A 124,022-nucleotide genomic window follows, 5' to 3' on the forward strand; every position below is an offset into this window, starting at 1 on the left:
CTTCACACAGAACTACCCCTTAAATGTAAATGAGACAGTTAGATATAAACCAAATCTTCTTTTTGTTTTAAGAAGGTATTTTCTTCCTTTATCAGCCAAGCTAGTGCTATAGCAGACACAAGTGTCATACTGTGGGCAAGAAGATTAGTTCCTGCCTTGCTAATTTTAAAGCAGACTTTAGATGCACAGCATGAAAGCATCTTCACTAGATGGTTTATCTTAGAAGAAATACAAGCCTATTCACCCAAGTTTTCTGCAGACCTCCCTTCACTTTCAGACATTTCAGGGCTTTTAAATCCAAGCCTATCAATGACATTGATTTGCTTGTTTTCTAGTCTAAACTATAAAAATTAATAAATTGCAGACATCAGGTCTTTTTGGCACAGCTTCCCAAAGTTTTCTACCTGAGACTATACTGACTCTTGGTGGCTAGAGAAGGAGTAATTCTTAAAATGTTCCTAAACACATGCATCCCTAAAACACACCTCAAACATAAGTCAAGCAATCAGGAAAGCAGAGCAGATAGCTAAGAGGGTGAAGATATGCTCATCAGACAATTAGATATCATGCAAGAAGCAGTCAGTAGCCACAGACAGAAAAGCAATCCAATTATGATGCCCTCCATGTTCAAAAAACTCAGTTTATTCACGTACAAACTGGAGAAGGGGGTTGCATTAAAATTCCTTTTTTCCTATTTTTTTTGTGCAGCAGAGGTTGTTTATTCTAACTGTAAATTCTAAGGACAGGTATCTTGGTTGAACTACAACCTCAATCCCCATATGCTTTTCTGTTCTCATAACCCCTTTTTAGTGATGTTTTTATATGTTTGGAATACAATTCCTTCTCTGCCAGTCCTTATTTCTCTTTTCCATCCAAGTCCTTAAATTTCTGCCTGCTTTGTGTGTAGCCTTCTGCAACTTTTTCTTAACAGCCTGTTTTGGTCACCCATTCTTATACAACCTATTTCTCTGGGGATTATTGCACATTCAGACCAAAGAAAACTGAATATGATCTTAGGGCTGGCTGAACAAACAGGTTCTGAAAACTTGCAGTTTCTACTAGATTCAATAAGAAGTAAGCCTGTTCAACAACACAGGATTTCAGTTCACCATTACTTTAAATAATTATCCTCATCAGCAGAATCCTAAATGCATACCTGGCAGAGTGTAATCTTTCAACATCTGAGTATTCTCAGATTGGATATAATTTTTAATATGAAAACATCATAAACAAAAAGGTAGCTCTTTTAAAATCCAGTAGTCTGAGAATGCTGTGTTAAAATTCATCATCTACACTGGTTTCTTTTTTGTGATTCTTAAGGCATGCACATCTCCAGGTGCTGTTTCTATTTACTGTGTCTCACTTCATTCATTGTTTATCAAGTGCTTACACCTCAGATCCCTCCTGGTGAATTTTTTGTAACCCTGTGCTGTTGACTGTCCAAGCTGTGCTCTTTTTTTCCACAGATTTTCAAGTATTTTTTTCTTCAAATACACAAATTTTGATCATATAAAAATTTTATTGGGGGTCTCAAGAGCGTGTTTCTAAGATAAAATGCTCACTTTTATATTAATTAAGCAAGAGCAGACTGGTACCTGCTTGAAAGAAATGGAAAACACACACTGGACCTTTCTAAATGTGAAGTCCTTCCTTCTGTAAAACAGAAATAACTAGAACAAAAACTGGAAGGCAGCTTCCCTCAGAGACAAAGTTTGCACAGAAACATTTACTTAGGAGTGAGACAGTCCCACAGTTTTCAAAAGTCAAAAACTACTGCATTCCTCTATTATTTTTCCTGTATATAGAGAGACTGAAAATGTTTTAAGAAAAAGAGCAGCAGGATCAGTGTCCTGGCTTTGGTACTGCTTTGTTTAAGTCCCCTTGTCCCTGTTTCTTACCTACTCTTTCAAGTTTATCTTGTCATAGTATCCAAGTGTCTTCCACAAAAGGAGAGGTGAAGCACATTTTCATTCCACAGGCAAATATCCTGCAGGGTCCTGAGATTTTAAGCTAATTTACCATGCTTACCATTTATCCATCTTTTATCCACTGTGTTTGTTTGAAAAGTAAAAATCATCAGAGCAGAACCCAGCTGCTTTTTGTGTTCATAAAAAGAAAGTTTCACTGTTTGGCAATGAAATCAAAACTCCAACAAGGACAGAAGTGTAGAATGCATATGTACCAAATATATTTCAGTATGTATGACCAGCCTTTAAATTCTCTTTTTCTATCCTAAAATTATATGTTTACACCCTATTTCAATCAGCCATGGACCTGCAAAATTTTCTTATATGCTTATTTTTAAGCACTGTTAGTAGCTTCAGGGTTACTAGAGTAAGTCAGTCTACAGTTTTATAAACAAGTAAAACTCTGCAGGACATGGGCCTAAACCTTGAATAATACAGTTTCCCTCCTTAATGCTTTTATTCTTCCAAACTGTTCTTTAATTCCTCTGTTTTTCATCTCTCATCACTATCCTCAGATGACCAGTATGGGACTGATTAGCACAAGAAGCAGTATCAATAAAGTCTAGCTTTGTGTTCTGCATCTAATTTAATCTAAGAATTCTCTTATGTCTATGTCTAACTTTCCATCAGATCAATTTTTCTCATTTTAGAGTTCAAGGGTTTTATCCCTCCAGAACTCATAAAAGGAAACATTATCTCTACAAAGCAAATAATAGCTGTATACAGGGTCACTGTTGTACCTCTTGGCACTTTGGGGAAATTTAAAAGTTCCACTGTGTGTGGATATATACTTTGCACTTCAATTCCTTCTCTGGTGTGAAGTGGGTATTAGACATTGCATTCACGTATACCACTACTTTGTGCAGGGTAATTGCAGGCTGTTTAACAGCATAGTATTTCAGTTTGGAGGTGGCTGCACTTCAGGTATGCCACAGTGCATGTCTGTATGTTGTGCTTTGCTGTTTTGAAGGAATAAAGAGATTACAAATGTTAAATAGTGATGTATTTGACGAGAGCTATAAATACAACCTCATAATTTTTTATCATCTCAAATAGATTTACAAGACTAAAAGTTAGTTAGAGAGATAAGATCATAAGCTAAGATGGGAAGAAAGGAGGTGAGAGGGGAAAGATGATTGAGAGGAGGTGGAAACAGATGAGCTAGAGTTATGGAAAGGCAGCACTCAGTAGATGAAGCTCCAAATGAGAGACAAATTCTTGTTGCTGCATCACTGAGATTATGTGATAACATAACAGTCAGTGTGCAGAGGGATCCAGAGTAGTTTTTTTACTGACAATGTGTGCAACAAAAGGAAAGCAGGCAAATATAACCAATCAAAACCTTTGAGGGTGAAATCATGAGCACAGAAAGTGCCATCAAAAAAAATTCAAATACTTGGAACACCAGGTAGGAATCAGAAAAATTACAAGATCTCCAGAACATGAACAGGAGATAACATGAGAGTCAAGACATGCAAGAATTTAGAACAAAAACTTAAAAGTGAAAAAGCAGGGCTATTGGAAGCTGTTGTCAAAGCAAACAAGAGGGAAAATCAAAATCAGTGAAACTGCAAAGGAACCTGAAGGACTTAAGAGGAAAGAAATGTGTAGCAGAGGCTGAGATGAATGGCACATAGGCAGCAGTTCTGCACATGCAATTCTACACTTTATGTATATGTGAGTATGTAACATATTTCTGAGTAGATAATGTTGCCTTTCTAGTGCAGTCAGAGAATGGTCCAATAGGCAAGCAGTTCACAATGATATAGACAATGAGGAAGACTTTGCAGGTAAAAGAAATTAGTCTGTAGAGAAATTAATTAGATCATTATGGTAGGAAAAGTCACAGCTGAAGGGCTTTTTTTTTTTTTGGATGCATTAAACCAATACTTACCCAAGTAAGTATGGTCCCCATATTCCAAGGGGAATATTCCAATATATGGTCCCCATATTCCAAGGGGAATATGGGCAACAGATTTGGGGATGCAGAGAAATTCAGGTTTTTATACAGAAGAGGAGAAGCATTCTCCTCTATTCATATTTACATGAATAAAAGAGATCTTGAATATAAGCATCCTAAGAAAGAATGATGTTCATGTCTCACACTACACAAAGAAATAAATGAATACTAGAGCATACAGAAAAGAAAACCAGACAATAAGGCAGAGCTGGGCAAAGAAACATGCAGCAACTAAACCAAGTAGTTAAGTGAAAGCACATGAATGCTTCTCTAAACATCAGTCAGGAAGAATATTCATACAGATAAATTACTCTAATGTGCTGACAGAAATTCTCATCTGTAATTACAGAAGTTACACCAAGCAGGAATATATGCTGGGAGGAAATTGTGCCAGCAAGAGAATTGTTTATAGTATAGCTGGTTAAATGTTTCTGTGTCTGAGAGAAGCCAGCTCTGATTGTGCTTGTGCTTTAATCAGCATCTGCTCTATCAAATCAATCTTTTTTGTTTTAAAAGGTAGTTATTGTTTTTGAACCTCGTAATGATGTATTTTTATTCATCCATTATATTTTTTGTCTGGGCATTATGTAGCCCCATATCTAATTATTCCCAATGGGTTGTGCTCTCCAGTGGCAGGGAAGTGCAACCATCTCTGAAGATTAAGAAGATTCACCTTACCTCTACCTTATTTGGCTGGAAATACATTTCCTTTTGCTACATATTTCTGACTCCTGTTTATAGAAATCAGAGGAGTTTTTTCTCTGCAATACTTTATGTTCATGTTCTACATCACTAACCACTAGGTAGGTTTGTGTGTTATTCTCATGAACCATTTCTTTTGAGTTTTAATGAATTACCACAGTTAGATTGCTGTAGTTTCCCATATTACCACCTGAAAGTTAATGAAGGCAAATGGTCCCAAAAACATGACAACAGCTTTGCCATGACAACATGCCTTCACTTGAGAGGTCAAGCTCAGACACATGATTTATATGTTTAGAGAGATATTTCTCCTCACTTTCAGGGGCAAGCTTCAAATTGTCCTGTCTTGCAGGGAGAAAACTAGCATGTGGATTATCTCAGGAGTGCTAGGCAGGTGTACCCTGCAAACATAGGGCTGTTCCAGGGAAAGAAACAGTGGTTACACTGACACTTGGTGGCAGTAACCACACAGGCATGTACAGCAAAGGAAAGTACCCCAATCTTCCCAGGCTGGTTTCTCACTCTGCATGATGTGTCATATTCACTGCAGATTCAGTATAGTGCTGATGTCATCTCCTGTCTCCTCACCCATATCCTCCTCCTCAATATGGAGCAAAACCCCATAGATTTTTGCCTATAGTTTGTGTCAAGGTGTGACTTCTCCTTTGTACTTTCCTCTTCCCATAAACCAATTCCTTCACTTCACACTGCTTTTTTCATTTTTTACTGTAGTGCCATCTCTCTTCCTGCAGGTGCCAAAAGGAGACCCAGTTGCCATTTTTACAGAACCACAGAATGGTTTGGGTTGGAAGGGACCTTAAAGACCATCTTATTCCAGGTCCAGGTTGCTCAGGGTCCTATCCTACTTGACCTTGAACACTTTCAGGGATGGGGCATCCAGAGCTTCTCTGGACAACCTGTTTCAGTGCCTCAACACCCTCACAGAGAAGAATTTCTTCCTAAAATTTTTCTCCTCCCTTCACATAAAATAAGCTTTGATTTAAACTTTGTAGATAACCTAATTGTCAGGTTGTGTGTTTTGAAGGCTCATCTCCACAAACACAAACAAGAACAGGAGTACAATGCCAAGCATGGGAACACCAATACCTCGGTAAGAGAAAAGGGAGCCCCTTGCCCTGACCCCTCTCAAGAGGAGTGATCAGTGCTGCTGTCCAGGTGTTAAAACCAACACTCTGACTCAACAAGTGCAGTTCCTCAGCTTAAAAGCTGATGGGGTGTCAGTTACTGCCTAAAAGGGTATGGGATTCCTTATAAGACACAGGGGAATTAGCTCTGGAGAGACAAATCAGTTCAAGCTAACTACTGAAGAGAAAAAGAGGATTGGACTCCACTGAGAGATTCATTTGGAGGGTGCATGCTAATCCATACAAAACTATTTCAATATCAAGCATAAAAGAAGTATTAGGTTCTCCCCAATATTATTTGTTTCTTGTATTTACTGAAGAAGCTGCAAGATCAAAAATCAAATGTGCATCCTGGCTATGTGCTTTCTGGTCATTTTTTGCCAGCAGGTTTAAGAGGTGATTTGAAGACTCATCATGCAAACTGAGATTCTTTCATAGGTTCTAGTGCAAATGGTTTAGCTACATCTCTATTTAATTTCCATTTTCCAGCTTCAGCAAAATTCCTTCACTCCAAATCTCTCTATGTATCTAAAATTTAGAAACCTTGCTGGTCATTATCCTTTACAGTTCCATATGCCCACATTGTGATCTGAACCAGAAAATAAAAGAAAAACTTTTTCAAAAGAAGGGCCATTGCAGAACAGCTTGCAATTGTGTGTGATATTGTTTGAAGTTGCCTACTGAACTCACACATTTCCAGTGCTTCAGACACAGGGGTTAGGTAGGCTTTAAAAAAACAAAGAAACACAACTGTTCAGAAGCTTTTTTCAGCTATGATGACAACCCTTCTGAAATTGCTTATTTTTCAGATCAGTGGAGAGTGATACAGAAGGTCTTGGATCATTACAGAACATGAAGATCCTTACACATCTGAGCATATTGCAAGTGACAGCAGAACACAGAGTGAACCCCCAACAACAGTCGGCAGCCAGAGTTAAGAAAATAAAGTTCACTGAAATTTTCCTTACTTAGAGATATTTTCTGACTTTTTTATTGACCCAACACTCTTGTATGTTTAAAGCAGTCATAGATGTGTTACATCAGCCCAAGTGCCTGATGCAGAAACACTGGGAAAAGATAATCCAAGGAATCTCACTGATGATCAGGTCAGCAAAACTAACTGCAAACAAATGGATATGCCACCCATCTAAACAGCAGCAGCTTTCCAATCTCCCCATCCAGGAGAAGGCTTCTGAAGGTGTCTGTGGACAAGAAAAATATGGGAAACAAAAAAAAAAGTGTATGTTGCAACCCTCCCACAGAAATAGGAGTGCTTAAAGCTCAAGGCTGCAAGCAGAAAGACAGTCTAAGGAGAAAGCTGACCATTGTGGAGCCAGCTCAGAGTCAGTGCTCCCACGGGTTTGCTCCCATGCTCCACAGGTTGGCTGATTAGCAGCAAATTCACCTGCTAAAGATCCACCACAGCAAGCACAATCAACCTCATGCTAGTTATCTCTCCCAAAACCCAGGTTCTGATATTCACAGGCCTACATGTGAATGATTTTGTCTTCTCTTATTTAAAGGAAGTTTCTGAAAATTACCACCTAAAAGTCTGAAACTTAAACTATCAAAGGGATAAGAAATTTTAAATATAATCTTTTCATTTTTGTGACATTCAGCATGTGATTTCTGACTGCACAATTCACGTGTCACTGAAGTTTCCATGCTAAGTGCTTTTATAGAGTGTCTGCCCAAAATGCTTTTCTTGTGTGAGGTGGTGAAGTGCTTCACTGGAAGTCAGTGACCTCAAGATACCAATTAGCAGAGGAGCTGCTCAGCTGTCACTAATACTGACCCACTTCACACCCAGGCAAATGAAGGCAAGCTGCTGTAGTCACATCATCTGCTACAGAGTGCAAGCCCACTTTTGTACCTTCCCAAATCTTAACACAGAAGTTTCTGTTTCACCCTTGAAATGTCAAGTAGACAAGCTCACCATAGGCTACATCTCAAACAAGGCCACCTGCAGCACAGCAGCACTGTGTCTCCTCCAGTGTGTTCTCTGAGCACAACACAGAGCACACAGCAGGCACAAGGGCAGATAGGTGGCACATCTGGGGTTCACTAATGTGTGCAAGCACCTTGAAAGCTCCAACCCTCAGCAGGCAGCTGGAAACTGAGGAGAGAGGGACCACCTACCTCAATGATATGAAACAGCAGCAAGGGTTGAATAGAAACAACCAGAAGGAAAAAAGAATGGAGTTACACATAACTAAAGTATTCTGAGTATCAACAGAGCCATTGCTGGAGTAGGAACACAATTTGGTGCAATAAAAGAATTTCATTGAATTACTGTGATCATCATCTGGCCTGACCTCAAGGTATCATCTTAAATTTTGGTTTAACAGCACCCTCCCATTTTGCTTCTTTCTCTATGACTTTATTACCACTTCACTTCAACTAGCAGCTTACAGAATGAGCCATTTACACACCATTATCCTTTCTATTTATTCAAATAACTGGGAAGATTCTAGTAAAGTCTAGACCATATTTTAGCCTCTGTTTTTTCCTGAAAAAAAGATGGTTGCTGACCCACCTAATCCACATTAACAAAGGGGAGGGAGATTTGGGTTTCTCTTTATACTTGTAATCTTTCCCTCCTCAAATTGCTTTCTGGGAAGATGATCAACAGAAGAGAGAGAACTGTGTCACCTTGTGATTGATTACAGCTTTTCTCCAAGTCACTCTCCTCATCTATTTCATATGACATTTACAAAAGCTAGCATGATGTTATATTCATCAGTTTCTAGAGAAAGAAAATGTCTAGCAATAAGAGATCCATTTGTTTCACCACAAATAATTCTATTTCTTCTCAGTCTATCTTGGGAAACATAATGAATACTTTAAAACACTTTCCACAATATTTCTCAGACATATTTTTTATGTTATACCACATAAGAAATATTTAGTTCTGCTTGTTATCAGCTGGTACTGTTTCTGAGCTTTCATAAGTCTGTTTTTTCCAAAATATCTCTTTAACTGACTCCACAGACACCTGCATAGCTCTCACACACTTTTCTATTTACTGCAAAAAGCCACAGAAAAGCTGACCAAAACAACCATTTATATTTAGGGCTGTGTTGCATCCTTAACAAAAGGGAGTGCAGTTCTGAGCTGCTCCAGAAGCACCACAGGAGGGAATTGCACTGCAGGCTGGTGGTTATTTACTGTAAGCACAGAGGTAAGCTAGCAGTAAATAACTACTCTGGTGCTCAAGTCCAGTAAGCATCAATTGTTCTGGATCATACTCCAGCAGAAAACACAAAGAATTTTCCTGTAGCTGTCTTTCCCCATCCCTGCCTTGCACCCCTGCAATAAAACAAAGAGTAAGCACATGCTCATTTAACTTCTCCTGTGTCTTAGGAAAGCATGGAAGGGAACATGGCAATAACCCCCTGCCTTGGCATGATACCCTCCTTCATGTCCAGCTCCTGGGATACCCAAAGCTCCTGGGGCTTCAATGAACCTGGCCAGTGCCTGTACTGAAGCCAGGCACAAAAATCCACCCAAAAGCCCCACCTACCCCCCAGTCTCGGGAGCCCTGCAGAGAGACAGGTCAACATTAGCAGTAAGATATCCTCTCTGCTCTTGCACTGATCTATGAATCAGAAAGAGCAATAAAGCCTTAATAAACAGCAAGCATGCATTTGAGTATCCTCCAATGCACAGACACAGCTTTTTGTCTGTAAAAACCACCCTAGTCACCATTAAAACATTCTCTACATTCTACAACAGATCAACACCTAGTTCATGAATCTGGTCTCATGTCCCTCCTGAAGGTCACACAAAAACATGGTATAGGAATGGCCACTGGGCCTAGTGCAGAATCCCTTTAACTCACCAGGAAAGGTCCTTACTCATTTAATTCTCCTTATTGCCAGTACAAAGACTGAGAAACTCTTCATTAACAGGGGAACCCAGTAATATTTAGTTCCTATTAAACATTTCAACAAAATGGGCTCTGTTATGTCAAAACACACTATTTCAGCTCAGTATCTGAAAGGAACACTCACTCTTAAGAACATGAATTGACAAGCACAAGGCAGGGCCATATCTGGCAGCAGGGCGTACCAGTAAAAAGCAAACTGGCTAATATCAAGGGATTGAGAGGCAGATGTGTTTTGCTTGCTTTCTATTGCAAAGTGCTATCTAATTAACATTTCAGTTCTCTCTGAAAGAATGAACAGAGGGGCTGTACACAGTCCCCTCACTAGCCAGAGCCTCCCACGAGGGCAGGAAAACCCTCTGCAGATTCTGGACAGAGACGTCCAGATACAAAGATATGCTGGATGGCAGATGGAAAACATCCATTCCTCAGCTCAAACTATAGAAAATATACAGCCACAAGAGAAGTCTGAAGAAGAGATGAAGTCTAAAGACAAGACTCAAAAATGTATGCTTAAAGCTTTTAATAGCCATTCTTGCAAGTAACTTTGTACACACATCTGAATTTCCAGCCAAACCTTATTACTTTCCCTCTTCCTGCTAAAATCATTTTATTTGCCAATTTACCCATTTTGGGGGTCCCCTAATTTGTGCCCTCTATTTCCACAATGGTAACATGGAATGCTTCCCAAGGTTTTGTTTTGTTTTCACTGGCAGGCATCCTTTTTTCCACTAGGTAGCTTCCTCTCAGTTTCCCTGCAGTCAGTCACATCTCCAGCTCTGCTCAAGACCAGGAATACAGACACAGGTTATTTCTATAAGGGCTGCCAGCATCTGCTTCTGAATGAATGATACACAGGCAAACTCCCATCAACTGCATCTCACAGATCCAGCCATAGTTTTCCAGGATGAAGAGCTGACTATTAGGCTGGTAAAAGAAGATTCGAGTACAAACACAGCTCTGAGGAGCCTTTCACAACAGCTGGGCTCCAGCAGCCTCTTACAAAAAGTGCAGACAACAGCCATGACCAAGCACTAACTGCAGCAGTTCTGCTGGGTGTCAGAGCAGTAATATTCAAGAGACAATGGGAATAGGTCACTCAAGCATGTTTGGTGGGGGAAAGAAAATTTAAAAAGTCCAAGTAAAGGATAGAAAAGTATGTGTTTGGTCCTGGTGCCTGGCAACTCACAAAAATCACTCCATCACTGCTAGCCCAGTGCCACAAGCTTAGAAAAAGCTGTGATTTTGGTAGATCCACACCATTCACAAAGACAAGGCAGTCAGGCATTCCAGCTGAGCATCTGAACAGCCCCCCAGCCATGCTGTGGCACCTGCTGGACAAGTATGGGTCAGCACAAAGTAGAGCAAACACAGTAAAACAGACTAGTCACAGGCTTCAGCCACATGTACACAACAGCTCACACAAGCACAGCAGCAGTCTGGCCTCAGCAAGGCATGCTGTGCAGTTATCAGATGTTCCCCACGTGGATCTGAATGATGCTAAAACATGGGACATTGCCTTGATGTCCTCTTTCAGGATATCATCTTTACCTAAGATTTTAGAAGCTAAACACAAAACTCTGACACTCAGTCTGTGACAGATCAACCAAATTCAAATCCAAGTTGAGCATTCCACATAAAGTTTTGCATCTCACTTTAACAGAAAGAGGTTAAAAGGAACATGCTGCTATTTAATTTCCAATAGGCACACTCTCTGTATTTGTTTTTCTTTTTGTACAAGGGGAAAAGAATAGATGAGCATACACTTTCCTCTGTTCTTTTCCTGGATCTAAGCCCAGAAATCAGAAGAGGAAATACACACCAGTTCAAATGATTAACAGAAAAAATATAAATTCACATTTTCCAACTGCACAGATTCCTTGTACATTCACCTATCAAACCTTTCAGGTGCAGGCTGTGGTAAATTGGTGTTTCCAGACTGCATTGCTGGAGTTAAGAGAAAGCAGAGTACAGCACAGCCCACAGCACACTGCTGGACTGACTCCAAGGCTGGGGAGGTCAAGGAAAAGATTCTCCCTGACTTTGGTGAGATTCAAAGAGGCTCTGAAAGGCTGTGTGTGAAGATAAATGAACACAAAAATCCAATCAAGCCTCAGCAATAGAGAAAGAAAAAGAAACCATACAAAAGCATTATGCAGTACATTGAGCACTCTTACTCCATTTGGAGACTGGAAAGCAAGTTGCAGGGCAACAATCTCAACCCCCCCCAGTCAAATCCATATAAGCTGTTTTTTCAGTAGCTGGGCTACATGCCACCCTGAACATCTGGGAGAAGCACTTGCAAAACACTGCAAAACTCCCTGTTAGCAATTGGTATCCACCGTGCACTGGGATGAAAGGCCAGCAAAGTGTCTGGGCTCTACAAAACCTGCTCATCTTTTGCACTTTGTACAGTGATCACCAGAGCTGCTGCAGCTCCCTGCTCTTGTGACCAGGTCATGGTGCTTCTCGAAGCAGAGACCCTGACCTGCTCTGTCCCAGAAGAGGGGCTGTACTACATCCAACTAGAAGCTCAGCACTGCCTTGCATAATTTGTGTTCAGCAGGAGCCATAGAGAAGTTGAAGGACCAAACAAGCATGGCATTCTTAACTTTGTTCCAATCTCCTGTTGGCTTAGCTTAGGGATATGAGCTGCTGTATTTTCTGAGTAGTTAGTAGGCCTCAAAATCAACTTTCTCTTATCTTCTCTAATTTCCATAAAACTAAGAAATGTGTTCACAACATCCTTTAACAAAAAGTTCCATGTCCAATACTCTCTGCATGAAGATGATTTTTTTCTTTAAGCCTTTCTCCTATTAGCTTGATTTGATGCTCAGCAGTACTTGAGTTGGAACACACAGAGAATATTCAACCCTTTATGTGCCTCTTTATCAGAGACTACTCAGCTGTCTCTTTCCAAACTGAGTCCCAATTCAGTCACAGTCTCCTACAAAAGACTTTTTGTGCCTTTGATCACCCTTGCTGTCCTTCTCCAAACCTATCCAGTTCTATTATGTTATTTTTAAATACAGAGATCAAACTTTCACACGTTATTCAGAGGTATGAAAACCACATATTTACACACATCACATCTTGTTCTGTATTCTTTTCCTTATAAACGCCAACATTTGTTTTGCAGTTTTATCCACAAGTGAGTGAATTGACATTTTCACAGACTTATCCACTAAAGCCTCATGTTCTCACTCCAGATAACCCAATTCTCAGTGTGAGCTCAGCTCACTCCTCATCTTTAATGCCATGTTCCCCACATGGATTAACTTATCATCACCTAAACTGAGGCAATGATCATCTGACATTTTCTTAGGCAGTCTTATGAGGTTCTTCTGCAGTCCTCCAGATAGATGGCACATTTTCACCACTACTATGATGGCATGGTATCTCCAGAAGCTTCTCTCCAAGCCATATGTGAGCAGAGCCAAGAGCACACACATTCCTGTGATCTCCTTCCACTCCAAGGACTGACCATTGACCTTGTTTTCCAACTTTTGGCCAAATTATCTATCCACACCAGAACTATTGTTCTGATGTCATAACTCCTTAGCTTTCCTAAAATCCTCTAACAAGGAGGCTATTTTTACTAAGGTCTCTGACAAAGAAGATATCACACATCATCTTTATCAATGAGAGCTTGTTGACTCCTACAGAGAACAGCAACACATTTGCAAGGCATATGTGCAACTTGCCTCTTACCAAGCATGCAATACTTATCCAGATATCCTCTAATTCTTCATTTTGATATAGTTTATATGCTGTATCAAGTACTTCTGTCAAACTTGTTGATCATATTTATCACCTCCTGGTGCAAAGGCATCTCTAAGCCAGCAGTCACACAGTGCTGTAAGCTGCAGTTCTTCTGAAGCTTTTGAGTGAACACAGTCTAGTTGTGGTGATTTGTTACTCTGCATTTTGATTATTTCTTCTATAACCTTTTAGAGTCACTTCAGTTTCAGAAAAACTCAACAGTACCTCACAGGAAGGGTTGTGGCATGGAAAGTTTTCCCAGGTTATATCATAGAGAACAACAATTCACAGAATTAATGAAATTTCCTTTTATTTGCCTTAACAAATTAGATCTGTTACATCTCAACTCCCTTTTACTCCTACATATATCCAAGCAGGTTTCATGCTCCTGATGCATTTGAAGAAGCACGTGATATTTATTATAAAAGTTTGGATCCCTTTTGGTAGTTGATAGGTCAAACTCAAAAATTTGAGTACTTTTCTTGTCTTTATATATAACCTACAAGAGTAGTACTTATTTTTATTTTTTATTTTGCCTTCCTCAAACAATTTCAGCTTTTTGCCAGATTCTTCTTATTTGCGATGATTTTTGTTTTAGGCAAAATAAATCATTATGACTTCCTGCAAACTCTTCTAACAGGTGCACTGTCTTCAAATAATGTTCATGTCAGCTCATCAATAACACTTCCTCATTTTTACACAGTTATCCTTCTCCCCACTGGGGACAGCTGGGATGAATTTTTTGGCTTCCCTTGCTCTAATAAGGATGCCAAACCAAAGTATGTTAGAGTCCTCATAACAGAGTTTGCAGGATTCAGGGCCTATACATCACTTGGCACAAAGCCACCCACCCCCCTTGCTGCCCTGCTGGCCAGCTGCTCCATGAACCAGACATCAGCAAGTTCATCAACACTTGGTTTCTTCACCACCTTCTTGGCCTTCACCTGGTCAACAAGAAGGAAATCAGAGATTCCCATTACTCTTGTTTTCCTCATCCCTCACAGGGTTTATATTTTCCAAATGCACTGTGCTGGCTGCTATGTCTTTCTCTAAAGTTTCCACTCCAGATAGAATTCTTTTTCCTTGGAGGCATTAGCAGCCACAGCACATTTCTTCTTAGAAGCTGATTAGTTCCCTAGACAATTTATTGTGTTACTGATGCATGTCATGATGGACAATGCAGTGATGGACATCTATTCACACTGTAAACAGAAACAAAGGTAAGGGGACTCTATGGTAACAGTGAAAAGGCTGTTAACCAAAATGAAGGCTTTGGAGTGGGAGGCATGACTATAATACCAGCCAAAGTGGATGAAATTAGTACAGAGGATGTGAAAAAAAACAGTGGGTGAAACTAATCTAGGACTAGATTTGTCCTATTACCCTATTGCTTCTTACAGTCTCACTGTGCTCACAATTCCAGTCAGTGGAAGGATGATAATAGCATTAAGCAGAAAAACCCAGGAATTCATATGCATAGCTCTGAATGAAGGTCAGAGAGAAACCACTCCTTACAGTCTATTTTGTTGTACAGAACAACAACAAAAAACCCCACAGAGGCTTATTGGTAGGAAAAAGACCACACACCACGAAGATCTGATGCAATGGGACACCAGCAAGTTTCAGCTCAGCAGGGTTGCTCTCACTCTCTCAAGACATTCCTAGCCTTTCCTTTTGAAGGACCAGAGCTTTAGAGAAGGCTCCATTAGGACATTACCATACCATGAAAAACAACCTGCCTGGAATATATAAACAATATACTGTAAGGATGTTTCATGCACAGCATAATTTGCATATTATTTCTAGTTTGTATGGTTTCAGGCTGTTTGAACCTGCTGTTTGTTCTTCCACACTTGTAGTAGTGCAACTTTACTTCTCAAATAGAACAAAATTCAGCTTCAAGTCAGTGGAAGTAGGATTGCCTCCAATATTTGTACTTTTTAGCAACACCACTGAAAAACACCAAGTTATTGTACTCAATAATACAATGAAACAAAGTTCCAATTATTTTTCCTGATGCACTGGAAAGTGTTGTATAAAAGTACTTCTTGTACCTAGAAAGCAAGAACTACTTTCAAGTGGGCAATCTGTATTTAGGGTGCATTGCAGGAATAAACACATCTGATGACTCTTCTGGTTCAACCATGCTGTATCAAATTCTGCAGAGAAATGCATAAGCCACACAGTAGTAAAAGCTGGGATAAGGAATGTCTTGTACTTTTGAGGTCTTAAAAGCAAACTATGTCACCCAGTTCTTAATGATATGCTTCAAATTTTTGATGATTAGAGAGGTACAATTTTCATCAACAGAAATCAATTCTGAAAGGTTGTGACTTAATACAGCCATGCATGCATTCACTTACTCTGCAAAGATTTTTAAAAGTTATTTTGAACTTATTTCTTCATGTGGTTTCTGATAGCTTTTCATCCACAGTCTCTTGCAAGAGAGCTGCAGAAAAAGTGAATTTACTTTTATATAAGCCCCTACTGATGACAAGTTTTGATGTATTTGCTTTGCTTTACTGCTTTTTGAGCCCTATTGAGCAGTTCATCCTCCATGTATCCAAGAAGTATTATAACATCCTTAACAAACATGCTACAATAACTTCAGATTGCCCTATGGTCAGAGGCAAACAGAAGGAAACTCTCTGCAAGTACTCTTTATATAATATTCCTTAGATGGCCTATGATTTTGATAAAGCAAAACTTCTTCCAGAAGAGGAAAAAAAACACCTGACTGCCAAATGACCAAGACTACGGCATGCTGCATTTCCCCACCACCTTCAAGAGAATCCATGGCAGTTTTTCCAGCTCAGTCTAAAGCAGCCTTCATCTTATTCCATCAACATTCTTACTAGAACAGACATGAATCAAAGACTCTGATATTACCCTATAAAATGCCTGTCCCGAAGTCAAAGCACATACACTGTTTCAGAACATGTTTCTTTTATCACCCAAAAGAATTGTTAGTACCCAACAGCTCTTGAGTTATGCCAGCTTGGCTGACCAGGCTTAAGTCACTTTACAGCAGAAAATGCAGCATAAACAAAAACATATCCTCCAACAATTACAATACCAAATTCAGAGCCATTTTACAGAGTTTCAATTTATCTATTTTAGACTGCACTGTCCAATTTTACTTACAAATAAAATTAGATTAGAATTAGAGAGATCAAAGAACCTTGTTTCTGGACAGATGTAGGCTAATTGGCAATGCCTTGACCCTCACAGGGGTCTGCAGTCAGTGCAGTACATAAAGAGCTATTACAGTTAATGGGTTAGTTCTAATTGCACCTTCTTTCCCTGAACAGCACACTAAAAAAATACCCCACAGACCCAGAATGTGCTGCTTGATCATTCACACAAGACTCAGGCACTCAGGAAAACTTACAGAGTGCTTACTGTAGGGACTAAAGCACACAGCTGTGACATGATTTGTTAAACTGAGAGACAGAAAATATAGGGAAGGGAGTACACTACAAAGGAGCTGACTTAGCTTCTTCTGATAAAGTTTAGACTTCACAGACACTACAGATTTCTGGATGAAATGTGCCTCCACAGAGACAGTCACTTTCCTGTCCTCTCTTCACTATGTTTACTAATGTTCCTATAGAATATTATTTTCTAGAAACACTGCATTACCAAAGTCACTTACTCATAAGAAGATTTGAAATCCCAACTTACTCAAGTCAAACCCCAGAGGATGAATTAACCACTAGCCACATGGGAAGTGAAAACCAGTGTCAAACTGATGCCTGGAAAGGCTGACCTGGAACAGAGACTAGATGGAGCAAAAGGAATCAAACAGGTATTTATTGAAAGGATACACTTTGAGCAGAGCAAGAGCCTGGCCGGGGCTACACCCAAATCAAATCCAGGATGGATCCCAGCCATGAGTTTTTACACTTTTATAAGTTTTGATTCATTACATATTGGGGTTAATTGTCCAACCACAGCCCAAAGTTATGAAGTCTCAGCCCCCTGGCTTGCCCCCTTTCCTTCGCCGCTGTTTATTCTTTTTTGGGTGTTGGGTGTCCTTGATTCTCTAGATGGGAAGGAATTGTTTTGTCTAACCAGTCTGTGAAGAGACCTTACTAATACCTAATATGAAGTTTCAGAGTTGCACACTAAGCAGCAGAGAATCTGAAAAATATAAAAGCTAAAACCCAAGGCATGATTTCCCCATCACAACAGTCATCACTCTAAGTAACACAAAACTTTCTCGGGATCATAAAACACTGATCAGTAGCAGAATCTGGATTTCATGGGATGAACCACTAGATTCCTCTTGAGGAATACTCCTTTACTCCTTATAGATGGAGCTGAAGCACCCCAAGAGTGGAATCAAGACCCCATTAATGTAGCACGACAGTAACAAGACCACATCTCATACAATTTTCAGCCTGACCAGAGCACAGTCTCCTTGCAGACTGCAGAAAGGACTTATTTCTGTTGTGACTTTTTCTTGTGCAACTTTATTTTAAACTAGCAAGATCACTGACTACATTTCTGCCATTCCTAAAATAGCATTCAGAAACCAGAAGGTAGAATGCTGTCAAACACTAGGGAGTGATCAATTTGGAGATAAGAACAAGATTTAACCTTAAAAATTAACATGGTCAGGTTATTGATGACATAGTAAAGCACTTTGCACAGATTGCAGTTGCTGTAGGTATTTTCTATGGCAATAAAGCAAGATAAGAATATTTTTAAAAAATGGAAATACCTAGAACCAAAAAAATAATTTCCCTCCATCAACTGTATATTTTCACCTTCAGAGGATGCATGCAAACTCAATTAGCAGAGCTGAGAGGAAGATATTGAGATTCAAATAGATTAGCTTCTTAAAATACACAGGATAGGGTAGCAAGATGTGGAACTTCTAATTGTCTGCTGAATATAAAATACCACAGAGCACAGCTTCCCCAAAATATCTGTTGGCATTCAGACTGTACTAAAAGTCCTGATGTTTGTACCCACGAACTGGATTTTTCCATTGACTTGCTTAGGCAATGAAAAGAACACATCTATTTCACATACCTCCATATGTACTTTCAGGAGCAAAAGTGCCACATTTCCCTAAAAACACAGTTTTGCACTTCAAGCTAAAACCTGTTGTAAACAGCTCAAACCTAGAGGCAAAAATTCATACTAAATTTGGAATCTGGTAGCTAAGCTCTTGTCATGGGGTTATCTATCTTTCATGATCAAGAGATACTTTCTACCAATTTCTCTGTGGGTGTCTCTGAGGCAGTACAGAATAGGGACAAAACACACTATTCTTTTTCCTCAGGCTTATTTCTGTCATGATTTCAAAAGTGGAAAGCAATCAACCTGCAGGACTCATCATTAGAGGAAAGATGACATTTATGTCACATTGCAAATGTTACAGGGCTTTCCCCACCCCCTATAACAAAAATAAGAATTCCCTGAAATTCAATATGACTATAGAACCCTTCCTCCCCATGGCAATCTTCGATTTCTAGACTGCCTTTAATGGAAAAAAAGAATGATTTATGCACATGTTCTTCTGCAGTTTAACAACTACAGGCACACTGTCTACCATGGGAAGCCCAGGTTCAAAATTCAGGGCTGAGGAGCCTGTTACATGACAACAAACAAGCCAATGAAATCCCTGTGAATTTCCCCAGCACTTCTGAGAGAGCCAGGACTAATTCCAAAAACCAAGTCTCATCACTGTGGGATTTCAAATGACTGAATATAAATCTCCCAAATCAGGCAACATAGAAGCTGATGGGCCCCATCACTGACAAGCATTTAGTAGCTCCAGTTCCTTGCTGGAACTGAAAGATGGCATGCTTATTGAACAAGCTATTTTCTTATTCAACATGCAAGGCTTTTCTTAGCAGGTAAGAAATTAAGCAGATGAACGTAATCAGCACAGCATCTTGTCCTCTAAAATATGTGAAATTTAATAGCACTTGAAGACCAGAGTGTGGCAAATCCTCATGCAAAGTCATTAATTGAACTTTGGTCCTAGGCAGCCTTGCCTACTGATCTAATACAAACTATAGTTCTTGTCAAGAATGCTCTATTTTTTATATCTATTTAAATCATTAATCAGACAGAGTGTTTGAAATGATGATATCTCGGTAGAAAACATTTTGGCATCTTGCTCTAGCTTCTCTCCCATCTCCCTGCTTAGAATACAAAAACTCCTAAAAGTAGCTTGTGTTTTTCTTACATATCAACTGTAATTAGTCAAGAGGATTTTCAGGGAGCTTGACACAAGACAACTGAAAAAGTTACCTCTTTTTTATTTATTTCCTGTTTGTGGTTCCTGGGTAAGAGCCATGCATAACAAACACATGAACTGCTAGCCTCCTGTATGGATTTCACCAAAATGAAAGATCCAGGGTTTCAAATTATTTCCTGATGCCAAACCATCCTTAGAGCTGTGCTGGTGTACACATTCAGTGAATGTGTATCTCCTCATTAGAGGACACTACAAGTAAAAAAAAAAAAAAAAAAAAAAACAAAAAAAAAAAACAAAAAAAAACCCCAAAAAACACCTCAGATAATACAGATATACATAAGATTATCCTAACTGGGAACAAATTCCAGAATAGTAACATCAAGGCTAAATTTAACCTCAGAGCCTTCACGTGAAGTGCTGAATCCTTCTTTACTAATAGCTCATTCAAACATTCCAAGGATTTATTTTACTGCTGGTATTCAGGGTTTTAAAATCAGTCCTGAATAAGTCTTGTGAGTGGGGAGAATGAAGCAAAATGTTGATCTTATCTTCAGATCAACTTGTAGGGGGAACAGGTTGTTGCTGGCTATGCAGGTATTTCACCGAGCTGAAGAAATCCTCTGTGAGTGTCTGACTTAACAACCTTTCTTGCCTTGCAGTTTCAAAGGAACTAATTCGGCACACCATAAAATGTTAATTTTCCAGGTGTTTCCTTAGAGGAAAGACATGACTTTTCTTCATTAAAAAAAAATTCTCAGGCTCCAAATTGTAACCTTTATTTTTTTAATTTAAAAATGAGCTGGGGAAAGGGGGTGTCACTTACAATTAGGCAGCAAAGCCAAAGTCACAGAGGGGTGACCTTCACTACACTAAAACCCTAATGCTCACACCAAGCAATAAATGATAGGGGCCTTATGAACTTGGGAAAGAGTAATCAAACTGAAATACATCACTTTTATCTCACAGCACCAAGGGTTACAGCACTTCCTTCTGAACACACGGCAGCTGAAGGCTGGCAGGGGTGAGGCAGGTGTAGGACAGCCTGACCCTAGCCCTCAGTCCCATCTTCCTTCCCAAACAGAAAAAAAAGCACATCTTCAAAAATTCTTTCTAAATAAACACAGAGGCTTCAGGCAAACCTCTCCCAAGTGTACTTCAGTTTTCAGAATCTCACATCACTAACATGCTTCATGCCAAATGCCCCCCCACCACCACCACCCCAAGGCAGAAGTGTCTGCAGAAGCAGCCTGTACTCTCAACAGCTGGAGATGGGACATTGAGCACTATGTCCTTGGCATAGTAAGGCAGTAAGGTTCCTTTGGGTCTGTGTCATTTGCCTCAGTAAACAATAAGTCATGTCCAATTTTTACTGCCAATTTTCTCTAAAAAAACAATCCCCCCTCAAAAAGCTGGTCTTTAGGTTTCAAGGCTGACATGGCAGGTAGATGCATGCAAAAAAAATGAAGTTGGAGAAAAGACAGAAAAATATGCAGGAGGGAGGGAAGACAAGTGAAAAAACATAAGAATCACTACTTGATTATGCCTCTAGAGAAGCTGCCCTAGTAAGCACAACAACTCGATGTTACCTATTTGTATCTTATCACATCTATGTCAGCACTGCCTAATTTATTACATACTTTAATAGCCATATTTGTATTAGTTTCTGCTCCACACTGTCAACATTGCTTGCAAAATGCAGACTACAGCATTTCCCCCGTACATCAGCACCACCAATAGCCAGAAAACAAATTGTGGGTTTGAAGTGCACGGTAGGTCTAACAATTTATATACACAAGAGCAAAGGCAGCTGGAGTTCATTTTTATTAGCTCTCAAGACAAAACTGCAGATCTGGCTTTGTTATTCGTGTGGACAAGATGGCAGGGACGTCGCTAAGGAAACATGACAAGAACGCTACAAGGTGCTATCTTAGCCTGTTGAGTTTTTACAGGGGGAAACAGAATCAATCCTACTTGCATAGAGCACAAGCACTTCAAACTGCTCAAAAAGCCTCAGATCTGGAGGAGCTGGTCCCCTACTCTCTCTGCACATGGCTGGCAAAGCAGAATCAAATCTTGAAAGTAATATCAGCACTGGTGGAAGTGAGAGACCAGGGGAAGGGACAGTGAAGAGAGAAGACAAATTCATTGCCACATTAGGCTTCCAGGTATTAAAGCACAGCACAAATACTATGCTATCATCACTGCTCAGATGGGTGTGCGCCACAGAAGAGGATGGGAGAACCTTGCACTCACAAGGTAACAGTGACCCAGCAAAAACTGGCACCAGTGAAAAACTCCACAACAGGAGTCCTTTATTCACCCTTAAAAGAGCTAGACTAGTCTCGGGGTGATTTATTTTCTGTTTCATTTAGTTTCTCAACAGGGATCTCCAAATCACTAATTCAATGTTTAATCTCAGTGGTTAATTTTAAATGTTTCAATTATTGATGTCAAGCATTCCCTCAGTTTCTGCACAGGAACAGTTTCTGGTTTTATACAACACTGTCAGAATGAGGATCCAAGATGCACTTAAATATCAGTATGGCTTTTGTGACAGGAAATGTTGCAAGTGGAGACCTGTCTCAGCAGGTCTTAATCAAATTGAGAGAGAATTAAATTTCGTAACCTTTAGCAAGGCTGTGATAAGTGGAAACAGGAATTTCATTTTCCCTAAATTTGAGAAACACAGTAGGCTACTCTCTCCCTCAGAAAAATCCCAGACCAGCCATTTCTGTAAACTTCTCTAAAAATCAGTCATCTTCCTTCCTCTCAAAGCCTTACAGATATGCCTGCACTCTGCTCTTGGTCTTCCAAGCACTCTTCACTTCTGGGTGTGCAAAGGTGAAGAGTCTTCCAACCCAGCTCTGCCTTTCTCAGACATTCAGAAGGTTCCATAGCCCCAAGCCACTAGCTCCCAAGTCCTACCTCTCTTGAGGAACAGAAAGGGATGTGTTCTTTTCTACTAAGCTGAAAAATCTCTTTAGTATAATCCCCCTCCAGAGGCTCACTTGCTGGTGGTCATTATCCGCTTTTAACATCAAACCTCCTGATGTCCCCAGGCAGCTGCAAAGACACATTAGCTTAATTCTGTAGATAGAGAGCAGAGGCAAAGATGCTCAGCCCAACATGGGCAGGGAGTCCAACTGAAACAGCCAAGCCACAACACGAATCTCCTGATACGTAGCCTCACACTGCTCCTTTCCATGACCACAACCTAATCCCTCTTCATTACAGAGCCACGGAGGAAACAAAATGTCACTGAATATTTAAGCCTCCACAGAGGTAAAGGACAAAGACCCCTGTGGCTCACTGTGCAATAGCAATCAGTATCACTTTCCACAGTCCACTTGCAAGAAACCACTTTTGCAACTAATTTAATGCCTCAAATTTGTCTCTGCATTTAATCAATCACTGAAGCCCCAGATCATGCTGGGACAATCAGATGATGTTATCAATTTCACCGCTAATGAGCATGGAGAAACAGAACAGTTTTCTGTAAGTACAAATGAAAGTGTTGGGTGCTGTTTGGACACAGTTAACAGAGAACAGATACATATCCTTCCCTCAGAGGCAGATACCTGTGTCCAGAAATGACAACAGAGATCAGCAGGTCTTCTGAGTCTTAGGATTTCCTGGAGCTAGTACAGCTGTCCCTCTAAACTAGAAGTACCACTGCTAGCATTGGTGGAAAAACTACATAGCCAAGATCCAAATGTGGGTACTGAGGCTGCCCCAGAATAAAAATTCTGCGAGGTGAGATGAAAATTAGGTTTCTAAGTGAAGTCAACTACCTTGGGGCATTTGATTCAGCAATGTGCAACAGCAAGATAAAAGTAAGGATTTAAGAACATGTTGGTATTCTGCTTTTGAAGTCTATTTGTGCATTCAGCTAGCAAAGGTATTGGTAGGTGATTTTAGAAGGTTGCACTTAAATTCCTACTCACGTTTTAAATGCAATTCATGCTAAAAAAAAAAAAAATCTAAAAAATTTAACATGCACTAAAGGCTTGTTCCTAGTCCTGTTGAATTCTGGGGAAATTTTGCCAACTATGTCACAAGAGCAGATGAACTGGAGAGGAGAAGGCACAAAGTTAGATGTCTGTAACCAGCCACATTCCCATGCATTACTGCCCAAGTACACACTGCACAATATTTCCCTCAGTAGGAAGGGGGCTGCATCCATCAGTTAGTGGCAGAAAGCCCCAAAGCCATCACTGATCTGCCTTCACTACCAGTTTTGTTGCTAGTAGTTTTATGTTACCTAAACACAATCACTCTCCAACTAGAAAATTGAAAAAAAAAGGTTAAGGCGTCCTGGAAAATTCTCCTAGCTCCAATGTAATCACACCTTCTCATGTGAGACAATATCTGAGAGCTTACCAGAGAAAGGAATCAACAGAAAGCATGGAGAACTACATTCCTTCTAGAGAGACCTTGACAGGCTTGAGAAGTGGACCTGTGAAAACCTCATGATGTTCAACAAGAGCAAGTGCAAGGTCCTGCACCTGGGTCAGTGTAATCCCAAGCACATATACAGGCTGGGTAGAGAATGGATTGAGTACAACTCAAAGGAGAAGAACTCAAGGCTGCTGTTGAACAAGAAGCTTGAAATGACCCAGCAATGTGCACTTGCAGCCCAGAAAGCCAATGGAATCCTGGGCTGCATCCAAAGCAGTGTGGCCAGGGGAGTGATTCTGCCATTCTACTCCACTCTGGTGACAGCCCACCTGGAACCCTGCATCCAACTCTGGGGTCCCACAAGAAAGACTGGACCTGCTGGAGCGAGTCCAAAGGCCAAGAAGATGATCAGAGGGCTGGAACACCTCCCCTGAAGACAAGCTGAGGTAATTGGGGCTCTTCACCTTGAAGAAGAGCAGGCTCTGGAAAGACCTTACAGCATCTTTCAGTTCCTAAAGGGATCCTACAAGAAAACCAGTAATGGAAATTTTAAAAGGGCATGTAGTGATAGAACAAGGGTAAATTGCTTTAAAGTGAAAGAGGGCAGATTTAGATTAGATATTAAGAAAAAATTATTTACTGTGAGAGTGGTGAGGGACTGGAACAGGGTTCCCAGAGGAGTGGATGTCCCATTCCTGGAAGTGTTCATGGCCAGGCTGGATAGGGCTTTACAGAACCTGGTCTAGCAGAAGGTGGTCCATGGCAGAAGGGTTGGAACTAGATCTCTAAGGTCCCTTCCAACTCAAATCATTCTATGATTCTCCCAAAAGAAAACAAAGATGCAAAGATGAAGAAATCCCTCCAGTCACACAGCAGCCCTATGGAAGATTGCAGAGCTGAAAACACAGTTCTTTTGCCCCTCCTAATACTTAAACTTAGAAGAAGTTGAGTGGCAATGAAGTTGAGCCTTCAGGAAGAGATAAAGAGAAAAAAAAAAAAAAAAAAAAAAAAAAAAGCCAGATCTGATGTCCCTGTTGATTAATGCTTATTACTCTTGTTTCTGATGCTTCCAAAAGGAAAAATCTTGCCCAACAGAATCTATCCCATCCACATCCTTCCCAGTGTAAAAGGCTATGTGATTTCTTGCTCTAAATATGAAAATGTTCTCTGTCCTTGTATGATTCCACCGACTGAAGAGAAATGCACCATTTGATTTAAATCATCAGAAGGAAACAAATGGTCCCTGTGGAGAGATAACCCCTTCTTCTATCTGCATCTGTCAAGTTTGGCTCATGACAGAATTATGACCCCAAAATAACATTTTAATAAGTGTTTACATGCTACCAATCCCCAAAGACCATGCTGATAAAATTCTGCCTCAGAACTAATTATGCTTCAAGACAAGGCAACCCTCAGTGGATGCGGCAGCAAAAAACGGGACAGGGATAGATCCACCCTTGGCAAGCTACGGGCTCCTCCTTGTGGATGTCTCTGCACAACTGCATGCTGTGCACATATTCCTGTGAAAGGAAGGAAGAAAGCAGCTCAACTCGTGTTTCAACATATCTGGAATTTCCAGTGCCTGTGTTAGTTATATTAAAAACGTGAATATATTAGCATGTGTCCCCTTCTCCTTCCACCCTTCACCCTGATGGGACAAGGATGGACAGATCAGCTGGCTGCTCATCTTGGAATCTCTCCTTGCTGTGGCGCTCAGGATCAGAGCATTGGAAAGGTAACATCAGCAGCCATTTGACAGACCCCTTCCAACCCTACCAATTCTGTGATTATCATCTTGTGCTGTACAGACTGTGAAGATGTGTGATGATGTGCATTATCACTGCAGCTGTACAGGTGAGAAAACACACACTTGAAGACCTGAGTGAGATATAACATCTTGGTGTTCCACATTCCCTCCTATACATTTGACATCACTTTCCATCTGCTCCAAACCATGGCAGCAGCAAGGAAACACCTTGCAGTCACACCTGCCACGTGTATCAGTAGAAAATTGTTTCTCTTCAGCCATAAGTGAAGTTTATTATTCTGGTTAACCTTCAATGTTTATATTGTATTTAAAGAAATATATCTCCTTAAGTGATTAATTAAAACAGATAAAAATTATATTAAGAAATAGTATTTCCTAACTTCACTAATGATTTCTGAACTCCACCTCTCTAATAGTATATCTGTGCACTCCAAAGATATTCTTTATCTTCAGCTCTCTAAAGTGCTTTGGTAGGAGCTGTAAGAAATTTAGGGACAGACTTTTGGTCCTTTTTGTACAACCTATGATGTGCACCAGTACCTTTGACCAAAAGAACTTCATCACAAAGAGATGTCAGTGAGTGCCTGGCCTCTCACCTCCCCATCTCACAACTTTCAGGAAATCCTTTGCTCTGCCTGCTCTCATGACAAGAGCTGTGTTGTAAGACAATCTTTTCTCATTCTGGCACATGCAGTGTATCACATTATCAGAGTACCAGCCCCAGGTGCACGCTGCTCGTGCTTTATTTGTTTACCTGTACAAAACCTGCACCACACTTGGCTCTAAAACACTCGTGGAAAATCACCCATCAACCACAGAATGGGCAAAACTGCAGCAGTGCAAAAGGTCAGTACCTCAGCCTAAGCTTAGGGCTGTCAGAGACCATTACAACTTCAAAGGCATATTTTCAGAAGAGACAAAGCAGTAACAATCCTTCAGTTTGGACTTTTAAGCTTTAAGGATTTTTATACAAAATTCAAGCCACTACCCTAAGGAACAGTAAGTATAGCAACATATATCCTTAGACAATCTGAGAAGGATGAACAAGAGCTCTATAAATAATTATTTATTTTCTGAGGTGGCTGTGCAATCTGCAATGATAACTTATTTCTTCATCCTACAGGCTCATGAGACTCTATACCTTGGCTATGTAATCTGAATGAGAAAGAATGTTTAATCTAGTGATTATAAGAAATAAAGGAAAATCTTGCTGCAGGAAGACGAGACGGCCCTTTGGCTGTGTAACGCTGCCATCTACTGATCGTCTCCAGATGTGACACCTGCCACATCCCACCCACTTGTGCTCAAATCGCCTGGCCTTAGCCTGAATCACCAGGGAATCTCATATATACATACAAAATTAAATAGTGGAATGGTTGAGGTTGAAAAGACCATTCAAGACCATTAGGTTCAACACTCCTGCAATGAGCAAGACCATCTCCAACTAGATCAGATTGCTCAAACCCCATGTAACTTGACCTCAAATGTTTACAGGCACAGATGAGGCATTGGCCACCTCTCTGGGCAACCTGTTCCAGTGTTTCACCACCCTATTCATCATAAAAAATTTATTTTATCTAAATCTACCTTTTTTTAGTTTAAAATCATTACCCTTTCTCCAATTGGAACAAACCCTAAAAAAATCTTTGTGCCCAAAAACCAGTTTGTCCCCATATATATTCACTATTCACTGCATGCATATGTGTGTACATATATAGGGTAAATAGATGCAAACTAAATGTTGCCTCCTAATCCATTGACCAAAACAGATTTTGTTTACCCTACTTAAGGCTTTAAGTTAATGGTGATCTATAACAAGACGGATAATAGAAAAAATTCCTGGAAGTCAGCAGTGAGGATAGCTATAGGAAAAGAGAAAACTTGCACCAATGTTTATTCCATATTCAGATTTGAAAACTCAAGAGATAATCATTCACTATGATTAACCTTGGCTAGGGAGCAGTTTTCCCACAACAGAAATAATACAGATACCCAAGACACTAAAATGGAGGATAGGGGAGAGCAGTGGGCAACAATAAAAAAAATTTAAAAAAATTTAAAAAAATTAAAAAAAAAATAAAACAAAAAACACCAAGTCAAGAAATACAAAAGAAATACAACCCAGGAAAAACTTTTAAGAATGAAAGCACACCCAGAACTATTCAACATGGAGAGCTTTGAAATATGTGGCAGTCTGCAGCAGGCAGTCTGAGAGGCAATGTTTGTGTACACTGGCTGTGTACCAGTATCACAGGATATTTTAAAAGGTAGATCCTTACAATGATTTTTACCCTCAGGTATGGCTATGTCTGGCTCAGATGGTGGTCAATGGGAAAGATCAATGGAGTTTAAGAGACTCAAGATGGGCCACTCAAAAAATTTGTTGTTAATCTAAAACCCTGCTGTGCCTGTGCAAACAGCAGATCTACATAACTTCAGAGGGAAAAAACTAAAAGAATCACCAACTTACTGCCCCCAGGCACTGCCCAGTGCCAAACCCTGAGTTGCTGCACCATTGCACTTTCTTTGAACAACGTTAACAAAAATCAAGAAATAAATGAATGAAAGTAATTTTAAAACTGAAGTGAAATGAAGCAGCAAGTTTTACTTTTTTTCTTAAGATATAGTTCAAAATATGCTGGAAGGAGTCAGAATTAGAAAGGTCAAATTTAAAATAAAAATAAAAAAACAAATTAGTCACAAGTCCAAATCATCAAAATAAAAGTACTCAAGACAGAAAGGCATTAAGTGCCTTTACACAATAGTACAATGATATAGATAAAACAGTGAAAAGCTGTTCAACTGATGTCTTGTTCTTCTTGACTATTTGACAAGGCAATTACTGACACATTTAGCACTTTCCTGTGTTTCAGGAGATAAGGCCTAATTTTTCATCCTTTTGGGGAAGCCTCACACCAAAATGTCATTAATAACTAATAACTTTTTTGTGAACACCCAGCACAAAATCCATTTATAGGACCAGTTGTGTATGCATACAGGGCCTTCTATGAGGTTCCTAATTTGCCATCCTCTCCTCTCATAATTTGAGCACTTACAGTGAGAGAACAAGTATTCTTAAGAAATAAATCAATTTTTAAAAAAATCAAGAGCAGAATAACCTGTGCAAAAAAAAAAAAAAAAAAAAAAAAAATCGTCTGCCTTTTTAACAAAGATGTACTGGAAAGATCTGTAATTATCACCTGAGAAAATGCACACTGCCCACAAAATACAAGTACTCTGAAGAAGACAGCACAGCAATAGCTGCAGAAAATTTTGAGATTTTCTCTCCCTTTTAAAGGATATATTTTCCATGAAAAATTTTATCCAAGCATGGATCATGAACTGATGATTGTCCACTTCCTTGAGCAAGGGAAAGACATTTACTTAGAACAGACTTAGTGAATTATCCTCCCTTCACATATTTTTACACTTCTCTGTTTACTCTGAATACTGTTCTGCTGATAGCATTTTTGGTTCAACTTTGATGCTGTAAGAGAAAGATTCAGAAAACTAGTAAATGCTATTGGCTGAGGGCCTAATTCAAATATACAACAGACACTGACTACAGTGTTTCTTACAGCTTTCTGCTCCTGAGCACAGAACTTAGGAGAATTGTTTTCAACTGCATTTTGTTACTTACTCCCATTTATATTCTCACAGCTGAGTGGGTTCTTTCTTTCAAGCTGAGTTTTCAGACAAACCAAGTCCATATTTTGGATTCAACGCTCACTAAAACACAGCCAGAAAATAAAAGACCGGAACTGATGCCTGCCTCCTCCCAGCTACATATCTTAACCACTAAACCACAAACACAGACACTTCCAGACAGAACCTTAAATCTTAAATTACCCCATCTCTAAGTGCAATTACAAAGAAATCAGTCACACCAAACTCTGTTTTGTAGAGCATCTCCTATGGCAGACCAATTCCGTAAGCCCTTGCAGAATCAAGCACCCCACAAGCCAGGGGCAGAAGAGGATTTTCATTTCTGCACAGTTCAAGCATAATTTAAGACCTGAGGTGCTTCCCTTGCCAAGAAAATGATAATTCCTAACACGTGCACAGCAAAGACATTAGGGGAGCTTTAGTCAAGCAAAGATGCTCCTGCATAAATTAGAAACCTCTAGGGTCTAAACACTATCTAAATAAAACTCTTTGGATCCTAATTTAAGAATAAAGGACCTGGATTTATCCTAAATCAAAAGTCAAGCATATAAATTCCAACTTGCCCTTGGTCTTGTTCCTACAACTTTTCCATGCAATTAGCCTTGAGATGCAAGGGAGGTTCCTAAACTCTGTGGGACCACTAATGCAGTAACCACAGTCAGAAATTCCAGAAGGAACATGCAGAGAGAGATGAAACTGGGACAACCCTGCAGCAACCAGGAAAGAAAACCATTTACATGCAATGGTATTAATCTACAGCCACATCTGCAAAGATGCATGCCTCAAAATTGTTTCTCTTGCACTAGCAAGCCTGCTATGGAGCTAGATTGACAGAAAATTTGTGAGCCATCTTATTCCATACCTGTTGCTGTGCTTTGCAGGTTTTGTGGCCATTCAACAATACCCTGTTTTTTTCTGTAATTGGCTCTCCTCAATACTTCACAACCATTTTTATTCTCTGTCTCTCTCTGGAGAGTTAAAAGGATTTAGACTTTCACTCAGGAGAGAAATTAAACCTCTAATTAGACCAGGTGTGCCTAGAGCTGCATTCCCCAGGAAATCTAAATAATTTTACTTTCATTTTACAAATTTATAAATCATTAGAATGCAAAACCTGTAAATAGGAATTAGTCAGGAGCTTAAAACTGTACTGAAACACCAGGAATGAGAGTATGCTTCCCACACTGAAAATATCCCACAAAGCATTAAATTTCTGCTCCAAAGCTCACTGGAATTAGTGAAAAGAGACCCATAGGGGTTTGGATCAAACCTGAACTCTGCAGGCACATGGTGTTTAATCAGATAGAGCTGCCCTGGCTCGACAGAAACAGCTCAGGAGCTGCAGGTTAGCTCACCAAATGAGTCAGATGAGCTTCCCAAGGCCCACATAGAAGCTTTGCATAAAGGATGAAAGCACAAGTATCACTGACCTGTGGTGCTAAGAGCCCCTGAACAAGAAACAATCTGCTGTAGCTCAGAGAAAATTAAAGTGCAAAAGAAGAAACAATTTGCTTAAGGTCACATAGGAGAATCAGAATTTTCATACACACCATCTGAATCCCATCCTTGCAGTTCATCCTTTCACTCTGAGCTCTGCCTGCTGCACTTAAACCTGCCTCCCTGGATAACACTACTGGTGCTGGGAAAAGCAGGTCTTCTTCCTTAGTTAAACAGACATCAAACTCACTCTCTGCAAGGAAGAAAAGGTTATGCTGATAGTTCTGAGCAGACAGATCTGTGGAAGAAAAGGTTATCCTGATAGCTCTTCTGAGCAAATGGATCTGTGGAGAAAGGTTACCCACACGTGTATCCAAAAGTGCTCAAAGGGCAGGAATGCTTTTATCCCAACTTGCATTTCTTTGCTATTTATTGGATTGCTTGGCTGTCCAAGAAAAAAAACTCATATAGAAATCAAATAAATTGCATTTATGGTTCATCCACTCTAATGTAAAAGGATGAAGCCCTCTTACATTGAGAAAAATCAGAGGATGCTTAACTGACCAATCATGGAATAAGCTCGGGCACATCGGTAATTAAAAATCTAAAAACAAACAAACAAAAAAAACCACCACAAAAAAAACCCACCCAAATTCCACTTCCCAAAGGAAATTAACTTTTCTAACATTGGTTAGGAGCATATATTGTTTTTCCTAACACTTCTCTCTCCTCAACTTACTAATACATCTTCCCCATGAAAAATTTGGCATAACAGCTACCAAGTATTGCAAAATACCAAAGGAAAAAAAAAAAAAAAAAAAAAAAAAAAAAAAAAAAAACAAAAAACAAAACAGTAAAAAAGGTAACTTCAAGAACCACATGACAGTTAAAGACAAAACAAGTATGACTTAAAACAACCAATGAAATACAGTTAATTTAAATGAGACTTGGATCCTAGTATTTTGGACAGACTTTGACACATACAAGAAAGGAAATACTGTTAAAAAAACTCTTTCCAGAGTTGTCCATATTTTTACTATTAATTCAAACAGGAAAACATATCTCTCATTGAAGACAGATTGCTCATTTCAAGCCTGCAGCAGCCCTTAGCTCTTCTTCTTGTAGTAACTTTAGCTAATGATACCATATTTGCTCAATTTACTTAGTTTTACTAAATGACACTCAGCACAGAGTCCAAGGCCACAGCCATGACGCAATTCTAAAACATCTTTCTTAGAAAAGAGTAATGACTGGAAATTGATGAAGGGTTGTTTATCCGGTTCAATTTTAAAAACAACTCAAAGCAGGTATTTTCACAACTATCCATCATCTTCTGTATTAGTCACTGAGATTAGAGCACATGAAGTACAGCCTCTAGCCTACATTTCTAGCTTATTACTCACAGGAGTGATCCTATTTATCTGAAAATAATGACATTTTAAACTTTTCATAAGATAAGAGTAGGAGACAGGCCTAGTTGCATCTAAAGATTTTTCACTCTCCAAATTACAAGATAAGATTCTGTAATTCAATTCTATCAAGTAAATGGTGGGGGAATATTCTGTAACACCACACAAGTCTTTGTATGATCCTGATTTTCACATGATAAAGATTCCACACAGAGGAGTTCTCAAGATACTTTTAAAAAAAATATATATATATGTATGTATGAAGATTATACTTTCTAGCAAGAATATGGTTAGAATAGTCCACTGCAATTACAGATATATACAAGTGGAAAGCTGAGATAAGCCTTGGACTGCCTGGTCCCCTGACCCCATGTCATGAAGACCATGAGTGTGGGAATAGGGATTTCCAATTTGTGGGCACCAAAACTGTAAGGGATCAGCTGAACTTCTCAGGTCCTTGGGGCCTGATGGAATTCATCCCAGAGTCCTGAGGAGCTACTGAAGTTATGGCAGGATCTCTCAATGAGGTGCCAAAGGTCTTGGGAGTCTGGGGAGGTTCCTACTGACTGAAGCTGGCCAATATTATTCCACATCCTCCTACAAAGGATGGGAGGGAAGACCCAGTGAACTCCACACTTGTTAGCCTAACCTCAGTACATGCAACCATTATGGAGTACCAGATTCTACTGGATGCTATGGAAAGGCATTTGAGGAATAATACACTCATCAGGCACAATAAACATGGATTCACAAAGCAAAGTCTGGTTTAACCCATTGGACACCCTCCTATGATAAGGTCACCTGCCCACTGAACAAAGGGAAGATTGTGGATGCAATTTTTCTGGATTCTGGGGAGGCTTCTGATACTGCCCCTCACAGCATCTTTCTGGAAAAGCTGCCCAGCTCTGGGGTGAGCTTGTTCAGGGTGTGCTGGGTGAAGAACTGGCTGAAGGGCAGAGCTCAGAGGGCTGTAGTGATTTGGGTTATACCTGGCTGGCCAGTGGTCACCTGGGGCTGCTGGCTGGCAGCAGCTCAGTCTGAGTCAGCAGGGTGTGCCCTGGCAGCCAGGAGGGCAAACTGCACCCTGGGGTGCCTCAAACAGCATCAGCAGCCAGTGAAAAAGGTGATTGTCCCACTGAATTCAGTGTTGGTGCAGCCTCATCTTGAATACTTGGGCAGTTCTGGGCCCCACAATTTAAGAAGGATGTGAAGGTCCTTGAGTGCATCCAAAGGACAGCAACAAAACCAGGGAAAGGACCAGAAGAGAATGTCCTATGTTGAGCAGCTGAGGACTTTGGGCCTGTTAGGAGCAATGGAGGCTGAGGGGTGACTTCATTGCTCTCCACGGATTGCTGAGGAGAAGGGGAGAGGGAGGTCCTGAGCTCTTCTCCACTGACAGGATATATGGAAATAGTTCAAAGCTGTGCCAGAGGAAGTTCAGACTGGACATTAGAAAGCACTTCTTTACCAAGAGGGTAGTCAAACACTGTAACAGACTTCTAGAGAGATGGTTGATGCCCCACACCCTCAGTGTGGCATTTGGAAAATGCCCTTAATAACATGCTTTAACTTGGCCAGCCCTGAACTGCTCAGGCAATTGGACTAGATGATTGTTGCAGGTACCTTGCAGCAGAAATAATGTATCTAAGATGGCTGCAACACAGGTATATGACTCTTATTTACAAAATACATAGGTTAGGATCTCTGTGCAAGCCTGATGTTGTGTGAGGTTATGTGGTGTAGAGGATCAGTTCCATAGCCCTATCTGCCGAGCTGCACCCAGCTGCCTCCTGAAGCTCCAGTGCTGGAAATTATTGCCAAAAACCTGGTGTGATCTCAACTGAAAGTGTTTCCAATACTAGTATTACTAAAGGTTTCTAAATAAAATCAGGTAGCTATAAAAATAAATAGATAAGAGAAAAGGAGAGAAGGTCTGTAGTGCTTTTTCTGCTTAAGACATCCTACCATGTTATTATTGAAGCTCAGACCCATTCAAAGATTTCCATAAACAGTTAAGATAGCAATCACATTTCATAACAGGGAGCTCCACAATAAAATGGTGCTAACATTAAGAAACCTCCTTCAAGAACTGACTGGGCATGAGTTACAGCTACTTGTGCAGTACATGAACTGTTCTTGTACACCACACAAAGCCTTTGAGGAGTGCTGCAAACACAGCACAGCAGGGAATAACTCCACACAGAGAAATGCCCAGAGGCTGCCTGGGTGTGCAACTCTTCAGTGCTACCCAAGAGTATTTTGTGTTAGCATGAAACACTCTGCCTACTTCCTCTGCTGTGGACCATAAGCCCTGATCCACTCTTGATTGGGAAGTCACATGGCACAGATGTAAGCACAACTGAGAAGGGCAGACACTCTGGCAGCATCCAGTAAGGTGGCTTGTCCACAGAAGGCTGCCAGGAGGTAAACATACCCTCAAGATATGTTCAAGAAAACATACAGGAAAAAGTGCTGCCAACTGCTTGGATCAGGAGCACAGCTTAACTAAGTCACAAGGCCAACAAATTTACAAGGGCCCACTTGGGCTCTGTGGCTCTTCATCTCAGGGTAACTTTAAAAAAATCTACAAAACTCCTTTTATAGGTCATTGTAAACTGCCCAAAAATATTGGACTTTAGTACGAATCCCTAAAACTTGATTATCATTTAAGAAAAAAAAACAGTCCAAATTCAACCTCCTACACCATCTCACTGTACCATAAATAGAGCATTTACTCATTTGCTTTGCATCAGACATGTCTGGGAGCTCAGTCATATAATGCACTGATATAGAAGATACACCACCTACTTCATCTTGCTCAGCATTGTACACACAGGGAAACAACTCTGATTTTGAGGGCCTCCTACTGGCAGCCCTTCAGTGCCTTCAAATTCCAGTCCACACTAGAAATAAACAGAGGAGGAAGGCAAAGACTGACCCTGCAATCAAAATTAAGTTTGCAGCCTGGCATTAGCACTCAGAGTTTGTCATAACCCACAGAATCCATTGAAATGCATATTCACACGTTTCTCATTTTTAAATGCATAAACAAAACACTTCCTAGCGCTCAATACTTCACCTCATGCCAGAAGGCAGGAGTACTTCACAAAGCAATTTGTGGCATTTTGGAGGGTTTTTGGTGCAGATCAATAAACACTGGAGTTCAGTTACACTTAATTTCAAAAGGTTAGCAAGCCTTTTACATTCTTCCAGAAAATCACCTGCTCTGAGGATCTTTATCTTGTTCAAAAAAAAGTGTATCTCACTCCATGTGTGTGACAAAACAAGGTTTTAGTAATCCCTGACATTTGTCAGTACACATGAAAGCTACGCCAAAACTACATTTGAACCCTAAGAACAAGTTGACCCTTTAAGTCACAGGAACAGCAAATACTTTTAAAACTTACAAAGCAATTACATAAGCAATCCTAAGGGAAGAACCACCATACTTGACTCAAGGAAGAATAATTAGAATTATATCAACTATAGAAAGAAATATAACTATATTAGAATTTTTTCAGTACCAGACATCTGATATTTAGCTCAATAAACTGTTAGGGGTAAGACTGAAACTTTTATCAGGATTAATGGTCTCCCATGAGTCTTGTAAATTCCCCAAAACCTAGAGTAACCTGATGCCAGGTGTAACCATGTAGGGGCAATTCCTGTATTTCTGAAAGACAGCAAAAAATATCTTCTGAAGATAAACTACGGAAATAGAAGTTTCTGTCACCATAAACATTAAGCATCATACATTATTAGATTACAAGAAACAGAAAGAACATTTAAAGTACTTTTTAAAAGCTATGCAAGGTCTTCAATAAAAAGATCAGCATAAGTCAAATTTATTTGATGAGCAGGAATGACTGAACGTAGGGCTTTTTACATTTTTGCTTTCTACCATGGCATGTAAGTATGAAAAACCTCACAGAAGCTGAGGCATTTTGTACAGCATATTGAAGGAAGATGTTTTTGAATAATCCATTTGAGGAAGGAAGAGAGAATGAACTCTTTCCTTCTTTTTAGTAACATTTTAGTTTCACCTAACAGTCTGAGAAGAAGCCCATAGCTGCTGTGCCAAGCACTCTGCCATTGCGGTAAAAGAACTTGTGGGTTCTTTTACCCTCCATTCATCCTCATTAACATTCTGCAATGCTTCATATGAAAGGCGCTTGAATTAAAATATATGTTATTTTACTAAATGTCTCCACGCTTACCAAGTAAGAGACATTGTCAGCACTGGCAGAGCGACTCTCAAACAACTGGTGCCTGAATCTGTATCCTAACTACAAAAGTACTTTCTTATATTGAGCAGAGTTAAAACTCTGCATCTGCATTTCTCAGCTGGCCACATCATTGAAAACAGGGTAAACCAATCCCAGACACACCCATGTTTTAAGGCACTAAGCATTTGGACTCTTCTTAATTAGAGATCTGGGAGGATTTCCATCCAGAACTTGTCAGAACAGCCGCAGCCCACAAAGACAAAGGAGCCCAGATCAAAGGTGAGAAGGAGAAAAGGCAGTCTCAAGCTTTTAAGGGACAGTCTGTGCAACAGTCTCCTGAAGCACTTTGGGGCTCACCCACCTTAGAACAGTCATTCATCTGAAAGGAATATTTTACCACCATTTGAGATCAAGGAGGTTGGTGGGTGAAGGGTGAGGGGCACCACACTAATGGACCTAACCCAAACAGCCTCATAACAGAAACATTCTTATGGTGCAGGGAGGACACCCATCAAGCCTACAGAGGACCTGCAACTAAGCCTCTTCTCACATGTTTTTCAGAATAGGGATTGATTTAAACAAGTGTTGTCCTTAAAGCAGCGGCTTAAGCAGTAGAAAAGAAAATCAATAGAAGCATTTATCAGGAAAAGACAAAAAACAGTTACTTTTGATTCAAAATGAACACCGTGGGGGAAACTAGGTTCAGAGTGCATCCTTCTGCTCAAGTAGAATCACAATTTGTAGTGAAAAGTTTTGTAATATAATTTGCTAACTCTTAGCACATCTTTCATCATCAACCAAAAATCTCCCTACAAATAAAATGTAATCAAATTTTATTAGCAGTTACACACACTAAAAAAAGTCAGTAAACTCTGTGCTGGAGATAACTGTTACTTAGCTGGTCAATAAAGAGTAACTACAGCAGTTTCAGCTTTGTTTGGAGATTAATACAACTGATAATGAGAAGCTTACAAGACTACAAAAATTGGTTTTCAACATACATCTGTGTAAAAAATAATAGTAACTACATACCTTAAATACACGCACAGCCTTGGAACAACATGCAACTTACAGTGAGAGGAAGTCTTCTATAGTGTGAGCAGAAGAAAAAATGGTGAAAAAATGCTGCTAACCCCGACTTCTTTTACTATATTTTTAACTCACTGATACTTCTCATTATTTTTTTTATTTTGGCTGCTGTCTCCTTTTCCTTGTCTCCATCTTGCTAATCCTTTCAGTTATCCCTCCTGAAGTAACTGGCCTGAGGTGATTAACCAATCTTCAACACCTGCAGCTTGTAGCACTGCACTCACCTCTTCAGCAGCCTTCCCTAGAGGATCACAGGTGAGCTGTTGTGCTGTTGAATAGATTCCCTGGAAGAAAATGATACTTCAGAAGTTGAGAAATGACAGGTACTCCCAGATCTCTATGTAATGCTGGCATATTTTGGGAGTTCTTTTATCTCTTCTGTTCAGAAGAGTTGCAGATACAGCACAGGCTAGAAATGATGCTGCAAACTAGAGACTAACCCACAAATTTTCCCTGGGGCAGCAGTGGCAAAGTGCCATCAAAAGCAAACAAACCACTTCTTGTCCACAACAGAGGAAGGACATTGCTAGATGAGTCCAGAGGAAAGCCACCGAGTTCAGATCAGAGGATAGAGCACTTTCCCTGTGAGGAGAGGCTGAGAGAATTGGGATTGTTCAGCCTAGAGCAGAGATGGCTTCAGAGTAACCTAATTGCAGCTTTGCAATGCCTGAAGGGAAGTTACAGGAAAGATGGGGCACGACTATTTACAAGAGCATGAACTGACAGGATAATGGGGAATGGGTTCAAATTGAATGAGAGTAGGTTTAGATTAGATATTAGGGAAAAAATATTTACTGTGAGGGTAGTAAGACACTGGAATAGGTTGCCCAGTGAAGTTGTGGATACACCATTCCTGGCACCGTTCAGGGGCAGATTGGATGGGGCTATGAACAACCTGGTCTAGATGGAAGTGTCTCTGCCTGTGGAGGGGCTGGAACTAGATTATCTTCCAACCCAAACATTCTACAATTCTATGGTTCTATGATTTTCCTATATTTTCTGTGCTACTTTAGGTGTGCTCACACAGACACAGAGAAGCTGGCACAAGGCAGTCATAAAAGCCATGCTGTGCTTTCTTGCACATGCCAGAATGGATATTGTCAGGCAGATTAGGATACAACAGAGGTAAAAAACTACAGAACAGTTGGACAAAGAGGTCTCACCAGAACTGTACAACTGGGCTGTACAGAATTTTTCAGCAATCCTCAGAAACCTTTTACCGCCATTCATCTGTCAGAAGTTGCTTTTTTTCAAATTTCTCCAGCCTCCTTTCTTTACATTTATTTTCCAGCAGTTCTGTTTCTTATACTGGGATACATGGCAATGATGGAGACGGGGCATTGCTCTCATATCCAGCAAGTGTAAGACAGACATCAAAGCAGTCTGTCCAGATGAATGGTCCTCTGCAGGCAGAAATTTCCACTTGACATAAGAATGATATTTCTTCCATGCCTATATGTCCATATATTTTCATTCTCCCATGCCAGAATCAGCAGATGGGCATTTCCCAGTCTCCCTGAGGACCTCTGACCTCATGTGCCTGCCTGATATGCACCCATAGGATTGCTGTCCACACCAGGAACAGCAGCAGCAGACATTGAGAAACAGAGCACAATGCAGAGTTCAGTGATTAATGAATGTACTGCTGCAGAGTGCAAAGGACCAGTAAGTTCCTTCCCTCCTGCCCAAGTGTAGTCCCTCAGCTCCCATCTCCCAACAGCATGTATGCTGGCCCAGTCAGTCACAGTCACTCCTCTTGCCTGACTAATTTTGATTGTGCAATAGTTTCAACAGGAGAGGAGCCTTTTATCTCACAGGAGTCCACAATTTGGCACTTTTGTTCTGTCTTGGGAGACCCAGTTTTGATTCCTCCATCTGCAGAAGGAATTGAAGTTAGGAATAAGATCCCACTATGAGGTCATTCCATAAACACAAGAAGGGACACTGCCATCATCACTTTGGTTAAACAAAGACAGAGGACCATTCCCTGCTGCTTTTTTGATTTGTGGGGTGGGGAAGAGCAAAAAAGGGGACACATCAATGTCTGACCTCGCCCTGAAATCCCCTGGGGATCTACCTGAAGGAACCTGGGATTGTATTTTAAGGAAAGCAGTGTAAAGAACAAAATGAAAAGTATGTTCCTCATACCCTGTAACCACTGCCAGTACCTAGATGTTGATGGCTTCATTCTCAGGACTGTTGCCTTGAGAGTAGAAGTGATGAAATTACATCCAACCAGAGACTTTGCTGTCCCTCAGGATTTTCACCATAATTCTCTCCTGCAATGCTGCACAAATATAAGGAGCTTTTTCATCTGCACAGAGAATGGGTTGTCACAATACAAATAGTAATCTGACATTTGCAGGGCAGGATGATGCCACGTTTTGCTGAAGGGCATTTTGATAGGTCTTTTCATGTACTACTCTATTGAACCTGGTAATCAAACAGATGGAACAAAACGAGCACTTAGTGACTAAACCAGTGCTGGCCCCTCAGTAACCCAACTGTGTTCCCATGGCACGAAAAACCAGCACAACATTAATTCCCTCCTATTCCCCTCAATAGAAAAAGACTTGGAGCATTTTCCAGTATACAGGGGAGAGCACCTAAGAGGTCAAATTCATCCCCAACAGACTGATGCCAGTGCCACAGCAGCAGCTGATTCTAAGGAGAGTATTTATCTGAGAACAGAATGGGGCACTGCTCTCTTCTTCTATTTAATTTCAGGTAACACTTATGGTACACAGAAGGAAAAAATAAAGGTTTTTTTTTTTGCTGTAACAATCCCCAGCATCAAGCTGTGCTCTCCAAACATAAATATAGGTCAAAACTTCCTCCCCTAAATTAGTTCCTAAATAAAGCATTAATTGTATGACACTCTTATGCAAAAATAAGAAAAAGATGGCCCCAAAGACACCAAGCACATATCCCCATAAGATGGTTCACACATATTTAAGGGGTCAAAACCACAAATCAGTTTTACTGAATATATGGCCAATTATTCACAGCATCAGAATTAACATAATGAACATTATAATGGATTTCTTCAAAAGGGAACTAGTATAATAATTACACAAAGCATTCTAAATGGGAAAAAAAGCCAACTACAAATTTCAGAGGTTATTTTATGCTAATACTGTAGCTGTAGCATTCTGAGAATTCCATTGTAAGCTGAATTGTCCACTTCTGATACTATGAATAACTGCATATCCATTTACTTCTAATAACCTATTATTTATGTGAAATTTCTTTTGTCCTTCTAAATGCTATGAACCCATTTAGAGAAACCACCTACATGACAACTTACCAATTATCCTTATAAAATGTTGCATTGATTTGGATTAGGTACACATATAATTAAATGCCAGCTAACTGTTGTGCTCATATAAGTTGGCAAAAGTCTATGAACCCCAGCAGTAGAACATTGCATTTAATTCTAAACAACTATTTCTAAAAGAAGGTGATTTATATATAATCACCCCAGAACACAATAAAACTGCACTCAGTTTGCCATTAAAAAGATTAGTGAGTGCAGGTATCAATATTTAATGTGCAAATAACAAGTGACATTTGTCTAGACCATCCCCAAAATAACTCATTCACTGCTTAACTCTTCCAGTGCCCCAATACTGCAGCCACTCTCCCATGTACACCCAGGAGCAGCTCCATGATGCCATGCATCCACTCACCTGCTCACCTCAGGTGACACTGACATATCACAAACTGGCTTAGAGTTGGCAAGTTGGATTACTCACACTTATTGCATCCATGCTTTCCTCTGGGTCACACTGCTGAGCATCAGTGTCACTCAGAGGGGCTGGCCCTTGCTGGTGTGGGTCCTCAGAACTGCAGTAATCATGACTCCCAGAATGGAGCTGTCTCCTGCCTGGCTGGTTTGTTCATGTCTATGTGCAAACCACCCAGCAAACATTCAGTGTGTTTCTCTTCAAGCTCCTTTTGCTTCTTTAAGCTCACCATAAATCTGCTGGATCATCTCAGCAGCTCCTGTGGCCAAGACACTACACCTGGCACTGCCTCAGGGGACAGCAGGGCAGCTGTGGGGTGCAGTGGGACCTGTCAGGGGAGTGATATGCTGCCACAAGTGGGTTACAGAGGGAGCAAGGAGGATTCAGTCCTGGAAGCCTCCACACCTTCTGAAAGGCTGCAGCATAGCTGTACCTGAGCTATGAATTGTCTCTTCCTCTAATCCTTAATGATGTAATGCTGGACTTGGAGCAGTTTTCCTTCTGAAGCAAACTCAGGCTACTTTTGTTATCACTATTCTGGAGGGTCTGCCATGCCAGCAAACAGCTTTCTATTACAGCATTTAATAATGATACTTATTCTGCTCATTACATAGTCATCTTTCTATATTCATGAATTTTTCTTCTCTTTTGGTGTCCTTAGGCTTCCAGCAAACAATTCATTTGTGGACAAAGCACTTGTATGGCCCTCCAATCATAAATCATTCAAAACATGGACAGTGAAAAACAACACAAGAAAGACCTGGAGGGCCTGATCAGAATCTGTCCAGAAACTGTGAAATCACCCATGTATAAAATACACTGTCTGTCTCTTGTGCTTCAGATTGCTGAGTTAAAATGACAACAGTCAGGGCATGGGGGCTGGAGAGACATAAAATGGCCTGCAAAAGCAATTAAGTGCCACAGAGACATTTGGACTTGATAAGAACAGAAGATTGTTTACAGCCCTGTTTACTCCTGACCATGAATACTGTGCTTTGTGTCCAACAAGGACCTGAGCAAACCCCGGGACTCTGACACATTTGTTTCTCTGCTGAGGATCCGGAGGGCACAGACACTTCCCACTGGCACCATTGTGCAGGTGGCTTTCCTGAGGCTTTCTGCTCCAAATTATGATCTCCAGCCATATGGGAAACACTCATCAAATACATGCAGCCTTCAGAGCTGATCTCCCTCTATACCCTCTTGTTTTTATGTGGTCCTGTTCCCTACATGCCCCCACGCCATGTTTGTTCTCTCTCTAGCAAGAACACAGAAACAATCAGGTTTTACTGCTAGAAAAACCCTTAGGAGATTGAGATTCAGACAGAATGGGGAATGTACTGTGCTTTTCACCACCAAGTGACCCCAGGCAGGCTGGCACCCTCGGTCACCAGGAGGGGAACAGACTCCCAGCTGTGTTTGTCCCAGCTCCAAGAGCTAAGCTGTGTTTTTCAAACAGGGAGAGCAACTTCTCTCACCTTTAAAAGCCAGCCATGCAGCACGGGACAGCCCAAGAGAGAAAGCTCCTGCAGCAGGTCAGCCCCAAGGCAGTGGGCTATGGCAGCCATGGAGTTTTCCCCCTGCTCCCAAGGCAAGGGGAGAGGGGGTTTCCCACTGCAGCCTCCTCCCAGCGTGGCGAGGGCCCTGGGTTCACACCGGGCAGGTGCACCTACCTGGTTTTGCAGGGATGGAGGTGCACAGAATCCCAGCCTCCACCAGGGCTCACCACATCTGCTGAAATTGTTCCAATAGCTGTCTGTCAGAAATAAATGAGAAAGACAGAAGATTATAAGTGTTCTATTTTTGGTTGTTTGCTGGTTTTTTTAGTTTTTAACATTTATTGGGATGTATGTCTAATGCCTAAGATTAGTATTTCATTTTTTCCTCTGAATATAAATACATTGCCTATGGATATATCAGAAATACACAATAATGCAACTATGAGTTATCTATCTGCTGAGGCAATGCTAATGATTATTCTAGCAATTAAAATGGCTTCACTGGCTTGTAAAATATAAAACAGCAGGGAACTCACTGGAGAGCCCACAAGCATATGTCAATAAACTTAAATTATTCACAAGTACACAAGCCTCCCAAGATATCAGCTTCCCAGCCCCCTTTCATTTCCTGACTGTTCCTGACTGCCTCACTTTTTGAGCTAAGAAAAAGACTAATTTTCTGTCTTCCTCAAAGTTTTTGCAGAAGCCAAATATCATATGGAAAACCTTTAGTTCAGATTAAAACTGAGTATCTTATTTGCTAATACTTCATATATCCAACTGGCATGCATTGCAAAGTGCAATAGCAACACAGGACAATTGCAAGACCATAAACACCTGAATGTAAATGACATTTTACCAGAGTGCTCTAGCAATGCACTCAGACACAGCACTGATGCAGTGTGCTCTCATTCAGAATGTTGCTGTTCTTTGTTTCTCTCCTCTACATCAATCCTGTCAATATTAACATCTGTAAACAATCACTAACCACTCTCATTTTGACACTTCAGTGTACACTGCCAAGCTCTGCAGGGAGTTACAAGTAAAACAGAAGGTGCTAATCCCCACAAAGGTTCTTCAGCCAAAATTCAAATCAATGTTTGGAGTTTAACAAAACAAAATAAAAAACCCAACACATTAGAATACAAATCCAGGCATCTGTTGTCATAAAAAGATTGTGATTGTTGTATTTCATGTCCCTCTTCATTATAAATCCATTTGGCACCTTTTGTAACAGCCTGGCCTCAGAAAAAATTATTTGGTGTTCCTGTAGATGTCATATGTGCCCTGTGCTTTTACAATACTTCTATTGTAATTCAACATTCATTATCTTTCCAATTAATGTACTGAATAATGCTGCAATATGAAATGCTCGCATTTCAGAATGAGAAAATCGAGCTCAGCTCTGTCTGCTTTAATCCCATTTTACTTTTATTATAATTCAATACCAGAAATTTTTCTGTCTTGGCTGGGTTATTGACACCTGAACACACACAAGGGAACGGTCTTCTGCATAGAAAAGATACATTTTTTTCTTTTCCAAGAGAAGACTTCCAATTTCTTTTTCAATACCATTTAGATATACTTTACTGCCTTAGGATCATTATTGAATAGTGCCAGAAGTACTAATAGAACAGCATTTACCAATCACCATAAATGTAAACATCACAAATACCTACAACTGCTGGAAAATGGCAAGTGTGGAGCAGATTACAAGTACAGAACGATGGTGGTATCAAAACTGTGGTCAAAGAATGGCAAAACATCCTCTATTTAGAAGCTAAATTATCCAATATAGTCCTTAAATGTTGTGTGTCAAAAATACCATTCAAAGTTTTACTGCTGAGTACCATAATAAAAAAATAAAAAAACATAAAAGCTAAAACATATAGAGTACAACATATAGAAATAGAAAATACATACTCAAAATTGCTTCCTGTATTTATGATGGAAAGCATATATGGTGAGTTTCCACAATGAGGAACTTAATTTTACTGTTTGTTTGGTTAAGCTGCTGTCAGCGACTGCAGTCTTTGTGAGCTACTGTATTGGACCTGGTGGATAATGCCACCATCTCAAAGCACCTCACAGTTCTTTTTCATCCTGAATGAAAGCTAAAGTGCTTGAGGAACGTACAAAATTTCCTTTTCTCCAGTGACATTAGATCTAGTTTTCTTCCTTATTACCCCACCATGTCATTTTTAACAGAACCAAACCTGTAACACACAGTAAGCTGCAATAAAAATCATCTGGCCCTCACATTCACAAATCTTACATTCATTCTTTAGTGCCCATCACTAGCTGGAAGTTACCAAGTGTGTGAATATGCCCTGGGAAGAATGTGCAGATCAAACAGAAGGAATTTTAGAATGTCACCTATAAAATATTCTCTCAGATAGCTAAACAGCTTCTAAAATTTGAAAGAAAATTCACATCTGCATTGATCCTCTCCTGCCACCACGTGAATACCAGTCTTCAGGACACTGGCATCTTAGTAAGTCAGCCTAAAGAACCAACAGCTGGAGGGTTTTGCACCATCAGTGAGCTGTGCACAGGTGACATTGCTGCAATAAACATGGTTAGAACAGAAGAAGAAAAGTAAAGGGTAATATGTTAGGAAAGACAAAGATTTTGTGGAGACCTGAATGCAAAATGACAAGATGTTCCTAACTCTGCACTGCAGTTAAGGTGTCTTAATCATTCCCTTGTCACTGGCAGACTTTTAGAAAGGGATTCTCACTAGCACTGAATGGCTGGGAGTTTGTTGTGTTTACTATCAGCTAACAGAGTGCGCAGCAGATGCTCTCACAGAGTTCATTTGTGTCAACACCTCAAAAATCCAACACTTGAGTTTTCACCCTGACCAAGGCACATCTACCACAAGCAATTATTTATTAGAGAGAAGGTGTAAAGCTATGAGAAAGACTGTAACCTTCTCTACTGGCTAAATTAGCAACTGTGTGCCCATTATCCACACATTTTTTCTCTGAGCACTTTTTCCCTTGAGTTCCTTTTCTTCAGAGATGAAGAAATGTCTGTGTTGAGAAAAGCAACCAGCTGCCAAAAACTAATGCTTAACCAGCCTTTCAAGGGAAAACTGCAGCCTAAAAAGACAACCTTTTATGAGGCTGTTCAGTGTTAAACCATCTTGTGCACATTGGTTTTTGGGCTCCACCAAAGCACAGTCATTCTGCTCTGGACAGCAGCAGCTCAAAGCTCTCAGACAAAGATCCAAGAAAAGTCCACATCTTGGCTCTGAGATCATATGTGCTACTCTAAAGCATAAAGTAACCCAAGCAAAACAGGCAAAGCCTCCATTTCCAGTGATCTCAAACTACCAAAGAAAAGAGAAACAATATTGCTGAAAGGGAGAGGAAATTTTCACCACTGAGATCTTTTACCTTTTTTCTTAAACAGATGAGCACACAGAAAGGACCAAAAGGCAACTATGAGACTTTCTCAAACTTCATTTTACACTATGAACCTAGAAATTAAAACTATATATAAATCCCATGAAAGTAGATATTAAGAATCAAAATGACACTTCATGATTGCTTTAAAATACCTCTTGGAAAATCACAACCTACTGAATATATTTCCAATTATTTCAGCAGGTTTAATTACTGCATATATATTGCACACAGGATTCTACCAGAAACAATAAATCAAAGCTAAAAATCAGTGTTAAAAACACAGGTGGCCAAAGCTCTAACAGGTCATTTAAGAGACCCCAGTGGCCTTCAATGATACTAACTGCACAAGCAAGGACTGCTTGTGTAAATTAAGCCAGAAACAGGTTTGCAAATTGCATGGATATTCAAAATGTTTAAACTGGATGTTGTCCTGATTTCTGTTTTATTTCATAGAAATGAATGAAAAACACCCTGAACAATAGTGGGTTTTTTTCTGCAAAGGATGTTCAGGTCTTGCAATACATCATATCTAAACTTCACTCCCAGCTTAGCTACTTATAAGCACACTGAATTTGGTAGTCAATTTCTGGTTCTGAGCTTCAGCAAAAACATTCTGCCAGTCTCCAAAAACACCTTGAATATAAAGAAGAGGAAATTATTACCCTTGACTAACAACAAAGAATATCATTTAAAACAGAAGATTAATTTTTCTCTCTTATAATTTTTCAGAATATTTTTTTCCTGTAAGAAAAAATATCTGACAGAGTAATACACATATTTGCTTTATGTCTGGTGTCTTCAATAGAATTGAACATAAAGCAACCATAGGAAGTTACTGTCTGCCTTCCTAGCTCTGGCATATACCTTGTACAGCTGTAGAAGACTAGAAATGGTGACCAGCAGCTGTGACACCAACCCAGAAAATTCAGAACTGTGGCTTTTAACTGCAAGAGCTTTCTTTGTTGTAACTAGATACTGATCTAAACTGCAATCTACTTTTAATCTAGATTTTGGAGAGGCCACAGTTGGGGGTTGTCTGAGGTTCTAGCCTGATCCATGGCTAAAAAACACAGACCAACCTGTGGAGAATCTGGATTCTGTGAGTTGACTGTGGTCCACAGGCAACCCCGAGGGTTAGTTAGAACACCCAAGACGAAAGATCTGTGGAGGCAATCAGTCTACTGGCTATCCACAGCAGTCACAAAAGCCTAGATAAAACTCTTCTTTGTTTTAGTTGGTGCTTAGTTCATTTCTGTAGGGCACTTCTGCTAACCATATTACATGGGGCTTTACTGAACAGTACTGGCCCTTGGGGTGAAAACAACTGAGATTCCTGAAGCACAATTGATGTTTCTTAAACAACACTCACCCTTGAAAATTATACATAAATACTAACCATCTATCAATCCAAATTCCTGTCTGCCAAGACAAAGAGCTACCATTCACCTCTCTAGCAAAACACAAATTTACCCTTATGGAAAAGAATCAAGCCAACAGTACCTGATCTTTAACACTCACTGGCTGGAAAGTGTGCCTTCCTGCAATGGCCTGGATCTGCTCAGCTGTTGGTGAGAATCCAAAGGATGCTGCTATCTCCTTTACACTGGCAGACAGGTTCTAAAAGCAGTACAGTGAAAGTGAGATGTGCAATATGCTTCCCCTAAAGAAGGGATTTATCTATTTGGGAGGTGCATCACCATCATCTACTAATTTCATTCACTGTTTTCTGTGTTGCATTTCTGTTTTCTGAAGCTCTGCTTCTGTATAGCCGGACTCAACTTGTCACTAAAATCAAATTGACTTTGCTCTTTCAGAAACCTGTGCCATTTCCTCCTAATTTCAGCAGATTTCAAGGAATGGGCTCAGATGTATTTTGGCTGTCAGTAAACAGCATATGCTTTACCCCTTCCAGGTCTTCATATAATATGATCACAGTATTCTTATCTTCAATGTGTTTGTTACAGGTAACTGCAGGATCAAAACAGGATCCCCAGCTGACTGTAGAGAAAAAAAAAAAAAAAAACCAAAAAACATTGGTGTGACCTTTCTTTCTAACTGGGTACTTTTTTTCTGTACAACTGGAGATTTGCCTTCTGTTGTCTTTTGGTTACATCAATGCAGACAAAAAGAACAGCCTGTCCTTTCCATGGTACTGTCTGCACAAGAGAATGACAAGGGCTTGCTCTGAACTTTTGTAGGTAAACAGTTTCCAAACATAAACATGAATCTCACTATGTGCTTCCCTTCTGTGACTATACTGTCATGCAATCATCTCTCAACAGACAAAGCCTGACATCAGCCTAAATCTAAAATATGGGTTGTTAATGAGGTATTTGGCCTAATGTGGAGAAACAGTAAAGAAACAAACTGCCATTTCATTAACACTTTCGCAACACTTCCTTCAACACTAAGAGGCAGAATGTTGACCCAATGCCATTGTCCAGCTGCCATGCAATTCCCTCACCCTTTGCTGGAAGAGCAAATACCCAGAAGCAAAGCATCTTTTGGACATTTTCCCCTTCTGCCATCCAGCTGCCTCCTTTATCATGATGTACAGCCATCAGGAAATTATTTATGGCACAGCTGTTTTCCCACTGGCCCCATTCAGCTGTTTTCAAAATACTTTTTTCTGTTGCTTTTTCAACAACAATCAGTATCTGTAAAAATGCAGATCTGTCATTAATCCTGAAAGGAACTCATCCCTAGAGCTGTAACTGGGGACGCTTGGGACACTGTTATGAAAATGGAAAAATTAAACAGCTGTATCTTTAGGGTTTCAAAACAACACTACTATCTGGAGTGGAAGAAAGAGGTCAACAATTTTAGATCACTCATTTACCCTGACAACCAAAGTGAGAGTATAACCAAACATTTTGCAACCAGTAACATAGTGGGAGCTATAAAATATTTCATTAATGAAGACATGCAGAGCCAAATTATAATGTAACCAGGATAAGGACCTTATCACCACTTCTAAGGTTTGTTTATGTCATGAAGCAACTTCTAAGGTTTGTTTATGTCATGAAGCAACTGTAAAAAAAGTAACTGGAAAGACTGTAATGTTGTCATTGAATACTATCCCAAAACTACCTGGGGAATAGTAAAGAACCATTTGCCAACCTCCTGTCAGGAAAAGCTCCTTTAGAAAACCACAGCTGTTACAATCATCTCTCCCATTTTTCAATAATTTTCTTGAAATCCTTAAAAGACTGTAATCCTCAGAGAAGCATAAACACTTCTGAAAACACATTATACGCTTTAAATATTTTTGCCAGATAAGTTATATATAACATGTCTATAACACATGGAAACAATCTCTATCCCTTAACCAATTTGTTTCTTCTGTAGTGCATCTTGGAAGTGCTAAGTATCTTCCACTTGGTTCAGTGACCAAGTACTAGAAACACTGAAGTTTTAACCTGATGATTCTTTGCAAGGAGACAGCCAATGTTCCAGAGACACTGCTGCCACATTCACTCCCATCATGACCATGCACAGGAAGGAGTTGTATAAAAAGGGAAATCACAATTCTCCAGCAATTTCAGAGCACTGCAACAGCTCTTCACATGTCCTTGCTGTGAACTCCAACACCCCTGAGGCTACTGTAAATTGTAAGGAGAGCTAAGAGAGCCCAAGTACCATGAGACTCCCACTGTCTCCAAGTTGTTTTCCCACAGTGCCACCTGCCTGGGTGCAAATAAAGGATATGGCCCCACAATTAGTATTGCACGCTGGTACTGTCAGAGATGAGGCTTGTTCTTGGAAAAATAAAAAACTCACCATACTTTTTCTTTTTGAAAATAGACTTGGGGAGGCAATTATAATTCAGATGTACTATCAAAATCCTTAGAAATTGAATCTATTTTATCCTCTTCAGAATTAAACAAATCAGAAGAGAGAAGATGTTTTTTACACAGGTGCAACAATGATTTGTAAGAGTTGCCTGTGTGAAAGAGCCCCTAATCAGAAGGCATTAGTCATCCAAAATCGTCTTCTTTCCCATCTCAGGAGAAATAGCCTGACTTGCTGCATGACTTTATATTAATAACTTTGCGCAGGAGAGAGGAAAAAACAGTATTAAATGGCTTGACAATTTTGTTTTACTAACCTGATATTTACCTGGATCTCCACATTTAATAAAATTAGTTATGTGCTTACTCCAGACAGTTGTAAATATAAAATCATTTAAAATCTAGATAAGCCACTTAATACCCGCACCAAAAAAACCCAGAGAACAAAATAAAACATGTCAGAGGTTAAAATAAGATGTCAGAGCCTTCCCATTACAAAGCTTAATTCAGTATAATAAACCTCAAATGACAACACCAAAGCACTCAAATTATCATAAACTAAGTAATTTTTCCATTAATGAGATCCTCAACAGTTTTCTAACTGTGACCTTCCTGACTCACTAATAACTGGAGGCAGAACTGACTCAACAATGCACTTAATATTTTTTAAATATATTCATAACATAGTCAGTGATAGAAAATGACAGGAGCTTTCCTGTCTTTTACAGACAGACCCAAGGAAAGATTCTGGGTAGGAGAAGGAAGGAATTAGCAAGAAACTCCACTCATTTAGCTGAGGGAAGTGTCTGCCTCTCTCTGCTGCCTGGGCCAAGGGCAAAGTGGAGTCACTCATTGAATGTCACTGTCACTGCATGTCCTCAGCTGTGCTTGTAGCTGTGTCCATAAAGCACATGCCAGAACAAGTGCTAGAAGAGCTGTTCCCCCAGACAACTGCATCCCTCCCCACCCCTTAACCTTTGGAAGGCATCTTGCAGTACAGCCTCCCCCAAACTGCCTCCCATTCCAGCATGAGCCTGTGGCCAGCTCCTGGAGCTGTGCCACGGAGCCAGCTTCCCCAAGGCTACCATTTGCCCCACTGCTGCTCTGGCAATTGCTGCAGGGCAGAGCAAGGGAACAGTGTGTTCACCTTGACCCCAGCACACTCCCCGTGTCCTTGTGGGGAAGTGCTTGGAAAGCTTCCCATGGGGCCCCCGCGATGGAGCTGCAGAGCTGCCCCTGCCTCCTGCAGTGAGTCCCATGTGAATCCAGCTGCCAGATGCACTAACATGGAAAACACAGTGCAAACAGCTCATGCTTTCTGTGCAAAGTTATTCCCAGAAAGGAATAAATTCCACCCTATCTTGCTTAAAGGGCCTCAGATGCTTGGGTAGAAGCAGCTGATACATGTCATTTATACAGTGATTTATGTATACCATGTACACATTATACAATGTCTTATAATACACTTATCATTTATATACCACCTAATATCATGCTTTTATATAAGACATTGTACAATGGATATCATTTATATCACTCTCCCATGTACTTACAAATCCATGCTCACATCTGCCAAGATGTGCATGAAAGCAAATTCCATTGTAACAAAAAGCTACAATTGATAAACCTAAAATTCCCAACCTCTAAACTCCCTACTGGCTTCTCAACCATATGAGCTATCCCTGGGAACTACTGATTCCTGAAGAGCCACTGTCTTTAATCCCTACTTCACCAATAGTCCTTTGCATGAGTTTCCCTATCTACTACACACAACTGAGTTGGAGAAAACCTTTTGCAGTTACACTTTGCTGTAATTTAACCTTCAGAATATTTAACAAGTAAAAGGAATTATGATAATATTACAGCTTTAAGAAACAAAGCTTTTGAATGTTCTCAATGCAAGTTCCTTCATCACACATGTTTGTGACCATCCAAACAAGGCAAATGCTAAAGAGTTTGAGCCCAGCATGGAAAATACCCAAGAAGCTGGAAGAGGAAGCCAGAACATCAGGGCCCTTTGGCTCAAGAGGGAAAGAGACCTGCAGAGACAATTTTACTTCTGTCTGGTGACACTATGGCTTGGCGGGTCCAAGTGTCAATTTCTAGTTTCAGACTGGGGCAGGTAATCTTTTAGTTTCATTCTTTTTCCTCTAATCTTGCCTTTTTTCACCATAATTTGCAAAGGAAATTATGGCAAGAAATCTATTTAGCACGGTTTTAAAATGTAGAAGTAAATATCCAAATGGGAAAAAAATTCCAAAACATTTACTTGCAGATTGAAACCATGCTGCACTGCACAAATGCATCATTTTCTCTCCCTCCTGCTTTCCCATTTCTTCAGCAAAACCTTTCATACAGGCTTTTCCACAAGGTAACAAGGAGCTGCATTTCTCAGCAAGCCATGGGAAGCTGCACCTCCTTTCCTACTGAACAACTGTCTCTAGTAAAATATTCCCCTGCAGAGCTACAACAAACTATCTGACCTGAGCAGTGTGAGATTTCTTTTTTTTTTTTAATCTACTCATCCTTTGCCCTGAGCCGGAGAGGTTTACTGAGTTACTAAACCTCAGAAACAACCTGTATCATGTATCCACACCTGAACTCTTCCAAAACTCTGTGAGAAATAAGAGTCAATGCCAAGATATGACAAATAACCTCTGTGTAGGATCCAGAATGAGTCTGGACCCAAACCCAAAGGGATTATGGGCTCCTAAAAACAAAGATGCATATTTCACTATTTGTGCCTGCTGCTTCCTTTTTATTTGGCCTCTTACAGTTCAGTGTTCTGTCTTACAGCTGCTATAAATTCACCCTAAACGCTACAGTTTCTTTCCAGATGAGAACTTGCCAATCAATGCAAATTCTCAATGCTAAATGAGACCTTGACCTAGAACCCTCTCTGGTTAGAGCCACAACAGCTACAATGAAAATACAATTAATTCATTTCCTGTATCTTGGTTTTCTCCAACAACCCTAAGCTTCTGCTGCTTGGGTTGATCCTGTCCATTTAAAATCATCAGAGCAGGAATTACTCTACTAAGAAATCCCACTGAGTACAAGCAATACTTGCAAACCCAGCCATCAGGGAAAAAAAGAATTGGAAAATTAATCATCCTGTAAGAATGAGCAGCAAAAATATTATATCTAATCTTACAAAACTCTAGCAGGAGGGAGGGAAAGCATCTTGCAAAGAAAATAAAGTCCCTATTAAGGAAAATCTGAAGAGCTTTTATTTTGGCAATAAAGTCAGTCCCATAATATGAGTTAAGAGCAATATGAATAATAGAAGACAATGAAAATGAAAGGAGTAAGATGAATGTGGCTTTACAGACCATGTGAATGTGCTTGTAGACAGGGTTAGGAATTTACAGATAGGGAAGCAACAGAAGAAACTCTTAGTTCTAGCAAATATTTCTATCAACACAGAGTGTTGCCCAGCCAAGGCCGTGTTAAATTCCTGATCCTAGAGAAGAACAAAAGACTTCATAGAATTATGAATAGGTATTTGTTTCTTTTATATAACGAAAGGGTGGCAGGTGCATATTAGAGGGGAGCATAGAGCAGGTGATTCAGGAAGTCTGTACCTTCCAAGTACCTCAGCCAGTGGGGAAAGGGAAGAGAGAGATGTGGTCAGGAACTTAGGATAAGAAAGGGGCTGCATCCCCAACAATTTGAGAGACCTCAGGGAAATGCCCATGGCCTTTATTTGAATAAAGTTATAGGAGTCCTCTGCCTCCTCTGCCATCATGGATTAATTTTCCTGACACTTGGCAGACACGCTGATTATTTCTTTCAGAGCTGCAAAAACCTGAGTGCTCCAAGGTATTCCACAAATCAAGTGTGCCAACTATCAAAAACTTTTTTACTATTCATACAATTCAGCAAACTAAGGAATTAGTGTCCATTCGCTTCAAGTGACATAGTTCCCTTACTAATTAGTTTTCTGCCTTCTATTAGTTAATGATTGCCTCGCTTCTTACACTAATCAGTCAACGCGCTCAGTCCTTCTCTTCTATGGGTGGGCGCTTTTCTTGGTCCGTAGCCATGAGCCTGCGGTCACAATCCGCCCCTGCCAAAAACCACCTTTTACACAGGCAGAGCTGAGTTTCCTTTATCAGTTTCTTCCTTCTCTCGAGGGCTCTGCTGGATGTCTAATCTCCCGGAGACTACGATTACCGAAGCACACCGGGCCCAAGACCTTAACAAGGCAATTCTAGCAAGTCACTTGTATTTCTAGCACCTGGCCGACACATAGCACTGGCCTGTCACCCGCTGTCTCACGGATTAATCTCTTCTCTCGTCAATTACACAACAAATCCCACCCTTTCTCGAGTGATTTTCCCCCAGCCCGCATTTCGCAAGCTGGCCGCCGGGCGGCCCGTGAGGCGCGGGAGCGGCGGCGCCTGCGCAGCGCTGCGGGCGGCGGAAGGCGCCGGGCCCCGGCCATGGCGCGGCGCGTCCTCAGGGGGCTGCTGCTGCTGGAGGCGGCGGGGCTGCTGGGCGCCCTCCTGCTCTACCGCGCCATGGACCGCAGCCAAGGTGCGGGGCCGCGCCCGACGGGGACGGGGGACGGGGGCGGTCAGGGGAGGCTCTTCCGCGCCGGGGCCCTGCGCCCCGGCCGGGTTTTGTAAGGAAGCCCTTCCGTGTGGGGTCAGGAGTTCGGCATGGGCGAGTGCAGGTGCACAGGGGCGGCTCGTCGGGCAGTCCCGCTAGCATTTACCTCTGAAGAACGAGCTGCTGTTGTGGTTTTGCAAACCCAAGCCAGCAATCCTTCGGGGGCGGGGGCAGCACGCGAGCACACCAGGAACAGAGGAATCCTGCGCGGTGTTCCAGCAAAATCCCCGGCCAGTTAAGGATTTAGAAGGCAGAGAGGCTGTCCGCAAGTGAGGCAGGAATGGGTCAGTGCTGTTTCAGGCATCTCTTGAGCCCTTGAAGGGATAAGGGATGCCCCGGCTGTGTCTGGGTCTCGCAGCCCCTGCGATTTGACATTTCCCAGGCTGAGGACACACGCGGCTAGTGTCGGCTCCGGCATTAATTTAACTTCAGTTCTTCAGGTCTCTTACACTTACCACTCCGTGCCCAGGTAACAGAGCAGAGTTTGGTTACTACAAGGAGGTTTGCTCCGCAGGGCAGCGGCCTTGCTTTGCGCGCAGGGCTCTGCAGAGTGCAGCACTGGTTCCACAGATGTGTCCTTGCGGGAAAAGAGCCTGTCCTGCTACCTGCAGGGTCAGGGCGAGCCAAAAGGCAGCTGCTGCTTTGACTGGGAGGGCAAGAATCCACCCATTTCAGCAGTGGTGTGGTCTTCATACCATTTGCAAGCTAAGCTTCACCTACACGTCAGTTTGCATGTTTTCCAGGATCCAGGTGATGTTGGGCTGTTAAATTGCAGCCATCTTTGCATTTTTATTAGAAAATACATATAAAAAATATGGAGAAGATGTTTTCAGCTTATTGTAACTTGGTGCTGGGCACTTTGTGATTTTTTTTCTCCTTTTTTGCAAATTTATATGCATTTGCACATTTTCTATAATTGCAGTTCTGTAAGGTGCAGTGAGCCAATCCAACAGCTCAGTGAACTCAGAGTGAGGCTTTTACTGCTTTGTCTTAGTACTACTTAGAATGGTTAACATCTTTTTATGAGCTGCTGTAAATAATTAAAATAGCATAAATCTGTTGCAATTTTCTGCTGGGTTGTCAGAGCAGCCCATGGAATGATTCAGTGAACACCTAAATCTGCACAAGGGAACAAAGCAGTTTTCCCTGGTTTTATTTCCATGTCAGTTTATGAGAGGCATGCAGCTTCCTGTGAATCTACAGCTTGGACTTGGTTATCACAATTATAAGGAAACTTAGAAAACACTATGATGATGGGCTTGCATGTATAAGACCTGAATAAAATCTCTGAAATTATTTTTAAAAACTAAATTCCTATCACATTATTTAATGGTGGCTGTAACTAAAGAGCTCAAACAAATTTCAATAAAACAAATCTAGTTAGAAAAATAGTGCATTTAATTATTCATCTTAATATATGCTGGGAAAGTAACTGTGATTTATCTTTCTTGCCAGATTTCAGATACACAATGCAGAAGAGGTTTCCATCAATTCTGGAAGGTGGGTTTGTAGTGGTTGGCTTCAGAAGGATGGTTGAAGCTTCTCTTGTATCTTAATATATAAAACTGATCTTAGGATGGCCTAAAACTTTCCTGAGGAGACACTGCAGAAGTTTTTATTGTTAAGGCATGGAGTGTGAGACTGTTGGATAGAGCTGGAGGGTTACACACGGAATAAAACCAACCACAAAGGGGCTGCTTGTCAGATATGTCTAAGAGCTGACATGGATTTTCCTGTTTTTCAGTTTATTACAAATCCAATGAGTGGTCTGGAATTCATGGCATAAGGGAGAATGACCAAATGACATGGTTAAGCAGCAAGAACTGAAGTAAGAAAGATGTGTAATTAAATAAAAAACTATTTTAAGAAAAATTATTTTTAAAATGTCCACATCAAGACGTTCAGTTCATCGTCTTGATTTCTTGCCTTTGTACTTGTTTTTCAGTCCTCTGTGCCTGAACTGTTTCTTCCTTTTGATGATGCTTTTCACATCCCTGTTGTGAAGCCACTTGTCACGCTCTATTTCCCACTGGATCTGTTTGACATCTGTAGGAGGAAAGATGAGAAATAAGGAGCCAATGGATACCTCTGACCATGATGTGGCAAACAGATGAATCATGTAAAAGTTAAATCTTGACTACTGTATTTATAAAAGTTAATAAAAGTGCAAACTGCCTTTTTTTTTGAGAAAGCTGTGGGTTTTTTCATTTCACAAAACAAACCCTACCATCTCAGAGTTCCAGACACTATTTTCTGTTTTACTAATGCTAGACACATTTGCGTGTTTAAGTGCTCCGAACATTTTCCAAGTGACACCAGCAAGACTTGTAAAAGCTTTACAAAGCTTTATTCAATCAGCATATACACATATAATTCATTAGAATTATTTTGGGAAAACTACTTTCTGTTTCACTGATCCTGTAAGGAGACAGTCCAATAGGTAGGTAAAGCAATACCTCATGCCTTTCCAAGGAATCAAGGGCACTTCACCTGAGCAGAATTCACACAAATGCTTGACAAAGAGCATCCTGCCTGTCCCTATGTACAGTATTAAAGGGCCAACAACAGCCTCACCCTCTTTTCTGAAGCCTAATTCACTCCCAGTTAATATTTAGCTTTGGGCATCTCTTGTCACCAGAGAAAACTGTCACATCTTCCTGGTGTTGAGCTACTGTCCCTGCTGTGTGGTTTCTGACCCTGTATTCCAGCTAAAGGTGGTTCATCTTTTCACCTACAGAACCTGAAGGGAAAGAAGTGAATTTCAGCACTACAGCTGATGCTATTTGCAGCATGTACTTACTGGCATTATCTCTGTTGGCCATGGCGTTCATTCCAATATTGTCAAACTTAGACCCAGCATTTTCATCCAGCAGATAGCCAAACTTTAAAGAGAGAAATTTTAATATTGTTACAAAGCAACAGGTAAAATGCTTGATCACTTTTTGTTAAGCACTGATTAAACTCACCTCTTCTGCAGATGCCAGTATACCAGCATCTTTGAGTTTTCTCTTCTTTCCTCGCCTGGATCCTTCAAACAAAAAAGCATTATTCTTATGAGACACAATTTCAAGTTCCCAAAGACATTAAAACCAAGTTGTACCATGTTTAAAATTTTAGCTTTTCTTAATGAGTTCATCTGAATTAGCTATGTTTAAAATCTTAGTTTCCTCACTTCCCCTAAAAGAAAAGGAAAACATAGTTTCCAACCAAGAATTAAATAGCACAAATCTGTGCATCAGGTGTAAGAGATTTGCAAACCACCAGTACAATTCCATCCTTCTTCAAAATTCCTCCTTCAACTCTCATCTCTTCAACAGCAGATTGTTACACTGAATTGTGCTAGTTGGGGGAAAAACCTCCTTTTCATTTATGGTTTATTCAAATCTGAACCTAGATGCAAAATGTGATAATCTACTGTAGTAAATCCCTCTATTCCAAAGGTTTTTGAACTATTTTATGTATTAAGCTTTCATGTCAGTGTTTTCTTACCTTCCAGTGATCCTGCAAAGTTCATATCTTTCTTTTTCTTGCCCTTTTTACTGACAGATTCCAGTTGCTTGTCATTGTCTGAGTCTGACAGGGAAAAAACCCAAATACATCAGTGTCCAATTTTCACACCATGCACACATATTTAAAGTGCAGCAGAGACTAAAATTTCTTTATAGGAGTATTTGTCATAATGTCATAAGTCTTTAAAAGGCAGTGCACACAAGCAAATCTAGTATTTCTTCAAGCTGGACAATTAAAAATTGGTCTGTGGTGTACTGTTTTTTATGTTTTTTTTCACAGCACCAGAAGGGAATGATACTATGATACATAAAATCCAAAAGCTAAAAGCAGACGTTAGGTAAACCTCAAATGTCTGGGTGGTAAGTTTAGTGAAATAATAATCTCATGAAAGATTGTGTTAACAACTGTATGAACAGTTTACCTCCTCTACCCTCAGTAATCTTCCTGTGACCTTTAGTAATTCATTGAAATACTCCATTCATCTCTGATTTTCCAGCCACATGCACTGTGTTCTGTGTAAACTCTGCTTTTCAGGTGAAAAAATAAAACCATACATGTAGAAGAATCAGTTACTACTACAGTGGTAATAAAACTTTGAGTGCACAGCTGTATTGCAAGAGTAAGCTGTTAATTGTGAGACAGCCATTTCATTAAAAGTTAATTCATCTAAAAAAAAATCAGCATTAACTATGTCTAAAGAAATACAAAAATTATCAATTACCAGATTTTTTTATTTTTCTCCTTAAGCTATTTTAATATTTCTGCCTCCTGAATCCAGTTTTGTGTATAAAGCTACCATTTTCAGAATGAAAGAAACATGTCTCATTTGGAAGTTTTTATACCCAGATGCCCAATTCCCACTCTTGCCTAGGAGATTGTGCCAGGAAATGCTTCTCTTGAGTCTTCATTGTACAGAGGAACTGTCATTTCTATGCTTAAAATCCAAACTTCCCACCTAGATAACTGAACTGGAATTTGTATTATGTAGTTACATTATTAGCTATTTTTAAAGCTTTTTGTTTTTTGGTAACAAATGGCACTTTACCTAGGTCATTATCATCTTCAGACACATCCATAAATACACCTCCCTCTTCATCCATATCCTCTTCAAAGTCTTCCTCCATGCTTCCTAAGGAGACTTCCTCATCATCCAGATCACTGAAGTCATTTTCATCATCAGAATCCTCCCAGTCACCACCCTGGCCTTTTTTGTCGCCTTTGGGATTTTTTTTTATATTACTAAAAAAAGATGGAACAAGGTTAGCACTTCATCTGGAAAAAATACTGTTTGTATCTAGATGACATCTATCTACTGGCAAACACTATGTTAGGAAAGTTCAACATCATTGCAAACTACTTCAATGTAGGCTGAGACCTAAAATATGCGTATTATACACTCAGGTATGTTTTCAACATTAGTATAGGCAGTTGTATTATAAAAGTCAACCATTTTAAGAAGTTCTAGAGAGAATCCTATTCTGAAATTAGCAGAAATGACAGCTTCAGCATTTTATCTCCTCTGTGTGTTTGCTTCTTTTCAGAAAGTCTTTTCTGTAAACACACACTGTAAACACACTGCTCTGTTAAATACCAGTCAAGATCACAATAATGTTTCAGGTTTCACTAGGAGTTCAGACTTTGATTCTGCTGTCACCTCAAGGGAAAAAGTCTCTGTGCAAATTCAAACGCTGCATTATAGATATTCTGAGTAAAACAGAAGATACTTAATAATTTATGATTAGACTCAATGAAGCTAAAGGTCCTTTCCCACCTAAATGATGCTATGACTAATGAAAGTGCTGACTTCAGGAGAACTGAGCTCTGTGACTGTGGATCTCACAAAGCTAATTAACTGTGTTAGGCCCAGTTACAATCAGTCCTTACTACAACAGTGGCATTGTGCTTCATTCTGCTTTTGTACTTGGTAATTCTCAAATAGAAACCTGAGACAATGAAAAAAAAGATTTTACACTGCTTACTGGGTCACTCCATTGTATTAATTAATTAAGATAATCCAATACCACAGGTCTCATTTAAGAGAGTAAACATCCATGTAAATTATCCCAAGGTCATAATGAACTATAAGGGGACATACAGAAAACCTGCTTTACTCAGTTTAAAACTGATGCTGCTTTTTTTGCAAGGTGATATTCTGAGTCATTCTGAAAAAGGTCTATCTAGTGTCACAGAGTAAAACTCTCTGTAGATGTTAAAACAAGAAGAGTAAGAACGAATCTCAAGTCTTACCCAGCAAAATCAAGGTCATCCTGGCCAACAGCAGCATTATCAGCAGCTTCAAAACTATCTATGGAGAAAGAAAAATGTGATTACTACAGGTCAGGTTGGATGGAGCTCTGAGCAACCTGATCTTGTGGAAGGTGCCCCCGCCCGTGGAAGGAGGCATGGAATGAGATGAGTTTGCCAGTGACCTTACTGAACTCATACCCTCATGAAAGACTAGAAACAATGAGAGAAACTGTAGCAATAAAAAAATAGAGGCAAATGTTACATGCTGCTAGAAAAAGTTACTCAGACTACATTAGGAAAAGAGCAAAAGGGCATGAACTGACACTCAGGAGTGTAAATTCAAAATCTGACCATTTCCAGCCACTCAAACAGGCTGACCACTGCAGTGGTGGGAGCAAGGACTCTTACAAACAACCACACAGCTGGCTCACACAGCAGATAGCAGGAATTGTTGTCTGCAGGAACAGAAGGAGCAACTGGAAAGCCAGTTTTCTCTCACTCCCATATTCCTCTATCTGGTTATTTTACACAATATGAACTGTAAAAATGGTAAATTAGTAATCTGAAAAATCTGGGAATATTGGGATAGTTACTGCAAGGAACAACACAGCCTTACCCAATGCTCTTTCAAATTCATCATCATCCACATCTTCCACACTTTCTTCATCATCCAGACGCTTTTGTTTCTCTCTCTTCTTATCAAACTTTGAATAAAATCTGAAATAATATATTGTGCTCAGACACAATGGGGGATATCTTTATGACTTTTTAAATAAAAATCTTGCAAAGTGTTTCCCATGTATGTTGCCAGTTGAAAACTGAAATTGATGGTTTCAAACACACCTAAAATCAAGAGATTTGTACTTCCTTTGTTTTTCAAAAAATCAGTCACTGCTGTAATATTTAAAACAATGGAATTTCACTGGCCAAAGGTGGCGGAAGTTATTTTTAACATAATGAGTTTATAAAGAGCACAACAATGATGCAAAAATCTGCCTTAGACTGAGAAGAAAGAAAGAATCAAATTTGACTTGAACAAAACTGGAAAAAAATAAAGAAGATATCAAGTTTCATTAAATTTTCTCATACAGCCCTCTTCAAGTCTTAGTTTTATCTTCTGTCAACCATTTTCACCTTCATTTCATTTTAAAGAACCGCCAAACACAGAAGACAATTTTGTACTGGCAATTTTTGAAGACTTTAAATGTGTAATTACAGTTTAAGCCATCTTCAATGTAACAGCACTGTTAACTTTCCACACAGGGGCAAGTTTTTAAGATGCTTTTCTTTAATCTCGAAACTAACACTACTATTTTATTTTATTTATTAGTAGCATATTCCTCAATATTATAGTATCAATTAATTTATAATAAATGAAGTTAATTCAAATAATAATTTCCTAAGGAGACACAGGTAATCAGTATTTTGATCTAATGAAAACAAATTTTTGCCAAATGTATACCACTTCCATTTTAATACTACAACTGCATTTTTGTATCATAATCTCAAAGGAAGTTCAAAGAAACAGAAAGAACTATAAGTAATAAAAAACTAAATACTCTAAAAAGTAGCTTTTTCTTTTGCTTTGTTCCATTCTTTGATTAGCTTTGATGCTAATAACATGAGCTATATTCCAGCTTTCATTATATATACCTCTAATGCCTAAGAATTACAATCCACAAGATATTCATCATTACCCATTACTTAAGGCTTCTCTATTATAATGTCAGCTTACTTAATTTACTTAAACTACAAGCCCCAATTGTCTTTGTGATATTCTTTCATAAGCACTTTTAACAAATGTTAAAATTATACCCAAGGAAAGTACTATCCCTCAAATTAATCAAAACTTGCAAACACTTGTAATACCAGAGAATATTTACAAAATGGAGTGGGTTTTATTGGCATTGCCAATAAAAAAAACCAACACTTAAAATTAACATTCACAAGTATTCCATTACCTGTGAAAGAACACTTCATCCACTGGGATTTTGCTTTCATCTTTGGACCGGAATTCCTTACTGTTGACTGCAAAATCAAAAAAAAGGAACTGATCTTACCCCAAGCTGAAATGCTGGTTATTCTTTCCAGAGGGTAAGCAACATACACAGAGAGAAACACAGCATCCTGCATTCAGCAATGGGGAGCTTATCTGAAAACCTCTTCAAACTAACACAGTGCATATACTGTACTCCAGTGTGCAGTATGGAAAAGACCCTATGGAAAAACTCAAGTGGCACATCCCTTACCAGATTCTGTTATGTATCAGCAAAGCAGGGGGACACAATCACCTACAGCAGGCATACACTTAAAACAGCAACAGGAAAGAAAGCAGGGAGTAAGATGAACTTGCTTCCATGAATTAAAACACTGTCATTACGTCCACCCTGCACTCCCTGGCAGTAGAAATGCTTGTCAAGAGCTGCAGAGCAGGACCATGTGACAACTGAGCACATTGAGGAAGGGATCAAGCCTCAACCTGCCCCCATTTCTGAGAAATTGAGGCAAAATATGACACTGCAACAGCAGATCAACTAGGGTAATTATCAGATTCCCTGTAGAGGAGCTTTTTACCCTCTCACATTCCCCTTCCCTCCTCCTCAGAAGTAAATGAAAAGAAGAAAGGCTACAGATTATCTCAGTGGGCACAGATTATAATAATTTCTAAGTGACATGGGTCCAAGTTTCTGAAACCAGACCTGCACACTCACAGAAGGACTCTTCAAATGAACAGTAGAAGGTACCAGAGGATTTGCAATCTCAGCTCCCTATGCCTCAGCAGAGATCAGCTACATGCAACAACTGCAGATTTTTGGAGACATATTAATACATCCACATTTTTGTATCATGTCATGTCACTTGTAAAACACTTGAATTCCCCAAATTCTGTCCTAAATCCTCAGTCTGCTCCTTCAACTCAGAATAAACTAAAAACTGTGACAAAGTGTATAGGCTAAAATGTCTATGTTAAGCTTTACCAGCCATAAAAGTACATCATTACTTAGTAACCTGAATAACTACAACCTCTTTTCCAAAGCTGGAAAAGCACATCCCTGGGAATGCTACAGAGACTCTTAACACAGAAGATGTGCCAAGTCTTCTGTCCTCAAGCAGCATGTTTTACTGATAGTTTGCTCTGTTTTTTTAAACTGTTTGTTCATCCACCAAATCCTACTCTTGATTGTTGGAAACAGTGGGAATGGACAAAAGGCAGTTTATTTCTGGAGTCAGGAAGATTCTTAGCAAGATAACAGTGCCAAAGATACCTTACACTCATCCTAACAACAGCTGCAGCTGTGGCATTGTATGCAGTAATCCATGGAATTTAATGAAAGAACCTAATGTGATTTAAATAATTATATAGATCCATTTTTCTGGTATTTTAAGCCATTTTTCAATCATAATAAACAGAATAAAAATGGCTATAGAATAACTGACTTTCTCTACATCATTTTTTCTTCAAATGATTCACCAGATCCAAAGTTCCATCTCTGCAGATTCCATACATCCTTACAAGAAGATGAGGTCTAATCCTGAACATTAGGCAGGACCACTGTACTCCTGACAGATGGCACTTTCTTTTATTGCTAAGACAAACAGCATCAACAGTGCAGATGACACATCTACATCAACCAACCAAGGATTTTTTTAATCATCATAGTCTTAACTGACCTAAGGGGCTGACTTACCTGCAAGATTCTGCATATTCCTCATAAACTGCTTCTTCTTTGGCTGCATTACCACACTGCTGGTGTTTTCTGTATCAGAATATAAATCAGAGAGGAATTTTTATTTTATTAAGTTTATTTTATGTTTAGGAGTGGCTAATAGACCAGTGAGTCTATTATTATTATTTTATTATAATAAAATAATTTATTTTATGTTAGGAGTGGCTGATAGACCAGTGGGTTGCACTGCCATCCATGACCTCAAGAGGCTGGAGAAATGGGCTGACAGAAACCTCCTGCAGTTTAACAAGGGGAAGGGCAAAGTCCTGAACTGAAAGAGAAAAAACCCCATGCACCAGTATACACTGGGGACTGCCCAGCTGGAAAGCAGCTTGGCTAAGAAGACTCTGGTAGTCCTGGGGACACTGTGAGACAACACTGTGTCCCTGCAGCAAAGAAGGCTGATGGTTTTCCTGGCACTTGTTGGACCACCCTTGGAGCCCCGTGCCCAGGTCTGGGCTCTCCAGTATAAGGCAGACATGGGCATATTGGAGAGAATCGAAGACTTCACCTGAACACCTGGAAACACTTTTTCACTGAGGGCAACTGTGCACTGGAAAAGGCAGTACAGAGAAGCAGAGGATCCTCCACTCTTGGAGACATTCAAAAGCCATCTGGGAAGTCTGCTCTAGGTGTCTTTGGTGGAGCCCATGACTTCAGAGGTCCCTTCTAGCCTCAACCATTCATAGTCTTTACATGTCCCTATCCCTTGCTTATTCCTGCCAAGTGAGCAGCTCTGCACTGTGGGTGTGAGGGGCAGCAGGATGTGTCTGTCAGCTGGCTCCAGGTTGCAGACATCTGTCTCGCAGCCCTGAAGACTGATCCCACTCCTCAGTTCCACCACATGCACCCCAAATATTTGACAAGGCCAATCTGAGAGAATGAAAATTGGGACAGCACCAAGATCACATGGTAGATCACAGACAAGTGCCTACCTTTGCCTTTGCTGAGTTTGGGATTTCTGTACACAAAGCGATCCAAGAATCTCATTAACGTGAAATCCTGCAAAGGGTCCCCAGAGTACTGAATGTGATTTCCCTGAAAGGAAAAAGCCAAAACCATTAAGGTCTTCATTTTAGAAAGACACTATCTAAACACAAAACTCTCAGTCAGTTCAAGAATAACATTAAAATATACATTAAAAAGATAAAAGACTTGAGGATACTATACCACATAACCCTGACCAGGTTCTTCTTTTTGCATTTCAGTTTTCTTAACTAAACCACACCTCCTTTGCTTTGTTTCAGTGATAAATTGCCTTGCAAGGTACCGTGCTAACAGTAGTTAATACTCAACATCATTTCAATACCATGTATTCAAATGAAAATAAAAATATTTTAAATACATATTTGTGGAAGTTTGAGTGGTTTTGGCATGGTACCACAACAGTATTTTTACAAATATTGTTCCTGTAGTAGGGCTCCTCATATTTAGAAAAAAATTAAATAAAAAGATACAAAAAAACTCGAATAAAGCTTTAAGAATCATATAATACCTACATTTCTACAAAATTAAAACTTTTGATAGCAGTCTCCTTTACATATAACATTGTAATTCCACAAAAAGCTTGACATTTGAGAATACAGTAGAGTTCTGCAGAGCAGCTAGTTACCCACGAAGTGCAAGGAGACTTTATAATGTATTTTTTCAAATGGCAAAGGATACTGAACATAAAATATCAAACTTCAAAGCAACAAGCTAGCAAAAGCACTTACTTCTAGAATTGTTTTTGCAAACAGGGCCACGGATGGATGAAAATGTTCAGAAAGCTGAAAAACATGAGTCATTCATTTATTTCTAATTAAAAAATATGCTGTAAGACCACTCTGTGACATAGTAGTGCAAGGCTGATGAAGCACTTAAACAACTGAAGAACTTTAAGTTCTAATATTTTATTTGCATTAAATACATTTTCACCTATCGATTTATTTAAGTCAATACTAAAAAGCTTTAATGATCAAAGCTAAGATCCAATAGTGAAAAAATATTAATATTGTCCAAATCTTCACTTAAAAAATTCCTATTCCCTACTCAAGAATATCAGTATTGTATGGAACATATACAAGTTTAAAGCTGAACAAAGGGTTAGCTTTAACATTTCTGTTGTTACTCAAGTAGCTACTTCAAGAATAACCAAGTTCTTCTTCCTCTCTGTGTACAAGGGCCACACTTATAAACACAGCAACAGCAATAGAAGAAAGTCCTACCTTCTTCAGTTCCCAAAGGCTTGTACTTTCAGCACCACAGTATAAAGGACTTCGGTGCATGGGATCATAGGAAGCTCCACTCTTCCTGCCTGAGGGGAGGAGGGGAGCAAAACAAATTTTCTCAGAGTATTACTCTCATTCCCCACAACAGTAATGCTGCCCATCACTCCCAGCTGGACATGGCAGGGGTTCACTGGCAGCAGGAAAAGGCTGTATTCAGCTGCCCTTCACAGTGTATGATCAGGTGCACAGACTGAGTTCCTGCCTGCTTCCAAAGGAAGGTCCTGAAAAGCCCTGGCCTGTTCCAGAAGCCTTCAGGGAGGAGTGAAGTTGGGCACGAGTTCAAAGCTGGACAAACTGTTCTAGCAGGCTGCATAAGCCAGAGAGCAGCTACACATCCTAATCTTGGTTACACTGCTCAGAAGGCATTTGAACATGGAAGCAAAGAATTCCAAGCCTGTTAACAGCTAAGGCACATATAATGTGTTTGTTACAAACTGCATCAAGTTAAATACACTAATCATAGAGTCTTTTTGTGGCTCCTGAGGTAACAGATAAATTGCTCTGACTGGTTGCTTTCAATCAAACTTCAATTTAAAAACTAAAATTACGTTTTAATCACTTAATCTTACAACAACTCTTGATCAACATATTACTGTTATGGACTCTTAGCTGTTAAATTATATATTTTCTTGCTGATTTACCTCCCATATTCAGATGATGTACCCATGAGGCTGACGAATTTGAATTGTTTGTTTTAGCAGAGCTTTCCATTGTACTTTTCTTTTCATCTTCTACTTCTTTGTCAGCATCCACGAATTTTTCATCCTCTTCAGCCTCTTCTTGATCCTTAAAGCACTCTTCATCATCTGACTCCTAAAAACCAAAAAAACATTAGCAAAGAGTTTTCCTTTCCAGATTTACTCTTTTTTTTTAGAAAAATGCACATAAAGTGCATCTTGAGCTTTATAAAAATCTAAACAAATTATGGTTGATGTTTAAGAAATACAGATTTTTGTCCTTGATATAGCACTTTAAAAAATTGAACTTTACTGCTTGGAACAAACAACTATAATGGTCCCTCCTCACCTCAAGAAACATCTTAGCAAAAGGTTACTAATAAACAGGTTAAGTAAAGGTTTTTATGAAAACAGCACTTATTGAAAAAGCAATGAGATAAAGAAATCATACCACATGACCCTGTAATTGGACCCTTAACTCTGGTTTGACTTTCAGAAGCTCAGACAGAAGGTATAGGGTTCCACAAATGAAGGGTGGCATTTGTCCACAAGTGACTTGCAGGAGCCTCTTCACAAAGGCCTTCACGCGCCGCAGAACAACATCTGCCTTCAGAGACTTATAGACAAGATTTAGAAACATGGATGGCTTTGAGCACGTTGCTAAAGCAGGATCTAGAAGCTTCCTGTAGGACACAGAGGAGAAATTTTGCTGATTGTCACAATGCACACAGGAGAACAACTGCTGCTAACAACAACAACCCACATTTTTCGGAGTAGAAATCTAAAAAACTAGTGACAGTTTGCTCTTTAGTACTCAAAACCATGAGGATCAATTCTGAACTGACAAGAGCTGTGCCATATTTCTGAATATATATGAGACAATGAAGATTAAAAAAAAATTAAAACTGCCTCAGTAAACAAAACATTGCAAAAAAATAAAGTGAAACAGCAGCAAAACTTGAGATAATCAGTGTTAAGAAACTAATCTGATTTGTTCATATGTTTAAAAAAACAGAAAGCAAATGGTTAAAAAGCAGCACACACAATCACAACCAAATCAGACACTTGTACTAGCAAGTTCATTTTCTACTCCAATTTTTTCCCAGTCTTCCAGGCACAGTAAGGCCCTCAGGTACACTTCACATTCTTGGGGAACTTGAATTATCTTTTTAAAAAATCAGTAACTTCCCCTTGGTCATCTAAACAGAAGCCTGTAAGAATCCTATAAAGAGTCTAAACAATCAGCTGTGACAAGAAAAAAAACAGTATTTTTATAACACAAGTCTTTCCAGCTACACAAATTAAATAATCTAAAGAAATTTAAAATAATATTCATCCTCCTCAAAATAAGGGAAAAAAAAGAAAACAAGATTTTAGGCTATTTACAGGCATAATTTACAGGCCTAATTACTTTACAGGCGAGTACCTGTAAAGGTGATTTCAGAAGAAATAGTTATCAATTAGTTTCAAACAACATCTGAAAGTAAAGCAAGCCACCACAAGAGTGGCAAAGGATGAAATGCACATGTGTTCTCAGGACCTGTGACTGTCTTTTGTTTTTATCCTCATGTTAAATGAAAGAAACCACATGCATTTTCTTCCAGCTCCTACAAAACATCAGAAATTTTAGTCAATGAAACACTAAACTAGCAAGATCTTAAAAGCAAAGTGTTTCTACAACTTTAAATTAATGGTGACTACATCTTAAATGAAATTTATATAAAAATGCAAGCCTGACACTTACTTGTACAGTGCTGCATAGTACCTGTCCGACACAGTCTGCTGGGAGTCCATCACTTGAAACAGCAACATCAGGGCCTGGACACTGGTGCTGAAGTTCACAAAATGCAGAACTTTGAACAAGGTGTTCATTTGCTCTTTCACTTTCTCATCACCGGTCTCAGCATAAGGGTAAGCTCTGTTTACCCCGCAAAGAAGAGCACTGAGCATTTTGGATTCAACATCTTTTTTCTTAATACAGTTCCGGAAAAAGCACAAGTACAAAGTTATCAGCTTGTTAGCCAATGCACTCTCCTCGTGACTGAGGACTATCGGATTTAGAAAGCAGATAGCGTAATACTGAGTTTTCACGTTGATGTTTGAGCGGTACAGAAGCCTCTCCACCTCATTGCACACTACTCCCTTCATATTTGGATGCTTGTGAAGTAACGTCTCTAAAAGGTAAGAGGCTTTGGTGGCAATCTTGTTCTGAGGGTCACCCAGTTTATTCACCAGCAGAACCAGCAGAGCTTTCTCCTGCTCGGGCTTGTTACAGAGCAGCTCGTGGGAAACTGCCAGCGCTCGGGATTTGGTGGCTGTCAGACAATCATGGCTCATTGTCTCCAAGGCCTGCACGAACTCTGCTATCTGCAGCTTCAGGTGATGCTCGAAGTACCAGAGTATCAGCCGCCTGTCTCTGGAGTCCTTGTTGCCACTCGACATCTGCACTATGTTGTTAAGCGGTCGCTGAGAGAAAGAGCACAATTTTCGATTGTCTGGTAAGATATCCGTAATGAGAAGCTCCTTGAAAGTATCTAAAGCCATAAGGCTCTGCTGCCTGCTGCCCTTTTTCTTTATGAGGTTTATCAAGTTCTCAACAAACTGGAGACTGTGGACAGCACTGTCCTGGATGAGAAGGGTCATCGCTGCCATCCTGTCAGCCAAGGTACCCGAGGACACAACAGTTTTGATCCACGCTGAAGAAGCCCCCTTCTGATAGTCTGTCTTATTTTTAAACAGATCTGTCTCATGTTCATACAGCTTTTGGGCCAGGGCCTTATACTTGGACAGAAGCGTCTGGTTCTGTGGCTCTGGAGAGAATTCATTGGTGTATTCTAGATCATACCACTTGCCCCCTGGTTTGATCAGGATTGCTTGCCTAGCATGAAATTCAAAATCTTCTTCCAGCTTTTCTTTCTTTGAAGGCTCTTGGCCCTGATCACCACCAGCCTGCTTCTTTTTGCTGTCTTTCACACTGATCTTTTTGCTGTCTTTCACACTGATTGCCTTTTCCTTTCCTTTTTTTTCTTTTTTCCCCTCCAGTGAAGGAGGATTTGTTTCCTTCTTGCTTTTCTCTTTCTTTGGAGGCTTCTCTTTCTCCGGGCCGCCACCATCATCCTCATCCTCCTCCACCACCAGGCAACTCTTTGCATACTTGCTGAGCCCCAGGGAGCTGACGAACGCCTCCAGCTCCCCTTCCTTCAGGTCATCGATCGTGTCCTTCTTGCCACCATCCACCATCTCGGCCTCCTCATCCACGGCACACAGCATGAGGTAATCTTGCTGCGGAGACAGGGCACAGCTGTCACGGGCAGATCTGGTGCCAGGTTTGCCAAGACTCCCAAGGGTTCCCCACAGAATCCCTGAATGGTTTGGCTTGGGAGGGGCCTTGAGGACCTTCCAGTCCTGCCATGGGCAGAGAGGCTTCCCTAAACTCAGAGTCCCATGCAGCCTGGCCTTGGGCACCTCCAGGGATGGGGCATCTACAAGTTCCCTGGGCACCCCGTCCCAGTGCCTCCCCACCCCTGAGCAAAGAATCTGCTCCCACACCCGCGTGGGACCCGCACACGAGGGCCCGTCCCGGGATGGTGATCCCGGCCGCCACGTGCTCCCGCTCCCTCACCTTGGTGCCGCCGAGGCGCAGCACCTCCTCCAGCGTGAACTCCCCCGCATCTTCGCCTTCTGCTTCTTCATCGCCGTCGTCGTCGCCGTCCTCCTCGCCGCTGTCGCCGCCCGCCTTCCCCCGGTGGCGCTCGCCGAAGTCCCAAAGCGCGGCCGCCATGGCCGCCCGCCGGAAGAGCCCCGCGCTCCCGCTGACGCGCGTCCGGGCCCCGCGCTGCAGAGAGAGAGCGGCAGGAGGAGGAGCGAGAGAGCCGGAGCCGCCGCCGGAGCCGCCGCTGCCATGGTGCTGCCGCTCCGTGCGCTCCTGGCGGGCCGCCGGCGGCTCCCCCGTCCCGCTGCTCGCCGCCTCTGCCCGCTTTCCCTCCCGCTTTCCCGCCGGGCCCCTCTCTCCGCTCCTCTCCCCGCAGCTCCGCCGGCGCGGCTCCGCTCGGGCCAGGCGGAGGCGGCCGGCGGGGACGGGGCGATGCTGCGGCACCTGGCGCGCAAGCTGCGGGCCAGCGGGCCGGTCACGGTGGCCGAGTACATGCGGGAGGCGCTCACCAACCCCGGGCAGGTGCGGCGGGGCCGGGCCGGGCCGGGGGCTGTGCCTCGGGCCCCGCTCACAGCGCTCACCTCCCTGCGCCGCTTCCCCTTCGCAGGGCTACTACACGCGCCGCGGCGGCGTCGGCGAGAGCGGGGACTTCATCACCTCGCCCGAAATAAGCCAGGTGTTCGGAGAGGTAACGCACTTCCTTAAACCTTACGTTATTTGTTTTACTTCAACCACGCGGGCCTGGCTGGAATCCTGGTGGACAACGAGCCAGCAGTGTGTCCTTGTGGCCAATGGAATCCTTAGGAAGAGCATTGCCAGCAGCTCCAGGGAGGTGACCCTGCCCCTCTGCCCAGCCCTGGTGAGGCACATCTGGAGTGCTGAGTCCAGTTCTGGGCCCCTCAGGACAAGAGACACATGGAGCTGCTGCAGGGGCTCCAGGGGAGGGTAACACAGATGATGGAGGCACTGGAGCATCTCTCTCAAAAAGGAAAGGCTGGGGGAGCTGGGGCTGTTCAGCCTCCAGAAGAGGCACTGAGAGGGGAGCTCATCAATGTCTGTGAGTATCTGCAGGGAGGTGCCAGGAGGATGGAGCCAGGCTCTGCTCTGTGGTGCCAAGCAACAGGACAGGAGGAAATGGCTGAAACTGATGCACAGAACGTTCCTCCTGAATATGAGGAAGAACTTTACTGTGCACTGGCACTCAGGTTGCCCAGTGAGGTTATGGAGTTTCCCTCACTGGAGACATTCAGGAACCATGTGGAACATAATCCTGTGCTGTATGTGCTCTAGGATGACCCTGCTTGAGCAGGCAGAGTGGTCCAGATGGCCCTTCCAATTCCATCCCAACTGATTTCCAAGCTGAGGTTCAGATACTTTAATCAGTGTCAGAATACTGGAGTAGCAATGATTGACTTCAAGTTATTTCCCAAGAAAAAAATTGGTTTTGAGGGAAGAAGAGGGGTTTTGTTTTTCTGAAAGTCCTTTGTCTGAAACACCATCTGTGCTTAATAACACTCTACTTTCATACAGAACTTGCTTATAAATAAAAGGAGTTATGGTGATGTTCCAGTGTTAAAAATCCCCTCAGAAATACTCTCCACAAGTTGGCCTGGCTCACTCTGGTTTGTGTATCATTTCCAGAAGTGAAGAGTAGCTAAATCCTGTTCTCAGTGACACTTTGGTAAATGCATTTTCAGGAACAGCAGTTGTCCAAAGGCACCTTAGCAGTGACCTGTATTTGAGCCTTAAGTGTTGCTCCAGCCAGAACAGACTCTCCACATTTACTGATGGAGAGTTGCTTCTGCTGGGCTGACAGCAATCAATTACCAATTTTAATACTTAAAGACAAGAATGTGACCTTATGTATCATAATTCTTCTTAACTTTAAAATATGGAGACAGGATGTTGCCATGTTGTGTTAGTTATTATCAGACAAAAGGCAGGTATGATTTTCCACAAGGGCTGGAGTTATTCCTGTAACCCTGTGTGTTGTTTCTCCCTGACAGTTAATAGGAATATGGTACATTAGTGAATGGATGGCCATGGGCAAACCCAGCACCTTCCAGCTGGTGGAGCTGGGCCCAGGGAGGGGCACCCTCACTGAGGATATACTGCGGGTAGGTGAAAACTATTCATGTTCTTTGTTTCTGGCTGTATCCCATAGCTACAGTGAAATCTGTAGGGAAAAGGTTCTGCTGTCAGGATTTACCTTCCCTAGTAGCCAGGTCAGGTTGGCAGCTCAGACTCTAATTAGAACAGATGAGTTTCTGGGACCAAGGCTCTCAGGTGGAGGCAGAACGGGGGCCAGTGTGTGCACACAGCACAAACATGCCTGTGACCTTGCAAACACTACTGGATAGATGGAGAGGGCAGGAATATTCCATTGTAAATTATTTCTGTGTAGGGAAACATTATCCAAACTGAAAACCATCTAGGAAGGTATTGCTGTGTGTAGCTAGGATGGAGACCTTAGTGCAAGGAACAGAGCTGGGGAGTACAACAGCATAGAATGAAATTGTGTTAATTCCTTTGGCATTTCAGGGCCTTATTTCTTTTGAGTTAATGCTTTGTGTTCAGTCATGTTTGCATGGCTGTCATAATTAAAATGCTGCTGATTCATAAACAGATTGCTAATGGGATTTAGCACCACATAAGAAATTTTATTCTATTTATACATGTTAATAAAAATAGTGAAATGTGGGATATCAAACACTTGTTTAAGGTGGCAGGGAAAACTGAACTATTTCTCTCCTAATGCTAGACCTTGTACAGGTCTTAGAGGAGCTACTACTACTCTTCCAAATTAGCATTTCATGTTGTTCTTACAGCCAACTTTTTAATGTGTAGACAACTTTTTTTAAGTGTAGCAGCTTTTTTTAATATTTATGAAGAAACTCACACTTCTGCTGAAGGAGCAAGATGCAGTCTTTCTCACTGAGATTGTTTTGTTAGTGAAAGCCAACTAAAATATTTTTATCTTGAATAATTAATAGTGAATAGTGAGAAGAAGGGTTAATACTTAAACCTTTAATGTACACAGGACAAAACTGTGCCTAATAGAATTCATCTGCCTTTATAGGTCTTCAAGCAGCTCACCTCTGTTCTTAGTAAATGTGATGTCTCTGTTCATCTGGTAGAAGTGAGCCCCAAGCTCAGCGAGATCCAAGCAGTGATGCTGACAGGAGGGAAGGTGCAGCCAAACCCTGAGGATGAGTCTGCTTACATGAAAGGCATTAGCAAGACTGGAATTCCCATTTTTTGGTACAGAGACATTCAAGATGTGCCACCAGGTAAGCAGCTTGAATGCCTCTTAAAGGGATGGTGCCCTTCCTTCACTGACAGCTTTTGATAGCAGAGGGCATCTCTGCTAACCTTCACACTGGACAGAAAGGTAGTTATATACATATTTGTTCTTCCTTGTACAAGTCTGAAGTAGAATTTTGGTTCATTTTCATCACTGCTACCTATTCTGTCTATCTTCATTTGGGGATAACGACCCAATTTTCCTATATTCTGACTTTCTTTTCATGGAAAAAGAAAACCCACTGACTTTGCCTGAATCTCCTTTCACAAGACAGTGATTTAAAATTCATGGACTAGAAGCTAGAACTAGCTGTAGAAATGGTATCTTTAATGTGTGCAAGCTGGAAGTAATTTGAATTTTTTCACAGCCACATTAACTAGCTTAGTTCATTAAAAAATCATAAAAATATTTTAACCTGGAAGTTGCTCTGGAAGCATTAATAATTTAATGCATTCTTTTTTTTACCTTCCCACAGGTTACAGCTTTTACCTAGCACATGAGTTCTTTGATGCCCTGCCAATACATAAGTTTCAGGTATAGCAAGATTATTATTGTAATTGTGACCAACTGCTTAAACACCTTTTCTCTTTGAGGAAGAACAGAATTAAGGTGTCAAACTGGACACATGCCCTGTCTATGGTGATAAAATAATTCTAACTGAATTTGGACAAATAAGGCTTAATTCAGCTGATAACTGTAAAATTAGTAATTACTCTTGAATGGAAAAACTTGAAGAAAGCTAAGGATTTCTTTCTGCTGAGATAACTCAAGATTTTGATGGTTCTTTTTATTTCTTATACTACATTAACGCAGCTTTTAATTTCCACATGATTTTCTGTAAAACTGCTAACAAAACACTGAAGGGCTTTCATTTGAACAGTAATGAGAGCAGCAAAATAGAGGCTAGTTATGATTCAGAAGTAGCTAATTTATGAAAATCAGTAGAATGAAATATTTTGTTTTGATAAGTTAAATTTTGCACTGTCAATAAAAGAGGCAGCATCATTCATTCCTTTTAAGTATAATTAAATCTGTATTTGTTGGCTCTGCAGATGAGACTCCACCTCAAGCTTTTTTTAAGGCAGTTACTGGCATTAAATAGGAATGAGTAATAGCTGTTAATAATGTCTTGTTCCTGAAACCTTTGTGAAAAGGTTTGACATACTGGTTCAATCAAATGAACAAGGCATGTGGTACCTGTTGGAGTGTAACATGAGTACTGTGCTCGTTGAACAGCGAACGGAGAAAGGCTGGCGTGAGGTGTTGGTTGACATTGATCCAGAAGTTCCTGACCAGCTGCGGTTTGTCCTGTCACCATCCAGGACCCCTGCGACACAAAACTTCATTCAGGTGAGGTTATGCCTACCAGAGCTCATCCTTACACCTTTATTGACTTGCAAGTACATTTAGTGCTTCTCAGTTACTCTGACAGCTAGAGGAAGACTCTCAGTCTATAAATTGATAGAGCTTAAAATTTGCACAAGCATTTAGCTTTGTATGCTGTGAAACCACAGCACAGAAATTACCACGTGTATCAAACTTCGTAAAAGAGGAGCTTGAACACACAAAGTATCTCAGAGAGCAAACCAAGGCAGCAAGTGACAGGCAGGGTTCTGCACTCTGTGTGTGGCATCACCACCTGGAAAGTGGCCCTGCCCCAGCCAGGGTCTCAGCCTGCTGTAGAGTACTCAGCTGCCTGCTTCTGTGCCAGACTGATCTTTAATGGAAAATGGCTGTGGTTTCTTCCTGAAGTGCACTGGATATTCACAGATACAAAATTAACTGCTGGAGATTAAAGGAAGCTACAAAGTCTCACATAGGGAGGCCTCTTGGAAGGGTGTGCACAGCTGAAGCACTATTTTCCTTAAGTACCACTGTAAGGAAGTTTCACCTGATAAAGATATTCTTGGTAGAAACAATTCCATTTGACTATAGGTTATGAAGAGATGGCTGAAATCCAGTACTCAGAAAATACTAATTGAGAATGAGCGATAGCAAACCAACAGCCCAAGGCACCCATTGTGAGGGATACTTGCCTTGTGCTTGTCTGCTAATACAGGTGTTCTGGTCTTTGAACTCTGCACTAGCCAGAAGAAACAAGAGACCATGTGGAAGTGTGTCCTGAGGCCGGTGTCATTGTGCAGAGGCTTGCCTCTCGCATAGAGAAGGATGGTGGGGCTGCTCTGGTTGCAGATTATGGCCACGATGGAACCAAAACTGACACTTTCAGGGTAAGGCACTTGCCCTGGAGCAGCAAGCCAAAAGACTCTGTTATCTTTCATCATTACCTTCTTCTGAGATAAAGTTTGTAGGTGGGCATAAGAGCAAAAACTGCATAAAACTGAGTAATCCCTATGTAATCAGTACCCAGAAGGGTTTCTGTCGAATGTCAAATCTGAGCTCTTGCTACATTTATCTCAAATATTCCATGTACTGTTTGCTATTGTCACTCCTCAAAGGCTCAGCTTAATTTTTGCTGGCCCCAGCTATGATGGCTGGACTACAACTGAGCGTAATCTTCCGATTTCATTTTCAGGGTTTCCGGAATCACAAACTTCACAATGTGCTGAGTGCTCCAGGGACAGCAGACCTGACAGCAGATGTTGATTTCAGCTACCTACGAAAGATGGCACAGGGCAAAACTGCTACCTTAGGCCCCATAAAACAGCGGGAGTTCTTAAAGAACATGGGCATTGACCTCCGACTGCAGGTACAGGTGTTCACAGCTACAGAACTCTCCCAATCCACAGGCAATACTCTCAAGCAGCACGAGAGCTTTAGTAAAAATCTTTGGTTTTAAAATGAAGTTGTTCAAAATAGCATGTAGGTATGAGATCAGAAAGGTGTTTCTCATAGATGTAAGTTACTCCAGATGCCTGAAAGTAAACTGATCATATTATCTTTAGGAGCATTTAATGCAAAACTTGCATCAGTGAATGCACTGTGGACCACCAGTTCTACCATTCACCACAGCACTGTTAAGTGAGAAAGATGCAAGAAGGGATTGCAGGAATTTATAGGAATGCAGGAAGGGCTCTAACCTGCTTTTATTTTTCCTCAGGTGCTCTTGCAGAATTCTGGTGACACAGCAACTCGTGAGCAGTTACTTCGCAGCTATGATATGTTGATGAATCCTGAGAAGATGGGGGACTGTTTTAATTTTTTTGCCCTGCTGCCTCACCACAGACTTGTACATCCTGACAAGAAAGATAAGCCAGAATCAAAGTCTCCCCTACCACCTGTTGCTGGATTTAATGAACTGTTACTAAAGTAATTTCAAATGCTATCACAAAATGTGTGATAGAATAATTCTGGTGCAGCACACCAAATCTCTTGACTGACCTACTCAAAGCAATATGAGTGGAAATAAAACACTGCACGTACAGAAACCAGCACAACAGAATAGAGAATGAACAATGGTTTGGGGTGGTCTTACAATAAAACTGAGTGAAATATTCACTAGTGGAATTCAAAACTTGTCAATAACAGATGCATTAAGGAGTCTTTAAATGTATTCACACTTTGTTACTTGAATAAAATCAAGATGCCTTGACATCTTTGAAGATATTTTTATAAAGAGAATAGTGACAGGATGCACGTAAAAGGAGTTCCTGCTGGCAGAATTTCCACAGCAGGACATATCTAATAACAAATCCACAAGCAATAAAGTATAGAACCATTTACTCCCAAGAACACTTGATAGGAGAGATCATTCACATAAATGAAAATAACTAGTCTGATAGGGAAATAAATTTTATTTTCAAGCTTACCAGAGGATATTTACAAACAATGGGATGTATAAAAATATAAAAGTACTTGACAGTGTCATTTTGAGGCTATAAATTTTACATGAGCTTTTTTCTAGCATCACCATAGCACTATTGCTTGAACAAACGCTAGGGGTAAGGGTATTAAACACTGTAACCTACTGCTGTCAAAGTCTGCAGTAAAGGCAGAAAAAAGGGAATAAAAAACTCAGCTATTTTTTACTATTCTAGGAAATTTACTCATAATGTAAGTCTGATTTTTTTTGGTTTCTTGACTACTAGCTGCTTTTGGTTTCCATTGTCTGGCCCCATAAGTCTGCATATGATCAGGCAATCTCCTCCAGAGGCCAACAGCATTATTTTTATTTTAATACAACTTGAAGAATAAATAGCTCATATAATCTTTTAAAGCAGAGCAGACTTCATGGGGAGAGACAAAAGCCAGGCCTTCTACTTCATTATTTTCCCCTCCTTCCTCTATTCCTGTTGTGCTTTTTCAAGTGACTGAGCTGCTTTATTTCTTCCCTTAAAACAACACAAACAAAACCCCCACAGATAAACCTGAAGTAACACCTCAAAATCTGTAAAAAAAATCTGAAGTTTAAAACCAAACTGTATCTATATTATTGCAGTTAGAATGAAATATAGCAATGGCTTCATTGAAATTTGGTCACTTGAGCAATGGAAGTTGAAAACCAGCACTGCTTTCCATGCAAGAGCAGGCAAATACAAACTACCAATGTTAGAGGTGACTGCTCTGGTTCCAGAGATGAACCTCTTTGTGCCTCTTTTAACAATCAGTCCTGAAACTCTCCCTAAACAGGATTAAGAATCCAGAGCTCAGCCTTTGCCCACACAGACACCTACAAAATGCAGTGGCAGACACACAAAGGGCAATGGGAAAAGGAAAAAGTGAGTTAAACACCCAAACCTACCTGTGGGCACATCATTCTGCAGCTGCCACTGACCACTGCTAGGTCACTGCTATTGCTAGGAGCTGCCAGCTCTGAACAAGCCATGTAACATTTTAGGTATATCTAACAACTTATAAATCTCACCTGTTTCCTTACCTGAATAACAGCAGTAGAAAAAAAATACTTATCTACACACAAACAATAAAAGAAAAATCTTTGTAGGAGAGAGGAGATACCCCAAAGCCTTTCACTGCCTTTTGCAGTTCAAAGGCAGTATTTTAGAAATACTAAATGTATCAGTATTTTAGAAATACTTCCAACTAAGCTCCAGTTAAGCAGCTTGGCACATCAGGGATGCATACAGCCATCCAGCACCCTCCAGCAGCACAACACTCTTACCCACAAGAAAGGGATTTCACCCTTTTCATTTTTTAAAGTAACACCAAAAAACCTTCCATTTTCATTTAGCATTATGGCCTCAAAGTTCTTTGAAATACCATTAACTTAACTGTCCAAGGGAATCATTTCCAAAGAGCACTGTGGTTTCCCCTCTACTGTGCCACAAGTCTGTTAGTGGTTGGGAATCCTTCAATTGAGGCATGTGCACAGAAAAGACTGAGTTAGGAGTTGCTTTTGGACTCTTCATTCAGGTCAAACAGTTCTGACACAGTAAAGAGGATTGGAGGGGCTACAGGTTAAGGTGAGAAGGCAAAGTCCTTTCTCCTACAATCCAGCTGCCCTGGCAGAAGCAACAGGTGATGTGGTATCCACTGTTACTTCTAGGTTTTGAGCAGAGTTACATAACAAGGTAGCAAGCTACAAACTACTCCTGATGTAGGTCCAGGGAACCTTAAAAAATTAGAAAAATATTAGAAAAAATTTTAAATCTTATTACTCAAAATGACAGAAAGAAGCTGCATGTCCTTTTCCCTCTTTTTCCACATCCTTCTGCTGGAAGTTGGTCTTCCAGAGTGAAAGGATATTCTTCATCAAGTCTTGTATGCTCTCTGTGCATTACTTGTGTAGTTTTAAGGCAAAATGCCTTTGGTGTGTATCAATGACATGCCAGCCTTGCACAGCAGCACACTGTTGTGGCTTATTGCTTTTTTTAACAGACAAAAGCCTAGCACAGCTTTGATTGTCATCTCCTTAGACTGTCAGCCAGCATTTCAAGAGGAATGTAAGAAGTTAGGGGGTTTTCTTTTTTTTTTTTTTTTTTTTTTTTTTTTTTTTGTTGATATCTGTAAAAGGTTCAATTAAGGCCAAGACACACATTTAACTGTCTAAACAGCAGCAAATTATTCCTTCATCTATGAAGCTGTATTCAACTAAACCACCATGTTTTGCTTGAGCCAAGGTATTCTGTACTGATTTCTTTATACAGTCTCTTCATCCTCCATGGTTTGAGAAACAGGAGATGTATCTAAGTAACAGAAAACAGTCCTCTATGGCCTAGTAAATAGGGATTAGAAAACTATTACAAAAACTCTTACTGCGTAGGCTATGAAAATAACAAAAACCCTTGAAAAACACAAACCATTCCGTCTGTACACACTACACCTTGGTAGTGGCTTTGTAGCTACCCAACTCAGTGAAATGTTACCCAACAGGGCTTTGTATCCCACTGTCCAGTAACTACTCAGAGAAGGTCAGGGATGCAGAAAAGCTTGCCAGACAGTCTATTCCCATGGCAATGCAGGATCCTCTGGGGCTTTACACACCAAACTATGTGTACAACATTTGGAAAGAGCAATATCTGTTCCAAAACTCATCTCCAGTTTCTGCCTGGAGTATCCTTCTCTGTTGCAATTTAGCATAATGAGCAAATCAAGGGTCTTCTTCCATGTCATCAGGATTAGGAGCCATAATGAAGTGCTGGGGGTACTCGAGGTTGTGCTCATAAGCGTGTTCTTTCCAGCGTGCATCGTCGCTCTCGTGGGTAATGTAACGCTCTCCAATGCGGGTTTCAAATTCCCTCAGGTCCAGCCAAGTCTGATAATCCTAAGGAGTGAAAGAGATTTAAGAATGCAGTTTTAAGAAAGAGCAGCATTATATTCCCACAGATGAATTCTGCAGATTGTGTCCATTTTTAGTGTAAATCACCAGAAGGTATAACCAACAAGATCTGCTAGAAAGAAAAAAAAAGGGCCCCAATGCTGTCCACAAAGACCAGTTCAAAATTAAAGAGGCAAGTATCTAAGGTTGTCAAAGCAGCACATAAACGTCATTCCAAACAAATCTCTTCTAAACCCACTACAAGTTAGGGCACACACCAGTGTGTCCACTTCAGCACTGAGCAGATAATGTTTGTCTCCATGCTGATTCCACAGGGCTCCATGCACTCATCACTGCCCACAGTCAGGGGGGAAGCCAGAAGAGTAAACCCATGCTGTGCCAGATGGAAAGGAAAAGGTGGGAGAGAGAGTAAGACAAATTTCCCTCGAGGAAAGAAGCCATTCACAGATGGTCAGAACCCTGGAGCACATCAAATGTAAAGCTAAAACCAGAAACGCTCAAGACTTCATGAATGCTTGTTTACAGAATGTGACACTTGGAGATTTTATAAGCCTCTGAAGGATTTAATAAAAAAAAAAAAAATTCACCCATTATAAACACAGTGAAAAAGGCAGATGGGTTTACCTGTAACCATGGGTGACTAAGGGATTTGTCAACACTGAAACGTTTTCTCATCTTCACTTGAAGTAAATTGTTTATTAAATCAATGGCTGGCAAAGAAGAACAAAAATTATATTGTTTAATTACTAATAACCTCTATCATCATTCACATGCTGCAGTAGACATTACTTCTTTATGTGTGAGTGTGTGCTACACTGAACTCCTTTAAATTTAACCAAGCTCTTGCATTTTATACTTAGCTTTGCTTATGTTAAATGTGGCTACAAAATAGGTATGGGGTAAGTTCCCCCTACTTTTGATGGAAACACTAAAAGCTTTACTGTGTTATTCATTAATCTTTTTCCCTACTGATTTTAGTGATTTTCAGATATGCCTAAAAAGCTTGAGCATAATCCTGTGTTCCACAATGATACAGGTATTTCCACTATTGTATACTTTTGTATACATCTTCCACATCTACCTGTGTATTAATCATATATTAACCACACATGGTAACAACACAGAACCAAAGCTAGCACTGGAGAACTGTAGAGACCAGCCTTGTAAACTTCTAGGTTGTTTAGACCTGACACTTAAAGCCATACTTCCTAATGTACAAACTAAAACTCCAGATTAAACTTTGAACCGTTTCTGTGATTACAGTTCATATAAAATAAGTCAGCATTCAGCAAATACCCACCTAGAATTAACTTTCTTTTGGGACTTTTGGGAAGTGTCAGATTATTCATCCCACTCATCATGCATTAAATTAATTTTTCTTGCTAAATCTCCTGACTGCCCTGCCCTGAAAATTATCTAGAGCATTACATTTCACAATTTCTCTTTCACAAATATATTTATCTCATATTTATCCACTTTGGCATAGTCTATTAAACTCAAACTATCAATAATTTTCACACTCCTTCCTAAATGAACCTTGATGAATACGTTACCTACACACACAAACATTCTGACAGAGAAAATTAATTTCTTTACCTTCACTAGAAATTTCCTTCCAAGGATTTGGTGGGTACATAAATGCTGCATTTTGAATCTGGTCATTGATATCCTCATCTTCATTGAAGGGGAATGTACCACTGAGGCTGACATAGACAATAACTCCTACTGACCACATGTCCAGGGAGCGGTTGTAGCCTTTGCTCCTGAGCACCTCAGGGGCGAGGTACGCAGGAGTGCCCACCACAGAGCGCCGGAAAGACTTCTCACCAATGATGCGTGCAAAGCCAAAATCACACAGCTTCACCTGCAAAAGCACCACGTTCCAGAATGAGAAATCTCTGCTGGACTTCCCACCCTTTCTGCCATTGCTTAAACATTGTGTGTATGCAAGCAGACACAAAACCCCATGTAAACCAGTCCATCTGGGTTTTGGGTTGCTGGGTTTGCAGCTTGCAGGTCAGCCACGCTTCAGATCAAGACCTGAACTGGCCCTGCACAGATTCAGGTCTGAGGAGGTTTGTGTATTGTTACTGTACAAGTGTGCAAATAAGGAAAAAAATACCCTGATTCCAAACCCAGCTCATTTTCAAAGGTAAATCCTCACTCTCGAAAGGCACAGAACCAAAGTTAAAAATACACATGAATCCCAGCCAAATAACCTTCCTCTTAATCATATTCCAGAAGCTGGAGTCTTTGGTTACACAGAAATCAAACAGTAAGTTTTAGCTTGAACTCAGACCCAGCCAGCTCTTGACAGAACATCCCAGAAAAATGCATTAACAGCTGGCATATGCATCAATGCTCAAATCTTCATGATTCTGCAACAGTTGCTTAATTTGAACACAGCAGCCACTTGTGGATCCAGACCAAGCCCAGCATGTAACCCCCCTAAGTCAATAAGCCCTCCTCAGAGTATAAGAGCAGTGCATTGAAGGCACTTAGTGATACAAGGGGAAAAAAACAAACAGACACCTACAAGACATACAGTTCAAGTAATTCTAGAAGCCAGTTGAAAATCCCACAAGAGGTTGCTTTTAAAGTAGCAATGTCAACATTGCTTTAAAAAAAGCCCAATGAATAGTAACGGAAAATATTGTTAAATCTTCACTCACTTGAGGGAAAGGTTCTGCTGATGCTAGTAGTACATTTTCTGGTTTTAAATCACAGTGCACGATATTCTTGAAATGTAAATTCCTCAAAGCAACAAGTATCTGCAAAATGAAAGAACACTTTCAGAACATATTCAAGCAGATCAGAAGTGTCAAAGACACACACTAACCAATACAGCAATTTTTATCAGCATAGTCCTCAAGAACTAACCCATATATACTGTGCAAATACTGTTCTTTCCAGCCTACCAAGACTTGAAAACAAGGGGGTTTATTTTCCCCAACCTTCCCATCCCCCTCCTCCTATATCTTTTTGAATGCTTACTGTTTTGACATTCATCTTTAGATATCCATAACGTTATGTCTTGGGAAAGAAGGGCCAAAAAATGAACATAATTAACATCCAAAGTTCTTTTCTTGTTTATTCAACTTTCATTAGATCCGTAGCTCTCTATGCTGTCTATTTAAATAACAATACAGAAAACCTCTTCTCCAAATTCTCATCCTATAATTAGAAAACCCAAATCTAGCCTTTCCTCAAAGCAGACAAACTGACTGCTCACCTGAGTGACCATGAACTTAGTTATTCGTTCTGGAAGTCGACTTTTCTCACTGGAAAGAATCATCTCTAGCATATCCCCATGCAGCTTTTCCATCACAACAAAAACCCGTTCTGGAGTTTCAAACATACATTCCAGGTTCACAATCCCAGGGTGGTGCAAATTCTAAAACAAAGTAGCATAGGTACATCACTAAAATAAAACAGTATGAAATATCCTGAATTACACAGAAATGCTGATCACAAATTAAAAAAAAAAACAAAAAAAAACAAAAACAAAACAGTTAAATAGATACAGGTGAAAAAAAATATCTTAGGAAAGAAACCAGCTTCAAACAAATGTCAACCCAGAAAACATGCCAACTATTAAGAACAACTTGTTTAATATAAATTAGCTGCAATGACTAATTTTACAGTTGATGCATGTTCTGTACTCAAGCTACCAAGTATAAGAATAATACTCAAAGATTGAGGAGCCAGCAGTAGAAAACAGCATAAAATAATACTGAGGGAGACGACGTAGAGACAAAGTACATGTCTTCAGTGGGATCCCCTACAGCCGGGTAAATATCACTCCCCAAGTTATCAAGTCTACCAAGTACTCAGGAGCTCCTGCTTTTATAAGATTCCCTCTTCTGAAAGTACTCAGAAATCATAGATGTAAATTTAAAAATCAATTCAGAACACAACATCAATTCTCATTAATGGTCTATTTAAGACAAAACTCCAATGTGAATCAAAGCATTTTTATACCTGGAGAATGGCTACTTCATTACGAAGCTGACTTTCCTGTTTAGTTGGAAACCTCATCTTGTCAATGACTTTGATAGCCACATCTCTTCCAGTCTTCCTATGTTTTCCTAAACAGAAAGTCAGTGTCAGCCACCAAGAGGTAGAAGCAATTCATAGCTACAAAACATTACAGTAGAAATTCTTTTTTGCGGAAACCAGTATATTCTGTCAAGTGTACAGTATTATCATACTTGTATTTAGAATTGCAAATGGTATTTAAGTAAAAGAAGTGATCAGCCTCCACAGGAATTCTATAGAGTAGCTACTCTGCTGTCAGATACACATACACTGACATTAGATGTATAGGATTAATTTTTTGTTTGTGCAAGGGACTTGCACATGAGCAAGTAATAACTACTCCACAGAATACTGCCTCTCCTGTAAAAACAACAGCAATTCAAGGCCAAAGTGAAGACAGAACAACAAGCCCACTCCAGTGGTTTCACACTTTCATAGGTTCCACGTGCACAGGAAATTATACACCTAATACTCTATGGGAACTTGAGGGTAATTAGGTGCCCCAAAGAACAGCAACACATTTAACACCCAGGGCAGTCTGCTGTGATCAAAAAGCCCTAAAAGGTTGTGGTAAGAAAGACACCATTCTGACAGCACCACATATTGTTCCTTGGTGCAATCTGCATCAGCTCCATGAGAAGCATTCTGCAATATGCAGGGAAGCTGTGTCCAGGGCTAAGTGAGGAGATGTTAATGCTTCCCCAGCTTCTGCACAGCTGCTGAACTGGTTTCTTTCAGTCTCATCAGAGGTTAATGGGATCATACACTGCAAGACCTTGGAAATTTGAGACATTTAATACTAAACTACGACAGAACAGCAAGTCTGCACCAAAGAGAAGTGTCCATATGCACTCAGTGAAGGGTTTGGAAATTATTTTAGGAGAATGGATTACACACACAGCTGCAGTGCAAGCAGTACAGAAGGCTCTCCCAGCACTGCTGTGGGGAGCCCAGCTACACCACAGAGCCAGCAGCCAGCCTCCCCTGCTGCTCCCTGGTCAGCACTGGTGGCCAGGGCTTAGGCAGCCACAGGAACTACTCCACAGGCTGCCCTGCTAAGCAACTACTGCACCTGCATTTAACATCATCAAAGGGCTTATCTCCACCAGATGAAGCAAATTGTATTGAAATGTAGCACAAACACAATCAGTTACAAACTAGATGCAAAACACGTAAGGCAAATGCTAGATTCCTAAAGAATGCAAAGCAAGCCAACCCATCTAATGAAACACCTAACTACACAAGCTAGACTACAACTAAAAATCACCCATGAAGAGTAACAGAAAAGCAGCTTGAAAATTCCTTTTGTTAAACAAAACACAACCAGACAGTTTTCAGTGCAAGTTTTACATCAGTAAGAAAATGTGAAGAGTAGTTTTTTTCTCTCTACCTTTTTCAGATCTTTCAAAATAGGAAAAGCAAAAGGTAACTGTTCTGGATATCTATATCCTGTAACTTTTGATTTGTAATTTTGGAAATGCTTGTCAAGAACAGAGGCCACAAAAAATACAACAAAAAAGAAAAACCCAATCCAAACCTGACAGCCATAAAAGAAACTTTTTTTTTTCATTAATTGCTACCATTATTTCATTATGACTACACAGATCAATAAGCCAATATCAGAATTTACCAAATCTAATCTCCCCAAATACCAGCAACAATTAAGCAATGTGTAGAGCCAGTAAAACCATAGACTTTTATATTGTCTTTCTACTCTTTCAGCTTGGGATTTTATATTAATAAGTAAGCATATCCTATATATTTTAAGCCCTCATTCAGTTAAAAAAAGTTAATGAAAGCTTTTTATAAGTGTTTAGTACACTTACAAGCACTTGTAAGCATTGAATCATGCAAAATACCAAGCTGAGATTTATCTACAAGGCAATTTAGGAAAAAAAAAATACAATCATTAAAATAAGTGTCTGCATTTGTTAATTTCTATTCATAAGAGAGGGAGGACATTTTGATTCACACTATGGTTTAAGAAATACAGAGGGGGCAAAAAACCTGACCTCCATCAAGGGTGATGTAAAACCAGACCAAACTGTATTTCTACTAAGTAGTTTAGAAGTAATAAAGTATCTAACTATACAATTGGCACATAGAAAAATCATAGCCACAACACTTCCTGATCAGAAAGAAAATGTGACAGAAAGATTACCACTTGTAAATCATAACTTATGACTTTTTCTTTCTTTCCAGATTTATGGTCTGTGGTTTTCTCAACACTTGAGATATAACACAAGATTTAAAAAAAAAAAAAAAAAAAAAAAAAAAAAAAAAAAAAAAAAAAAGAGAGAGAGAGAGATAGAAACAGAGTTCATTGCATTTCTAGTATTTCTTCTTTTTTGTGATTACATACTAAAAACATATTACATACTAAAGTTATATGCTGCAACAAAAGGTTTTAAAAAACTAGGTGACAATAGTAGACTTGAAACTTAGGACTAACACTCTTGGCAAACAATACCTCTTTCTACTTTGCCCTGGTGACAGAAATTTGTTCACATCAAGTATGTCAATAATATGACTGTATCCATACTGTCAAACCATAAACTATGTGTTTTTCCAATTGCTTTTGGCCACATCTCTCAGGTGTCATTCAAAACAGGTATAACTGGCAGCAATACTAATTCTAATATTGTAAAACACAAACAACAGTGTTAGAATTTGTAATTTTAAAAAAAATCATTAAACATAGCCAAATTGGATTGCTTTGTATTTAATTGTGGTGAAAATGCAATGCATATTCTAAACTGATTAGGATGCCAATGCAAAACTGTAAATGCAAGAATCTAACTGTAAAGAAAAACTGTACATAAAGCAGTATAGAGGCATAAAACATAAAAACTGCAGAGGCATGCAGCTAAGTAATCCAAAGAAAACTTAACAAGATTAACTTCACCTAGACACTCTAGATACACCTAAGTAAGAATGAAAAGAATAATTTTATCAAGCAGACATTCTTAATAAAATCTTAATAAAAGCATAATGGAACATAATGCAATTTACCTCCATATACAATACCAAACTGACCAGAACCCAGCACTTCATCAGCAAATATTTGGTACACAGAGCTGATATCCTAATGCATAGAAAAAAGAAATCACAAATATCAGGAGTCATAAAAATGTTCAAGACCACATTAGTTACTACTGGATAGGCTATAATTATAATTGGCATTAATCAAACTCTGTAAAAGGTACCATCATTACACTGAATAGAGTGGGAAAACACAACAAATTTTTCCTGAAGAGGATCCACTGAGCTGCACCAAAAGCAGGGACATAGCTCTTAGTGTTTATGAATGTATGGCAGGTAAGTAGGTTACTTCCTGCATCTAACATTGACTACCTACAGTACTCTGGTGTTGCTTTCTCATCTAGACACTGCTACTACCTTGCTATTACTTTGTAATACTCAGATAAACAAATATCACTATAATACAATGCATTACTTACCACATTCTCCTGGACCTGGCAATTTGAAACAGAGATGCTTAGGGACAATTCTTCTGCAATAAAGAAGATAAAGCCAAGTAAGTAAATAAAAAGGACAGAATTTTTCTAAAAAGTGGGGAAAAATGAAAATCAACAAAAACCCTTTACTGACTTCTAACCCAGTATCAGTGAAATGATTTTTAGTGTTGTTTTGCAGCAATTTCACACTGTGGAACTCATCAGATAAATAACCCCAGAAGTTTTGCTGGGATTATTTGTCTTTTTTTGTCCTATTCCTGATTACAAAAATAGAGCAATGTAAGTGTATTCACAACAGACAGCTGGAAAACCAAAAGTAATAGCAATTGTATTAAATTAAATGAATAATGATTTCTGGTAGCAATAAACAAAAATAAGAGGCAAGAGGAGAAGGTAGATCCCTCATAATCAAATGAATGTGGCTTCTTAGCTTCTGTGGCACCAAGATATACAGAATTAATGTATAAGAAAATGAAACAAATCAAAGAAACCAAGTAACAGAATAACTGATAATTTAAAAAGCAATAAAGCCCATAATATAAAGAAAAATATCTTTGTTTCATAAATAAACTTCAGGAGCATAACAATCTTTGGAATATAAGGGCACATTCAGGAAGTACAATTTCCAAGTAAATATATCAGATTAAGAATTCTTCAGTCTGCAGCAGACAATGACATTAATTTTTCATTATAGGAATAACACTGATGCACAGGCAAGAAGAGTTATACTAAGGAAGGCAGGAAATAGCCTTCTTTTGACTTGCAAGGGCAAAGTAAAGCATCTCAGACTAACAGACATCCACAACTTGGAGTCTGTTTCTCTGAAGGCATTCCAGACCCAACTGGACATCTTCATGTGTAACCTGGACCCTGACTTGGATGATCTCCAGAGGTCCCTCCCAACCCTAACAACTCTGTGATATTATGCTAACTTTAAGAAAAAAAAATTCCTCTACAAGGTAGATAGAAAACACACTATAGACTTACTAGCACTTTGAAAAGAGCCTTTATAATCCTAAAGAGAATTTAGAGAAAGAAAAGATATCTGATTTTTTGTCACCTGTGCTTTATCTCAAAGAAGAAATTTACAAAGAGAAGATAGGAACAAAAACTAATTCTCAAAGACACCCTGAATTCTGCATCTGAAACATGAACTCTGAGTCTTGCATATGCCTACTGATTATTGACTACAGTTAAGTCAGTACTGAAGTAACCATACAGAACACAAGGGAAAACAATAAAGAAGTCACAGAAAAAAATTCCTATGGTCAACAAAAACTGCTACAAGGTAACTAGAAAATAAAGATACTGGTTTTGAAAGAGTTTCACAGAGCACATTGAACTCTTGTCCACAGATGGCTACAGAATATAAAGTAACCTAATATAAAGAGGTAAAGAGTGAGTTATTCCTTCCAAAAAAATCCACTTTGCTAGGGTCTGAAATGTGCAAGAGTAAGGGCTAAGAAGCATCACTTCTAAAGAAAATGTAGTTCAATACATAATCTACAGCAGGTCACCAGCTTACTTGCTCATTTTAGCTCAGAATCACTCCACAAAGAAACACCTCACCCCAAATACCAGGTACGTGGTTAGAAAGGATTCTTTGCCATGGGTCAGACTGGAAGAACATCCTCATTTCAAACTACCTCTGGCCCCAGTGTGGTGTATAATAATTAGATAGTGCCTCGTGGACACTTTGACACTACAAATTCCCTGCTGCCACAAGCACTAGCAATGTCTCCCTCCCTCTCTTGGTCTTTTCATTTAAAACCATGTACTTGAGACTTTTTAAACTAAAATTTAATTTTCTTAAAGTCTCTTCAGATACATTTCATACAAGATTCACAAAGGGTAGGAAGAAGAGGGATGAACAGACATTTTGTGGCCTTCTGGGAGTTTAAAAATCAAGTTCTGAGTTGTCTAAAACTATATAAATACCACTCCCCAACTCACAATAGTCTCTTATACGCCTATAATCCTAAACACACTAAAATACTTCCTCTCAGCATCTACCACTGCAGTTCTAGTCCCTACCAAGATGAATGAAATGTTGTTATTTATATCTGAAAAATTATTTGTTTTGGAAAAATCAAGTACTTTGCAAGTCTGTCAGCAACAGTCTGCCTTAGGTGCTAGAAAACAAAGAGAGCTTTGGTCTATATATATATAGATAGATAGATATAAAAGAAACTAAAAATTCCATATCAGAAGTGGCATTTTATGTACTTATAAAGCCAAGTATGAGGTACCATCTCACAGGTATGTTTCTTAACTGTAATTAAACACCAATGCCAGTACTGGCATTTCATAGTTTACTCTTTTAGACCATTGCTGCATTTGCAGAAAATGCCTTTACCTCAGACTATCATTTTTATGTTCTTAACTGTTGCTGATGTAGACCAGACAGATATCAGATACAGAGAAACTGATCTCAGAACCTCCTGAAAAAGAAAATTTTAATGCAAGAAGAGTAGCTGGAATCTGAGAGGAAACTAGAAAGTGAAAGCACAAATCTCAGTACAGAACAAGAATGAATATTGTTGCAAGGAACAAGGAGACATCTTAAAGGAAAAAAAAACAATATGTAAGTTTAGTGGAGCCTTGATAATAAATACAATCCTGTGTCAGAGGAAAAAAGAGAGTGAAGGTACATAAAAAGAAGAACAGGGTACTTTTTATAACTACCTACAGCTCAGAAGTAGTTTTTTACATCACTGATGGTATTTACATTGCAACACTAACTCCCTTCTCCTCAGCTACTGACATCTCACAGAACTTAAAATATATAAGTATATATAGGCGCTAACATAAAAAAAAAAATCCAAATTTAATTCTTTCAAAGTGTATGCATATAATTAGAATATATTTATTTAGTTATGTATATTAGAGATATCTAATCTGTGCCCCCTTTTTACATCTGTGCTCGTGTTCCTAGTGGTCCCACAATAAAACTCCACATTCTGCATTCATATTGTAAATCTGATTCTTTACTACTTTCTGCTACAACAGATTAGAGGATTTGCCCACCCTCCACAAACCCGAGGATCACTTTTTAGAGACTCATGGAAAATGATGGAGCCTATTCAACAGCCAATACTGCACTCTAAAGCAGCACTTTTCCCAAAGGAATCACTACCATCAGCACTCCAGCACACGAACAGCGGTGCCGTGTCTGCCTGCTTACTGTGGTCTTTTCCTTGTCCTGCAGCAGTGCAAACGCTAGGCTGGGGGGTGACTGGCATCAAGGCCTGGCGAATGGCTTTCTCCCAGCCCTGAGCTACGTCAAGTCCAACTCCAGAGGCAGCAAGAACCGGATTGTGATGAGTGCTGCCATTGTTCTCGCCAACAAAGTACACCATCGTGTCAGTGATGATCTCAAAACAGTAGGGGTTACTGCCCTGCACCACGTGTGAGAAATCTCGAGGCTGAGTCACCTGGAGAATTTCTGAAAGTGGGATCTCCTGAAGAAAGATATTAAAAAATTTAAAAATCAAAATGCACATAATATTTTAATATACTAACATGCATTACTTCAAGTGTTGCAAAGAGACCAAATCAAATACAACAAAAAACCAAAGCCAAAACACATCAAGCTTCGTAAATAAATTCAAACTGCGCATGACCATTGCCCACCTAGTTTTCTGAATTCCTATATACAAGCCTAGACAGACTTTTAGGCCCACCACAGTTCCCTCTACACAACTACGATTTTCTACTCAAACTACATTTATATTCATCATGAGACACACCCCCATTGCAAGGCTAAGTGATGCACAACTAGAGAATAACCGTTTTCCCCTTGAAATTGATACAGCTTAGGCAGAGAAGAGCATGAGGGGAAAAAAGTGAAACATTAAGGAGAGGATGCAGTTATGCACACTAATCAATAAGCACAGCTTTGTGCATCAGAATAGTTTTGGGTGGAGAGTCTCTTTCATACAGATATTAATGGACATTTTCTGCATACAGATATTATCCTCTACCTGGTCAGTTTAAGACCATGGCACAAGAGTATTACAGAACAGATCTGAAGGAAGAAATGGTTTCAAGTTCACACTAGCTGGAGGAGGACATCCCACATCCAGGGAAAGGTGCAGGTGCATGTCACTTGTAAAAGTAGTGAACAAGCAGGTGAACACCAGGCAGGCATTAGGATTATAAGAGACAGCAGCTGACTGAGATGAAGAGCAAATAAATGTAAAGGCAAAAACTGTGAATTACTCTAACAGCAAAGACAAACAACCAGATCTAAGCAGTTCAGACAAGGGATGCAAAAGGGCAAGTGAAAGGACTAAAAGCAGTGACATTACAGAGCAACAAGCAAGGAACATATTTTACCAGCTGTGTTTTCAATGCACAGGGCAATACAAGTATCAGAGAGGTCTGAGAAGAGACTGCATTGGTCAAGATAGGGATGAAAAGGATCTGGGCAAGTTTAGCTGGGTGTACAGAGAAAAGGCTTGATCTTAGAGAAGTTATAAAGGAAGAAGCTGCAAGATTTGGACCCCCACCTAAAGGTATAAGACAAGAAAAGGAAAAGTCCCATTTACACATTCAAATACATTTTCTGAATATTCCACCACCAAACACACTCCTGCATTGGCAATACACTAGGCTCCATTTATATAAATATAAGGCTATACAGTAAATCTTCCTGCAAATCTTGCTTGAAACTTTCAGTTGTACAGTAGGAAGTAATTTAATTTGAGGAATGTTGAAATTAAACACATAAGCATGCAAACTTTCAGTCACTACTCAGAGAACACAAAAATCCAAGCCTTCATTTGACTGGTTGCCAAAGAAATTCTCTGGTAATTGTGAGGAAAGCTCAATATGTCAGGTAATTCAGGAAAACAGTACATGCAAAAATGTAAGGAGAGACATACTCAAGGGAATTAGAGCAGGAGCTGCAAGCAACTTCTCAGAGTTAGTCTTGGTCCTTCTCATTTACAGGCTTTGGTCAACAATTAACCTGGTCACAGTTTTGATTCAAAAAGAGATGGGAAAACGGAGATAATACATAAACTGCTCACAAGTAGATTTCATATCTATAAAGCACCGAATAAATCAAGTGAAACATAATTATTACTCATCATTAATTACCTTGTAATATTTTGTTCCAGATTCATTTTGAAATAGTGTGAGGCATTTGCTGTCCAGTCTCCAGTAATGTCTTTTTCTCTACAAAATGTACAGTACAATTACATAAGAAATAAATCTCTCATATGGCTTTTGCTATCTCATTATTTAAATTTAAAAATGCTTTAAATTACTGTGATAATCATTCAAAGTCAATCTGCAGTTTAATCTTAGCTATAGAAATGAAAAAGATAAACTTTGGGAATAAAGACTTTGTCTTAATTGAAGAAGCAGCTCAAAAATTATTTCCATAAACTAGCAAAACTATCACTTACCTTACAGCAAAAGCAGTGACAACAGGAAAACAGTTACTAGAGAGGTTTTACTTCAGGTGCATATTCTCACAAAATCTGAGTCATTTAAATTTAGTGACAACTGTGGGAGTCATGCTTTCTCCCTCTATGCCCTCATACCAACACAGCAAAGGTTCAAGCACTGAGCAAGCTTAACAAGTCCTTCATTGTTTTGTCAATACAGTGGCAAAACAGACACATTATGAGATTCAAATGAAAAAAATATTTGTGGGGGGAGAAAAAAAATTCAAGACAGACTAAATAGCCATTTGCTGGAAGCATCCACCAACAATAAATCTCCTCCACCAAAAAGTAACATGGATTAACTGTTGTATATAATTGCTATCTTGTAATTTAAGCAGAAGAACATTCATTTAAACAAAGAAGCTTTTAGAAAGCTAATATGGCTGTATGAATCTAAGATACTTTGCTTGCACCATGCTGATATAGTTAGAAAACCACTTCAATTTTTCTTGGACAAAAATCCAAGACCCTTAACTCAGGATGACAAAATTTGAAATATTATTCTATTATATTTATATTTTATAAACTTTGTTATATTAAAAAAAAAAATTTGAGGGGGATGACAATATTTAAACAGAGCTTTAATCATTTTAGCCAGGGAGAAGCCAAGTCAACCTATAGGAGTTAGAAAAAGAAAACTGAATCAAAAATGGATTTAACTAAAAGAAATTCCCAGACAGCACTGGGATGGTGGGTGAAACCAAAAGGGTAAACCCCCCACTTTGACATATATGCTTTTTATTGAATCAGGAATCAGGAAAGACTCTGGAGAAGAATTAAGGAAAAGGCTGCTCACTTCCTCAGGGATTCATAATCTGCCCCATATCCTACTCTGAGGAAGGATGGGACCAGTGTCAGAAAAATAGTAAAGATGATGACATAGAAAGTTCTCATTTTAAAGAGTGAAACATCTTGTTAACCAGGGAGCACAAGAAGCACCCAGATCCTGCTGTTAAAATGAACCTGTCTGGATAGGCAGCCCAGTTGTTTCAGGAATAGGAAACAGTCGGACATGCTGAGAACAGAACAGTCAAGGGAAATCGCCGATGTTGTAATGCCCAACACGGAAGTCTCCTCCCATTAGGAAGCTCTGTGAGATCTTGTTTGGCTGGAGGTACCTTGCTTTGGCTCAGGATACTCCATTTGACTGGCCTTTTTCAGTTGATGTCATTGAGATAGCAGCCAGACTGACAGATGAAGAAAATCAAACTAAGCTAAGGTGTTTCATCAGATCACTGTTCTAAGAGGAAGTTAAAAAAAAATCCATGGGAAAACATACTGGTTGTACTGAAAGTTACAGCTGAATACCAGGTTTGCCCTAAACAGATCTGCTAGAACCATTCACCTTTGCTACCTGGCCTTAGTTTTTCCAGAGCCAGTTGATGATAACTGTGACTTTCATGTAGTCCTGGCTATAACCAATCTAAAATACACTAGATATTACTTTGGATTGTGATAAGTACATCTAGGTATTAGAAAACTGTACCTTAAAGAAATGTTTTTTCACATGAAAATGTGAAAATGTACCACAAGGAATGGTAGTTTCACAAAGATCATTTACAGCAGTCAGTTTAGCTGACAATCACAAAAAGTGAAAACACTACAGTAACCTGAGCTGCCTATTATCACCTCTCAACATGATTTCATCAGAACTTAAATAACTTCGCTTCTCTCATCTTTAAGCCTCCTTCAACCAGATGCCACAGAGATAAAGAATGCAAAAGTATTTCTGCTGCCTTTCATGGACAGTCTCAATATACCATAATGTTCTCCATGAGATCTGGGAACTTCTTAAATTCATCCTTTTCATTCATCTACCAAAAGAAAGAGGATTCACTTCCTCCCATCGGACAATACTAAGGAATCCTTATTTTGTCTTGCCTTCCTCCTCAATACACAAAACCAAGTAGCTTGTCTACTTAATTAAGAGCTCATTACTGGTAGCACTGGCAACAAACAGCACAGTGTTTCTGGAGGATGTTTGCATATCCAAGGACATGCAGTCAAGCCACAATCCTTAGAGTGAGTTGCTAGAGGAATTAAGGGCTCCCATATCTAAACATACCTATTTATAAATATCTAGATCATTAGAATAATACTATCAACCATTTCAGCACACATAATATTCTTATGATTTCCACCTTTTCACATAGTAGAATAGAAAAAGAGACACAAGTATTTAGTTCAACTGCTAAAGAGAAAGAAGACAGAAGCAAATTATTTCAAGTTACCTTCTCAGGAATGCTGAAATACTACACATGCAATTCATTTGAGGCAATGTAGAGATGTTTTTTCTTCTTAAAAGGGAGAAAGAAAAGTACTGTTCAATCACCACAAGAAGAATTTTGAATAAATTATAGCTTCTCCCTTGAACCAGATTTCTTTATAATGAACATCACAGCTAAGTTCTTTCAAGTGATACTCTAAATCAGAAATAAAATACACTAGTTTAGAGAAATAATTTAGGAAGAAACTAAAGTAACTGACCAGGTTGTCTCTACTAGTATAGTGGACCATCCATCCTTCTTTCACCATCGTACTGCTCTTCCTCTTTGTGTGTTTGATTGACTGTACAACTCGCATGAGAGGAATATTATTGCTTGTTGAAGGACTAAAAAGGAGATACAACAGTTTAATATGTAACAAGTTAAAATACAAGAGTACTGCAATTATACTCATTTTACATATTCAGTCCCGAAGTTTCAGGAACAGACACCTTTTCCTCCGATACAGATTTAGTTGATGGATTAATTTGATAAGGCATCTAAGCTCCTACTAGCTCTCCTAGGGTAAGTATTGCAGTACTTAAGGAACAGAGAAGAAACTGAAATGAAAGAAAATGCTGAAATGAGGACACTCACAGAAATCACCTTCTCTCAAAACAATTCGCTGAGACTGCTGGTATTTTATGCTATTTTACACCACAGAAATATAATTAACATTGGCATAACTATAATTTCTTCTTGTCTATGTAATTTGATTATGAAGGTCTCTACCAAAGCAAACTTTCAACTTGTGAAAATATAAACTGAGGTGCGTTAAATCACAACTGCACTAGAAAATTCTATCAATGCTAAGGTATATAAACTGTCCTATAGACATGGGTTTGGTAATCTATAATATTCTGAGATAGCCATTAATGAAACATACAGGTCATAACAGCTCTGAATATGAAGCCGATCACCAAGGTGCCTGCCTAACACCAGAGCTCTACATGTGGCACTAACATACTCATCTGTAAACATGCACTATGCAAATGTAAGGATGCCTTAACATGGCATGCTATTACACTACAGAATGGCTACAGGATGCTGTCATGCCACAAAAACTGAATTGCTTCAAATCTGATTAGAAATAAATGGAAAAATCCTACACAGAGGTAGATGTTGTTTCCCATTCAGGAGATCCTTGAGCTATAAATCACTGAAAGTTGGGGGCTATCATTATATGCTCTCTCTCACAAATTTGCCATTAAGCCCTGAGCTACAGTGATGTTTAGTTTGACTGAATACAACTGTGCTTATCTTATTAAGAATGACTGAGAAAATCAGGATCATACTCAGAATAATAGAAAAATAAAAAGATCGAATTTGATTTAAGGAACTATGTTAACAGCTATCGGAGATAAACAACTTTTGAAAAATCACTTTCAAGATAAATAATGCAAATTATTGATAACATGCATAGACTATGATGCCAATATTAAAATATCCTAACTAATGCATTTTAAATCTACCCATATATAACAGTAAATTAGGTTCAAGTCAGAGAGACCTTAATGATGCACTAGCTTTGTTAAGCCATAGGTTTTATCCTGCTTTGATAATCTGGTTGTATTTCTCCAATAACTGTCACAGCATAACACTTTTTCCAATTAGAAAAGACTATACTCTTTTAGTCTATTTATGTTTCAGATTTTCTTGAGACAAGAGAACTTTACAAAGTATTCTCAAGCTAAAATAAAAGAAACCCCACAAAAAGGGAAAATACACTTTAAGCAATAAAACTGGGCTAATTGGAAACAGTTGCTCACAATGAGCAACATATATCCTGAGCAAAGAATCCTCTAACTTACCTGATTGTTTTGACAGCTTCCTCATCTTTGTCTGCATCTAGGTCAGATGGATCCATAAAAAAGATTTTGTCCTCTGGAGGAGAGGGCTCTTCAGCATCATCTAGAACTCGACTACCATCACTGTTCATTTCACTGCTATCAACTTCCATTGGCATATCCAAATCCTGGCCTGGGCTAGCAGGTTCTGGAAACAACACAAGTCAGACATTATTTTAAACTCATAACTAAAAATTAAAAAAAATAAATAAAAAAAAAATCCTCCAAAACCCACTTTTTTCCCCTATTCACACTTATGGAAATAAACAAAATTACAATCACAACATGCAAAATTTTCACATTTTTGCTATAAGATACAGAGTATGTTAATGAACATTATCAATTTATTTTGCTAAATGCCAAGGTAAGAGAGACCCAACTAAAACGTGAACCATACTAAAACAGAGTGAAAAGTTTAAAGTCTAAACCTAAGTCTCATTAAGTAATTCTGTATCACAAGTAATCAGGACAAAGTAACCTTTCAACAGCTAGAGATGACCCAGAGAATTATTCCTATGCAAATTAAATTCTCCATTAACAGAAACCCAACTTCTCTTCCTGCTCTTGTAGTCCAAAATAAGAAAAATAAGAAAGAAAAGGGGGGGCTGTAGAATTGCAGGAAAAGAGAAAAGTAGAACAGATCTTACTCACCTCTAATTTTCTGCGGGCAGAAATTTAGTGTTTTCAAAAGCTATACAACTGGAACTGTGGAAAACTATGAATTATGACAAAGATATCTTCATCTGTAGCTTTTTCATGATTGTTTTTTTGTTTGTTGATTTATGGGAGGTTGCTTGTGTGTTTGTATAACTCACCTGGGGTGAGTTCAATTAAGAGTGGGAGAAAGAACAAGATCCCATCAAGATCATTAATGAAGAAGTTGAACAGGACTGGACCCTTTGTCAGCCCCTGGGGTACAGCACAAGTTACTTGCCATTGATAACCACACTCTAGGCCCACCCATTTAATCAGTTTTTAATCCTTATATGCTCATCTATCCTGTCAGCTTAATACTGGTCCAAAACATATAAAAATACTCTAAACATTCTTCCACAAAGTGTTCTGCACACTCCTCTTTCAATTCTGCAATGTCTATTCAGAAAGCAGTCCTACTTGTTTGAGGTTTCCAGAACTTAGAGTGGAGTTCTTTCTTTTGGTTTGGCTTGAGGATTTTCTCCTTTCTCTTTTATCTCAAATACCTCAGCTAACTCTGGCTAGTAAAAATCACGGATAAGAGAAAGTTGGAACAAATAGTATGAGTCTTCAGATATTCATGTTTTAAAGTATCTATTTCATGGTGAACAATAAGCAGATTGATCACAATAGGTCTTCATACTTGTACATTGGGGTGACTTCTAGATTTTTCATTTTCACTGAGCAATCCCAAGCAAAGGATAGTGAACTTGTCAAGACTGATTAAATAAAATAAGTCAGAGCGTAGGTTTTACAGTGAATCTTTTTCATTTTCACTGTCCTTAGTGAAAAAATTGGCAAGACAAGTAAGAATATTTCAAATATTCAGAGATGAGAACTAAAGCATCTTATTCAGCCTCAAAAGATCTCTCACTATTTGAAAGTACATTTCTCATCTTACCTCCATTGAAAATAACCTCTCCAAGACAGTCTCGAGGTACTTTAGGTGCACAGCGTTTGTGACAGTTGAACCTGCAATCTAAAATAGCAGATAAATAAGCCCATGATATCAGAACCTCACTCCCACCCAGACATGAACATTTGTCATCACATCTTCCAACAGAAACTTCAGCTCAGATTCATACACTTGCATGTAACTAAAGACAGCACCAATGAGGTCATCTCCAGGAGGAAATTAACAATCTTGTCCTTATGTCACATGTTGATTTGTCCCACCACTATTTGTTATGTCAGTACTTCCCTTTCCAGTACAAAACAGTTTGCTACTTCTGTAGCTTTTTCTGCAGCTATTTTTCTCTTATGATGTAATTTCTCCCATTATTTCATTTGTTCCACATCCATTTTTCCATTGCTATATGATTTCACTGTCTCATCTCTAACATTTTTCCCTACCTGCCAACTAAGACTTGCAGACATCAGAGGCCTCTACGATCACACAACTACATCAGAGCAAATATGTTCTGCAGTAAATCCTGAAGTCCAGTTCCTCTCTCATTCAGGTTACTGATCTCCCTGACTACTCAAACTCCATTTCTTGCTGACATGGGGCAGACAGACTAACATTATGTCCAGATTTGGCCTGGTGTGGAGATGGAATCTCACCTGGATGTGAGCCATTTCTGCACCCGAGCTATGAGACACAGCCTATGAACAAAGTCCAGTGTACAACTGGTACTAACAGAAATTTCCTTCATTAGCAGCATCCCTGTGATTTTCAACTCCATCAACACCACGAATTTCAAAACTCCCCACTGCCCCCACAACTGTTTTCATATTGATAACTTAGCCTCTTTTTGCTGTCCAAAGCAATCTCAATGTGTTTTTCTCTTAACTCAGATAAGAGAAAAAAATTATCACTCCATTTTTAGTAGCAGAGGAGCCAAATTCTGGAGCACAATACAATAGCTCTCAGTTTCTGAGTGCCTAAAAGGATGCATCCTAGGAGACCCATGAACGATCTTTTTTTACAGCCGTGGCTTCAGTCCATATTATGGAACACAGTTACTTCACTACTTTAAAGGAGGCTGGAAGAAACAGAGACATTTCAAATCCTGTCACGAAACTAGAAGACTGAATCTATCCTAATAAATTAAACTACATTCAGAAACATTCCTGGATACTGCAATGCAATTCTCTAGTCTAGTAAACAGCTACAAACATCCCCTAGCTTTTGGCCCACAGCATTAGCATAATCCCAAACAGTTCCAAAGTCTAGCTCATAAACCAGAGCATCCTATGAAATTGCTCCAAACAGGCAGTCTGCACAGAGCCACCCAGGCTGGGATGCTAAGAAAACTTGTTCATGAACATGGGTCATTCTGTCCCAGCTGACCTCAGTGTCCAGGAATGTTTCTGGGCACATTTAATTTATTACCACAAATACAGCCTTAGCATCTCAAACATCATCCTCAGAGCCCAAACAGAAACCTGAATTAAATCAAGAAATCCAGGGCTCTTTTGGGTAATCAGAAACATAAAACTACTAAAAGACCCCAAGCTTTGTGAATGTGCACAAGAAAGCCAGTGGGAAACCTTAGGCTTCTATACAAGAAGGCAGAATGAAAATATTTGAACTGCTTGGTATCAATTCCTGATATATTAAAAATAAGTATAGGATCTTACTGCATATATGGAGGCCTATTAAGACACTTAACTTCTGTCCTGCACATATACATAGCATATCTCTAGGCTTGCTTCCCATGCATAAATGCTTATAATATGCATACAAATAATACTTTTATCTAGTATCATTCAATTCCCTGAAACTGATGTGGTAGCCCCATTTGTTCAGCTGGATACAGTCACAGCAATTGTATATGGCCAGCAGAATTCATATGTTAAAACCACAAGGCATCTCTTTCAGGCTTCATTATTGTTGTATCATGTATATCCAAGAGACACACTGACTGGAAAAAATATCTAAACCAGTTCAGGATGCAGACTTCAAACAGACTACAAAGACTGCAAATAACAACAGAAATGAAAGATAAAACTTCTTCCTTACTTACATGAGACAGCAGTATTACTAATAAAATAAAAAGTTAACACAGCTGCAAGCTTACAATTTTTTCTCTCCTCTAATAAAGCAAACTAAAAATGCATGAATCACCTCTCTCAAAAAGCTGACCTTCGATACTCCCGTTTGACAAACTCACATGAGAGAAATGGAAACTCCTTTCCAAATTAATATTAATGATTCATCACTAGACTTTTGCTCCCTGCAACAAAGCTGACAGATCTGCACTAACTAGTAATAAAAAGCCAGAAGGAGATGGCACTAGTTACACCCTAGAAACCACATGGAAGAGGCTGAGAACTGAAGCCATGCATGTTAACATATGCTACATAAAAATCATGCAAGTTCAGCACAGGCACCTACCACCAAAAGGTAATAATCAGTATACTGTACTAGAATAATACAATGAAAACTCACACATTCTTTAGCAGTCAGTATAGAATACAGATATTGAACAAAAGGAAGCATTTTCCATTTTCATTAATTTATAATTATCTTTCTAGAATTATAGTGTTTTCAATCTACATAATTGAATCTTATTTTTCAGAAAAATGTACAATGCACAGCATACTATAATGAAAATGAGGGATGCTGTGATCTTATGAAAATTATGAATTTTTTTTAAATTACACTTCCCTATTTTGCAGTACACAGCCACCTAAGCTGCAATCGGTTTTACATACAGGACCTTTACTGAAATGTACTGCTGCAGCAGAAAATGGTTACCTTTGCACTGCATTCCTTGGCGAAAAAGGCCCTTAAGCAGCCGTTTGCAATACTGGCAGATGGTGGGACGAGTGTAAGAGTGAACAGCAAAGGTGTGTGGGACCTTCACTCTGCATAGCACCATCTTGTCCATCCAGATGGGGCGGCCACTCCAGGAGGGAATCCTCTTACTAGGTTCTGGGCAGCAACGCTGGAAGAAAAGAGGAGTACGTAATTGGCACCAGAACAGTTCTACTGCCACGACTGCTTTGAGAAGTCACAGCAGCCAGGTGAACTGGAAAAAGGCCAAAACTGCACCCTTTTTAAAAAGGACAGAATGGACAACCTTGGGAACCACTGAACTTTCAGCCTCCTCTCTATGCCTGGGAAGATCACAGAGATCATATTAGAAGCTATGCTAAAGCACATGAAGGACAGCGAGGTGATTTGGGATGGAGAGACTCCATTAGTGGACAAGAAAAAGGCATAATGTCATTTATCTGGAATTCTGTAAAGCCTCTGACCTGGTCACCATAACATCCTTCACTCTGAAGTGAAGAGATGGATTCAACGGGCAGACTTTTAGGAGAACAAGGAATTGGCTGGATGGTTACATCCAGAGGGTAGTGGTAAATGGCACAGTGTTCTGACAGACATCAGTGACAATGAAGACCCTCGGGGTTGATACTGGGACCCGAGCTATTAAATGTCTTTACCAATGACAGACAGTGGGAGGGAGTGCACCCTCAGCAAGTTTGTGGATGCCACCCAGAGGAGCGGTGCAGCTGGCACACTGGAGAGGCACCATGCCATCCAGCAGCACCTGGATAAGCTTGAGAAGTGGGTCCATGGGAAACTTATGCAGCTCAACAAGGCCAAGGGCTGGCACTGCACCTGGGCTGGGGCACCTCCCCATATCAAACAGGCTGGGGATTGGTGCCAGCCCTGCTGGGAAGGACTTGGGGGTCCTGCTGGAGGAAAAGAAATGTCAGTGGGGCTGTAAGGGAGATGTTGGCTCCTAAAGCGACCAGACAAGAAAGCAGCCCGGTCAAGAAGCTTTAAGAGGACATTCTGGTATTGTAAAACAAAACCATGAAAACACCATATGGAAAAGCCTTACAGAAAGCAGGAAGTTATATATGCACCTTTATTTACACAGAAGATAAAATGCTAGAAATTCACTCTAGACATTTATTTTTTAAGCAATCTGACAAGGTTCAGACAACATATACAAACCTCCACATAGAGGGTAAAATGAAAAAACACTGGAGGCAGGCAAACCAAATTCCAATCACCACCTCAAACTATCATTTTTTTTAAAGCAAGGTATAGTATGCTGGACAGCTTACTAAATTCGGCAAAAATACTTAGAAAACTCAAAAATTACTTTGAAAATTAACCCCCCCCCCAAAAATTATTTAGAATTAATTCAGAAGAAAAACTTTAGCAATTAAAAGAGAAAAGGCACTGAGAAAACAAAGAAGTATCAAAAAGGTACTAAACATGCACACAGAAATCATAAAGTTAAATTCTGTGATAAATGGTTACAATTCTATGATCACTGAATAGATCTTACCAGTAGTCATAAACAGCAAAATAACTATTTTGTCATTATTCAAGGTTATGGTTTTATAGCTTCTAGCTAAAAACAATTATGCTCTTGAACTAGACTATATGATCTGTATTTTAAACTGTGGTAAGAATAGTTATAGTGTAAAGTGACGAGTGAATAGAAAAAACTAAGGCACAAACAAATGGATCTAATCACTGCCTGTCCTGTCTAATGATCCAAATACACTTGGGATATATTTGATAATTGATATTTGTTATGTAATTGATAACCTCTCAGCAATCATTATAACAAGGAATTACTATGGATATCTGTTTTTACTGTAAGCCCTTCATCCCCTACACCCTCCTTAATAGGGTTTGGGGTTTTTTGGATTAACTCTATGAAAAGCTTAACAGCAGATCAGGAAAAATCTTCCCCAGTATTAAAGCTGACAATTTGTATTGCTTTGGCCAAGTAACTAATCTATGATGGTACAATAATTACAGAATGAATCTGCATTGCTAAGAAGGCAGGATGTTTTATCATTCTGAAGCCAACGTTCTCAAGATTTCCTACAACCATGAGTGAAAGGCTAATAAAAAATTAAATATAAAAATTATAATTTATTTCCTGTTTCGTCTCTCACAGTAATAATAAGCAATAAATGCCACAGTCTAAGAATCACCATATTTTAAAATTCACTAAAACCAATCTTAATGGTTAAGCTGGACTCCAACATAATCATCGTGAGCCACTTAAAACACTATCCAGTTCTCCAGAGTTAAAGAATTTAAAACAGAAATCATTTCTCCTTTCATATTACGTACTTCTTCAGAGGCAGAGGATGTGTGTTCAGCCTGTGCTGGCCTTGGAACTGAAAGCCCTGCTCCTGGTAAGGACACGTTAGACAGGCGCCTCTTCCTCACTCCACTGCAGTTGTTTGGAATCTTGAAGGCACATCGCTTATGGTAGTTTAAGCCACAACCTGGAAGAGGAATTTGTTTATTCAAAAAACCTCTCAACATTCAAAGTAACAAAAACACTACTAATATTTTGATAAAGCAGTTTTCAAAAGATGACCCAGGAAAATTGCAAAGGCAGGAATAGATTGTTGTGTCAAATTCTCTTGTTTTAGAGTTCTTAACGTGATTTACAGAAATAGCTTTTTCTCCAGTAAGCCCAGTTCTAGTAATAAGCTCTAAGACTTGGAAGCTGCTGATCTCCCACCACCAGGAGGCTTTCATCACTCCCTCACTCTGGAGCACAAGAACCAAAGAAGAATTCAGTGAGAAGGCAGCGTCAGTACCTGACAGCAGGCTGCAGAGTGCTCTACAGCCAGCTGGATGAAAGCCATAAGGAAAGGGATTCCCCTCTGGGAGTCTCTCCAAACTATGTGTTCCTTGTGCAAAGAACACAAGGTTGTAAGCTAGCTATTTTTTTCAAAGTGGGAAACAACAAAACTTCTTAAGTCATCAGCCCAAGGTCACACACAGTTTGCATTAATGCCAAGATCAGAACTTGGGTTTTCCAACGCACAAACCCTTCCAGCTATGAAATATTAAATTTATGTCTTGCTAACACAGCAAACACAGTACAACTTCTTCTTGCTCGTCTCATATAGATATACACACACACAAATACACTAAATATCAGAGACTTACCTTCACATTTTAATCCTTGTCGTACCAAACCCCAAAGCATCTCTCCGCAGTAGTCACAAAAAGTAGGAGCCTTGTAGGAATGCACATAAAGTGCATGAGGACGAATCTGGAAATCTTCAACTGTAGCCAAAGCTTTTAAAAAATTGCAGTAAATTAAAGCTCTTGCCATAGGATCAACAAGGATTTATGGAAAGAACATGTTTTAAAAATGGCTAATTTAAAGAATGTTAACAAAGCTCTTTAGAAATCAGCATTTTACTGTATGCCATTTAAATATGCATTTAGGAGACTGCATAGTTTTCAGTAAACATTTTTATTGAGGAAAAAAATTCATTCAACTCTGTAGGCTAATGGCCCCAACTAATCAACAGTATGAATCACTCTGTTGAAAACCTCACTAAGCTGAAGGCAGGTACAACAAGCTCTGCTAAAAGCAGCAGTAAACATTTGAAAGAGCAACTTAATTTTCAAGCTGTTTTGTAACAGCTACAAAATTTTCAAAAAAAAAAAAAAGACAGTTCTACAAGATAGATTTTTATCTTCTAAAGGACTTTTGCAGTAAAAGCTTATTAGACTAAACTCGGTGTATCAAAACAAAACTGTGGGTAAAGTTTCCACAGGACAAGAAATATTATTTTCCTTAAACAAGCATAGATATATTGAAATTATTTTTGTCCTGTTTCTTTGAGGAAAAAAAAACAAACAGGTATTTTACATCAACATTACCTTGCCCTGATGGCCACTATTTTTTTATCAGATATGTACTATACATACTAACATTTCCTATTCAGATTCTTATTTTTAAAATCTTACTGAAAGAGATTTACAGGTCTTCAAAATGCCTCAATTTCGGGTGGTCTGTCTGTCTCTAAGGAAACTGTCAGAGACTGCCAAGAGACAGACAACAAATTTTCCAAATATGTTATTGACCAGAAGCAATGAAAAACTCAAAATAAGATGATCAATTACTGAACATCTTAGACATGCCTTGAAATGCAGCCAAGGATTCAGCCTTACACCTATCAAATTGATACTTTATTGACCAAGTTTACAAATATCTAAGCTCATGACAGTCAAGACGTCTCTCTAATATGCAGGCTCAGTTTGTCACTTTATCATCAAAGACTTTAAAAACTGCTCAATATTATTCCAGCTTTTATTTGTAGTTTACTACAGCTGACTTAGGACTGAATTTGACAAAGTATTGATCAAACACATACAATGACAATCAGGGCTGGGGTTATTTTGTCCTTGTTATTGGTTAATAAACACCACTCTAAGGTTTTATGGTTTAAATAAACTATTTTTAAGTACTACAGTAACTTGTAAGAGTCTGTTTTTATAGGCATGATTCAGCAACAACATTTATATGAAGTCTTAAGACAGCATAAGTCATCAACAGCAAAAGCTACAGAATAAAAAGACAGATACAAGCAAAAGAAAACCCACAGCAGCTGGAAGAACAAATTATGAATCCTACCTGTATTGTGCGTTAAACACAAATAAAAATTAAAAACTGGTATTATTATACTTACAAATTGTATAATTCAGATTTGTTTAAAATAACAATCCTGAAGAGGATTAAAACAAAACAATGAAAAAATAAAAAAACTGAGTACTGAAGCATCAGGGACACTTGGACTTACTTGGAAACCTCTACCCTAAAGTGCATGGAGACTTAAGTGAAAAAGCTCAAGGCAGGCATGAAAATATTGCTTCATTAAGTCCTATTTTCTTTTAATCTACTGAATAAAGAATTGTTCCATTAATAATAATAATAATAATAATGTAACAATAATACCTACCAGAGAGTACAACCTCAACAAGATCTCCCTCATGTATCTCCTCTGCTGATGTAATTCGCTGCAAAATATTATCTGAGTTCAGGTCATGGCGAAACAGGAGAATTTTGTCATACATGCCAAAGAAACCACACTCTGGGAACTGCAACAGAAATCAAACCCTAAATTAATACATGCTCTTTGATAATCCTATTTATCAATGTTTTTAGTAACAGGTACAGAACTCAAGAGTTGTAAATGTTTCATGGTAACAAAATCTGATCATTTTTGAGGAAACAAAGCCTTTTCTAACAATTTCTATTTTTTTTTTAGCCTGAAAAAAAAGAAGCATTAAGGTTTTTGTTTCAGGTTTTTAATCTCTCAGACCTACATAATCAATCTGGGAAGTAAAATTCAATGCAGGCCTTTAACTTGGATAGCACCACCTATAACCCTTATTTCAAGGGTATTCTGGTCAGGCAGGTATTTTGCTCAAGACACTCCAGCAGCACCTGTCATACTTTTCTTGAGGAGCAAGCCAGTTAAGAGGCTCCATGTCAGTTCAGATCTACAGATGTGAGAAATCCTAAGTAACATGCTCCACAGGACACTGCTTCAGCAGGCAAATTGGATTCTATGACCTCCAGTGATCTCCACCAATATACCCACTTTCTGTGATTCAGTGAAAAGAAAAACTCAAATCCCCATAAGGACAGAAGAAAATTCCACATGGGAAACGGATACACTAAATAACATGGCCCTTTTCCATGACATTGAAAAAAAAAAAGAAAAGCTTTCTCATTCTGTATTTTCCCTACTCTTTAAAATATTGTCAAGTATGAGTAAAACTGAAAATCTTAAAAGTAAATAGTTCATGAGGAAAAAGAGCAGGAACAGACTCTGGAGAGGAATGAGCAGCACTCAAGCAGCTCCTTTGATGTTTTTGGCTTAAACCAGAATTCTAACTTGAGGTAGGAACACACACGCAGAACAAAACAGGAGAAATGTAGGAAAAATTATGAAAAAGCTCATAAAGCTTCTTCTGAAAAAGAAGAAACTTCAAATTAATGAGGTAACAAGTTAGTAATTTACATGTCACACAGTCACTAAGTATCTAAACTGCACAAAGCTTGTGGTATATTAATTATTCTTAACTAAAATCAAGAAAAATTTCTTCTACCAAATCAAAAACATAATGAAGGTATCATATCCATCATGCCCATTATTTTCACACTTTCTTCTATTTCAGAGAAAAGTAATGTCCTCTTTACATTTGAGTCTCCTTCTTTTGATAAAGATGTGTTTCTCTTCTATTTTTTTCACTCTTAACACCATAACCCTGTCATGCAGCTGCCAGAACATCCCTACACATAATCCCCCACCTCAGTAACCAGAGGTCACATAATCACCTGCCAAGCAGCACTTAACCTAATTGCTATGATAAAATATATTCTGCCTATGCACCATTTACCCATTCTCATGTACAAATCTTGGATTTTCAATGCTAAAAAGCATTAGCTGACAAAATAAATTTAGAGATGAACACTCAACTCCTCTTTGTGATACCATTACAATGGTGTAATCATTACAAAATATGAGACATTACATCCTTTAGAAAGGAGCACCAACATTAATCCAAAGTTTGTAAATAACATTATAATATTATAATTAAGATTTTTGTTTTCAAATGAATTCCAGACAAAGGCAAAATTAATTTCTATGGAGTAGAAATATTGTGAAAAAAGCAAAATCATCTATTACAGATTGTTAGAACTGTTGATATCAACACCCTCATTTGGTTCACCATTAATTAAATTAACCTTTTAAGCTTTGTAGCATGAATGCTTCTCATACTGTCACAATATGATTTACTGCCTGTTCTTCCAAAACAAATACACTTACACATAAAAGAAGTGACTGTGAAAGACTGTCTGGTTTTCCAACTCTAACATTCAACCTCCTTAAAAGGTATTTCTTCTATGTACAAACTTGTGCTTTATCAGTGACTTCTAGACTAAGATGCAGAACCACATGCTCACGACTAACACGGGAATAATCTATACTAGTATGGAGTACAAGAATTCTCACACTAAACACAGACTCTGTATACAGTTTCTACAGTATGTGACAAGACTGCACCACAACACATTTTCTAGGCATTGTGCATGCCAGATCTCCATTTCTGAAATAATACCAAAAGCTGAAAGGATGAGTAAAGAGAGACCCTGCTCACTGGTATGGAGAGCTGTAGTCGTTAGGAGGTTTTTCTGAATCCATAAGAGGGACAGGCAGTAGCTGAGGAACCTTGCAGTAGCTCCTTTACCTGTCCTACCTGAGAAATGCTTGGCTGCACATCCACAAAGCAGCACAGAGCAAAAATGCAGGTGGGGGAAGTCCACCAACACCCTGCCCAGGACTTCCCAGCCCCTTCACAGGAGCCATCAGGCCACCAAAGGCCCATCTCCACCAGCCAGGGGAGCACAGAGAAACAAGGATAGGTAGGAACCCAAATTAAGAAGTCTTCCTAGGAAAAGATACCCTGGCCTTCACAAGACATCCTCAGACCCAGTTTCCATACATACATGATCAAGTAAGTCAATGCTAGAACATCTTGTGGCCTGAGAGGGGCTGCAGTCCAGTGGTATGGCACAGATTATAAAATGCTGGGAAATTAGGATTGTACAATACCTATGGAATGTTTACAGAAGGAAACAAAGACAAGGAAAGACGTGATTCAGGGAGGAATAAACGTGGGAAAAAATCAAGGGATAAGAAGATAAAAGAGGCTGGTCACCTGTAAACAGGAGTTGGTCAGAACAACTGCCTGATCATGCCCTGTGCATCATCAGCACCACCCATCCTCTATTCACACTGAATCCAATTTCTAGCTATTTTCCTGAATTCTTTTCTCTTATTCTGAGCCCATGTGTGTGTATGGGGGGGTCTGACTGCCAGCAATCAGAGCAAGAGGACCGTGTAATGTCAGTGAGTGGAAAGGTTAGAGTAAGTGAAATCAAGAGCTTGTATATCCAGGTGTCAGCAACTGGAAAGACGAAGATCCAGCAGCTCCTACTGGGCAGAAAGTGCTTTAAGCCAGCTGCAGGAGACATCCACTATTTTCTTACTGGTGGGTGAGTGGGTATGCGTCTGTACAGTTTTTTTCCCCACCCCCAGACCTCCATCCTGAACCACCAGAGACTGATACAGCATGGGACCTGGTGCTGTTTGTGTTCATGTGAGTGCTCACAGACAGAGACACTGTGGATCTGCTTGGATCTGTGTGTATATATGTATGTGTTGCACACCTGTATCCAAATGCTAGTGGCTATCAGGACTACACGGTCAGTCTTGCTGTCCATGGCTGCCCATAGGGACAGAGATGCAGCAGACTCCAAACCCAACCATACCTAATAAAATTTTTCAAGTTAGATGAACTAATCCTGCTCTTTCCCACCAAAAAAAACATTTCCCAGTTACAAAAGAACAGATCCTACGGGGAAGATGCCTGTCTCCCAACCCCTTTCCACACACTCTGGCTCAGCCTCCTCTCCTCTGCCCCCACTCCAGCCCTGTGCACCCAAGCCATGGAAGTGCTGGCTGGCTGCCCTCCCCACGGCCAGCTCTGATGAGCTGCAGGTGGCCCAGCAGAGCCCTGTGTCAGGCTCTTGGGCCTCGGTGCAGGGAGCAATCAGCTCCAACCAAGCAGCTTGGCTCCTTCCAGGCGTGCGGCGCCCTGCTCTCTCTTCCGCTCCCCAGTCCATGGGGGAATTCAGCATTCCTTGCTAGCACCTTGGCCAGAAGGCTTGTGCAGACTGCTGGCCAAGAATAACCTCATCGATTAACAGGGGTTTTATTTCAAGTGGTATCTTTTAACAGAATTTTTACACAAAGCTTAAACTATGTTCAATAGTTGAACTGTATTCAAGTTGTACACTACCAAATTCTTCTCTCTTGTACTGCGGCAAAGCACAGCTTTTACAGCTTTTCTTATGCTCAGTTACATGAAGCTGCTAAGGAAGAACATTACACAGTTCCTTTGAAGTGTTAAGAGCTCATAATGTAAACTTGAAAACAAAACTCAAAACAGAATATTTTAAAGCCTGTTTTATTTTACGGGATTATACAGCTATTACTTTCTTGCCTGATGATAAAAGCCTGATGTATCTGCACAGTTACTCAGAACATATAAACTGCTAATCCCAGTATTACTTAGTTTCCTAAAAGCAAAAACATGACTGTTCCCAGTTTTAACAATTCCAAAAGAGCATCTAGTGACAGGAAATCACTTGTGGGAAGTCTACGTATGCACTAGACTGTGCCAAAATTAATCTCTGGTACACCAATATATCAACTTATATCAAGAATCTATGTAATTCTTAATACTTGAGTGGCAGTAGCACAAGTAATATAACTAGTGGATTATTGCAGTTACACTAAGGAAAAATCATTGGTGTTATCTAGCATGCTCATACTGTAAGTATTACAGCATATCTAGCATTAATTGAGAGTGCATTACATCGTCTTTTTAATCCAGAAGAACTCAACCAACATACAGCAGTCAGTATTGCTGAGTGAAACACTGAGGCTTCTCTCCATCTTGGCAGTAACTGAAAAATCCCTTTACTTCAAGTTCCAGGAGTTATTTTACAAAGTTCTGGACTAGTCGCCAAAAATTCACACTAGGGAAAAGTGTAGGCGGATATTGTTTCAAGGTCCAATATCTCATGACCCATCGTAACGCAAAACAAATGCTTCAAACCACTGAAAGTTAATTCCTAAGTCTAATGGTCCAAAACACCATTGGAAAGTCTCTTCGTTCACTGAAGTCATCCACTCTATTATCCTGCATCCCTACCCAGCTATTCACTCCCACTCTTTAGAATCATGTGCCAAATCACATTATCACACAGACAATTCGTTTCAAACATGTTGCAGGAGATCCTTCCCTCACCAGATGCCTCAGTACAGACATACTTGGACTACTGCTTGGCTAGGTTTTCCAGCATACAAACCTATTATCATGCTGGAAACGCTCATCTGCCCCTCATGTAGCACCTTTGTACCACCAGTAACTCCCCAGATCCCACTTTCCCACAAGCATGTTTCTCATGTCTCAACTCTTGCTAAGTCCCTGTGTTATTTAGCTCATATGAAGAAAACAGCTGACAAGTCACAAAGGCAGAGCAGTAGGAGGAAAATAGATCTGAGAACATCTGAACAGAAGAGATGATTTGCTTTCATTTTAGAGTCTTTCAAAAACAAACAAAGTATCAGTACTCAATCAAAAAGAATGCAATGGTTGAAGGATCATGAGAATTTCAGGGAAACATTCTAAGGTAGGGGAGCAATTTGTCTGTTTCAGAGCAAATCATAACAAAGTCATCAGAGGAAATATATACAGAGAAGGAGAATGCTGAGTATGACTGAAAGTGAAAATGATGGACAGGTCTGTGGACCAAAAAAGAGAGAAGTGATAGAAACATGAAAGTAAAGGTTCGTAAGTTTACTCAAAAAGTTACAATAAATCTTGCAGGTACTGATACTATACAACTAATAGCGCTAGTAATAGTACAGTAATAAAATGTTTTTCATTTATAGCTCTAACCAGAATAAAATTAGGTAAGATAGAATACAGCATTTAGAGCACACTGTCAAATACAATTCCCAGTTTGCAGGCAGCAGAACATCACCACATGCAAGTTTCTAGTTTTAAGTCAGTAATCTCTTAGTTCTACTTCGTGTGAGGAATGAAGAAACAGTATTCCAACACAGAACAAGACCAAGAACTTGTCTCTGTAATATCTGACCATTGTGCAAGAACACACTGTCTACCTGCTACAAGTTTTTCTGCTTCTAAACACTCCCTCTCTGTTCTAGCAGTCATGTGACCAGTTTAGGTTCCTCTTCAGATTGCCCCTGAGAACTGTATGTCTGATACTTTAATACACAGCAACCTAGATAAGGCATGAACAGAGAAGACCATGAATGCACTGGAGACCATAAGCAAGAATTTTTCTGAAGCATCCCCATGAAATCTAAAGTTTGGATTTTCTGACAGCTTCTATTAATCATTCCAGTACACAACAATCCTAACACAGTACCCCCCAAACTTAACTTTAAACTTGCAAAAACAATTGAAGAAAAACACTTAAAAAGAAAAAAACATCCCCTGATGTTTGGAACATCTGTAATAGAGCTAAGAGACACACCAAATATTTGCATTACTCATCTCACTCTCCTTGCAGACACATGCCTCTTTAGTTTCAGTTCTCTTGATGCTGCTTTTAACTACTCTGCTGCAAAACCTGAACAAGCTACACTGAACACCAGTGACTGAAGCAGGAAACACAGAAAGCAGAGTCCTAACCAACATCTTTGATACTGTAATTGTAGCCTCAAATACAGTTAGGCAGGTGGTTCAAGTTCCCAAGTAAGTGAAGAAGGACTCCTCAGAGTTTTATTTTGTTCCAGATTACGTAGAAGAATACTAGCCTGAAATGTGACTGTGAAGTAAGGAAATGTCCATTTAACACTAGTAAAGGTAACACACTAATAAGGAGAGAAGCTATCAATTATTATTCCAAGTAAAAAAAAAAAAAAAAAAAAAGTATTTCTCCTTATTAATTAAAGAAATGCAACAGTAAGTAAACACTCTTAGGTACAGAACTATCACAGCAACAAACCACACAGTACCCTGTAGTCAAGACAAGACAGTTTAAGCAGGCTGTGGAATACCAGAGGAAAGGGAAGCTTTAACACTGTTGAATCTCAACAGCACACCCAGCAGCCTCAAATCTTTTAACTGGAAAAAACAGCAACCATTTGCAGAACTACGGACAAGAACACCGCTCACAATTTTCACATTGGGCACACACTAATCCTAGAACATTTAACAGTCTTGCAACAGTCACCAGATCCGAGAGAAAAACAGTCAAGGCAGGACATATTGCTGTCAAGTAGACAGTACAGGGAGAATACTGCCACTCGTGCACTAGCTGCAAAACTACTTATGAAAGATGAATCCACCACACATGAGGTTGTTTCCTGATCAGTTTGCGCCTGCAACATGTTTTCAATGAGCAGTCACCTTCTGGTAGCTTCAGCTGCAGGAGAGCAGAAACCGCAGCAAAGCCAGACAAAAAGGAAAACTGATCATGAAATCCTCATCAGTTTTGCAGTACATTAGGCTTAGCATGTAAGAAGTTTGAGCAGTAACAAGACCTCAAGCTAAACTTTTAGCTGAGCCTGCCAAAAAAACAGAAAGGAAAAAAGAAAAGTAAGTGTGAATGTAACTTGTTTTCATCTTTCTTTAAGACAGAAGACAGGAAATATGCAGATGTAAAGAGAAGGAGCTGGCATAGAAAGAAAAAGCCGCCCCTAAAATGGCTGCATAAAGGTACACTGTTGCATGCATAGTGTTTTCAAAAAAAAAAAGTTGACCCAAAGAATTCACCTGTTCAGAAAGGAACTAATATGCTGAATTATATTTTGGAAGCTATTATGAAATTGGCTTGTTTGACAACAGTTTGTAAAAAATATGAAAGACGCAGCAAGTTATGAGATGGGAAAAAAAAGATACACAAGCATATGCAAATAATACATAATGTGCTTATGTTTTTTCAGGCTATTAGGTGAAAAAGAATTATATAATAAAACTAATCAATGATAAATATCACAATTCTCACAACAATGAAAGACATGGAGATAATTCCCTGACCTTGATGGAAAACAGCAATTATTACTTATTCTACTAAATACTATTAAATTCTTTTCAGGCTGCATCCTGGGATCTAACCTTCCTAACCTAAAGATAAAATTTGGATGCAAAATGATCAGTGTTACTTCCTTCCTAGAGAGATAGAATTTGCAACAGGGTAGCCAAGACACAAGGGAAAAGCTTGCTAAGGTTCTTTTATTTCTAGGTCAACCCTCTCTTAAGAGACATTATATTGATACATAAAAGTAACACATGTATTCAGTATACAGAAAAATAATATTAGGATATTATTAGCTATTTAGTGGGATTTTTAATTACTAACTAGAAGAAAAAAAAAAAAAAAGAATAGCTAGTACTAAGCCTGTGGCCCTGCAAGGCATGTCTGTAGCCACAAATGGTCTTGTCACTGTGGCTGGATACACAGATCCAAGAATATTTTTCAACAGTAGTAACCGTAAGCTAGTAAAAACCTAAGGTATCAGGGACAATTGCTGAAAGGAAAAAACTGTCCATATTTGAATTAAAGCTTCTCCCTTGAGAGTTACCAAAATTTCTTTCTGCATAACTGCACATACCCGACATAGGTGTTTGTCACCAAACTCTTGGCATATCTCAGCTGCTATTACTAAACATCCTGTTAGCAAACAACTGCTGCCATCAGCAGAACATGGCAGCTTTATACCATACCTTCTGGTAAACTATTGAGCACACGAGGTCTTTAACAGCAGAGAGGGACAGGTCCTGAGCTTCAATGGTGACAGTCTCTCGAGTGAGGCCAATCTGCAGAAGGAAGGAGATCCCATGCATAGAGCCTCGGGAGTTGGTGAGGCTCTGGGTGCTGAAACTGCCATTGGAGAGTCGACTGGAGAGCCCTGACTGGGGGCTTGAAGACAAAGTTGGGGTCTGTGCTGCAGCAGCATGACACGTGGGTGGGGAAAACTTCTGTAAGGATGGGGGAGAAGAGTCGTTTGATGACATCTGACTTGCTTTTCTCTGCCGAGATCTCCCTAGTAGTCAAATTCTAAGTAAAATCAGTTCTGGGTTTGAAATGAAAACAAGGATAATGTAAGTTTCCCTTTCTCAGTTCAGTAAAATGCTCTTGACCAGTAAAACTTAAATTTCCCTTTCATTCGGTGCAAGCCAAAGAGTAAAATAATTACAGCTGCAAGTTACTTTAAATTAAAGGTTCTCTTTCTGCAGTTACAATCAGCTGATCAAAAGCAGATTGCCTGTCCTTTAGCACCACATCCAGACACAGAGGCTTACACAAACGCCTCACAGGAACACATCAGCTCTGCTGTTTTATACTTGTCCTTCATTTTTATTAAAAAATAAAAGCTGGAGAAGCAGATGGAAATAGATGTTGATAATTCATTAAAACTATCCTTGTTCACCTAATTATACAGATCATATCTTAAATGAAGTCTCATCTTCATGCAGATAGCTTTTGACAATGAAAGAAAATTCTTGAGCAAGAAGAGAAGTCCACGTATGTGATGACTCTATTCCTCCTTCAGAAAGTCTCCTCTGAATTCACAGGACACGGTGAACTTGAAGATCATTGAAGATATCCAATTTCATTTTTATAAAATATTTTAGCCCATGAAATGGAGGAGCAGAATGTCTGAAGACACAACCACATTAAATGCAATCTCTAGCATCACCCAGATAATCTCCAGCATTTTGAAACGTTGTAGTGTGCCTATAGGGGAAAAAATAAAGTTATTTCACATGAAATGCATGAAGTCACATACCCATGTCATAACCACTCTACTCTTAAGCAGCAGGATACCAACTCATTTTACTCAAATGTGTTATATTAGAAGCATTTCATACTTGTAAGTTAAATTTAACTGCTTTCCCACTGTATGACACACAACAAAAATCAGATCTAGCACTGACCAGTATGTTACCACAACTTCTAACTTACATTGGTTTAGGAGAGCAAAGCACTTAGCACTCAAGAGAAAAACAACAAAAAAGGCAGGGGAAGGAGCAGTGCATCTAGAGTATCATTTTAATACTCAAATTATTCAATAATTATTAATATTCAATTTTAATATTAATAATTCGAATAAATATGATAATTTTAGTATTAATACCCAAGTATTTAAGAAAACTGAAGAATGTCTTGCACAAACTCTAACTACAGGAAGATCTGCAGAGCACACAATTGAGTGTTGGTTGGTTCCTTTGGAAAAAATAAATAAATAATTTAATAATACTCATAAGTCGGATTAAAAAAGCAAGTCTGCAACAACCCTTGAAAATAAATAATTTCATAAGCATGGGCTTGAGATACTTGTTACAAGATACTATGCTACCTGATTCAATATTTCAAGCATTTCATGAGCAGCTGGAATGTTTGAAAATAATAACTTCAAGATACCCATGCAACTTCTGCCACAGGAGAAGTTTTCCATGGATGGTCCAAACACATACATAATAGACATATTGCTAAGAGTTTTTAAGGATCATTGATCCATACAGGATACCAAAATCAGTAAGCTCACCTATTTTTTCCTTCCCTTATGTTAAAAAAAAAAAAAAATCAGAAAATGTATTACTGTTGTAATGAAATTTCAGAAGAGAAACGCCACATCTTGCTGCACACAGTAGAAGCTGTCCTTCCCAGAAATAAGGCTGAGAATTTAATATACTATGCACTTCTGGTATTTACCAGTGTAACAGCTCAAAACCCCACTGTCAATGCATTCTGAAAGGTAAGAGAGAGACACAACTTGGAGTTCTGAAAGGAAAATAAGCTCTTGGTACTGTGATAAAAATTCCTAACAGGGAATCTGGAAGAGAGAACAAATCGATACTCCTGCATTTTCGGCAGAGGTATCTAGAAACTCTTGCCTTCAAACAGAAGACTTGTTGGACATTTAGCAACAACACCTGAAAAGAAACTTCTGCCTTAAAGAACATGTTAAACACCATACAGATGAAAGTTATAAATAAGAAGAGTAAGGACAACAACAGTAACATTTTCTCAAGAAAGCAGCTTCACAGCGCCTTCCAGTTTGCTTGAAGATGACTTGTTCTTGTTTTCTACATACTGCTTTCCTCTCCCTCACCTCTTACAGCAATGTCTCACCAGAGACAGCAAATACGAAGCCTTAGGGGTGGATTTGAATTACAAAAAACAATGCCTAACCAACATAATAGAGAACAGAAAAGCCTTATGATGTAAAAGAATTAATGAGTCTGCTAGGCAAGTTTAATTTAGGCAGTGAAAACACCCTGTGAAAGCTCACCTATAACTGCCTAATTAGAACGTTAATTTGATTTATCAAAAGCATGATGCATTTGCATTGACAAAGCCTTTTGAAACCATCTGTATTTGCATATAAGCCTTTGAAGAAGTTTATTTTTGTTACTCGGTAGGAAAGAATGGATCTTTCTACGAAGGGAAAGCCATAGAAACTGCTCACTTTGTAGTGAGGATAGAGTTCTTCCGAACACCAAATCAAATAAGCGTATGCCGAAATTGACATGCAGTCTGCGATTCTGCATTTTCATTTATGCAAAGAAAACCCTACACCTGAAAAAGCGAGGGGAACAGGGGCTCTGAAGGAGCCCCTCTGCCTCCTTCCCCTGCAGCCCAGCTCCCTGCCGCTCCCGCCGCCCCAAACCCAGCGCCTCCCGGGCAGCCTCTCCGCACCTAGCCCCAAACCCGCCGCTCCACGGGCAGTCCTCGCCCCGCAGGGGCCGTGCCCACCGGGAGGGCCGGCAGCTCCCGCCGCGGCTGCACCGGCGGGACGCTCCTGCCCGCCGCGGGTCGCGCAGCCCCGGCCGGGCGGCCGCCCGTCCCTCCCGGGTTTAAATCCCCGCTGCGCGACCCGCCCCCGCCGGCACCATCTCCGGAGATGATGTGGCCTCGGCCCGTCACCCCCACCCCGGGGCACCCAGGGCGGAGCTGCCGCCGCGGCGCTTTCCCCCCGCGGGGGGCGGCGGGCGCTGCCCCGGGGCACGGCCCGTGCCGGGCTGGACGGCCGCTCCCGCCGCCGCGCCAGGAACTTTTCCAGTCCGCCCCCGCCCTTCCCCGGCGCGGCGGCGGCGGCCCCGACCCCCGTACACACCCACACGCCGCGACCCCGCGGCGCCTCCCGCCCACGGCGTTGGCCGCGGTGCCCCCGGTCCCGGCGCGCTCACCTGCGGCCCCGCTGCCCCGTGCCGGAGCGGCCGCTCGCGCATCTCCAGCCCCGCGGCTCCCCGCACACACACCGGAGCCGCCCGGGACGGGACGGGGCTGCGCCGCGGGGGCTGCCGGGAGCTGTAGTCCCGCGACCGCCTTCTGCCGCGGGCCGCCCGGCCTGTTCGAACCACCGGCCCCGACGTGCCCCGCGCGGGCGGGGGGCTCAGCGCGCGCGGCAGCGCAGGCGCAAGGCTCCCTGAAAGAGTTTCCGTTAGTTTTCCTTGGCCGTGGCGGGCGCTGCCCCGAGCCGCTACAGCGGGATGGGACGGGACGGCCCCGGCTGCGGGGCCCTGCGCTCCGAGCTGCGGCTGCCGCCCCGCCGCCGCCCCGGCCTCGCCTCTCCAGCCCTGCCAGAGCCTGGGTCCGCGCCAGCTCGCAGCCGCCGGTTGCGGTGCCAGCGCCCGCCGCGGGTTCGGGCAGCCCCCGCCCTGCCCGCCGCCCCTCGCAGCACCTCCTTGCCCCGCTCCGCCCGGCCGGGACCGCCACAGCCCGTGTCCCTCCGCGCCGCTCCGGCTCACCTTGCCGCGCCGGGGAGGCGCAGCCCCGCGGGGATGTCCCCTGGGCCGGGCAGGCCCTCCATCGCCGCGCAGGAAATACTTGACCTAGTGTGTCACGGCATCGCCGCGCTGGGCTTTTCCGTGCCGCGCTGACCTGCGAGCTGGAAGAGGCTTTCGGCGTCTCCGCTAGCCCCCGCGGATGTGCCTGCGTGCCCTCAGAAGTTCTCCGGGCCCTTTTCCCTGCCCGTCTCCTGCTGCGTTTCGGCCTCCCCTTCAGTACTCTGATTCACCCAAATCCCATTTTCTGCCCTGCGTTAATGATGCCCCTCTTGGCATCAGCGGCAAATTTCTGCACGCAAGATACTTAGCAAAACAGTGAGCTGAAGTACCAAATAAAACTGGTGCAAGGCGAAGGTGCCCCTGTAACCTCCCTCCAGCCCGAAAGCTCCCTGTCGAGAGACAACCCGTCATCGTCCTTCTTGAATTTGGATTCGATTTCTGTATACAAATCTTAAAATAATATCCACCACCATAGGAAGTTGCTGAAGTTTAAGTTATGTTTCAGACCGAAAACACCTTGAAAAGGCAAACTGTCAATTTCAAAGGCTTGTAATCCTCAGCTCAGCGAGACACAGATGGAGAAGCAGATTAGTGCCTTGTCATTTATAGCTCTGTCTGTAACGTACATTTCTCATTTCCTTCATCTTGCGCTCCTGAGGCCTGGCCCAAACCCAGTGAAGCTGAGGAGAGCCTTTCCTCTTTCTTCACCCTATTTTGCATCAGACCTTGACACAGTGCAGCTGATAGAGAGTGTAACCAGCTCTCTGTGCTGACTGGCGCCATTTTATTTGATAAATAATTAGCCGGCAGCTTCTTGTCAAAATCTGGAAGTACTTTAAACTGAAAACATAGCAGTTAATGGTTGATTCTGCTTTAAACTGGTTTTGAATGCCAAAAACCACCCTGGGACTTTTTAATGAAGGCTAATTCCATGAATAGGGGATGTTCTTGCCAAAGCTCTGCACCAGATAGCTGAGCAATCTTCGTTTCCTTTTTCCTCTGAAGTGGGACTCCCACACGCCACCACTGTAAACACAGAGCTTGCCTCCATAAACATGATTTCTGGTGCTTAGCACTGCAAGGAGTCACACTCTACTGTATTTAAAGTGCAGCAAGCTTCTCACATTTTGAGCAGCAGCCCTAAAAATAGCTGTTTATGGACAACACCAGATGGATATGAGGTATTACCACAGTCACTGGGCAACGATTATATTTCTTTGTAAAGAAGCTCAGCTTTGTACCATCCAATAGGGTTGGTGCCATTTAATTTGCTGTCCTGAGCTGTAATAGCTGCTTTTTCATAAATCAAAAGATGGATTAGTTAAAATCAGTTTATTACAGAACACAGGACAGCATCAGCCAAAATAAAGCAAACTGCTGTAAGTATTTCTTTGGTGTTACTTTCTATTAAACAAATATTGCTGAAGCATCCAAACCCTGTTCTGTTTGTAAAGATCTCTGTGGTAAAGATGTGTAAAACACATGTGAAAGCAGCTCTGCATTCAGTATCTGTGTGTGGAGCAGCACATCCATCTGTGCACATGCACAGCTGGCTCTGTGATTGCAGCATCATGCCAGCATTAGCCCTGGCTGCAGCAATGGACAGAGCAAGCATTCTGGTTTGTTATTTTTATGACTACCATAATTAGTGATTTCCTGTGGATTTCATCAATGTTCTTACTTTTTTTTTTCTGAGCCCACATCATTCTCTGAGATGGTTAGCTTGCTTTCACAGCTCAGCTTTCCCTGCTGAAGCCAGCTGTGCATTACAAATCACTCTTACATCTACAAGATACCAGGAAATGGGCAACTTTCATTGTATTTATTTGCTTTTATAAACACAAAAATGGTTTTCTGTATGGACCACGAGATCTATATAAACAAACTGCATTTGGAACTTTTATAACTCTAAAAACACATCAAGTTTTTGCAGTTTGAAAATAATATCCCAAGCATTTGGATGTTTCATCTGACAATGGATACATAGTGTATTAATTTCTATTCACCAATCTAATGTTTTGAGTATTTTCATATTAAAGGCAATGTCTTGTGAGAGCTTACTGGTAAAATTCCATAAGCACATGCTGCCATGATTATTTTTCACTGTTTTTAACACTGATGTAGCATAGCAAAGGCCTTCATTTAGGATCTGCAACAAATGCCAGCAAAAAGAGGAAGTAATATCTCTATAGATGAAATATAGATGTAGAAGTGTTTTTCCTTTTTGTATCATTTTTTCTGTTCATTGCCTCTTTTCTCACTCACTCACTCTCTCAACTCAACCTCTCCCATAAGGGAACTGAAAAAAAAAGGAGTTCAGGTTTGGTTTGGATAAAATCCTGAAATGTGGGTATGTTTCTGAATTACCTCATCGTCTTGGTTTGAGCCCTTAGCTGAACTTTGTCCCAAAATCTACCTCCAACAAACCAGTGGAAAGTTTAGTATAGACTTAAAAAACATGGAATCAAAATTTATCTGGGTATAAACATACATTTTAGACTTTGTTTTTTAAATTATTAAACAAAATACACACATTGTGCTCACATATATGTGCTCCTCTGTGACCATCAGCCCCACCATCCTTTCCCTCTGGGCTGGAAGAGCTGCCCATGGATTTCTGAGTCTGCAGCAGCCCAGGCTGCTGAGCACTGGCAATCTCAGGCTGTATCTGCTGCCTCATCCTGTTGGCAAATCAGCTCAGGCTCAAAATTACAGAGTCATACAGTGGCTTGGGTTGCAAGGCACCTTAAAGACCATCTGATTCCAACCCTCTGCTGTGGGCAGGGACACCTTCCACTAGGCTGGGCTGCTCAGAGCCCCATCCAACGTTTTAGATTGGAAATGACCATTTTGGATTGGAAATGACCTTTTATGATGTGGATCCAAAGCACAGCAAACCACACTTCCTCTGCTCTCCCTGCCAAAGAGCCAAGCATTAAAACTGCATTTGTAAGGGTGGAAGGTGCAGGAGTTCCCCTCCTGGAGAAAAGCAGCGCTGGGCAGTGAATTCTTGCAGAGTTAATAGCCAAGGCAAAGACGGAGCTCGCTGAAATGCTGACATGTTGGAGGGCCAGCAAGAGGAAAAGGCTGTGACAGCCGTGCCTCCATCGACTGTCCACCGGGACCTCAGTAGATGGCACTGTCACACCAGCTGTCACTTCCTGGGCACAGGAAGGGACGATGTACAGATCATACTGTCACTGATTGCCTATGCTTTTCTTCAAATAAACTACCCTTTTTCCCCTCCTCTAGATGACCTCTGACTGCATCTATTTGATTTTTCAGAGTAATAATCCAACTATTTAAAATGTATATAATAGAATAGCTGTGCACTGAGCAATTTGTTGACACGTTTTCTATTAGGTGGTAAGGAGAGGACTAAGCAACACATTTTTCCTTTATAAATCCCTGGAAAAGCAAAATGTCCATCACTTTTGATATTTTTTTTTAAGTTTGCATATTTAAAATAGTTACATAATTCCATTTTCAGCTGCGGAGCGTTCTGTTACATGGATTTTTTTATTTTTTGTTCCTCAGTGTTCTCTACAGACATAGAACTTTATGGGGTGGTTATCGGTTATGAGAGGGTACATTGCATACCATATATTGTATACCATAATATATCTCCACTCCAAACTTTGAAAGTAATGACCTCAAAAACTCCTGTTTAATCTCTCCACACATCTGCACTTACATTTTTATGTGTGTTTCCCATGTAGGTGATATTAACACTGCCTCAATCTGATTTTTCACTTGCCAAATTTGTAATCTATCAAATATTTATAACCCTCAAAGCAACCACAATCCCTTAAGGAAAAGCAGTATTAGCTAGTCCTGACTTCTATTCTTGTCAGATTTCTCCTGTAGCTATTGTATTTATTTTCTTTTCTGCTAAATTGTATAAGAACCCTGGCACATCACCCAGAAATTCTGTCCAGCATCTGGATTGTATAGTTAACCACAGGAAATCTCATGGAGGGGCAACAGATTTTTGTTCTGTTGTGTGTTCTGCTGGGATCACCATCATCTTGGTAGTGGGATTTAGACTAATTTCCCATGACTTGATCTCTGACATGCTGGGGCTTTTGTCTAAAAATCTGTCAACCATGCTGATTTTTCTTGGTAATCAAGAGATTGCCCATTTCTTCCTGTTAACCAGTGACTTAGCTGTGAATTAGGAACAATTTCCTAACAAAGCACTGTGTGGACTTTCACGATGGGGAAAAAAATAAAAAGACACCAATTTAAATTCACTCCTTGTTTTCCCATATATGAAAAAATTGGACAGAGCCACATTCTGACTATCAGAAGGAT

At 40.0% G+C, this 124,022-nt stretch overlaps 4 protein-coding genes across 4 annotated transcripts; 1 reads left to right on the forward strand and 3 right to left on the reverse strand.

Annotated features, from left to right (window-relative positions):
* Nucleotides 1-37,781: 37,781 nt before the first annotated feature.
* SULT6B1 (sulfotransferase family 6B member 1) lies at nucleotides 37,782-54,528 on the reverse strand (the record flags this gene model as incomplete). The annotated part of the gene is given in 8 exon segments (XM_079298258.1): nucleotides 37,782-37,916; nucleotides 47,791-47,907; nucleotides 48,194-48,284; nucleotides 48,987-49,042; nucleotides 49,046-49,066; nucleotides 49,070-49,080; nucleotides 50,071-50,135; nucleotides 54,404-54,528. Coding segments are annotated over 8 exon segments (621 nt in total).
* Nucleotides 54,529-56,075: 1,547 nt separating this feature from the next.
* CEBPZ (CCAAT enhancer binding protein zeta) lies at nucleotides 56,076-70,928 on the reverse strand. The gene is made up of 16 exons (XM_079327439.1): nucleotides 70,750-70,928; nucleotides 68,872-70,409; nucleotides 67,579-67,810; nucleotides 67,092-67,263; nucleotides 66,388-66,476; nucleotides 65,896-65,949; nucleotides 65,116-65,218; nucleotides 64,142-64,210; nucleotides 62,414-62,480; nucleotides 61,069-61,169; nucleotides 60,453-60,510; nucleotides 59,251-59,444; nucleotides 58,185-58,268; nucleotides 57,662-57,723; nucleotides 57,496-57,577; nucleotides 56,076-56,741 (listed from the first exon to the last, which is right to left on the reverse strand). The coding sequence occupies exons 1-16, from the start codon at nucleotides 70,906-70,908 to the stop codon at nucleotides 56,602-56,604; spliced, it is 3,204 nt and encodes a 1,067-aa protein (XP_079183565.1). The 5' UTR covers nucleotides 70,909-70,928; the 3' UTR covers nucleotides 56,076-56,601.
* A 31-nt stretch (nucleotides 70,929-70,959) lies between these two features.
* NDUFAF7 (NADH:ubiquinone oxidoreductase complex assembly factor 7) lies at nucleotides 70,960-79,999 on the forward strand. The gene is made up of 9 exons (XM_079327605.1): nucleotides 70,960-71,301; nucleotides 71,387-71,467; nucleotides 72,786-72,896; nucleotides 73,859-74,069; nucleotides 74,559-74,617; nucleotides 75,320-75,433; nucleotides 76,171-76,314; nucleotides 76,620-76,793; nucleotides 77,145-79,999. The coding sequence occupies exons 1-9, from the start codon at nucleotides 71,029-71,031 to the stop codon at nucleotides 77,355-77,357; spliced, it is 1,380 nt and encodes a 459-aa protein (XP_079183731.1). The 5' UTR covers nucleotides 70,960-71,028; the 3' UTR covers nucleotides 77,358-79,999.
* PRKD3 (protein kinase D3) lies at nucleotides 77,824-119,277 on the reverse strand. Its single transcript, XM_079327452.1, has 19 exons — nucleotides 119,109-119,277; nucleotides 115,638-116,652; nucleotides 107,258-107,396; nucleotides 105,453-105,584; nucleotides 104,619-104,776; nucleotides 102,261-102,450; nucleotides 99,459-99,536; nucleotides 97,829-98,012; nucleotides 96,241-96,364; nucleotides 93,401-93,478; nucleotides 91,482-91,758; nucleotides 88,280-88,332; nucleotides 87,831-87,903; nucleotides 84,762-84,868; nucleotides 84,013-84,174; nucleotides 83,453-83,551; nucleotides 82,377-82,644; nucleotides 81,405-81,490; nucleotides 77,824-80,765 (listed from the first exon to the last, which is right to left on the reverse strand). Exons 2-19 carry the CDS (start codon nucleotides 115,926-115,928, stop codon nucleotides 80,592-80,594), a joined length of 2,673 nt encoding a protein of 890 aa, XP_079183578.1. The 5' UTR covers nucleotides 115,929-116,652; nucleotides 119,109-119,277; the 3' UTR covers nucleotides 77,824-80,591.
* Between the last annotated feature and the right edge of the window lie 4,745 nt (nucleotides 119,278-124,022).

Source organism: Erithacus rubecula (genome assembly GCF_903797595.1).
Source record: "Erithacus rubecula genome assembly, chromosome: 2".
Taxonomy (NCBI): Eukaryota; Metazoa; Chordata; class Aves; order Passeriformes; family Muscicapidae; genus Erithacus; species Erithacus rubecula.

Excerpts from the sequence above, each read along its gene's own strand:
- PRKD3 (XM_079327452.1), bottom strand. The coding sequence starts at position 115,928 with ATGTCATCAAACGACTCTTCTCCCCCATCCTTACAGAAGTTTTCCCCA. Across the intron at positions 93,479-96,240 it reads ATACTAGTAGAGACAACCTG|AGAAAAAGACATTACTGGAG; the intron begins GTCAGTTACTTT and ends TACATTTTGTAG. Across the intron at positions 83,552-84,012 it reads CTAAGTTCATGGTCACTCAG|ATACTTGTTGCTTTGAGGAA; the intron begins GTGAGCAGTCAG and ends TTCATTTTGCAG.
- CEBPZ (XM_079327439.1), bottom strand. The coding sequence starts at position 70,908 with ATGGCGGCCGCGCTTTGGGACTTCGGCGAGCGCCACCGGGGGAAGGCG. Across the intron at positions 66,477-67,091 it reads ACATCATCTGAATATGGGAG|GCAGGAAGAGTGGAGCTTCC; the intron begins GTAAATCAGCAA and ends TCCTCCCCTCAG. Across the intron at positions 64,211-65,115 it reads CAAACTCAGCAAAGGCAAAG|AAAACACCAGCAGTGTGGTA; the intron begins GTAGGCACTTGT and ends ATTCTGATACAG.
- NDUFAF7 (XM_079327605.1), top strand. The coding sequence starts at position 71,029 with ATGGTGCTGCCGCTCCGTGCGCTCCTGGCGGGCCGCCGGCGGCTCCCC. Across the intron at positions 74,070-74,558 it reads CATTCAAGATGTGCCACCAG|GTTACAGCTTTTACCTAGCA; the intron begins GTAAGCAGCTTG and ends ACCTTCCCACAG. Across the intron at positions 75,434-76,170 it reads CGACACAAAACTTCATTCAG|CCAGAAGAAACAAGAGACCA; the intron begins GTGAGGTTATGC and ends ACTCTGCACTAG.